We start from the raw sequence: 127,690 nt of genomic DNA on the forward strand, positions 1-127,690 counted from the left end.
TTCTAATCATTCTTTAAATCTCTTTTTAAGTATTATACCTTATTGGAGTTTTTGTTGAAGCTTTTTATTTATTTTTATTTTTTTAATGACAAAAGAAAACCAAGGCACATTCCAAACGCGTATTCCAGAGGTTGCTGAAGTTCTCAATGTCAAACTCAATGTGTCTGCTGCATATATGACTTATTCAAATCATAGCCTCTAAATGACTGGTATCATGTCGCTCATATGGTGTTTTCTCCATTAAATAGTAAAAGGCGACTACACAAATACAGTTTAATGCACATATTGCAAAACGACTAAGCTTTGTCAGATTGTGTCTGACCAGTATTTCTTGTTTAGCATAATGCTAGGTATCCTCACAAGTCACAGGTTCGGTTAAAGAACAACGATTAAAAATGGATTCTCAAGGGAGGATTAAACAGCATTTAACTATTCATATGTAGCTTCATTAAAGGAAATGACGCAGCGCTCACGCATCATTTAGTGGCACTATTTGCAAGTAATATATTGTGAACTGGACTGTCATCTGTCTGTTGTTTACAGTGTGACTGACTCAGTGCGATTTCATGTATCTATAATTTTGAGCATGACAGGGTGTGATGAAGTCCCTGCCATCAATTAATAGTACTTTGTATGTAGATGTATATTAAGATGATAGTCCAAGCAGCTGGGGTTGCATGTCAGGAATGCAAGATGACATTAAGATGAAAATAAAGCTATAAAACTATGTAACTGTCATCGTGAAATAATGTGATTTTTTTTTTTTTACCAGGCCAGGTGTCAACCTGATAAATCCAAGCTACACTGCTTGGATTTTGGATGCAAAAATTAATGCTTGGAAGCAAATGATAAGGTCTACGTTGTGTTTTAAGGTAAATGAGGTTGTAAAGTATAAAAACAGTGCAACTAAAATGTCTTTGCATATTCCCTCAGAGGCTCATCCTCATGCTGGGAGGGGTCAGAGGACATGGTCAGCAGGAGTGATGCCTCAAGAGCAGCCAGAGTTCAGTGCCTTGCTCAAGGTCACTTCAACAAATGAGATCCATCCAAAATGACACTCTGACCACTGGGCTGCCTGCCGCTCACCAATTGGAGCCGATTAACAGCAATAGATTAAATGAAACAACCCCCATATATATATATATATATATGTATTGTGCAAAAATAGATAAATGGAAATGTAAAAATTAAATACAGTTTTAAAAAATAAAAATGAATTAAAAAACATAATTTTAATCAGCATGTATATCTTATTTTATTGTCACTAGACAATTCAGGCGACCCCATTTTATTTCCAGGCGACCCCACATGGGGTCACGACCCCAAGGTTGACAATTTTGCTCTGTATATGTGTAAAAACATAAACTAGGTCCTTTCTTGGTCAGTTTCACTATTGATTCTGATATTATCAAATGTAGAAATATGTGTACCTATAAATAAATAGAAATTAATATTTTTTGAATTATCAAGATCCATGGAAAGGTTCTGTTTTTCTATTCTTTTTGTTGTTGTTGTTGTTGTAATATCTCACTGTTATGCTGAGCTAATTGGTGTAATAACAAGATTAGTTGTGGATTTGGTTTATCTCTCTACACACAGAGGTCTGAATGTCCCCTACAGAGGGATTTTTTTCTTTCCTTTTTAGATATGGCTTCCAAATCGCTTCCTGACAATATTTTTGGATGACCTTAGCTCTTTTATAAAGCTGTAATCAAAACTATCGAAAATATAAAAAGGTGGGCTTATTTCGTGCGCACATTTTTTGCCTTTCAGCGCACAAAACATTTATAGAAATAGCTGTTTACCTGTAATATCTGAATGTTGATAAAAAAATAAAAAAATAAAAAGCTATTTAAGCAATTATAATGGCGTTATTAAGGCGACACCCCTGCGCCGTGACTCCGCTCCATGCGGTCGCTATTGCCGGGGGCAGGTGGTGGATTGAATCCGGTCCGGGTCTTCAAGCTGCCCGGTCCTCTCCACTGAACTCCAACCCCCGCGCTCTCTATCAGCATCTCATTCCTGTCTCAATATGTCTCAAGATGGCGGCCAACGCAGGATCGATGTTCCAATATTGGAAGCGCTTTGACTTACAACAACTACAGGTCAGTACAGCCTCCGTTCCCACCGCCTGGCCCCGCTTTGCCTCGGCCGCCTCGGTGCCGTGGCTCGGCTGTGGTTTGTAGTTTTTTTGCTCGGCCGCCTGCTTGGTGTTTAGGAGGTGAATTCAGGAGCTCTTCCTCACATTGATGAAAGTGGCTCTCTCGCTGATCAGAAATTGATCCTCTTTGTTCAATTCAACATCGATCGGACACTGCAACCGGGCACAGCCGGGGCCGACGTAGCATTGACGGGCTACCTTTTAACACTCAACGGCCGGGGCTTTGGCTTAGAGCCGTCGCTCGGATACCTTTATAACGTCTTCTTCAACTTTTACCGGAGCGAGTAGCCGTAGTTAGCGCGTCGCTTTAGCCGCTGTAAGGTCGGATTATTTGGGGGAAAAAAAATAAGTGCGACTCATTTTACGGTGGCGCTGTGGTGACACCAGCCGTTGAAACGGGCAACACGGACGCTCACCGGGCGCTTTTTAACCTCTTTTTCCACCATTAAGTTTAATTCAAAGAAACATTAGCAGCTCACCGAGCTAACAGTATTTAAATACTTTTTTTCAGAAATCGCATTCATGGCTGTTTTCCACCTTTATTTTTGGTTTCACGACAGGGTTATTACTCACACACACACACACACACACACAGTCAGTCAAGAGTGAGACTTGTTTTAAACACACATTGCCACGTCTGTGGTGGAGTAGACGGGACGCTGTTTGTGTTTGTGAGGGTGTATTAGTAATAAATGTTTTTGTGATGGTTCGTGACCTTGCGATTTGTGGTGAACCCCTGGCTCGTGCACGACACTAATCTTGCGCGTGCATGGGGGCATCGGGGCCTTTTAGTTGGAACCCTCGCGTGAACGTAGCCACCACTGTATGTTGACCCATCATCACAAGACACGCAAGACAATGGCACTGTTGTGTTTACTCCCGTGGCATTTCACATGCATTGCTGAATTTCAAATCACGTTTTTATGAACATTAGCCTGGCGTCTCCATTAACATAAGATTATATTAAGCAGCAGGCATAAGAGCCACTTGTTCCATACATCACCCCCCCCCCCCCCCCCCCCCAGACTACGATTTTGGGATTTAAACTTTTAAGTAGGTCATGATGCCCATATAACTCGGTTAGACAAAAGGAAAAGTGAACAAGTCTTTCCAGTGGGCTTTGTGTTGCACTAATGCCACATCATCAAAGCTTCACTTCTCCTATTTATTTCATCTTGTTTGGTCCTCCTACTCATGCCCCCTTGTTCATGCATTATGTAAAAAAAACAACTGAGACTGTTTTTTCTTGTCTTTCCTCACTATCTATCTCCCACCCCCATCCTGCCTTCCCCCCCTCTCTCCTCCTCCTCCCCCCTTCCCCTGCCTTCCTCCTCATATTTTTCCCCCTCTCTCTCCTCACTGGCCCTTCACCCTGCGTTCACCTATTCTGCCCTTCATGAACTGGTATGTGAGTGTGTGTGTTTGTGTGTGAGAATTTGTCCGAGATCAGTCTTTTTTTTTTTTCAAAGATTTGACTGCCAGCGCTAACCGCGAAGGCACTGCCAGCAGCCAGGACAGGAAAAATGCATCGCATAAGTTTGTGATAAGGCCCTGGGTAATTATGGCAAAGCCCCCTATCACAAGCGATTAGTCAGGACAGTGAATCTGAGCGTGTGCAAAAAGGCTGGCGGTTGGCAGGCCTGTCTGCAGGATAGGAATCAGCCGGAGCTGGTGTGTGTGTGTGTGTGTGTGTGTGTGTGTTCAGGACTGCTCGGAACATTCACTGTCTATTATTGATGACATCTTATTTACTCCCTCCCACTGAGAGGCTCCTGAAGGAGAGCCTTCACAGAGGAACCTTTTCCTCTGATCCACATTTTTGAGGACAACCAGGGTTAACATGATATGATGGTGATAAACACATCGTCCTGTCAGCCAATTGCCTTCTCATTTGCTTCCTTCTTGTGATCGAATGTTGTTTTGTCTGTGTAAGAAGCTCCAGCTGAAGAATAATTTTATTTGTTCATTTCTTTTTCTTTTTTTTTTACCCCTTTTTTGTTTCATTTGATGATGAAAATCCAACCCAACTAAGATGTCAGTAGCTCTAAGCTGTCCCAGTGTCTATTCCTTAGGCTACAACTGCTGATGTTCATTAAAATCCCATTTGATCAATGTGTCCAACTCCTCGTGTAAGAAACTAGCTAGGTGGTTGTTCGAGGACAGAGAGTGCTTTGAAACAGCACAGCGAGATGTTAACTTGTCTCTTCTCTGAATGCTTTTTTTTTCTCTTCCCTCTTCTTCCTTTTTTCCCTCTCTCCCTCTTACCACTACAAACACAAATGGATACAACAGTGATGCTTTTAGCAAGGTCTTGCACACTTGCAAAGTGGATCAGTGATTCAGAGATGATGGCAGGGTGACAGTGAATTACAGATGGAGGAGGTTTTAACGTCTGTAATCCCAGTCTGTCCATTACAGAGTTCAGTTTCTTTAGAGGGATCATCACTTTTTTCCCTCGTTTTTTTTTTCGTTCTTTTTTTGCTGTTTTTCTTTCTTTGTGGTGTTGTTTTTGGACCCAGTCAAGCAGTTTGCTACGACATTGCTTAGTTTTCTGCTTTGGAGCGATGAAAGACTGTGCTTATTTAGGGGTGTCCCGATTTGATATTGATATCGGATATCGAGCCGATAAGGTTAAAATTTACTGTATGTAACCAATTGGTTAATAATAAATGGGTCAGTTTTTCTCATACCTACTGTTGGTGACTATTCTCTGTTTGAGTAACATCACTTGGTCATGCCTTTTCTAACATTCCACACTACAAAATAAGTAATAAAAGTGATTGTTATTGGTATCAGCCAATACGCAAGGCTGCATTATCGGTATCGGGACATCCCCAGCTTATATTAAGGCAAGCCTTAATTAGGTTTTGTCTTAAACTTGCACACAAACTTTTCTAGGATTGCAAAATTAATAACAGTCCGTTCCAGTGCACAATAAGGCACAATTGTGAACACCTCGCACCTCATAACATGTCCTGGAACAATAAACTCATGAATCATTCCGAAAAGTATCTCTCTAAGTTAGGATAAGACCAAACTGTGACCGAGATTAAAGCTGATCGAGACCGCGCTCTTTCTCACCGCCTCCTAATGGCTAAATTCAGGAAAAGGGTTTTGTAAAATGATCCCAGAGCAGCGTTCAGTGGCAACCTGAGTGGTTTAAATCTCTCAGCCACTGGCTAGCTGTTATCTGCAATAGTTTTAGTGTTAATTTATGAGTTGGTTGTCTGAACTCACTGCTAGGATATTTTTACCCCTCTGTTGCTGCACAGGTTGGGGGAGCACAGAGGAAGGGGCATAACGTCATGCTTTTACTGTAGCCAACTACTCCTCTGCCCAGTGACAAAACCTGGCAGTGGGACTGAGGTTTCTCTGTGTGTGTCGGTGGGTGGTGAGCGACTAAACATGAGTCACAGCGAGTGACGAGTGCATGTCAGGTCTTTGGTCTGTCCCCGGGTTAGTCCAGTCGGGGCTTTGTCATCTCACTTTCGAAGAGGTTGTAGAGTAGTGAACAGACGAAGGAGGCAATTCTGTGCAGCTCCACAAAAGCTAAACTTCTTGTATCTCTAAACCGTTAATTCTCAGTGGAGACCCCGAGTCCTCAACTTTAGATATTTGATTTATTGCAAAAAATAAATGCACAGCATTTGTCTGCCATAATCCAAATTACACAAAACTAAAGTTAATGCAAGTACGCTACATTCTGATGTTCTGATGTTTTTTATTTATTTTTTGCAACTTTCTTTTTATTTGTTTTTGAACAATTGTAAAAGCTTTAAGGAAAAACTAAATAAATCAAAAAGAAAAATACAATAAAAACAGAATTACAGGAGAAAAGGTTTTAAAATCACTCAAGGTCACGTGTCTTTTTTGACATGCCTCCTCACAGTTCACATTGTCGCTTCCCTTATTCCTATATAACGTCCATTTCTCCCATTTCTCCTCCGACTGGGTTCTCTGCAGTCTCAACATGAGTCAGACTCTCCATTAAATAAATCTCTTCAATAGTCTGGATTTATTGTTCCTTAGTCTGGGGGTTCAGCTTGGTACCACTTCCTTGTTTTTTATTTTTTTGTAATATATATATATTTCTTTACAGTGTATATATTCAGCTGGACAATTGCACAAATACAGTATAGTAACAATCAACGGTATATTGTATCCCAAATTTCTTCCGATTTTTTCTTTCTATTTGTGATACATTTTTGAACAGCATTTCAAACTTCCCCCAAACACCCAAACCCTAGAGGACAGAAAACAATTTCCACAGGCCTATTTTCAAGCGACTGGCATTATTTACAGACCCTCTTGGTGTCTCACCTACAGCATCATAGAGTTTCACTGTATCTCATGACAGAGGCATTCATTATTGTGCTGCTCTGTATTCTAGTGCAGTGAGAGCCTCTGTGACCGGACACCTCTCTTTAGACTTATGTTTGAATATAGTGGCTGGTTCCACTTGTGGATTTGAGCAGGAGGCCAATTTATTTTACATATCTGGAAGGAAGATGGTAGGATGTTGCCAACTGATTATTTTCCTTGTCGATTTTTCTTAATCAACCAGTCTATTACACAAGTTTTTTTTTTAAATGACAGTTCAATTTAAGCACAAAATAAACTACACGGGAATAAAAATGTCCTTAAAACTAATATGTATGTTTAATAACTAAGTTATTACAGCCTCTGTATTATATATTAGTAGAAATACTACTGAGATGTTGCAGACGGTGAGACAGACCTCCAGAATACTGTTGAACGTCAAAGTATCTCCTCAGTGATGAACAACAAAGATTTGGACAATAAACAGTCCTACCTATCATAATGATATGTTATGATCAATGTAATCAACAACTATGGGAACTATAGAAAAAGAAACAAAATAAACCTTAAAATATCAAATCAGTAATTAAAATTACTTTTCAGTAAGCAACGTATACAATAGTCATTATGAATATCTTACACCCACGCATGCACACCTTGGACCGTCATTATCTTCTCCATTTATAAATCTCCTCTGTTCTGAGATCATTACATTGTTTCCACACAGCGATGACATGCTAACGTTAGTCGGGCCCTATAAAATCCCCTTTAACGGAATCGCAGACTGAATCGACCAATGAAAACGGAATCCACTGTTGAACGCAGAAATGACGGAATCGGCATGAAACGCCGTCACCGTGAGGCAAGGAATGTCTTTTTATGGGGAAATGTTTCCAGGGACCGCTCTTTAGGTGCACCGCCCACCCCCCTTACATCCTGGCTGCATTAAACACCGCCTAAACCACCCCAAACATCATCTAAACTGCCAAAAAACTACACAAATCATCACTGACTCCTAAAATCAGAGTCGAGCAGTGCCCGCTTAACTTTGCTGTGCCTGTGAAACTCGGCTCTTGATGAAAACATGAGTCAGCTTTAATCTGCTTCATCGGCTCAGTGTCTGATAACATCTCCTCAGAGCTACAAAAGATCTGTGAGACTATCGATGCCGGGGATTGTAGCATCTTAAACATTGTAGATTAATGATAACTTCTGATGAAATAACTGATGCATCCTTGTGTCCATTTTTTTTTTTAGTCATTACGGTCTGGAATGATGTCATCAGGATAATTTAAGTTAGGTTAATTTAAATTAAGTTGATCAAAACTTAATCAATAAACCTGATCATATTCAGTAAACCATTGATCCCTGAGGGGAATTTGCAATTGGGTGACATTATTGCTGTTCTCATACATCTTTATATGATATATATAATTAAAAAGGAGCAGTCAGAATAATCCATGTCACTACAACTTATATCTATCTTTTAATTGTATCTTATTTTATTTTTTACATACATTTTTGTTTAATTATGGTTTTTTTTATTTATTAGTATCTATCTAGGGCGACCGTGGCTCAGGTGGTAGAGGGTCGTCTTCTGATCGAGAGGTTGGGGGTTCGATCCCAGTACCTGACTATGTGTCGAAGTGTCCTTGGGCAAGACACTGAACCCTAAGTTGCTCCCAGTGGTTGACTAGTGCCTTGCATGGCAGTCCTGTCCCACTGGTGTGTGAATGTGAGAGTGACTGGGTGAATGAGCTGATATGTAAAGCGCTTTGAGACTGCTTCAGTGTGGGGATAAAGCGCTATATAAAATCAAGTCCATTTACCTTGTTTCCTCACAGGCATTAGAAACCAATATTTTCTGAAAAAATTGATTAATATGTCTAAAAAAGCAGAATTAAAAAAAATGAATGTGGAAAACACGGAATTTGGGAAAAAATTAATGGGAATTTTGAAAAAAATAAAGCGGGTTTTATAGGGCCCTACGCTAGCTTGAGCTGCGCTGCCATTGTGTAACATCAAATGAAGCACACAGGCTGACGTTCAGGTGCTGTTTTTTTCTTCTACCTGGTTGAAATTTTCGCATTGCACAATTTGTATAAATTGTTGGCAATTTAGGTACAATAGTATTTCCAGTAGGGGTAAGTATTGGCAAGGATGTTGCAATACAATATGTATCACGATACTTGGGTCGCGATATCACAATATTCTACCCAGTTAATATCAAAAGTAAACGTAGAGATGAAAAATCAAGTTAGTGTATATGTTCATCAGAAGATATTGATCATTTAGAGGACAAATTGAGTCAAAACTATTTGCTTCAAAACATCCCATTTATTATTAGTGATTTGCACATTTTCACTGAAAAAAAAAGAAAATGCAGCGTTCCACACTGTCATCATAAAATAAAGTGCAACAAGTTTCTTTTCACTGAAACTACTGTGTAGAAGTCTCAAAGTAACCATGACAACATAATGACGGCATTGTAACAACTGTAAGTGAGAACATTAAGGATAAAGCACCCTGAGTTACTGACAATGCACAAAAATAAGAAAAATTAATTGATCCTATTGTGTCAGTTTAAACACTGATCTGAACAGATTATATGAAAATAAAATGCCTGTGCATACGTAAATATTGCAGTCATTACGCAATGCCATCATAAAATCACGTGCATCAAGTAACCATTGCAACACATTGAAAGCATTGTAACCACTACTGAAATATTGTACAAATACACACAAATATTGATAAAATATCAGAAGAAAAAAAATTATTTTCTGCCCTATTTGACATGATTTTCCAAGTGTCTTGTAGGGCTGCATAAAGTTTCAAAGTATTTCTATTTTTTTTCCATCATAGTATTCATGCAAACCATGTCTGATGATGCCCATTATATTTTATTGGAATCTTTGAAATTTGTAAACAGAATTTAATAAAAAAAAAAAAACCAAAAAGATTCTCAACACAATTTCGCAATTCAGTTTACATTTCCGAAAAGGAAATAAAATATAATGCAGTGAGAATCCTTATACGTCATTGCCATTAAACATTGCCAACATCCTTATTATGTTCAATGGTTGATGCTATCTGGTACAGTTGAGCATATCATTTCAGGGGAATAAAAAATCTTCATATCCAAAGAAGGAGCAAAACGACCGGAAAAGTGACAGTGCACTATTCCTGTCGCTTGAAGTGAAGTGCACAGCAGTATTTAGTTTTACAAATAAAGAAAATTGCAGATGCAAATAATAATGTCCTGAGTTTTAGGTTTCCTTGTAGAGCAGAAATAAAAAATGTTCAAATGCAGCAGCTTTGTGGATATTTAAATGTCAAAAAGGATAAAAGCTCCTAAAGTCAAACATTCTACAAAAATAAGAGTGCATCATGTGTAACATTTTCTAAAGTCAAGGTGTAATGACGGAATGAACATGGCACAGGTTAGTTGTTCTCTCACTTATTACAGTCATTTATACATTAGTGTCAGCTTTTTATTCATGTCCAAAGCCATAAACTCCATAATTTTCTTCATATTTGCTTTGCTCTTTTCACTGCTCAGAGCCCACTGGCTCTTTGCTACGCTTTAGTTTTAGCATTAGCTTGATTTCTAGCTTCAAATGCTTCATACTCAGTGGTGTTGTGGTACCTTAAATGGTGAATGAGGTAGTGTATTGTTTGCAGCTCCACCAGGACTTATTTCCGCATTACAGGAATTGCAAATTGCGATTCTTTGCTCTCTCTTTTTTTTTGTGTATTACTGCCAACATGCTAAGCTAACCGTGCCTCTGTGACTGTTGTTATCCTGTGTAGCAGCGGCATGCGCACGCAGGCACATGCACACATGGACTTGGTGGGTGGGCCTGTCAGTCCCCTCACAGCAGAAGAGGACAGTGGCTGACTTTTGCGGAGGTTGAGAAGATCGACGAAAAAGATCGGTTTCATATGCAAGGATCGTCCGATCGCCGATTCCCCAAAATAAGGGAAATCGGCACCGATCGATTGGTGCATTCTTAGGTCCATCTCCTTCGACTGATTGATTGTAGCTGTATTTCCTGTAAATCACTTCATTAATCATTTATCCCTTTCAAAGATAAGTTTTGATTTTCTTACAGGATAGGAGGCTATTTGTGGGATATGGGGCCTTCTTTGACCAGGATATAGATTGCAACTTAGTCTTAAAACAGTAATCCCTCCTGGTTTATACTAGCTGTTGGGGCTAGGTATCGCCAGGTACCTTGCGATACGATAAATCACGACAATATCTTTGCTTGCAAAACGACAATAATCGATATATCACGGGAAAATTAATCCACAATACATTACAGCATCTGTGTCACTGTTGAAATTCAGAATTTATTGACAATACTGAATCCATTTCACAGGAATTACAAAACATTGTCAATCAATTTCACATGAATGACAGCCAAGTAAAACAAAGTGTATCCTGCACAGTGGCTCTTCTTATCACATACTGACCACAACTCGTCACATGTTCTTGTGGTATGTGTAAGTCTTTAAGGAAAGACTGATAGAAAATAATGCTTCACCAAAATATTGTTAATGATGTTTGTGCAAATTAACTTTAAATTATTAAAAACAAAATGAATGCACAAAATAATCGTTTCAGAGTTCGTATTATCAACGTCCCTGTAATCATGGACACATCAGTGCTGCTTTCAGAATTAACTTGTTTGATGAAAACTGGAAAATTTCACTACATACGAAAAATAAACATTTCAGTCAGTGCATTACCCTGGTATCGATGGTCTCGTCCACAACAATACACAACTTTTCACACGGATCTTCTGTAGCTCTGGTGAGATGTTGTTCAAACGCTCTGAGCAGGTGAAGCTGCTCATAGCGCCGCTGCTCTTGACGAGAGACAGACGGTGTTTTACAGGCACAGAAAAGTTAAGCAGGCACTGGTCGGCTCTGTGTTTAGGAGTCGGTGATGATTTGCGTATTTTTTTTGGTTTTCAGATGGGGTTCCAGGTTGTTTAGGCGGTGTTTAATGCAGCCAAGTTGGGTGGGGAGGGCGGTGCACCTAATTAGCGCTCCCCAGAAACATTTCCCCATTAAAAAAATGTTTTCCTTGCCTCACAGTGATGCATTTCATGCCGATTCTGTCCATTTGATTCTGTCTGCGATTTCGTTAAGGTGGATTTTATAGGGCCCTATAGTTAACTTGTGTAATAAGTGGGAAAAAAGGGTAAAAATTAAATGAATAAATAAATATCTATGTTTGGTGCCAAGGAATTGATGACGTACCGCTAGACGAAACCTCACGATATATCATCGTATCGCTATTTTGGCACACCCTTACTAGCTGTACTGTGTTGATCAGATACTAGGTAAAGTTTTTTTGGTGAGTTTTTTTTTAGAGGCTTAGTTTGAAGTTAATGTGATGCAGTTTTCATCCCCAAATGTGTTACTTTGCATAAGCCCTTTAAAATGTGTTGTTGCAGCAAATACTCTGTGTCTAATGATGCAAAACTATTGGTGAACCAATTGGCCCTGGCTAAATTTAGTGTTGTTTATCACACTGTTATCAGGCATTGCACTAAATATGGAGTGAGGAAGTGTTTGAGCAGGCCTTATCCCATGCCAACATATGACTCCAATATCAGTGTCCTGTTAGACCATTGACCAAAGGTATTGAATTCTAATAGGCCTATTGGTTTGTCTTAATGGTCCAAGTATTGAATTATGATATTGGCATGAGCTGATGGGCTCAAGATTGAATTATGATATTGGTGTGCTGCTGGCTAATGGTTCTTGGTATTGAATTATGATATTGATGCACTTTGATGGTGTGGGGGATTAAATTATGATATGGCTTTCTCTGCTAATAGCTCACTCTGTGTAATATTCGATGTCAATCATTGCTTCTTTTTACCATATCCATAGTCAACACCAATACTCAATACATTAGTCACATATTTTCAACTTTTATTCACTTTATGTTTTTTTTTAGCCTTCACTCTTCATACATTTTTATTTTCTGGCAGTGAAAAGCTCAACAAGGCAAAAGAAACACCAGTTTGAGGAAAGCATTTTCAGTACTTGCCCTTTGTTCAGTGGATCAGTCAGTAACTTGGTGTGGATTTGGTTTTTTTTCATCGACAGCCCTCTGTCACAAGGAGCTTAATGTTTAAGTAACAGTGGTGAAATGACAATAAATCTAAGCTAAACCAATTTCTCCGAGTGTCTACACCTTGTGCTGTGTTTATGTTGAGTTCATTCCCATTTTGGTAGTTTTAAGAGCAACCAGAGCACCCGATGGTCCCGCTGCCTGCTCACAGAGTAAATGGACGTCCTGCTTCTGTGTCAGCCCTCTAAAAATAACACAGACTGCTGGCTGGGCTCAGCAGAAAACTACCACCAATTATGATGATTCAACCCCTTCTGTATTCACAGGTGCGTGTGTGTGAGTGTGCACGCACATGTGCTGGATGGGGGATGTGTTTGCTTAACAATTTGTTTTCTCAGTTCGGTTTGGGATTCAGTGGTTTACTTTGTTGTTTTCTGGGTTAGCAAAACTTTTCTGTAGTCATTTGAGCTTTTGTTAAGGAACTCTACGCACAGACGCCTTCATATATTTTCATTGCTTTGGTCCTGAATTGCCCCTTTAACTTGCAGTCATCACTGAGTCAACTACCTTTGGCTGATAAAGCTGGTATTGTCTGCCCAGTATTGACCAGGTGATTGATTTAAATTTTTAGGGCCAGATAAGGCCCATTTTTTACAAACAAATCTTATGTGTATCGCCTGTATCTGCCATTTGATTAAATTGATGGGACACAACGGTGACCTCTTCCTACCCCTCTGACCCAAGCAGCTGTTGGTCTGGAGCCAAGGTTCAGAAGTAGTGTTACCCTGAAGCTCTCAGTCTGACCTGGACTGTCTGACTCGGCTAACCTTTAGCGCTAACAGATGATGACCTTACCATCTGCCCTGTCTTTAACAGGTTTTACCCCCTTGAACTTGAACTTGCTTCTGTGTTAAAAAAAAAAAAGGAAACCGTTTCCTAATTATCCCTATCTTTTCCCCTGAACAGATCTTTGGGTTTCTTTTAAATCTTAATCATCAAATGTAAGATTTAAAAAAAAAACATTAGTCTTTGTTTTCCCCTTTTTTGCACGGTTTATGAACCCACCTCTGCTCAGGTCGGGTGGGTCAGGTGAGCCTCGTGAGCCTTGGTTAAAAAGCGTGAAATTGGCTGTTCTTTGCCAAACCTAGTACTGTGCCGTCTCCATTTTAAAAGTGAGAGTTGTCTTCTGGAGGAAGGGGGGTGGGTGGACTGTGTGTTTAGTAGACACAGGCTCATCCGCTGACTGCTGTCTGACCCTGAGTTCAGCAGTATGGTTATTAATAGGCCCAGAGGCCTTAACGTCCAGGGGGCCCTCTGATCAGCTCCAGATGTGGAATGAGAGAGGACAAATCTGCGTTAGCCTATCCATGTTTCACATGAAGCAGAAAGAGGGGAGATATGCATTTGGTGGGACTGATAAAAAGTGAGGGAGGGAGTATGGGGAGGGATAGGAGACCTTTCCACAGCAGGAGTGTGTTTTGCAAGTCTTTGTTTTCATGTGTGTTTTTTTTCGTTTATTACACTCTCTGCCCTCAGACCAAAAGACCATAAAAACGTATGGCATCACCATGGCGACCATAATAACTAGCTATAAAACAGCGTGTAAACTGTGAAATAAGACAAACAGACCAGAACAGCTCTGGCTGGCTGGCTGACTGAATGGCTGCCTTCCGCCATAAAACTATTTGAGAGCCAGACTGAAGGAATGCCTCGGAGGCTGCTGTGGCTGTCACGACACATGAAAGGATTAGGCTCTGTGTTTTATCTCCTCTTTATCTGATGGTAATGGATAAGCTGAGTGTAGCCTATCATCTGACGCTTGGGCCGGGGGTTTGATGTTTTAGTAGGGTGACGGTTTGTTGAGTTGACCGCTTTGGTCTATTGATTGCTGTTTGATGGTTTTGATATGTAGGCTGTGTGGAACAGGTCAGGTCTTTTATGCAGCGAAGGCTCCAAATAGCTTTTAGCTGTCCTTCACTCCCCCCATTACTCTAGTGGTTCGTTTGATGTTTGGATCAATCAATAGAAAGAGCCTGGGCTCTTACACATGCTTCATCCTACTTCCCACTGAGCTCAATTCCTCTTCCTTCATTGTACAGGCTTTATATCACATTCTTTTAACACACAGAATAAATGATATAATTACAACCCATTACTTAGCCTAACACAAGCTAATTATTCTGTCATTACAGTAAGGATTAGCTATGCTGCTCATTCCTTGCTTCTCACTGTGTTTCTCTACATTTCCTTTTTAAAAGTCGTGCAAGCAGAGCAGAACTCTCTTACTCATAAAGGCTGAGTAAGACTAGGCCCCGGGACATGTTCTGTTGATGATGATCGTATAGACCATGGGTGTCAAACTCAGTCAGAGGCCGGGCCATGCTAGAAAATAGTGACAGCAAGGACTGGGCACAAGAAATTGTCTAGCCATATAGATATGTCTCAACTAATGAGCCATTTTGATTTATGCTTTTAATTTATGTGGAAAAATCAACATGCTGCTTTTATAGGTTGTGGCACAGCTCAAGCTGACGTGTCATCAGGTGTCTAGAAAATTACAACATACAGCAGATAGATGAGGCTAAATTAGATTGTGGAAAAAGGGCATCATGCAGAGCAGGGATTTAATGTACCAGAGGCACATGAGAGTGATGCACACCTTTTTTGACCGTCTTGTAACTGTGCCAACAGAGCAAAGCTGCCGGTCAGCCTTTTCTGGAAGTCAGAGTGAATTACAGAAAATCAAAGGGTGACACATATTAAGAGCAGACAAAATCATAATTAAGTTGCACCTATGAAAAATTTCCAGTCTGGGTCAAAGGTCACACACATAAGAGGCTAAAAGACATGTTTCAGGAGCCGTACAGTGTCGACAATCGATTGCGTGTTTTTGTGTGTGTGTGTGTGTGTGCGTGTACTTGATGTTGCTCAAACTGGTGAGAACAAATGAAAGTTGCATGGAGCTCAAACTTTAGGCCTTGTATGCATACCACAGGCGAGAGATCGAACCTCTTCTACCAGACTTGATAAATCCCTTTTGCCCCTCTCTTAGATCACAGTTTCCATTTTTTTTTTAGTTTGTATCTGTGCACTCATCCCCTCCCCAATCTCCTCTCACTGGCACGGAATGGCTTTCTGGCAGAGGGGAGACATTAATTCAAGGATGAAAGGTGTGATACTTGTTCTGTCTTCTTTCTATGTCCTCCTTTTTCTTTCTCTCTTTCTGATGCTTATTTCTTTCTTTTTCTTGTTCTTCTCACAGTCTTTCTCTTCCTATCGCTGTGCTGTGTTTGTAATGCGTGGCCTTTATCATAGCTGAAACAGCTCACTACCCTCTGATCCTATCTCAGATCTCAATATCCTAGCCGTTCCACCCTTTAAACGCAGGGATGAAAAATCTTGCCCTTTCACCAATGCATTACACCCCAGTATATCGTCATAACCCTCTCCTCCCATTGCATACTCCCCACCACTCACCCTTAGTGACACAGGCCTCCAGCTAAATTCGAACTCTTCAAAATGAGACCATGCAAGCCGAACCTCTCCTACACCACAAACCATCTTAGTCTCATTATATTTGTATTTAGGCTCAGGCCTGGCCTCCAAATCCCCTTGTCAGACAATAGGTCAGGCAAAATAATGACTAGCTCTCAGTAAGCTTCAGTAGAGTTAAGGCTTGGATGTTGGGCAGATAAAACAACAAGCAGTCTCTCAGCAGAGAAACACGGATCAATACAAACGAAGCAGAGGTGTAAAAAGGCTGTTTTTGATCCAGACTTGCGTCAGCAGCACCGAGGTGAGTCTTGACAGCTCTTGAGCTGTTGGTAGATATGGATCTATGTTCAAAAAAGGGAGCAAAATGCTCTGGGACTAAGAATGTCTTAGTTTACTGTGGAGAGCGTAGAGCTGACCCTACCTCCTACTACTCTGTACTCACAAAGTCAAATATATAAAAACTCACATTTGAGCATTATTCTCAGTGCTCAGTTGTCACTGTAAAATGTTCTTTGTTAAATAATAGTGTTCACTCCAACCCAGAGAGAGAGAGAGAGACAGAAGAAAAACACTTTAAATCTTTTTTTGGTTTTTGAAAACATCAATTGGTTAAAAAAAAAAACTTTTCCACCCCGCTTTGTCAAAGGTAGAAAGTCATGCAGGCATCCAGGATTGTCGTTTCTAACCGTGTTTCTTGTTGCGCCGCATTTTGAGGGGGCGTGCCTGTGATCTGTGATCATGTACCGTGTCAACGCAGCAAGCGGGGCTGTCGCTCCTGACGGAGCCTACACCCCACAACTCACCCACTCTCAGTGGGTTTGCTGTACAGAATAGTCAGACGCATAGGATGTGGAATGCAGTGCATGGGGAGATGGAGGGGGAATTTGAAAGGTAGGCCTCGTAGATTTTAGATAAGACATCTTTCCAGACGCCTTTGCTGTTTGCTATCATAACCACATAACAGCCTCAGACATGTCAGAGATAAAAGATTAGTGGCTGCACTGGCACTTCACAAAACGTCATCTGTGTTACTTTGCAAACTACTTGGCTGTTAAAAGGCTCCAGACTTTTTAGTTAACACAAAATAGGGGTTTTTTGGTTATTTTCAAATGATACCTTCATCTGTGTGACTGAAATGGTGTTATTACCGCTAAGAAGAAACTTATTTATTTCTCTGCGACTCTGTCTATGGCTGGCCTAAATTCAGGGTGGTACTCTGTCAGCTTTGTATGTGAAACACTCTCTGATAGGGAGCAGCAGCATGCAGGGTTTTTAGGACTAAAAGAGTGGTAGCAGACTACTTGGCATGTGTGACTAGTAGATTATGTCTAACCACAGTGTTTAGAGCAGTTCCAGTCCAGAGCTTTTTAACTGGAGTGGAAGTCAAAGTAAAATCTTGTATTAGGGCTTCTTCTTTGACGTGCCCCACACGGCAGCTGTAGATTGACTTTTTATTTTACTGTGACAATCACAATAACGTTGTTGTCATTTAACCAGCCTATCTGTCCTGGCATCATCGGAGCATTAGTACATAAGGAATGCGACAACAGTTTTTATATGTGAATTAACGTGTGTCTTTTTGCTGTTATCTCATTTGATCTGTAGTCAATATGATTGTCATAATCTGACACGTCTGATTGCCCCCCCCCATTTAATTAATCAGTCTCACTGTATCATCACCTGTGGCTCATTAGAGTAATTAGAGCCCATTAGTCAGATAGAAGGCCTCTCTCCATCTGCAGACGAGTGGAAGGAATTTCATTAAAAGATGAACAGAACTTATGCACCTTGTGTCCGATGGACATTGGTAATAGGATATGTTTACCTGTGACTGTTATCTGCCTTTAGTAGTATTACCACAGTGTTAAAATGGTTAGATGATCATTTTTGCCAGGGGCCAAATTACGCCTCCCCAACTGTGAACACAACTCGCCATGCCAGCATTCACAGGGCAAACTTATCCATGGATTTTTGGCTTTTGAAACCAAGTTCAAAAGAATGTGGAAAGACTGGGCTCCTCAACTTACTGCAGCGGCCTGTCTGTGCATTCATCTGAGAGCACACGCGTGTGGAGCAGCAAGAGGCTTCTTGGCTAGGTCGGTGTTGAAGTCTCTCTAGGGAGTGTTAGCAATCTGTTCCAATCGTCTTTACAGCTGACCAGATGACCAAATGAACCAGGACAGGGACTGCTGCTGTGGGCCAGTCCAGCCAAGCCAAGCAGGGCTGTTACAGCAATCACACATCCAAATTCAGCTACCACAAATGTAAAAATGGTTCCTGAGATATTAGGAATTGGAGGAAAAAAATGACACAGCAGTAAATTAGCTTGTTTTAGTAACACAAAGTCTGTCTATTGGAGACACAGATCATGGACCAGAGCCAAAGAAGCAGTTCACATAAGGTTTTCAATACACTTTCCTTTGTGCACAAACATTGTTACCTAGCCACCCCACTGTTATCATTGCAAACAATGCAGTTACATACATTGCCTCTGATTTTTTTTGTGAGACCTGTCATCGGCTAATAACACATAATTACGTGTTATGTAGTCTCACATAAAAAAGAAATATTGCCTAATCAATCGTCAGAGTGCGTATCAAACTTTTTGCTATCATCTTAAGTTTGAAAATGTTGTAAAATGTTGATGGCTAATGTCAGCCAATATAGAACAGAAATCCCTGTGGTTGGCCAGATGGTTTGAAGTCCACCTGATCAGCCTTCCTCCTGGCTAGCATGATTCTCCTCCATGGGTTTAAACCTGGTAATCTATTTATGGATTGTAAATTATATGTACAGGTATTTAAGAGGTCTATTTGCATTACCATTACCTCTTGTTTAATCTGATGCGGACACTCCTATTGCTGTTGTCTGATCTGCCGTGACATGTCACCATTCCGGTTATTATAGAAATGAATGGTCCTCAACTACCTGTACATTCAGAGGCATCTATTAATCTACAGTAGCTGTCTGCTTTCTTTAGTCGCATCAGTGATGAAACTGTAAAGTTGGTATTTGCTAGGATTGAATAACTGGACATATTTGAAACAAACAGTCTTGTTATATATTTATTTATATATATATATATATATATATATCAGTTCACAAACACACAGCAGTGCTGCTTCCTTTTAGTGGCTGCCCGTCGGAGGTTCAGTGCAGATATCCATCCGTCCTCTGTTAAACTCCATCAGTTCTGAGTGTTGGAAGCACTGAGAGATGTTTGAGGAAACACTGCATATCTTGCTCTTCTTTAACTAACGCTGCCCTGGTGGAGCAGCTCATGGGGCTGTTTACACAACACTTAAAGGGACAGCGTTCTGAATGTGATTTAGCAACACTACAGAATTTAACCACACATTTCAGCCTCAATGAAGGAAAAAGTCAAAAGTGCCTCAAAATGTTTATATTGAGCTGTTTGTGATCAATGAAAGGGTCTTTGTGGCATTTTTATCCACTGACATTGACCCATTATTGTTTTTCTTGTATGGCTATGTTGAAAAAAATAAAAAAATAAATTGAATTTACATCACCATTTTGAGGAAATTAATTGAAATATGAATATTAGTCTATATCACCCAGGCCTAATTTAACCAAAGCAGTAACCTTTTATTTTGTAAAGTAAATCATTGTCCAAACTATTGGAAATAAGGGGTTCAAAAGACCGCCTAAAGTAGGATTTTATTAACATATTGTTTCCACAAAAACAATTCAAAATCACTAGACTGATATGCTGCCTTCTTATGTAGCAAGTGTTGCTTATGCTACATCACTTTTGTTAACCAAAGTAAAAAGAAATGTGTGTGACTAAAATAACTCTAATTTAAACCAGTTTTAAAAATTGCTTGCATACATTTTTAAAAATGTTTGAATAGTACCCTGACTTAAATTATCTTTTATCCCTTTTTTCCTTTTAGGGCAGTGGTGAATTGGTTTGTTTTATTGGTTAATATCTTTAAAATCGTCTAAATGATCTGAATGAAAAAAATTGGGATAAAATCGTGATTATCATTTTACAAAGAAAAAATTGTGATTTGATTTTTTCCCCCCCATATCGCCCACCCCTAGTAGATGTTTTTATGTATTTGTCAAAAGAAACACCTAATAAACAAAGTTTAATAAAAAAGAAATTCAGTTTGATCTTTCCATTAAAATTAAACCTTAATTGATTGTAAAGCTACATTACAAATGTGTTTTTTTTTTTTTTTGCCATAGTGGAAAGTACACTGACACCATTAATGTCCACTTCTGCCAATATCCCACGCCATAAGTAAACAACTACTGCAGAGAATATGGCTAAACTTACTTGTTCAGTGTTTTACTTTCGGCACCTAAATATATTAGGTCATCATTTTAAATCGCATGTGGCTTGAAATGGGAGTAGTGAAGAGTTATGTGTGTGTTTGTGTTTGAATAACAGCAGGCAGCTGTGCTCATTTGGATGTTACGCTCTATCAGCAAAATGAGTGTAAAGTCTGCCCCTGTCTGCTGATTTGGGCAGAGAGTTTGCCGCATAGTCAAAATCTGACTTCATCTGTGGATTCTTTTTGTGAAAAAATAAAATGATAACTAAGACCATGCCCATAATTATCCCCCTCCCTCTTGGCATCACATCAATCCTCTTTCATGTGTTATGTGCTTATTTAGCTTAGCAGTGAGAATTTTTTGGGATGAGGGATTTGGTAACGCATTGGGACATGTGCAGGGTATTGGAAAGGGATTGGACAGAATAAAGGGCATCTGGGTTTGGCACAGTAACTCTTGTGGAGGGTTATGGTTTAAGTTTACATCACTTTAGCCCTTTCATTGATGAACCAGGATCTGCCTGCTGTGTTTAAGACTTCTTAGTTCAGACTTGGTTTTTGATAGATTGGCAGATCTTAAAGAGTTTAATATGCTGCTGTTTTGTCCAAATGAGTGAGCAGTGTTGTAATGTAAATTTATATTGGTTGTAAAGACTTGCGGTACATGGGAAATGTGGATTTTACACATGATGAAAAAAAAAGTGATATACATTCCTATAGTTTTTGCATAACATAGGTGAATTAGATTTGTTTAAAAAAACAAAAATGTACCCTAACCCTAAAGTAATTATCTATCCAGTTCACGTTGGCCTGAAAAATAAGCCTTAAGGCCAAACATTGTACTGTAATCATATTCTGATTAAAATCTGTCAGTTTGATTCGGAATTTTGGGAACTAACTGGGTCGTGTATTCGTCTTCTTTCTGTAGCTAATCTTCCCCAATATTGTAATTACACCTCTGTTCATAAACTAGAGCATTCAGATTTTTTTTTTGGACAACTAATTTAACATGATTAAAATTTATTAGCTTCTTCCCTTCATCAAGCTTTGCACAAGCTTCTGAGCATGCTCGAATTCACTAACAGACAGTGCAGCTGCTCCATGGCCACGGGCAGACAGCCTGCTACTTCAACTGCTCCATAAGCAGCTTGGGTAGAATGGCATGATGAATATAAGTGAGAAGTTTTATCCCCCTCACAAAAATCCTGTATGGCTGTGTAAAATCCCCCGCTGAGGACAGTCAATCAAGTCTTTTTGTCATATTTATTTATAATGTACAAATAAAACAAAATCATGTGCCATCAGGGATTTAAACTTTACCCTAATGGGGGGAATGTCTCCTAATTAGTAGCTGATCACTATTTTTCTCTTTTCCAAGGGCTGTTTTTTCTTCTCAGTTTTTGGGTTTTGGGGAAGGGAAGGTGAGTGGGGTATGTGTGCTTGAGTGTGTTTTGGGACCTTGTCAGCAAACTGAGCCACAAGGGCCCCCGTGGTAATGTGTGTATTAAATGATTAGTGCGTTAGTTAGCATAACGGCCCTTCAGCAGCGTGTAATCACTCTCAGGGGTGGGCGGCCTCACAGGAGGCTGATGGGAGGTGGGCGAGGGGCGGGGAGTGGAGGAGAGTTGAGTTAAGCAAAAAGAAGATATTTTAACTGAAGAGAAAGAGCTACTGGTTGAACAAGTGACTGGATGATCTGTTGAGAATATGGAAAACTGAAGGCTAAGTTTAATGCAGGGCAAGAATCCTAAAGAAATACTCGTGTACTCAGCAGAGATACAATTTTTACAAGGCCTGAATGCCTTGTTAATGTCAGCACTTGGCCCATCATCTGGAACGAGACCCATAAAAAGCTATTAATAACAATGCAGAGTGGAGGTGCATAAGGGCCAACCTTAGCTCAGCCTTGACAACACTGCTGTTGTTGATAATTGAGCTTTTGTTGTTACACAGAAGAAGGGGAGGGGTCAACTGGTAGCCGAGAAGTGTGGCACACTGCTTGGATGGATATGGATGTGGCTGGCTGGTGTGTTGCTGAGAAGATGTCATGCTAGACGCAGACATGGACAGATAGCCTGAAAAGAAGCTGTTTGCTCTGGAAGCAGATCAGACTAACATGGTTTTCCTTGGCGTGACATGTGCATTGTGGTTCTGTCCTCTGCTTCTCCTCCAGCTACGTAGAGTGTAGCTGAGGCCAGGCGAGTTTTCTGCTTTATGCCAGATGGGCAAAGGAGTCTGCTGTCTCATCTCGAGCAGCTCATGTCTTTTTTTTCTGTACATAAATGATTAAGTTAAGGACAACTGACTTTAGTTATTACATAGCAGATAAATTAATTTAATCATAAACGGCAATACTTCTGCATAGGTCTGGGCAATATATCATGATTCAAGATATACTGTATTAAGTTTTCTATTTTGGTGATATAGAAAATGACAATATCATCTATATTGAGATATATCTGCTGTATTTTCTGGGCTATTGAACTCACCGCTCTTTTGGCAGCATTTCAATAATTTAGCAATTTTCCAAGAACATTTTACAAATTCCGTTTTATTTTTTCCCAAATTCCGTGTTTTCCACTTTAATTTTTTAAATTTTTTTTTAGAAATATTTATCATTTTTTAAAGAAAATATTAGTTTTCAGTTTTTAGTGAGGAAACAAAATAAATACTAATAAATAAAAAAATTCATAATTAAACAAAAATGTATATCAAAAATAAAGTAAGACACAATAAAAGGTAGATATAAGTTGTAGTCACATTAATTATTCTGACTGCTCCTTTTTAATTATTTATGTCATAAAAAAAGATGTATGAGAAGTTGAACAGTATTAATGTCACCCAATTTCCTCTCAGGGATCAATGGTTTACTGAACCTGAGCAGGTTTAATGATTAAGTTTTGATCAACTTAGTTTAAAATAACCTAATTTAAATGATCCCATCTTCTGTAGCTCTAATGAGACGTCGTTAGAATGTAACATTTGAATAACGTTGCTCCATCGGACTTTAAATTTTTAAAACGGAAGTTCCCACTGACACGTTTGTACGTGAGGTAGCTTGCTGACTGTGAATGTGTACCTACGAGGCACGGACAAAAGGCTGGAATAAAAAGAACTAAAGGGCAACACGGACTGAGTCATTCTTAGTTAGCCAGGCACAACAGTTCGAAAACTGAGCAGGTGAAGATGATCACCTTCTCACGGAGTGCCGCTGTGCTACACGAAAAAAACGAACGGAGCTCTACAGCACAGCAAAGTTAAACTGGCACTGGTGGCTCTGTATTTAGGAGTCGGTGATGATTTGTGTTGTTTTTAGACAGTGTTTTGGTGGTCTCGGCAGTTTAATGCAACCAGGACAAGAAGGAAGATGGCGGTTCATCTAATAAGCACTCCCTGGACACATTTCCCTGTTTAGAAAAAAATGTTCCTTGCCCCACTGTGACGGCGTTTCATGTCGATTCTGTCCATTTCTGCGTTTAACCATTTTCTTTGGTCGATTCCGTGATTCCGTCCGCGATTCTCTTAACGTGGATTTTCATAGGGTCCTAGGTGACTGTCAGTAATATTCTGCCTCCCGACACCTGCTTTCACTGGACACATGTGCGACTGACTGAAAAATCCACACAGAGCGTACTGTCACATTGGCCACACCCTCAACTTTAAAGGAAAAAAATAGTCTCCTATACGCCGCAAAATACGTTTTTTTTTTTTGCTTGTTTTGATTTATGCAATCACACAGTACAAATCGCATCATACACAAATTTGATATTATTTATAGCGTACAGTCAAATAGTGCCCATTACAATTTCTCTATATTTCTGAGATTATTATTAAAATACTGGTTTTAGGAGAGTTTTTTCTCTACTTCTGAAAAGCACATTATTGAGTGCATCCTAACCCAGACCCTAAACAAGAGGAGGAAAAGCCAAAAGTGGCACATATTGTGCAACTATTTGCTAATAAATCTCTGTGTGGCATTTTTCATCAACATTTTTAACCTAGAATTGTCATTCTGGTAAGACTTTAAGTTAAAAAATATTGAGATTTAGATTGTGTATTGCCATTTTCAGACATTTTGGTCCTTATCGCCCAGCCCTACTCTGCATGGATTTTACTAGATCGCTTCCATTGTTGAAAATACAAGCTTATGGATTAATTCTATACACTGATGACTTACTAGGTGGTGAGATGTATAGTGTTTCTTCTTTTTGGGTTTTGTGTACTTTTTGAATTTTCACGTTTCCTCGATGATCATTTGATAATATTAAAAAACTCCATGAAGGATAATTGCAAATATGAATCCCCAATTAACTCATTTAATGCCTTGTTTGATCAACTCATCTTTTTTTGCTTGTGCAACTTGTGTCACAGAAACTTTCATGCTAAAGTGAACAATGCAATTATTAGGAACTTGATTTCTGACCTTGTTACAAATCTGTCGTGCACTAAATTCGGGTTGTATGTTTGTGTTGCAGAAAGAGCTCGATGCCACCGCCACACTGCTCGCCAGCAGACAGGATGAGAGCGAGCAGTCCCGCAAGAAACTCATCGACCTGAGCCGGGAGTTTAAGAAGAACACAGCAGAGGTGAGCATATGAGGTTTTTACAGATAGGCGCACACACACACACACACACACACACACACACACACACACACACACACACACACACACACACGTTCTGTGGCAGTGTGAGCGACACTAAGTTTTGCTTCAGCATTTCTGCTCTTCATAGTCGTTGCTGCAATTATTTACTGAGAGCATGGGAGGAGTCAACGGTACAGAGATGTAGCCTTTTCTCCCAAAAATAGTCTCTCCATTAGTTTCCCTGAAATCCTAAAGAGACAAAACAGAAAACCCCTCAGGAGTTTGTATTATCTGACCTAGTTTTTTATGTGAGCAGAAAGTGCGTGCGTGTGCGCGCTCGCATGTTTGCGATAGAGAGAAGACGGAGGGAGAGAGAGAGTGTGTGACAACATTACTAAGTGAGGTCGGAAGGGAATTCTGTGCTGTTCCTGTGTTCCCATCGTTCCTCCTGGGAATATTTGGTTCATCTCCGTTACCAAGGCAACAGTTTTTCACAGTGAAAACAGAGTATTGTTATTATTGGTAATGTCACCATGGTGAATTATTGATGGCATTATGAATTATGTATAATTGATGTAGATAGTGGGTAGAAAATTGTTTACTCTCGGCGGAGTTGACAGCGGACCTATTATAGTTACAACAGGACAACAACTGTAACTGTTGACTTCTCCATGTAGCCCACCTAGCGTTTAACACAGCACGCTAGAGAATACTCCGCCGGCACAAAAAAAGATGCTTATTTTACTTTACCCTAGCAGCTCAATCGTCTCTAATCTCATTTCCAGGTATAACCACTTAAGTAGCAACACTTGGGAGAGAAAATGCACAATGGAGCCATGCACACACAAAGGAAAGGTGCAGAGAAGTAGAGGCACAAACACTGAGGTAGATAGCCTAGATCACAGAACAGGACACACATTCATCAGCATAACAAGGCTGTGATTTAGGAAGGCTCCTCTGGCGTCTGTGTGGCCCCTGGCATCTCCCTGGTATGTGGAGGAGGAATCTGAGCCAGGCCAGACGAACGACAGGATTCATTACCGCGCTGTATTAGGCTCAGGAAGATTCAGCTGGAAAATTCTGAAGCGTTTGGATGTATAGAGGTGTCATGGCTGCCTCACGAAACGCGTGAAGTCTCATGCTTGATTAAAATCTTCATCTTTAATCACGTGTGCGGGTGGGCGCATGCTCAATGCGTGTGTTTGACCCTGCCCCTCGTAGAGCGGGCTGTCATCTCTCTGTGGTCCATACCAGTCAACGGAGATCAGTCACATCAGATCATACTGCATTAGGCTGAGCGGGAGTCCGTCTCTGATACATTATTCAGCAACCAGGAGACTGGCCCACGTTGACTGCGTCTCGTCTGCTGAGCTGTACTCGCAATGAACTACACACACACACACACACACACACACGCTTTTGTAGCATTTTGAAAGTAGTGCAAAGAAATGCAGCGTGAAAACAAAGTCTTCATAATTCATTAGGACTTACACACTGTTGAATTTCTCTTTGAGACGACATCTCACTGTACTTCCTAAGTTTGGCTAAATTATTCATTTGGGTCTTAATTTTCTTTCAGTTTGTCAGAACTCCTCCACTACACTGCAATAAAGGCAAGGGTGGGAATGGTTGTAAAATATCCTAAGGATTGCTGCCCAGAGGCAGTGGTAGTAAAACAACTTTTTTGTGTGTGTGTGTGTGTGTGTGTGTGTGTGTGTGTGTGTGTGTGTGTGTGTGTGTGTGTGTGTGTGTGTGTGTGTGTGTGTGTGTGTGTGTGTGTGTGTGTGTGTGTGTGTGTGTGTGTGTGTGTGTGTGTGTGTGTGTGTGTGTGTGTGTGCGCGCGCGCGCGCGTCAATGTTCGTGTGTGAGTGTGCATGTGAGTGTGTGCGTGTGCACATACGTTTGTGTTTAGCTGCGGGGCAGACAGACAGCGAATGGGAGTTCCACACTCCCTCGAGGATTCCTCGGGCTGGCCTGTCTGCTGTCTGCCGGCAGCTTACACACCAGCCATCCATCTCCTGCCCCCCCCCCCCCATATCCCCCTCACCCTTAACACACACACACACACACACACTCCGAGTGACCATGGTGTCTGTGTGCATTGTTATGTTATATGGTCATAAATCTTAGGAGGTGGAGAGGGCAGGGGGCGGAGCATCTCTTGAAAGTATGCTGTAGGCGTTTAAAAACAGGCCGAACTGTTTGCTTGTGTGTTATTTAGATCTGTGGTTTCCATCCAGAGTTTGTGCTGAGGCTCATCCAGGTATCCAAGCAAATTTCTTTTCATTAAAATTAGAAATGGGCGACATTATCTGTCAATAATAGCCATAAAATGTTATATTGGTCAAGATCGGTATCAGTTTTTCCACAGATATTGATAAAACTGATAGGTGACATAATAAATATAAATTTGGCACTTTTTGCCCGACTAAAGTTGAATAGGTATTCTTGTTTTGCACAGATTATGTTTATTTAGGTAAATACATTCAATGAGGCATCACGTTAAATGTAACCATAACCTGTTATTTCCATGGAGAGCTATATTATAAGACCTAAAATTAAGGTGTGAGGACTGGGGGAGGATATCGGCAAAGAGCTAATATTGAACATCTCCAATTAAAAAAAGTATAAATTATGAAAAAAAAATATGATAGTAGCTTGTAATTCTTTCAATTGTTTCAAAAAATAATGGTCAAATTTGACATCTTTCACAAGCAATTTCTTAATAAATGTGAACAATATTGCATGAATAAACTTTTTAATTGCAGCCTTGACACAGAACTAAATAGAAGTTTCAAAGTGTTCTGTCGATCAGTGTTATATAAATAATATTTTCATGTAAATCTATAAATAATGGGTAGAACTTAGATGTGAAAACACAATCCTTGATTGATATGGAACACTGAAATAATAGAAGCTTGCTCTCTATTCTTGTTTGTGATCATTTTGATATATACTGCCTACCTACTGTATATTTCCTTTAGGCTCCAATGGTATGAGTTCATTCTGATTGAGGTGAGTTCAGGCAGGATGTTTTAGTGCAACAATTTCAATGTTCGGACTGAACATTTCTCTCATCTTTTTTATTCTAAAACTGTGATTTTGTTGCATTATTTACATTCATGAAAGGCTGCACTAATAGCAGAGTGATCACCACAGCTTAAACCCATTCATCTTTTATCCGGATAAATGATTAGAATTAAAACTGAGGCAATGTTAGCTCGCACATTTTATTATTATTTAAAGCAATGGGTATTACATTTATACAGATTAGACAAATAAAATGACAGCAGAGGAGCTTATCTGTTGGTTTTCTGTTGTGTTCTTATGGTCTGTGTGTGAGAAAGGGAGAGACACCGTATTGATGGGGTGCAGGCGGGGTGCAAGTCTTTATCCTCAGCAGCGGAATATTGAATTGGCCTAGACAAACGGCCACAATGACCTCTTGTGAGGTAACAATAAGCAGGGTCACTGAGGTGATGACCTGTCCTCAGCCCCAGACAACCAGTTGTCTGGACTTATTTCAGGAGGACGAGGCCTTTTCCAGACTTTGGTCCTCAGTCTCTCTGGGATGCGAGCATCTGACGGCCTTGGGCTTTTTGACGTTTGTTTTCTAAAGTTTATCTTGAGGACATCTGCTGTTGTCCTACATCTAAGAAAAAAACGAGAAATTAATTTTACGGTACATATTGTCCTATGCTGATTTACATTTTCCCGTACATGCTAGTTCAGGTTTATCAGGATGTGGCACTTTTACCATCACAGCGACTGGCAGCTATCTAATCTCAAACAGCTGACTCATTTGAAAAAAGTCATGCAATGCAATGAGAAGCATTTGTTCTGTACGGAAAACTTGTGATAACCGTGAGCCGATGCCGCAGCTAATTTTCTAGTACGGGTCACGCGCACCAACAGTGCCTCTGGGTGGCCCAGGTGGTAATGCACCTGTTCTTATAAGTAGCGCTGTCTGCTAAAGCACCTCAGGGTACAAACCTGGCCCCCTCCCCATTATCATGTTCATTACTCACGCACCACATTTGCTTCAATAGCATTGGCTGAGTGGTTGCGGTGCACTGTTGGTAAAATTATTAAATATATAGAGCAGGGTTTACAATGAAAGCCATTTTATTCTGTCCCTGTGTGTCACTGTCACCCCTTTAAAGTCAAAAGTTCTGTGTTCCTGTTGCACCAACATCAGAATTAATGAAAAAAGTTATAAATCAAACATTACTAACTATAAAAAAACAAAACTTGCTGGTTTATATGTGGCATAATATAAAAAATATTTATAAATATCTTGTTTTTATTTTTTTCAGGATTTACGGAAACAGGTTGCCCCTCTACTTAAGAGCTTCCAAGGAGAGGTGAGTGTGTTACTGTGTGTTTTTTTTCTCCCTGGTTGATATTCATTGACTGGTCTTGCTTTTACTCTGTAATTTTCCCTTTTTGTTGTTCAACTTTCATCTTTCCCCCAACTTTCATTTCTCACTTCACTCTCTCCTTTCAGCCATCTCCTGTTCTTTCTCCTGCCGCTATCTCACTTCCGCTCTTTCCTCTCTTTCCTCTCGTCTTTGCAATGGTCTGCTCTTGATTTTCTGTCCTATTCATGAAGTCCTGTAGCCTAAGGGTATGTTTAAATTGCACCTAGCTAAAAAAAAAGACACAACAAAACTCCAGCTCTTGCCAGTTCTAGCTACCAATGTTATCTTCTTAGACCTATATAAACAGCTTTTATTTGTTTATTTATTTTGCATTCCACTGCTGAGATCCAAATTTTCTGTACCTTGACCAATAGATTGCAGCCTGTGTGCGCACTATATCAAACTCCCACCGCTCTGCTCTTATCTCCTTCATCACTTTGGCCTATTTCCATCGTGGCTCCTCCTCACTAGCAGCCATGCATTTCCAGTTCACTCCCATATGTGAAAGTCAAAGGGAAGTAGTGGAAGTGGCTGGTGTAGACTGGGGGCGTTATTCAGGGGTAAGAGTGGGTGGGCAATCTGGAGCATCTTTGCACGAGTGTGTGCACACACTGTCACACGCACACAAACAATTATTTGAATAGATAGTGACAAGGACTGCTGTGCTACCAGCCAGAGAATATTGCAGTTGAACACCGGGTTGGTTGGTATCCATATTCCTGTGTTGGAGCGAGAACCACAACCAGTGGTTATGTTAAAAAATACTGTAATTTCTAGCAGTTCCTCCATGTTATGCTGATGATTCTCAGTCTATTTAGAGAATAGAAACGGCGGCGGTGTAATTGGGGCTTTGTCAGCTGTTTCCACCATGCTTATGTTGATACACCTCATCGGCGTGCCCAGCCCAACACGCCAAGACACAAAGTGGGTGGTCGCAGGAACTGAGAAAGACATTATCTTATGATTATTGAGATAATACTGTACACTCCGCGCCAAGCTGAGAACAGCCCATCAATCAGTTGCCTTTTTCTGAACACTTGCATGTTGCAACACGAGTGGCTCTGAGAATGTGTAATTTTAGCCTGGCTTTGTTTGCTTACCCCTCGACGCTTTGATCAAGGACAAGACGGCACCAGTAACCAGAGGGTCCTGTTGATGCCCCGCAGTAACTCATCCTGTAAACAATTTGCCAAAGAAGCTTGATGCTTTACTAATCGACTGTGGAAACCAGACAGAACAATATAAAGTTTCAGCCCGTGAGTGCGGAGGTTCTGAGGCTTTGTTTAATCTTTTGTCATTGAAAAAGTGGGCACCCCCAGGTCAGAATTATTACCAATAACAGTACTGGTAATTTTTCCACAAAGCCTTAGTTTGGTAAACGGGTTACGTACGTGTGTGTGTGCGCGCGTGTGTGCGTGTGTGTGTGTGTGTGTGTGTGTGCGTGCGTGCGGGCTCAGTGTTCCCTGTTGGTCCATCGATCAGATAAGCTTTTCCATTATCCAAGGCTTCAGTCTCTGCTTCCCAAAGCTTCCCCTTATCAGACTCTGCTGGGGCAACACACACATGCATACACACACATACACACACACAGGTCAGCCTTATGCCCTTCACACACCATGGGTAAGATAGGGGAGCGAGGCAGTGCTGAGTGATGGTAGCACAAGGTGCTGACGTATGTGCGTATATGTTTGTGTGAGCGGATGTGTCAGGGGATACCTTTTGCAATTGGAAGCACTTCTCATCGGTAACCCTACTGATACTGGCGACGTATCATTTTTGTGACTTCATTTGTTTTGCTTGATCTGTAAATGTGTGTGTGGGGCAGGGAAGCATGTAATAGCAGATGTCATTTGGATTGGGTAAAAGAGCTGCAGTCTGAAAACAGCAGGCTTGTATTTGCAATTCTTGGGTGGTCTTCTAATGGTTTGGTCCTGCAGTTAACCTGCCTCTAACTGTCGGGTGTGTCCTACTTTAAATGTCTATTTCCTGCCTCCCCATGTTGGTCTATATAAAGCCGCTGTACCACTGACCTTGGCCTAGTCATTGGAAGAGTCACACAGCTGGGTTCCTTCATTGCCATTGGTACAATTATTTAAAAAAAACGAAATTGTTGCCTTATGGATCTGTTTTAGTTGTTTTCTTTTGATCATAAAAGCTACGTTACTCAGAAATTCTGATAACATGACCCAAGCATCCTCATTTAGGCACTACTGATACTGAACAGGTTGTGTGTTGGTGTGTGTGTGAGTGGTATAAGTACTCATCTGTAATCTCCCATTAGCAGCCATGCATTTAAGGATCTTGATAGCTCTGTGTCACACACAGCACATGAAGAGGATGAAATAAATGAGATGGCATGTTGTGAGAAAGGGATGTATATCAGTGGGTTAATATATATGCGTGAGTGTGTGTTACTGCACATGTGAGGCATGAAACAAGCGTGTGACAGGGAAACATGCGAGGAACAGGGATGTTGAAAAACGTGAAGGGAAGCAAACAAATTAGTCAGAACATGGAAGTTACAAGAGGGAACATTTGACAGCAACAGAGGAAGAGAGAGAGATGGGGAGGGGGGAGGGTGGTGGAGAGACAGAGGAATAAAATAAAAGGAAAGAGGGAGGGGTGCTGGCACCAGCCTACTCAGGGCCAGATGTTTTGCGGCTAAAAAACTAGAGATGAATCAAAGCCATGTGAAGAGATTTATTAGGTTCCCATAGGAGGCCAGGCAGTATTACATGTAGGCCGCTCTGTTTACAGTGGCAAGAACCCCTAAACCACCCATCAACTAAACTACTGGCTTGGCTGGGAATGTGAAGACTTTATATTTGGACTTATATAGGCTTTTGTCTTTATTCTTTTTCTCTAGCAAATGTGCTGGAGGAATTGGAAGAGAAACAGCAGGCTGTTTAGTCTAAGTGCGTGAGCCAGAGTAGTCAGCTGTGTCCCTACCTACTACAGTAGCACTATCTGGATGTCTATTATGACATCTGTTTCCCTCCATTTAGATGTAATTTCAGACATTTTTTTACCTCCTCTGTCTGCTTTTCATTTTGAAGTGTTGAAACAGAGCCTGCAGAATAACTTTTTCCCCATGTCTCAGCATTGACAACATTATAAAAGTTCCCATCCCAATATGACTTTAGAACTAATCTATGGATCTATCCTAATGCTGTCCATTTCAATAATATCGGTGATGGAATGCATTCCGTGCCCTCTTGTGTTAATGGCTGCATCAGTAATGGATCCACACTGTATTGCCGCTAAGAGCTGACTGAATAATCTGCCCCTGCTGTGGCTGGAAAGACTGAGCCAGCTGTTTAATGATGTCAACATGCTGGAGGGAAAGAGAACACACACACACACACACACACACCAACATCGATTCACTGATGGACGTGCCCAGTTGAAGACAGACGGACATGCACACGGCAAAAGAAATGCATCCGTCATCGCAGGAACAGCTGAACTGAGGGAGGAAACCCCAATGCAGCCACTGTCAAGACAGCCCTGATCACATGCAACATTCCACTGCATAGTGAGGATAGACAGATATGTAGACCAGTCTCACTGTGAAATTAATGGCTCTGGCTTTACAGTGTAGGAAACATTCGATATTTTTCCTCAAAATGGCGATATATAAGTCTTGATAATTTTAATTCAAATGAAGAAAGACAATTCAGAGTTCACACAGGCACATTTATTAACACACAGTTAATTTGGTTGACCAATTAAGGATGCCTTCATCTGGGACGTCAGGCTTCTATGTTGTAAAATGAAGACATTTTTGATTGTAGATGTTCAATTTTAAATATTCACAGGGGGTGGCCACATTGGATTTTCAAATATGGTGATGCTAGACAAGGTTACTGTCAAATACGCATCATAATTAGAATCCCTGAGGTCCAGAAACTTAGAAATGTGTTTTTGATTTTAATTATGTGACTTTTGTTTGGCTAGTAACAGAAAAACCTGTATTTGGGTGACTGCTATTTTGAGTAGTCCAATTTGGTGACCCCATTGAGAATTGTCTCCCACCAGATTTGAATTCAGCAGGTCTAAAACTGCAAGTATGCCAAATTTCATGCTTGTAGACGAATTTGCACAATTCTACCCCTAACAGACCAGACTACTATAAGGGACAGCACGTGTGAGTGAGTTCTGTAGTGTGGATGTTTGGTGGAATGTCTGGGTTAGGACACAGTCCGTGATCATCTAACTGTGTTTTTGATGCTGTTCTGAGAAGTAATGAAAACAGCGACTCCTAAAATGAATATTTTAATACAAAATAAGCTATTAAAAAAAAATATATATATATATATATATATATCGATATAGGCAATATTTAAATTTTATACATCGCCAAAATAGAAAACTTGATATATCTTGAATCTTGATATATTGCCCAGCCCTAGGTGTAACTTTTTCTTATTGTTACAGATCGATGCCCTGGGTAAGAGAAGTAAAGAAGCTGAGGCCGCCTTCTTGAACGTGTACAAGAAAATAATTGATGTACCAGGTAAGGCTGCTTTTGTTTATGTGTATCTACACTTGTCTAGACACTTTTCAAGACCCCTGGTTACCCACACACAGAGAAGACAGGCCCCTAATGGGAACAGAGGAAAGAAGAGCGTGACACTATCCCTCTGGTGCATCTTCACCGCTCATCCAGGCATGTGCGACACCTTAATATGTCCCCACGAGATCCCATCCCCACTGGTGCAGGCTTCAGAGTCTCTCAACAGAAGGTGCGTCGTGATACGGATGACAAATGCACCCAACGATGGCTGCAGCTAAAGCGCACACATGAGCAGTCACGTTCAGGACAGCGAGGCCGAGTGGGGACGCCGGCACAGAGTGTTACTGAGCGCGATCACAGTGCTGCTGGTTGGAGATTTTCTGCTATATTGCAGCCCTGCAGGGGCCCACTCATGTAGGAACAGAGAGGAGCTGAGTTCATCTATAGCGGAAGGAGGTCATCATATTCCCACATGCATAGACCTACAGTAATATCTTTGGATTGTACTGCTCCCAATAAGTCAGCGCCAGCACTGACGGGGCTATTCTTAACTTGTAGCGAGACAATGATGTAATGCCTGATGCACACATAGACACAGACCAGTCTGACTAATGCAGCAGTCTTGAAAGAGGAAACTGTGTGTTTTGTTCTGTCTTCTATCAGCTGAAGGCCTGGTTAGTCAGTTCAGTGTGCTCTGCTTTAGATTAAAGGTGTCTGCTGAGAGTGTTCAGCACCAGTGGCCTATGAGCCAATCAGCTTTTAATGGGCTGTACAGTTCATTTCCAAGAGGGGGGCAGTGGGGGGGGAACTAAGGTTTGATAAGAGAGAAGGAAAGTTGATTTCCAAGGTTGCAGAGGCAGATACAAGTCCTCATTCAGGGCACGGTGTTGTTGCTTGGTGTTTGTTTGTACTTGTTGTTAGACCTTGCGTGTGCACGGGGCACACGCGCACGTCACCTTGACAGCCAACAATCAGCATGAAATTCCTCAATCGTTCGCTGTAGATCTCTCATTAGCATAGTTAGGGTATCTTACTGCGTCAGATGCACACACGTACACATGCACACGGAGCCCTTACCCCCAGCTGCAAGCTGTCAGTTCATCTTATCAGTAGAACACACACACACACACACGCACATGCACACAAACTGCTCTTTTAGCTGTTATGCTGATGAGCGTCGCCCGCGTCTCTTGGCTGCCTGTCACCAGTCTGCCACCCATGAGCACCAATCAGATGTGATTGGCCTGACTGACAGGGCTCTCTTCATCACACTGACAGTTAACCCTGCTGTGTGTTGACAAAGATGTTGGTAAAAAGCCTCCAGAAAGTTGCCTCTCTCCCTTTCTGTTGTGCTTTTTACTCATCTTTTTGCCTCCGTGTATTTGCTGTGGTTTGAACCGTATGGTTTTTTACAATTTTCTTTTTGTTTATTTCTGGTTCAAGCAGCATTACGGTGAGCAGTGTTGGATGGTCATAGCACAGGGACAACTTGTACTGCTTATTTTTTTAATCCTTAGCAGAACAAATGATATCTATTGGCTTGAGTATGTCCCTGTCAACAATGTTCTGTTTGCTACCAAAGCTGATAGTTTATCACTTTGTGGAATATATGGATAGCATTTGGTGATAGATACATCCTGTGTGTGAAAAGTAACCATGACCTTTCACAACTTTGTATCAAGTCCAATATTTGGGTGCCGTAGAAACACTCTTCGCAATGCAAGGGCTGATGATACTTAAACATCAAGGAGTGTAGTTTACACTCCTTCAAACTATTACATTGATTTTAAGCAGGCTGTGAGCAGAATCCTGTTCTGATACTATTAACAATGCTATACATAAAATAATATAGTATTTTTGTGTAGCGTTAGCTAATAAAGGTTCAGCATTATACAAAACCATAACTCATTTTAATAGTTTTAATTGTAATAATTTTAAAGCCAAATTATTCATTTATTTATTTCTACAGCCCATTGTGTTACTTAATGAAATTAATTAATGCAAGTCATTGACATCTCTATTAAAATGAATCTGCATCTCGAACACTATAATCCATCTTAATTAAAAACACATAAATATTTTGAAAGTGACAGTTTTGTGATTTTTAAACACTGCTCACTGGGACCGCAACAAATTTGAAAGCAACCAATTAAGACGTGTTTTAGGTGCAGGGCTTTTTTCATTCAAGTTAGGTGAACAGTGCAGGATTTGGATTTTGTCCCTAGTGATCCTCTGCCAAGGCTCTGCTACAGCTGTTCGGACTTCTTTAGGCATTTGTCCCTCAGTTTTGTCTCCGGCAAGTGAAATGCATGCTCAGATGGATTAAGGTCAGGTAATTGTCTTGGAACCTTCCACTTGATTGCCTTGAGAAACTCCGCTTTGCGTTCCCAGTGCTCTGCTTTGGGTCATTGTCCATCTGCACTGGAAAGTGCAGTCCAATGAGTCTTAAGCATTCGGCTATTTGTGAGCTATTTTGTTGCTGATTTTCTCAACAGTCACATTATCAATAAACCTTAGTGAAGGCAGTGTGAAAGTGTTGTAGTGTGAACATATATGTCCGCACTACTACACTTCCAACACAGTCATTCACTGATGGCCAATGTGCTTTAAATCTTAGTGTATATTAGGGATGGGAATAGAAAACCAGTTCTTTCTGAGACCCTGTTCCCAGTAATCCAATTTCTAGGAACAGTTTGTTTGCTTGCCTGTCAATTCCGCTTATCGGTTCCTCTTACGTCTCAAATACGGAACTATAAACTCCTCCAGGTCCTGTATATTGTGTTTATGCTCGCATCAAGTGAAGCTCCTTCCACCATATAGTTGTTTGTTTTCCACGGCGGAGAATCCACCTCCTCCACCCGCAGCTGCACTGTCCTCCGTACTGTTTGTAGCATCGCTGTTGCTACGCTACTCACTTTTGGGTTCTATACACTTGCTTCTTGGGCAGACTTTTCTTCCAAAAACAACAAACAAGCAAGCACACATACCTCGTTGCCAGTTTATGTCCTCATGACAAGTAATCGGACACGGGAGACGGACTGGTACTGATCATTGTCTTTAGTTTGCTCCTACACTCGTTCACATGTAACAACCAGGGGACAGTGTCTCTGAAGGTCCATTTATAGAAATGTAAACAAAGGCTAAACTAAAGCTTTATTGTTTAAATACATAACAGGTGCAGCTGTACTTTTGGTTAATATGTTCTTTTTTACAGAATAATTATTTTTGTTTTATGTCTGAATTGGTTTTGGATCAAGTTGTAGAAGTTCAAAAGGAGCACTGTAAATATTCTCAAATGTTTGTAGCCAAAATGTGTCATAATGATTCATCAATTTTATATAGTGCTTTTGTATATATTATTATCCAGTGAAAACAATCTATATCTGGTGGATTAAAAGTGAGCTGCTATTCCTGCAGGAAATTAAAGAGACAAAGATAGTATGATAAAGAGTTAAAGCAAACAAATCCATTTGTGTTATTTAATTCCCTCACCCAATGAGAATCGATAACAGAATCGTTAAGGAATCGAATCGAAAAGCAGTATTGATAATGGAATCGGAATCGCTAAATTCTTATCAATTCCCAATCCCTAGTGTATATACCTTTTTTTTTTTGTGTGTGTGTGTGTGTGTAGTTTTAGTTGAGTGATGATGTCTTGTAGCTGCTAACCTGTACTTCCAACTTCCTGGCATTCTCATTGGACTTTTCCTGACTCTAGATGTAAATGTCGCAGCATATTCCTACATCATTTACCCTGCTTTTAATGGATCACTAAAACCTTTTTAAATTTAGTTGTGCTGTTTACTCGAAATGTTAAACATTCTGTCAATATACAGTTGTTTATGATGTAACTAAGGGTGTAAAAAAAAATTGATTAGGCGATATATCGCAATATTTCACTGCTGGATTATCTTATCGATCCAGAAACATGTCAAAATCGATTATATTAACCATGTTTTTAACAAAAAAGTTTTTAATTGCGCTGAAATTCAGTGAAATATGCATAGCACGTATACGCCTGGTCACTAGGTGTCAGTGAACTACTACCTCACCCCTCAATGCATTTTAGTTTGGAAGTTGATTGCACTTTATTTTCATTATACACACTGGGCACTGTTATAGATGTACCGTATGTGGTTTCTTTAAAGAATTTAAGAACTTAACACAACCAGAATCAAAAGTTAAACCTTTTTTGAAAAATTTGATAAACATACTTGTTTTTGATATTGGTACTTGAATTACAGTTTGTTACCATTTACTTGTTCTCGCAAGTTTAAAAAACATGAAATAAAATGTATTTCATACCATTTCGTACAATTTGTAATTATTGATATTGTCATGATATGTACTGTATTGTATTGTTTAATATCGGGATATATCGTGTCCTGAAATGCAAATCATGAGTCGTATTGTATTGTCACAGTTATGGCAATGCACACCACTAATTCCTACATCATTTATCCTATTTTTAATGGATCGCAAATAGTTTTTTAAATCCAGTTGTTTTTTCCCCTCACAATTTAGTTGTGACGTTTGATCGAAATGCAGAACTGTGAATGTACAATTGTGTATGATGTGATTGTAAAATATATTTTTTAAATTTTATGGGATTTGCTTTCTGACCTGCAAAGCCCGCCCCCAAGTTCAAAGCTCAGGGTCAGGCTAAGAACAGCTGTCTAAGGGATTTATTACCTTAACTAAGGACACTTTACCAGGCGGAAAAGAAAGAAACAGCAACAACCCACACTTGCTCATGCAGGGCTTTGAATGATGTACTCCAAGCTCACTACTACCCCTCACCGCTTGTCTAATCTGCAGTTATTGTGTGTTCACACGATGTGCATTTTTCCCCCTCAGATCCTGTACCTGTGTTGGAGCTGGCTCAGCAGCTGCAGCTGAAGCTCCAGAGGATGCACGACATTGAGACAGAGAACACCAAACTCCGCGAGACACTGGAGGACTACAACAAAGAGTTTGCAGAGGTTAAAAACCAAGGTTAGAGATACACCTTCTGGGATAATTCTGACTTTGTGAGGGACACAGACAGAGGCCGCCTGGTTGAGTGATTATGCATCATAAATTCCTCCCTGCACAATTAATATTTGTCAAATCTAAGAGCTTATGTAGCATTTCAAAGTCAAATTTAACCTTATCACTTCTCATCTTTTTTTAGTAGTTTTAAATTACATTTTAAATACGAGATATACAGTGTGTATATATATTAAAAAAATATTGATTAAACATCTTTTATCAGAGGTCACATCTCTGAATAATGTGAAGTTTATTTCAAAAGCCTGATGTGTGTAATATTAATGATGTTGTGCAACAATAGAAAACAGTGATTATTGCAATGAAATTATTCAAGGTTAATTTGACTTTTTTAAAATTGCTTTGTTGAATAATTCTATTTGTGTGAAAAAGTATAAAAAGTTTCTGCTTTTACTCTCAGAGTTTATGGTTAAGATTGATGTTGAGAAATTTTGAACACTGTGAAACTCATAGTGCATTTACGGGAAGAATTTCTTCAAAATGTATGTGTTGACACAAAAGCCTTTTGAACATTTCTCCTTTTTCAGTGTGTTGCTTTTCATCCAGCGCTTACAACTACTACCACTGCATTTTAATAGGCCGAGAATTTTTTACAAATATATTAAAGCAACATATTGTGAGGCTTTTTCAAGAAGCGAGTCCACATTTGAACATCTTTAATGACTTATGAATGTTTAATAGACACCAAAAAGAACACGGTTTTACATTTTCAAACAGGCTTTGAGGGGAGGAAACATTAGGTACAGTTCCATGAATAAAAAATGACAGGCTACCTCAGGGTGAAGACGGAAGGAAAAAAAGTGACAAGAGGCAAGAAGATGAGTGAGAAGTGGTAATAAAAGTGGAGTAAATCTAGTCGGAAAGCAGGGGTTAGCGAGCGAGCGGGGAATGTTTTGGAATCCCGCTCTCCTCAGTGAGAGTTAATAAGAACAGCTCGATAGCGGCAGGGTTCCATTCTGCTATTGATTTTCTTGTTCCCTCATCCTTTATCCCTCCTTCCCACCTCAATAGATGGGGGCTATTTAAACCCCAAAACACACTAAGGAACTCCCATTCCTGTTACACACACACACAAACACGCACATGTGCACAGACACACACAGTGCAGGGGCCATTGATCCCTGCAACCTAAATGTTTAAAGTTCAGTTAAGCATTTAGGGGTAAGAGGGCTCTGAGGGGACTCTCCTCTATTGATTATGTGTCAGAGCAGTGAGACTGGAGTTTAAATCACACACGCACACAAACACAAATACACACACGCCCGCACACGCCAAGTGCTAAGAGCCTTCAGTCAAAGGCAGAAAGCAGCCGTGCTCTATATAATTGTCTTACTCACTTATATCTTTCTCACACTTACACACACTCGCACACAGAGACCTATTTATTACTCCAGTTATGTGTTAGATTTATTTTAGGCTGCCCCTTTCGGAGTCGATCCGTCAGCAGGTTATGGAGTTTCAGGACAAATGCAGTCTTAAGGAATACAACCCATCTAATGAATGTAGAATATTCTATACCACCCATGGATGTAAATATTAGGAACCATATTAAAAGTTATTTCTTGAGCTAAATATCAAATAACCTATCAGTCACCACTGTCATTTGTCATGATTAGGAAACTATTATAGATGATCTCTGTAGGGTTGTAGCAGATTACTTGATGTAAATCTTTTTAAGTGAAGTAAAGGCACGGAAATCTTTGATGTCTATTTTTTTTCAAGTAAAATTTCAAGTTTTTCTGTGGCAGTCTGTGTCACCTTAGTGTGGCCTAACGCTGGTTTTAATAATCATTACATTCAGAAACTATAACACTAGGAGAGTGCTCACTTTTGCCAAACCCCAAATATTCTCTTTGCCAGATATAGGCAGTTATCTGGATCATGGTACCATGATCGTTCACACTTTTCAGGCTTGGAAGACGTTTCTATCTCCATTAATAATGTTACAGTAGATTAAAATGTATGAGGACCCCAAAAATCATGATTAAATGCACAATCTGGATCAGATCCTGATGAGACTTGGTGGTGTAATTGAGGAACATAAATGAGTCAGATTTCAAAAAGATTAGTCAATTACGAACCGAGATTTGAATTTTGGAAATTTTGCTAATGAGATTTTGAATTTGAATCAATATATTGGTCTGGATTTCCTCTAGATTTAATACAATCCTCCCTTGTGTAAGGTCTATCTTTGGTTAAAAAATTGTCGAAATCCGTTAACTACTTTTAATTTAATTCTGCTAACAGACAAACAAACAAATAAATTATGGTGAGAAATATCACCTCCTTGGTGGAGGTAATGAACTGTTTGAGTGCACTGATATTTATTGTGCTGACCTTTTCATAATCGGCTTTCCCTGCTGTTAATTGCTCTGCTTTCCAGTCGTTCACATTTTCTTTTATTCTATCTTTTTTAGAGGTGACCATCAAGAACTTGAAGGATAAGATCCGAGAGTACGAGCAGTCTTTTAAGAACCAAGCTGAGAATCTGGCCCAGGAGAAGCAGCTACAATTACACAATGACTATGCAGAGAAGGAGAGGTGGAGTACAACTACTTGTGTCTTTTTTGTTGTGCCATGTGTGACATTGTAAATGTCTGCAGTTGGGAGCAATGTATGCTTGGTATAGCCCATGCCTTATTTCATTTTAATTTTTTTGAACCTGTGGGTCATTTGTGACCTCACATCAGACTGCTAATTGTAATCTGTAAATCATATTGAAATATGATCATTTTAGAATGCAATTTGTTAATACCTTAAACTTAATAGCAGTTAAAGGAGGCATTGCTCAATGAAGTTATGCTTACTAGAGTTTAGATCGGGCCCAAAAAATCCAGCCCGACCAGACTTGGGTCCACGGGCATAAAGCCCGACCCCACCCGAGCCTGACTTATTAACTTAAATTGTAGGCCCGAGCCCAAAGCAAACTTGACGTAAATTATTATTTTATTGAATGTATTGCAGCCGGTAGATTATTAGCGCGGTGCCTCGCGCAGAGAGGGGAGAGAGGGGGGGCGTGCACACACTCACCGCAGCCCAAAAGGTATTGTAATGACGTGACTTGAGCCATTATCACAGTTTTACAGGCTTTAATGGAGGTCATAGTAACACAGCAAAAATAAACAAACACACAAGGAACTGTCATACACTCAGTCTTTTCCCCGCTTACGCCTGCCCTTTCCCCAGCCTCCCAGCCAATCAACACTCAGAACGCATGTAAACAAAGACACACATTGGCAGAGAAAGGTGCACGTAACCATGATGCACGTAACCACTGAATACACACATGTGGAACATAACCAGAACATAGAACCCAGTTCGTTACAGCATAGCAGACCAGACCGGGCCCGTACGTGGAGCGCAGACCTGACTGAAGCACGCAATCATATTTGTTCCCTGCGTTCCAGCAGCAAGTGAGGAATGAGCGAAATCAGCAAATAATATTCAGTGAATGTGAGCAGAAATCACTTTAGAAATGATACCACAACAATATAGAAGTGTTTTTGTGTTTATTAAAAAATAATATTAATGCAATTGAGATTTTAAAAAAGAATGAAGTCCGAGCCCGGCCCAACAGCTAGGCGGGAAAATGAGGCCCGAGCCCCCTCAAACTCGAGGCGGGCTAGGACCAAAAATCTAAACTTTAATGTTACTGCCTTATTTTTTCTGTATTTTAATGAATGGTAAGACTAGGGAGATTAAAGACAATGCAAGCATTTTTGTCATGTGGGAGCTTGTCTTTTCTTTGATGGAAATCCACACCTCAGGTCTCTTGTTTTCTGTCAAACCAGATACATTTCAGGTACATACGGTTACTGTCCCAAACAATACAGGAATGCCGACTTTATTTGAAGTAGTGGTTCGCTTTTTCAAGCAGTGTTTAAAGGTACTTGTAAAAATAAGCCTTGAGAAGGAGGTTCTACTGCTTAAAGTTGCAACAAGTTATAGAGTGCGTGATATATTATTGTGTTGCATCCTTGCTTAAAACTTGTTCAAAATGTTGCCATCCTTTTTCAGTCATCAAAACATAGTTATTCGTTAGGCATTGTTAAAATGAATAATTTGTTTCAGCAACTTTGTTTTGCTGCTGCTCATGAAGTCATCATCGTTCATTTGACATCACCCACTAAACTTTGGGACACATTGACCAAATATCTCTTAGATTTTTATGGTACTGTTTTGTGTCAAAATGAGTGAAAGAAAACCATCAGAACTTCTTGCAACCGTGCCATTGTAAATAATTAACCGTTGTGTGGTGAATGGGGCATTTGCTGTTTACACTGTTAGTATTTTTGGAAAAAATATAGTTTAAATATTAAATAGCTAAAACTGAAATTCTGATAGCTTGTAAATCCATTGGATGCTGCGTTGTGTTCCTGGCAATGCTTTGCTGCAGCTGTCTATGGTTGCACCTAGTTTTGGGCTTGGTTTATTTATTTTTCTCTCTTTATTAGGGCTGGGCGATATTAACCAAAACTCATCTCAATGTTCTTCGTGACGATATAGAATATAAATCTTGATAGTTTAGTCTTAACAAAAAGACAATTTTGAGTTAAATTTGCTAATGCAAAATGCTACACAGTCATATTTATTAACAAATAGCTGCACAATATGTGCCACTTTTGGCTTTTCCTTTTTTTAAGGAAAAGCACGTGTGAGTAAGTTCTGTAGTGTGGCTTGTTAACTTTGCGTTTCATGCTCTTCTGAGAAGTAGCAAAAGCAGCAATTCCTAATATGAGTATTTTAATACAAAATAAACTAATCTATTGTTATGGGCGATATTGTAATTTTCTATATTGCCAAATTAGAAAACTCAATATATCTTGAATCTTGATATATTGCCGTTCGTTATTACCGGTAAGTGAAACAGCCAAATGGTTTTAGATCACACATTTTCTTCTATTTGCTGGTTTGCTTCTATTATGTGTCGGTTCATTGTCCATCTGCTCTGTGACTGCTGCTCTTGTTCTGGCGGGTTTGCTTGTATTTTTCCACTGATATTAACATCGATATGATTAGCACAGCAGACCAGCTGCCTATAGTCCAGCGACTTTTGATTCCTTGAAAATTGGACATCCTTTTTTGTGTTTCTGCCAATACCTTCACAGTTGACCTGCTGTAGGTGTAAATGCCTTCCTCTGTGTTAATCAGACTAAAAATTATTTCATCTTGTGCGTTATTATTACAGAGAGGCTTTAGGCTTTTATCTCCAATGACCAGAACCTGGCACATACATCCGTAAAATTATTGATCCTAAGATTTAAGCGTATTAGAATTTTCTACAAATTCTCCATACACACAATGTATATGCTCTGAAAATAAACGTAAATAGACATCTTGCCTTTTATGGCCTTTGGGGCTGAAAAATTCAAGTGTTCCTCCTAATAAGGCTTTCTGCTTTCCTTCATGTGTAGCTATCACCTCTTCCTGTTCCAGACATCTCATTTGATAGATGCCTTCATGTCTCTCTAGTTTAGTTTTACGCTCAACAATTTTTGCTACATCCATTTTTCTTCTTGTCAATATGTGTTTTTGTTGCATAAATAGAAATGTTCCAAAAAAAAGCACAAAACATTCAAATGTCTGGAAAATGTTACGAATGCTTTTTGGCGTTCATTTCATGATTCAGTGATTAAAATAAAGGATTATGAGGAAAATTTGTTGAAGAAACATTCCTATATTTCAGACTAAATTGATTAATTTATAGGGAGTAAAGGGTTAAGTTAGTGCGTCTGGAAAGCAATTAGTAACAGAACTTGGATGAGAAATGATTACTGTGAAAAGTTTAACTGTAAAAGACTATTTCTTTACACTCTGTGATGGGAGCATTTTTGTCTAGAAGTCAAAAAGATTTTTGATGTGTTCACCCTGACAATTCACTAAATTGTTGTGCCAGCGATGTTGTTTGAAGCTTCATTGAGGCAAGTTTTAAACGCCCAGTAGAAGATCAATTGTACAACTGTATTTCCTGTACGTCAGTGTTTTATAGGCCCCTTCCTGTCTGCTGAGAGCTGACTTCCTGTGTCTGAGAGGGGCAGTAAATGGATGGCACCTCAGATGTATTTTATTCAAGGAGGGAGAGAGAGAGGGAGCGAGATGAAAGGATGGAAGAAGGGGCAGAAAATATAGAGATGACAGGAGAGACAGATTGGCGGGGAAGGGGGGCATCAAAGAGTGCCATAAAGACCATCTTTGAGCACGATTATTGATGTTTTTACACGCAGTGGCAATTTCTCAGCAAAGCCCAACTTTTTATATGCTAAGAATGAATCTTTTTTATCCTTGTGGTTTCTGCCACCCTCTTCCTCGCCCTCCCCCCCTCTTTCCCTTGCTCACTCACCCTCAGTCTTCCCCCCCCCCACCCCCCCACCCCCCCGCCGCCGGGTGCTGTGTGCCCCAGTGGCCAGACATTCCTGCCTAATAGGGCTGCTTAATGAGGAGTGGGTTGTGTTGGGAGGTTTTTAGTGAGTGAATGCACTTCAGAAATGGTGGGAAAATGGAGAATAGCAGCAGTTTCCACCAAGTGTGAATCCAAGATTTACTGACTCACTATCTCTTAAGTGTGACTTTCTACGCCCTGCTCTCATGTTGCTGCTCTCTGACTGCCTGTGTTGCAGGAAACTCCAGGAGAGCCAGGACTCCATGTCATCACGGCTGGAGGAGGCGGAACACAAGGCCCAGTCCCTACAGACAGGTACCTGCCTCCTTTAGCTCCACAGGCCTCCTTTGTTCTGCCAACGATTAAAAATCATACATCTGTGAATGAGACAGGGCCACATAATACCCTAGTGAAAAGTCGTAAATGGATACATTTCTCACTGAATGCTCACCTTTTGTATCAGTGTGGAAAAAGCTTTTAGCACCATAGAGATGACGTATTAATTTAGGGCATTATAGACCACAGTGTCTTTTCTTCAAAATGCCACAACAATTTTTTTCCATCTGTATTTTAATGTTTAAAGTAAATAAAACTATTCCAACTAAAAGTTAGAAGACACACACCTGTTCTGTTGAACAAAAAAATACCTGTTTTCAAGGTTTGGAAACCCTAAATATAAAAAACAGTGTGGGTGATAATGTTGCCCACAAACAAGCAAACATTTGTCTGACTTTGTTTGCTCTTTTCATTTGACCATAAAATGGTAGCAACTGATGAATTTAGTAGGTGGAAAAGTCGTAAGAGTGCGACTCAAAATAAGAGGCGGTGTCCACGTTGACCATGATGACATAATGTCCTCGGCAGCCTCTGCAGTTTCATGGCGTCACTTGTTTGCGACTGCTTTCTTTAATAAGACTGTTTTTGTCTGTTTTTTTCCACCACAGACTTTACTTTCAGGCCCTGTTAAAAATATCAACTTTGGTATTAGGACAAGATAACATTAAGTGAATTACTATAATCTGAAGTAAAATTACTTGAGTTTTTCATAAATGATTTCACAGCAAAGAGGAGAGCTTAGTTTATAGCGTCCCTGCTTTTTATCCACTCACTCCTGCTTTGTTTATCATCTTTTGCAGCACTTGAAACAACTCAGGCTGAGCTCTTTGATTTGAAGACAAAGTACGACGAGGAATCTTCAGCAAAGTATGTGTCTGGCTGATGTATGTGTGTGTTTGTGGGTGACTTCTCCCCTCTGGCTCCTCCATGGTCCTGACATAATCATCCTGTTTAGAGAATCTCCCTGTCTGGAAACTCCCCCTTTCCCCCCCCCGACAGCTGGATTGTGTCCCACAACGCACCTCAGCCTCCAAATCCCCAGTTTTACCCACGCACTGTAAATTTTGAGAGATTGTAATATATTCTTTTGACGCAGCAAAGTATCAAAACCAATTTGTTATGTGGTAAACTCTAAAATGCTCACTGAGAAAAAAGCAGTCTCACTTTCAGATTTCAGACTTTTCTAAAAGGCCCCATAAGATATGATGGCTTCAGTTGCTTGAGATGTGTGCATCCATCATTATTGATCTCATAGTCATGGCGAGGATGAAAACAGAAGCTTTTCCATGTCAGCACCTCTCACTGTGAAGTGGCACTTCATGACATTCACACTTGTTGTTCCTTCAGGGTTTGAAATGAGAACCAAAACCTCTTGAATATCCCAAAAAACATTTAAAAAATCCTAGTAAAGTGGTTTTGTTTAAAAAAAAAAATAAAAAATTCCAAACGTCTGATGTGGTAATATGTGTAACACAAGACAGACGATGTAAACTGTCCACCTAAATCTAATGGTGTTTATTAAAACAGTGCTTGGCATGTTGTACACAGGCAAAGTATCAACTTGGCTTTTAAGGTCCCTCGCTCCCTTCCCATTTACCTTGGCCCCAACTCACCGTGTCTCTCCATTACCGGAGTTGTTAGATTGATTGGCTGTTAAAAACAGATCGATCCCTCCTGTCTTCCTCACTTTCTTTTGCCCTCTTTTCAGTCCATCTCACTCTCGCATTTTTTTGTTTTTTATCTCCTGCATTGTGTGTCTGTGTGTGACCGGAAAGGCCACAGTAAGATATTGCATGCCATGTAAAGGCACTAATCAATAGGCTTAATAGTGTATCGCAGAAGCTCGCCTGTTGATTTTCTTTCCTCATCACTTCTTTGGCTCTACTTCACTTACACTTCCTTTTTTCTGTCCTCGTCTCTTTCAGTTCAAACCACATCTTTTAGCGTACACATCTTTTAGCGTACACATCTTTTAGCGTACACATCTTTTAGCGTACTCTTCTTGCTAGGGCTCACAAATGCTCATAGAGGCTAATAAACACATGCCCGCCAACATCCACACATACAAGCACACATACATGCACACGCCCGCTCACTCATGAGCCCGAGGCAGTCAGGGTCCTTGACTGTGTGGCGTGCTGTGATCTGAAATTTTAATGCAACGCTTTAAAGCACACACAAACCCTCTCTAACCCTGCACCCTCCCAGTCCTTGGAGTCCTTCCCCCGTTTACTGCTTGGCTGAGCAAATCGCCAGTGTTTGGCTGAACACAATTTTTAACCCTTTAATCGCATATATTTTGGCAATTCAAATCTCAAATGCCATAAATATAATACATTCTTTTCAGTGCACAGACACACATGGAAACTCACACACACACACACTTTTGCTAAACTTTTTGCTTAGAAGAACATGGCGTGACAAATCCCTTGTCCTTTTGCTGCATTTGGGCAATCTTTTAGAAAACATAACAAGAATATTTGGTGTGTGCGTGTGTGCGTGCGGTGAGATCGTAGACATAGTGTAGACCCCTTTCTGTGTTGGGGCTGTGAGGGTCTTGCAAGCCACTTTTTAGTTCCTGTTAAAGATTAATGATATATTGATCTCACACACTGCTGGTGTGTGTGTGTGTGCGCGTGCACATGCGTGAGTGCAAATTGCCCTGCAAGTTTGTACTGTTTTATCAATGTGCAAAAGGCTTGAAAGTAATTTGTTTGCATTATAGTTGTTTTCATATAATGGTTGATAATTGGGCAACACTCATTTAACTTTCCTCTGTCCATCTGAAGCACAAAATAGAGCACAACGCACACACACAGCTAGCTTCTTTTTAAGCCTCCTTGAAATCCCCACGGTAACACGCTGTGAAAACGCAACGTGGAGAAAGCCATGGAAAGAAAAGGAATGGAGTGATGAAAGCTGGAGGGCAAAAAGCAGACCAGGAGCTGGAGGCTCCTGCTTGGTAGAGCTGATAAGAGTGTGATAGAGGAGGGAAATGAGAATCTAAATCAGGGGAATATCCTGCTGGCACCAAGGACAGAGGGCAAAAGATGAGGTGGAGGGGGTGGAAAAAAAGATGTGATGGGTAAAAGTGGAGGGCAATTGGAAGAGAATGAAGGAGTTGAATGAGAAGCACAAAAAAGGAAGATAAGAGATGAGAAGGTCCATCTGAGACGGAGAAAGGAAAGCAAAGACTTCGAAGCTTGTTTCAGAAGTCATAGTCACAGCTTTTAGTGATGATGGCACACACACATACGCATGCATTTTATGGGGCAAAAGAATGTGTGTGAACTGTGGCTATTGTAATCCAATTGTGACAGCAAAGAAAAACCTCACTGCAGCACTGTGTCCACTCAGTAGCGCCTCCCAGTGGCAGATACACAGAGCAATAAAGCAATGATTTTGATGTCGCAAAATGAGGCGATATAGCTGTGGACAGCCCTGTCTTTACTGGTGGGCGTTAGATAAGGTAATTCCACTGGGAACATCAGGGGCTGTGGGGGCCATTCCTGCCCTGCCCAGCGGCTGACTGACTGTATCAGGATATGCAGAAAATCCCTTCCCTGTGATCTGCTTTGGCCCTCAGCCTCTAGCTTTGCCTTTATAATTCCCAAATACAGCCAAATCCAAAGGTTATTTAAGAAGACTTTGTGCATCTGTACTTTGATTAAATGATCACATTTGGAGCTGGAGCACGGATGTATTTGGCTTGCTTTACTATCCATAAACGCTCTCCATTACAAGCTTTTCGAGCTTTGTTATCTCTCTGACCTCACATTTGTGTGTGCGCGAGAGTGCGACCGAGTGCACACGTGGGTCCAGCGCACTGTAGCTTAAGACAGGATAAAAGCTGTTGAGGTAGTGTACTATTATGTTGCCTAAATACATACTAGATCCTTTTAACTGTTATGAAGAGAATAAAAGCAGAGAGTGAAAAGCTCTCCCACCCACATCTGATTCTTTTTTGCTGCATTGCCCATGGCACAATGTTGACCTATTATCATCTGTGTCTGTTTTGTTAAACACATTCAAATCAGTAGTACTCAAGCCTATGGGATATAACACTGTTTCTCATACGGTGACACACAAATACAAAAAGCTGCGTGGGTCATTGGGTTCACTATCAAAGGATTGCAGCAAAATCAAAAGGTCCTGATAGATGCAGTCGTGCTCATGTGAGCTCGCGTCTTTGCACTCAATGCAGCCACTCGTGTATTCTTATCGGTGAGTAATGTCTTAAATAAATACGCATTTGTTCACGCTGCATCAAGCAACGCTCATGAGAGTTTTTGTGCTTCTGCATCAACTTCTATGTAAATTCAACTTAAACTTTAAACCAATCAGAGGATAGAAAACAATTGTCCAAAGTAGAACTGTGTTCAAACTGAAACTTGATAGTTTTCCCGTGCCATGTCAGTGCGCTAAAAAATGATTGGGTTTTTGTTAAAATTAGTGTTTATAAATAGTTTTTTTTTCCCGCAAAAGTCCGGTAAAGTGATGTTACATGGATGTATACGTGATGTCTGACCTATTGCCAGTGAGAGGTGAACCATGGCCTCCATCCAAACCATTAGTCAGACACAATCGCACAGCTTCATAGCAGATTAGTGTGCTGTATTAGGACTTAAAGCTCTATTAATGTAATCCCTCTGTTTTAGTGTGGCCTGGGTTTAGGGGCTTACATGTCCTCACTCAGACCCAGTTAAATACATGTATGTACCTACACACACACACATACAAGCTGTTTGGGTTATGGGGTTCACGATCAATGGATTAAGGTGAAATTTAGACAGCTTAACAGAGCAGGCACAAACATGCATACATATGGGTCTTCTAAACAATCACTCACATGCAGGATGTGTCCTCAGTATCCTTTCTTCCACCCGAGGATTCCTCCATTCATCTATCATTTCTGCAGATGTTATTTATAAGCTTTATTTGCAGGCAAACATCCACTGTACAATATCGTTACTGTTAAAAACTATAACCATTTTTTCCTGTCTCTCAGAGCCGATGAGATTGAGATGGTGATGACAGATCTGGAACGAGCCAATCAGGTAACCCACTCAGACAATAAATGCAAAAAATATACTTACCGTTGAAACTTTGACCATATCTTCACAAATGTTGTTCTTGGAAATACAATAAAGTATTTTATTTGGTTTATGGATTTGATTGGATTGATCAACTAATGAAATTTGGTCAAATCAAAGCCAATCAATATGAAACTTTGTATTGTTTTCGTTCTTGAATTTATTTTTAAATTTTTTTTTTAGTCCTTGAATTCAAATGAAAAAAACGTATCAATATCAATTAGTTTTCATGATTTTATACCAGCATTGGCCCCCATGATGGGATGTTTCCAGAGCTGTTTAGAAAGAGAGTAGCGACAACAAAAATTCGAAATAGACTCAAATAGTTCCGGAAGTTATTTACGGGCAATTCGAATCCATTGATTCCGAGTGACATAGCTGGGATTTTAGGTAATTTGTCGCCAATAACTGCATTGATTTACAATATTTATACATGCACCGTCATATGCACACAAATATAGTACACCGTGATATGCTACTAATGTATTATTAATTAATTAATAATTAGTTAATAATTCACATGTTATTTAAACATCTTACCATTCAAAAGTGCATCACAAACTGTCCACTCCGCTCTAGCTCCATTGGGCTACAACAGTCAACTGCTCACTTCTGCAACTATTGTGAGGCTCCATGGACCACCATTGCTGTAAAATAGTCTCCGTAGAATTGCAGACACATGATCCGTAGTTCTTTTTGTAAATGAAACCAAAGGAATGACTTACACTTTACTCTGTCATTGTATCCAAACATACTTTTTTAGATTTGTGGTGGTCTTTTCAAATATAAAAAAATATATTTGTAAATATTCATTATTTCTCTTGGATATAAGTTAAATGTGTTTTTTGTCAACATGTGCATTTTCAAATATGGAAAAGTTTAATTTTCTATATTATGCACTATGTGTAACACACCTACAGTTTTAATAGAAGGTTTAAAATACGGTATTGCCAAACATTTTTCCCCAATTTTTGAATTTGTTCATAAAATATTATTTGTTGTCTAACAAAGCTTTTTAAAATATTTTGCTGTGAATCTTTAGTGCTTTTCCATTCAATTATTCTTGTCCTTGATTATGATACGCCATTGAGTTCATCTTATACTTTATTTACGGAATACCAACACTCGACAGGTTAAACACAAAATAATTGACAAATTATCCATCTCTACTTCACTGTACTTGTCTGCATACTGTTCGAACATTGAATTGTCATTGTCCTGGAATGAAAGGAGAATGCGACTGATTATGGTCTGTCACATGAATCGGTGCGTCAGCATTGAGATAATAATCAATGAATTCATCTCAGCTTCACCCATAAAAAAAGATATATTCACCTATTCAGAATGTATGAAGTGTGCTCCACGGTAAAATACTGATGATTTGCTCATCTCTGCAATGGTTTTACATGTTTATTACACACCTACTAAACTCATCCATCCACACACTGCCCACGGCGCCCCCTCTACCCATGTGTTGTAAATATTCCTGTGGTATCTGTTCATGTCATTGTTGTTAACTTTCATTATTAGCCCAGGAGTATGATTTGTGGTTAAAGGGGTAGCACAGCAATGTAATGTTAATATTAGCCTAGAGGTTAACGCTCCAACTATAATGCCACACACAGACACACACACACACACACACACACACACACACACACACACACTCTTCACACTTGTGATTTGAGGTTTACAGCAGATGACAGCATGGCCTCCAGCTCAGTCACAGACCTTTTTTTATATGCTTTTATAAGAAGAAAATGGAAAACAGGATTTAGCTTTTGCAACCAGCAGTCCAACTCCCAGCCAGCCAATAACAACCCTCGATATGGTTGCAATTTAGAGCACAGTGCAATCAGCTCCTTGTAACTCCTAATGATGCCAAGTTGGCCCATGTTTGTGAATGAGTCCCAACCCGAGCAGGGTGGTTTGGCCATAAAGCCACGGCAGCAAAGCAGCAAGGCAGCGGGTGTCTCAACAACTCTCAGTAATATAATAATATTTTTAATTAAGGAAATATCCATCCTCAGCTGTCATGCTGCACTTCATCTCCACCATGGCTACACCATGTATTATTTTGTTTATGCTGCGAGGCCCTTGGCTTCTATCACACACCCTCACACACACTCCCCTCACTGAAACTTTTTCCTCCTGCATTTTGATTGCCATTTGACTGATGCTCATGCAGTTTTTTTTATTTATTTTTTTAAATAAAGCTCCAAATTAAAACATTCGGTCACACTTTATTTGAAGTTTTATACACAAGACTGACATTACGCTGTCATTATCTGTCATTAGCATGAATAAGGTTTCACGAAGGTTGTCATTAAGAGTCGTTGGCTAAATTATGACACCTTTAGAGCTATGTTGGCATTTTTGGGTTAGGTGGAGGGATATAGTGGGGTTAGATAAGGTTAAGGTTAGGGTTGGGGTCAATTATTTATAATACAATTATGATGTAATTATAATTGTAATGAAAAAAAATTATATTGCTGTTGTAATCATAATTGAGTTCAGATAATTTACTTTGTAATTGTAATTGGCATGGAAATTATATAAAACATGTCAATTACAATTACACAAACCTGTGGAACCATGTTGCAGTTTTATGGCTTACACATACATAGTTAACAATCATTGAAATATGTTTCAGATCAACTTTTCTCATCCGTTCTCTTGAGGATCATTTTACCATTTAAGACAAAAACAAAAAAATCTAGGGGTAAAGTGACACAAAAACCAAAATGTAAATGTATTTTACAGCTGATTTGAGACATGGGTCAAAGCGAACCCGTTATCAAAAGACATGCTAACAGAAAGCTTCATAAGGTTATTTCTTAAACGCTCAGTAATTGTGACTAATTTTAATTGAGAACATAATTGTAATTGACTTTCAGGTAGAAAATAATAATTGTTTTTTTAGTTGTAATTGGAAAAAATGCTGGTCATCATAATCGTAATTGAACATGGGTAATTGAAGTTGTAATTGGAATTGAAAAATCTAATTGACCCCAACCCTGGTTAGGGGTTAGGGTACCAAAGGCTTAGGGTTAGGTTAACGAACGACGCTTAATGACAGCCTTCATGACACCTTATTCATGCTAATGACAGGTGTCATGTTATAATAATGACAGCGTAATGTCAGCCTTTATATATAAAACTTCAAGTAAAGTGTTATTCACTACTGCCTGTTCTTTAAAATAATATGTACTTTAGGATCAATACTTTCAAGCACAACATTTTCTTCTTTTTTTTTGCTAGTTGGCCACCTGCTTGTGTTAAAAGGATTTTCAATATTTCTCTGAGTCAGGGGAGAGAACAATTGGGGAGAAGTGAGGCAGTGCATACCGCTCCCCTAACCCGATTTCGGACTGCATTAAACATTAGATGAATGAGGTTTGACAGTTGAAGAGCCTCTGACACAGGCCTCTCCTCTAACTTTGCTTTTTAAAAAAAAAAAAAAAAAAAAAAACTTCTAGAGGGCGGAAACGGCTCAGAGGGAGGCGGAGTCGCTCCGAGAGCAGCTGTCCTTGAGTGCCCAATCCCAGCAGCCCGGCAGTCCAGCCAAGGCCAACTCTGACACGGTAACTTGTTTCACTTAATCACACGAGGGCTGACATAAAGTTATTGATAGGCCAATTATCAGCTGAACTCTGAATGCAAGAAGCAATTGATATACTAAAGATTTATCAATAAGCATTATGGTGATCCTTTGACCCTAAAAAGGTAACAAATTGTTTGCTAATTTGTTTATTGATTAGGCTAAAAGAGAGAATTGGAAGACTAATAAATGCAGTAGGTTTGAGATTGGTCATTAAATTAAAGCGTTAACCTGTTGCCCCCTCAGGAACAACCTGCTGAAGCATCATTACACTCAAGCTTGGAGGCGGAGCTCAGGGCCAAAGAAAGAGAGACCGCCCAGCTGGTGGAAGACGTCCAGAGACTGCAGGCCAGCCTGACCAAACTCAGAGAGACCACCAACTCCCAGATTACACAGCTGGAACAGCAGCTTAGCAGCAAGACTGCAACCCTCAAGGTACACACACAACATGATTACATGGTCTTTTTTTCTGCTTTGTGTGTTCTATAATGAACCTTTTTATTGTCTTTATGATGTCACTAAAATATATTTTTTAACATCAGCCTTTGTGTGTGTGTGTGTCTGTAATCAACAGGAACTGGAGGAGAAACTGGAGAAGCAGGCTGACTATGAGGAGGTGAAAAAGGAGTTGAGGTATGTTACACGCACAGTGATGCAGTATTTTTTAACCTTTGATCATTTGAGATTGTCCTGAAATTTCTAGTAATTGATTAAAAATAGATCTTTTTTTATTATTAAATTCCTAATATTATTATTTTTTTCAAATTAAACAACTGTATTCTATACTTTCACATTCTCAAATCTAAATCTAGTTAAAATAAGATGCAGTATGAAAATATCTCAGATGGCGCAATTTGCACTAATTGTGTAGCAAATGTGATCAAAAACTAATTGGGAACCACTGTAGTAATGTGTTGGCTTCTCTTTTCTTTAGTTATTCCTAAACAAACTAGGGAATGTATATGAAATGTATAAAACATTTAAATTTTGGTTTTACAGATGTTTTCTTTAAACTTTTTCTTTTTTCTTCCTCAGTATTCTCAAAACAATGGAGTTTGGGTCTTCTGACTCTGCACAGGTAATGTTTAATCCCTTGACAGTAGACCGACAACACACACTTATATCAGCAAAAGCCAAATGTACCATCAGGTATTCCAATAACCGACATCATAATATTCTTCTCCAGCAGGACCAGTCCAAATCCCTGGAAATTCTGCTGCTGGAGAGAAACCGCAGTCTTCAATCAGAGAGTGCAGCTCTGCGCATCGCCAACTCTGAGCTGAGCGGTAAGTCTGCACACATGGTGGCTTTTTATAAGGAAACGAGTTTCATTACCGTTGGACAGAACACGGTTATTAAACTTAAGGAAATAAAGGTCCTGAAGTTACGTCCAATGTTTGAAACTGTAGCAGCAGGTAAAGCTGAGAGTAGTTGAGTGGACTGTGTATGCATACATGCATGTATGCATACATGATTTCCCTTTCTCTGAGAATACTTTTGCTATGCATGTGTATATCTTTGATACCTCCTTCTTCTGTGACTAATTAAACAACTGCTTTAGAGAAACTTGAGATTTCACATCTCATGGAGAAGTCGAAAGGGTGTGTTTGCTGTTCTGTAAAAACCTTATCCAGATGTCAACATTCTAAGAAATGAAGAAACTACCCCGCCAAGATCAAAATCAAGACACCATCCAATGCCCCTTGCATGAGGATTCTTGCCTGCCGCAACGGTGTTTAGATTCGAAATGTCATGGCTTTAAGCTTGAATAGTTGAATAGGTTTGAATTGATTAACATTCAGAGTAAGGGAAGCTTGCTGTCTTATTTAATCATCTTAAGTCTCAGTGGTTATGCATTCAAATACATTTCCTTCCATCACTTTACATAAAGATCAGTTATAGTAGTTACAAAATGAGAAAATGTTGTTGACCTCTTTAAATGAGCTGGTGTCTGGCTTTTATCTGTTTTTTTGTGTTTTTTAAGTTAGTTTTGTATTCATTCTTTTGATTTAATGGATCTTGTGGACTAACGACACTGTTACTGCATCCGCACTTGGATAATTCAGTGATAATTCAGAGCACCCTGCAGCTGCATGGAAGAGGATTCGCCTGATGCATTGGCCATCTAAGGACATCATTCTGCTCACTTTGCCTTCGAGAGAGAGAGAGAGACTGTGAGCCCTAGGCCAAACTAAGCTGCCTAAGTGGCACAATGTCAATTGTTTTGTTTGTCCTTTTTCCCTTCCAGGCTGTGGCCTACAAGAAAGGTTGAAATCACAAATGCATGGGCGCTTTGTCTCGGGGGGTTGGCAAAAAAGGAAAACAAAGTTCACTAATTTGGAAAAGACTTAATTAAGATAACTTCAGCATTTGTAATTTTTATTCTTCGTCCTTATTTTGAAACCCCTTTTTTGTTGACTCCCCCCATAACGCATCATGTGTTTGACCTTTCTTGTAGGGTCAGCCGGGCGAAAAGGGACAGAAGAGCCCACAACGAAGGAGGAGACCTTGCCCAGCGACCTTTCTTCTTCTCCTCCTTCTCTTCCCTCTCTCCCTTCCTCTTCTCAGCTTTCCCTCTCTCGCTCTCACACGGACCCCATCAACACACCCACCACCAGCACCAGTGAAACACACCCTTTCACTCCTACGGGCATCGGACAGGACTTCTACTCCCCCATGTTTCCTCTGGTGGGGGGTAAGATGGCTTTAAACTCCCTGATTCAGCGGCAGCTGCTCCAGACCTTTTACTCCAAAGCCTTGCAGGAGTCATCTGGAATACCCAGCGGGGCTCTTCTGTTTACCCCGTTTACGCCGACCCTCAGCTCCATTCCTACGTCCACCCCAGGCTCAGGTTCTGCTGCCATCCCTCTGGCGGCCAGCAGCCCCCAGCCACCTCCAGCTAGCCCGGATATGGCCCCAGTCAACGGGAGCAGCACTGCTGGCAGCGCTCCGTCTCCGTCACCCAGCCACTCCGATGCCACCACAGGCAGTGTTTTGGATGGGGAGGATATGGACACTGCTGAGATTGCCCGGCAGGTGAAAGAGCAGCTGATCAAGCACAACATCGGTCAACGTGTGTTCGGCCACTACGTGCTGGGACTGTCCCAGGGCTCAGTCAGCGAGATCCTCGCCAGACCCAAGCCTTGGAATAAGCTGACCATTCGGGGGAAGGAGCCGTTCCACAAGATGAGGCAGTTCCTGGCCGATGAGCAGAACATCCTGGCACTGCGCAGCATCCAGGGACGACAAAGAGGTACATTTGTGTTTCTTTTAATATCTGTGCGAGAGGGGGAGGGCTGTGTGTGTGTGGGTGTGTCTTGCATGCGTGTGTGTAAAGCCCTGCACATGGTCATTGATTAGCGTGTCAATATGCACTAGCTTTTTATTTTTCTCTCTCTTCCCTAACTCCATTTCTGTGCCACACCTGTGTGTTTTGAATGAGTTCCTCATCATGCACAGTCTCCCAAGAGCCTCTCCCAGCTTTTGTGGTCAATAGTGAAACCTTTCACACATAAATAGTATTGATTGGTGGGAACTGGGAGAAAGCCAAGGCTACTGTTAACTACGGGCAGATTCGATTAGCCTGGACCTTTTTTCTTAACGCATCAGGACATTTTTCTTTGAAGGTGGTCTCAGTGGTACACAAACCAAATTTTACTACAGCAGTAGTCACTACATGTCAGTACATGTTAAAATGATGTGACAGCTGTTACTGTTTAAAACCATCAGTTGAATGAATCTCCCAGTAGTCTCTATAGTGGGATCAATTAGGATTAATCAATGGATTGATTTATGGCGCTTGTACACAATGTGCATTTGATGGAACAGAGACTATTTATGTTTGTTGAGCATTCTAAGGCAGTGGGCAGTGTAGCTGTTAAAAAAAACAACACCGAGTGCTGTAACCTAGTGTGTGGTGTATTGTTTTTAACAGAGGGCTCAGGCCAGCCCCAGCTTAGCCGAATGTTTCAGGATGTTCCGAAGCGGAGAACCCTTTCCGATACAGCTTCACACACAGGTCTGTCCCCTTCACGTACAGAGATCGTAGCACGTTCTGTCTGTGTGGCATGTTTGTGTCAGGGGGAATCTTACTTCATCTATGGTGTGTGTGTCGCTGTTAATTAATCGTAGGACGGCTTTTATACATGATTTTGCCTCTAAGGTAACCACAGAGCTCCAGTGAATTGCGTCAAAAGAAAAAATTTAGCATGTGTATTTAGAGCGTGTATTGGTAGCTGTTATTCTATGGGGAGCGTTTACTGTTTAAATCTTGTAGTACATGTGCATGCGAGCACCCCTGAGGGACCTGGAGAATAAAATGATCCCTCCAGAATAGTTGCATCTTAACGCAGTGGTTGTTCTTTGTGTTGTATTACTTATTGGCCTTGTAGTGCTCCACATTTGGAAATCTCCATTTAATCTAATAGGGTTTTTTTTATTCTTCTCCCCCTCCATGTCCCTTTTCATCTTTTTCTTGTAGGTAATATTACTGCTCGTGTCCGAACCCCAGAGGCAGGTTCAGATGAGGCCATTAAGTCCATTCTGGAGCAGGCCAAAAGAGAGCTGCAGGTGCAGAAAGCTGGTGAGTTGAGATCTTTAGTCCCTATCTCCTTTTAAAGTTCTTACAATTTAGTTTGTGTTGACTTTTCTGACCACTTTGTATCTCCTTCCTCCACAGACCTGTCCCATGTTCAGCCTTTATATTCAGGACTGAAAGGAGGGGGCGGAGGCGGACTTGGGAGTGGTGGGGGCGGTGGTTCGGACGAAGCCATCCGCTCCATCTTAGAACAAGCTCGCAGAGAGATGGAAGCTCAGCAGGCAGCACTGGAGCCCATCCTCAAAGCCTCATCTTCATCCACGTCTTCCTCGGCCTCACTATCTCAAAGAGACCTCCTGAGTTCCTCGCTCACTGCTCCTCTCCCCCCTTACAACCCTCTGGCACTCTCCCTGAAGAAGCCCCCATGCTCACTCCTGTCCTCACCGTCGTCCCCGTCTCCGGTCCTGGATTTTAGCTCCGGCGTGAAGAGAGAGGGTCGGACCTCCTCAGGGATGGACTTGTCTGCAGATGGAGCTCTCAGGCTAGGTAGAGGTTCTGAGGGCCGTTCCGGAAGTGCTGGAGGAGTTGGTTACTGGCGTGAGCAGTGGTGGAGCAATATGCAAACAGACAACCGAAGGTCCCTGTCCGTCCAGACCGGGGACGAGAACCACAACCAGGAGGACTCCAAAGAGGTGAGAAGAGGAGAGCACAAAAAAGCTCTAGAACTTTCATACAAGAATTATTGTCAACACTTGAAGTTTTATACATAAATGCTGGCATTACGCTGCTATTATTATGAATAAGGTGTCATAGAGGCTGTCATTAAGGGTCATTCATTACCCGAGCCCCTAACCCTACTAGATCCCTCCATCTAATCCAAAAATGCCAACATAGCTCCAAAGATGTCATGATTTAGCGAATAACACTTAATTACAGCCTTCATGACACCTTATTTATGCTAATGACAGCGTATTGTCAGGCTAATGTATAAAACTTTAAGTAAAGTGTTTTCATATTATCTTTAAGAAAAGCTTTCATCACCAATTCTTCTGGGTAAACATCAGCTGTTTACTGCAATAACCTAAAAGCCCTTCGGCATCTAATGAGGACGTGCAACGTAGATGTGTTTTCCCAAGAGCTGTAGTGATAGTGCTACAAATTGTAAAGTAAAAATACACTGTGGGTTTTAAAGAAGTTTCAGATAATTGTCACTCTTTGTAACCTAGGCATTGTCCACTGTTTGGTTTGTAGGGAATATTGAGCGACGGTCTCTCTCGACACAAACCGTGGAACAAGTTAAACCAGAGAAGCAGAGAGCAGTACCTTCGCATGCAGCCATGGCTCAATGGGGATCAGGGCCAAAACTCTCACATCCAGCAAGCTCAGAACCAAGGTAACACACACACACACACACACACACACACACACACACACACACACACACACACACACACACACACAATACAAATTCACACTAGCATGGGTCTTTGGCCAAAGTAATACCCCTACAACCTGATTGCAGCTATTGGCTAGCATTAACTGTCAGTCTGCCACTCACCCCACCCCCCTCCTCCTCATCCTCCTGGCTCCCTTGCCACCCACCCACCACCTCATCCCCCCCATTCCCCCTTTCCCTCCCACCATCCCCCCATCCCCAGTGCTGTGGCAGTGTCAGCCAGCAAGCTGCTGGTTTGTCATGTCATAGACAAGTTAGTGTAGCAGCGCCAGATGGCAGCTCTGTGTGTGTGTATGTGTGTGTGTGTGTGTGTGTGTGTGTGTGTGTGTGTGTGTGTGTGTGTGTGTGTGTGTGTGTGTGTGTGTGTGTGTGTGCATGCGCATGTGTCTGTGCAAATGTGTGTCTCTTTTCCTCTCTGGGGGTGTAAACAGCAGCTAATGTACACTGACAGCTCCTCATGACTGCTCTCTTCCTGCCTGGTGAGCTGTACAGCAGTACAACACAGACAGAAGGGGAGATGAAGGAATTGCAGGAAGAAGCCAAAAAATCTTCAAACTGGAAACTTGAACACCTTATTGTTTTGTTTGAACTTTAATTAAATCAGACACTCCTACTAAATGCAGTCAAAGGAGCTGAAACTTAAAGTTCCTGACATTGTAACGCGTCACCTAACGTTGGCCATCCCTCTCTCTTCCTGCCCGTTCTGCAACAGAGGGCACGCCCAAAACATCAGCAAGCTGCAGCCCCGCGCCAGAGTCCCCGCTCAGTTCGGCCGAAGAGTCGGTTAATGGTCTCATCAGTGATGCACTTGCTGTCCAGTCATCTGGTTTCAAAGCCTCCTCTGAGGACACTGCCGGGGCAGAGTCCCAGCCCGGCACGCCACTCCCACTGCCGGGTCACTCGGGTCTCAGTATCCAGGAGATGGTTGCCATGTCTCCGGAGCTTGATACGTATGCCATCACCAAAAAGGTTAAAGAGGTGCTAACCGATAATAACCTTGGTAAGAAAGGAAGAGTCAGGTCTTTTTTTTTTGTTTTTTTTGTTTTACAATTTCTAAATTCTTCTGTTTGGTGTTGATTTACTGACGTGAATCCATCTTACGTTCTTTTCTTTATTGTGACCAGGTCAGCGTCTGTTTGGGGAAACTATCCTGGGTTTGACTCAGGGATCTGTCTCAGACCTGCTGGCCAGGCCCAAACCTTGGCACAAGCTAAGCCTCAAGGGTAGGGAGCCGTTCGTCCGCATGCAGCTTTGGCTCCAGGACCCCCATAGCGTTGAGAAACTCATGGACATGAAACGCCTGGAAAAGAAAGGTGTGCAACAAAAAACGTCAACAAGTCCAACTACACTGCTATTCGACAACGCACAGCAAGCTGTCAGAAACCATAAAGGCCTCCCACGATTGCCTTCATCCTTTTTGCTTTATCATGCATTTTATCTTTAAATATGTTCCCAAAAAAACACACACACAAACAGCAGCGTTGGCATTGCCAATGCACACGTGCACACAATATCTTTTGTGCAGGACAGCAGAGCATGTTGTGCAGATCACAGTCATCTTGGTGTGATGTCAGTACTAATCGGGGCTGCAGACATCAAATACAGCATCCGATGTGACAGCTAGGGGACTGCCGGGGGCCCGCTTACTCACAGTCATCAGCACTCCTCTTCATCATCGTCATCGTAATAATCATCGTTGTCTATAAGCTCGTAGTTTTATTATTTGTAAGTTTGTAGACCCACCACTGTGTCACTCCATCACTTTATGTGACGTTAAACTGCCCACATGGAGCTCCTCCTCCCTTTGGAGATTAGGTTTTAGAACCTGCCAGTGGGCACAACCATTCAGGAACTTTTAACCCTCGCGATTATTGCGATCCGCTCACAAACCGATCTCATGCCCAGCTCTTAAGGCTTCGGAGAGGCAGGGACATTTTTTTGAATTATTGACCAAAAGTAATGCTTTCAGATAGAAACGAGCCATAGTCCTGGCCAGTAGCTGAACCCAGAGGAAAGACACAGACTTAGTGGAGAGTAACCACATTTGACCCCCCGCCCTGCTGGTCTAAGCCTGCAAGGCAGTGCACAACTTTCAGAGTGGTCTAACCTTGCTCTGAGGGCTTTTTCACTGCTGCACTAATATATCTGCCAGCGTGTATTGGGGTTGCGGAAATGTCAACCTCACGCAAAGCTGCTTTGAGCTGTTCATTTTCTGGCTGGTTGTACCCTCAGTGAACCGCTGATGTTTTGTGGTGGTAAAATGGGAGACTCTTTCATTGTTTGAGCTGCAGAAAAAGCCAGGAGCCCCCTCTAGTGGTTACTGACAAGTTTAAAGTACTAAATCAAAACCCCACTTTTAATCATTATTTTGGGAGTGTTTTGCTTTTCCTATAACACTGGAAATCCAGTGTCACAGCAGCTTATGACAGGTACAAGAAGATAAAAATAATATTGGAAAAGACAAAGTAGGTCAATAAAATATTTTTGGGTCATTTCAACAAATTTTCAGGACATCCCACGCACTTCGGTCTCGAAAAAATCGTATAATTAACATTCTTTTCCAACTAATAAACAATAAATGATTATAAGACACAGAGACAAGCTATATTAGCTTCAATTAAAGGATTTTCAATATCGATGAATGATGAAATAACCCAAAGTTGGGGTCCAAAATAAAAGTGAAGAAGTCGCATAAAAGAGTAACCTTTATTCTATAAATTAAAACAGAGATCATATATTTTGTCTTACATTCCCACATGCACTTATGGGACAATGAACATACAAAAAAAGTATTTTTTCAGATTTCAAGAGACTGTCACCAAAGAACCAATGCATATATGTGACTAATCATTAGATGGGAACAATTTATGTGCATAGCTCAAAGCTGATCAAATTACAGGGAGGTGAGGCATTTGCTAAGGCCCAAACATGTTAGAGACCCCAACAAACTTTTTTCCAATTTTGAGGGCTTGGCATGTCCACCAGATAGGTTGTATATCATATATTTTTGTGTATTGTGAGAGATTGGGTGGAGCTGTATTAGTATACTAAATTTCTGTTTCCTATGTGGTGTAGTTCCTGAGATAATGGAAGCTGAAAATGACAGGAAAATAAGGATGAGCCAAAATCGACACATACACACCTCACAAAATTGGCCATGTCTAAAAAAGTATTCATCCAATCAAACTAAATAAGTTTGAAATTTGTGAAATTACATGGAATGACCCATTTATTGTGTCCATACTGATTCTCTGCAAATCTACTTTCACTTCAAGAATTCACATTTTATTTGTCACGCTTAAATGTAAATATTGACTCTCCTCTCCCTCACCCTTCCTTTCTTTTGTTACCTTGCAGCTTACATGAAGAGGCGGCTGAGTTCCTTGAGTGACAGCCACACAGTGGATACAGCCTTTTTGGGTCCAGATTACGTGCAGGGCTCCCTGAGTCCAGGACAGCAGCACCTGAAGAAGCCCAGGGTGGTGCTGGGGCCCGAGGAGAAGGAAGCCCTGAAAAAGGCCTACCAGCAGAAGCCGTACCCTTCCCCAAAAACCATTGAGGAGCTGGCCTCCCAGCTCAACTTAAAGACCAGCACGGTCATCAACTGGTTCCACAATTACAGGTGAGTGTTTAGAGTACATGTGTCAAACTCAAGGCCCGAGGACCAAATATGGCCCTTATGAGCATCAAATTTGGCCTGCAGGATAAAGTAAAATTAACAGAAAACATGAATCATTGTGTAATTCAGTTGAAGATATCTTAGCCCTTCCAAATAAAGAAATACAATGAAGGTCCACAATATTTGCAAGGACGCACAGTTTTCCCACGCTTTTATCACATAATGGCAGTTATCTGTAATTGCAGAGTGTTGAAAAAGAAATCTATATGTTTTCCAAAATCCTGCAATTTTATTTAAATTATTCTGCAAATTTTCCCCAAAATGAATAAGAATTGGTCACAAACTCAAGGAAATTTAAGGATTGGATATTATCTGTAACTTCCATTACTTATAAGGCCATATATTTATAAGGCAGAATTATTGTGATATTGCTCATTTTCCCGCCTAAAGTTTGCGGCCCACTTGAGATCAAACTGGTCCGTATTTGGCCCTTGAACTAAAATATGTTTGCCACCCTTGGTTTAAGATTGGACCTTTACAGGCTGTTATCTATTTAACGTTGAGTATTTCACTTTGTCTGTCAATAAGTGCTGCACTGGCAAAGTGCTTTTAATCAAAGGCACAGTTTTAATTTAGGTTTTATAGGGTTTTGGCTGTTATCTTGTATTCTTGGTATATTGGATGATGCATGATCTTTGTTGATGGACTGTCTTTCTCGCAGGTCACGTATCCGACGGGAGCTCTTTATAGAGGAGATTCAGTCAGCTGGAGGCGTTGGGCCTGGCAGTGAAGGAGGATCTCCTTCTCTGCGTGGATCCAAATCAGGAGAAGGGGACAGCTGTGATGGGACAGAATCAGAGGGTACAGTGGAGGCCCGCCAGGGACTCGGCCTGGGCCTGGAGGATCACAGGGGAGCATGCAAAGACCAGGACATGGAGGCTGAGTCTGAGGCAGGGGGCTCTAATAATTCCCCAGCACAGTTGGACTGCACCACCTCAAGCTTAGCCGGGCCAGGCTCTAGCTGCGGTCAGGGTGGACTGGGGCTCTTCAGCCTCACAGAGGCTTCCTCTAGTAGCTCTGCACCGAGTACTAACATCCCAGCCCCCGGCCCTGCCAGAAACCCCAGGGACAACAATTTGCGCAAGAAGAAAGCAGCCAATCTCAATAACATTATCCACAGGCTGGAGAAGGCTGCCAGCAAAGAGGATCCCTCAGAGTGGGAGTTTTAGCTCTCCCCGAACTTCCCTCATCCCTCTCGTCTCATAACCTCACAACCTCTAACCTTGGACCCCTCCTGCTCAGTTCCAGTTGGAGAGTGGACACAGCCAAAGTCAAGCTCAGCAGCCATTTTTATTACCTAAAAGCTTTCCAAAAAGAGGAAAGAAAGGGTTGGAAGAAACCCTTAAAAAGAAGATTTACTGAATACATAGAAGAACAAACTAAGAGAACCTAAGTGTCTCTCCTGTTATTTTTAACTGAGTTTTGTTTTTGTACTGAGAAAAGCACTTAACCGTCCTGCTGGCCTCTGGCCCTGCTGTATCTCGCCCTCACACCAGCCACTGGTGCACCAGACTGGTTAGTCCTGAGCTGGGGTCTGACTCATAGCTAGGGTTCAAACCTGGACTCAGAAAATGCAGGCAAGGCCTGACACAGCAGCTGTCCCAGTGATAGACACTGATTGACCATAGATTGAGACAGGAACTCTCTTACAAGGACTCAAACTTTCTTAAAGGAGATTTTGTTTCTTTTTCCGCTCTTCTCACCTCCCAAGTGTCCACAAACCTCCCCTCACTCAGTGAGACGCCTCATTTTTCACACTGTAGAGTGACTGTTACAAGCCCTTTGCCTTTTTCACTCACTGCGTGTGTGCATGTTGTCAGTATGTCAGCGGTTGTGTCAGTGTGCATCTCTGCCTGTGTGTGTGTGTGTGTGTGTGTGTGTGACTGTGTGTGTGTGTGACTGTGAACACGCTCAAAATGAGTTGTGTGTGTGTGTGTGCGCCCTCTTCCCAGTGGCAGCATGTTTTCTTATCTATCTCACTCCTACACTTAAGAGGGTCGAGGGAGGCCCTGCCGGCTGAGCTGCCATGGTTACTGATGTAAGAAAGACAAACTTCAACCTGTTGTGTGTCCCATATTATCCTGTCCTGCTGACAGCCATGAGATGGCCAGAAGGATCTGTTGTAATTCTTCACAAACACACGCACTCACCTGAAGAGGAAGAAAGGAAGGAAACCTTTTTTTCTCTTTTTTTGCCTCCTTCGACTTTTCCTCATCAGGATGAAGGATGATCTCTCTTCTTTTTTAAAAAAGAAATATTGCAATTTGGTTGCCAATAAGAGATTGCACAGTCTTTTGACTCTAAAGAGTACAAAATAGGGAATCGTAGGAAAGCATTTTTAAAAATTAGTACGGGAATAAAAGCAGAAAATGAGAGTTACCATTTGAACAAATTTTAGAATGGAACATTTTTATTTTATTTTTTTGCTTTGTTGAAATTCAATACAATGACGGATTCACATAGCACTGTAGCTGTCTGACGTTGTGATACTATGCGTGTCTGTTGTTTTTAGGTTGTGCAGCTGTGACCCATCACTGGACTAAAGCTGCGTGTGCGTTTGTGCGTGTGCGAGTGTGTGATTGCGTGTTTTACGTGTCACTGACAAATATTCTCATTTCACATCGTTTTATAGACCAAAATCAAAGTATGTGTGTGTGAGTGTAAAATCTGCCTGTATATAAATCAGGATTAAGGTCAGTTCACCCAGAATATCAATAGTCGTTGGTCAGTGATCGTCATAGTTTGAGGTGAAAGAGATAAAAAAGCGTAAACTTTTCCTCCCATCAATCCTGTGTCCTGGGATGCAGGGCTTGTGCACGAGTTCTACTGTATACACTACAAATTTTAAGGCATATCACTTTCTCCCTGTCCCACACAAGCCCTCAGTGCCTGTCAACCCACTGCCTCCCCTTTGTGTGTGTGTGTGTGTGTGCGTGTGCGTGGATGAATGCATGTAAACGTGTGTCACTTTCTACATGCGTGTATGCGTGACTGTTTCCAATGAGAGTAGGGTCATATTTCGTATCTACTTGCACACACTACTAGTGCACAACTGACACCCTTCTTTAAGCTGTTTGATGATGCGTTACTGTTACATTAATCCTCTCACAAAAGTAGTGTAATAATAATATGATTTACTGTAGCTTGGTTTTATTGCTATTTTTTGCATTTATAGTTTGGTTTTTATTCTGCTTTTATTTATAGGTGCTGTATTTTTTTCATTTATGGCTTATCATTTTGAGTTGTCTATTTTTTAAGGGATTATACTGTTCACGAGGGCAAGTAACGTTTTTATTAGACAAATAGACTGCCGGCAGTATTGGTTAATATTTACAAAGATGTACTAGTTCTCATTTGTTTGTATATTCATGAATCCTAAAGTTTTAGTGTCATTTCAATAGCTTTTTTTTTTTTTTTTTTTTAAATGTGTTTGCTACAGTTCATGCTCCCATAAGCATAAAAACACATACAACTGATATGCTTTTAAACTGCTAGCTAGCAAATCAAAAGGACATATCGAGACCAGTGAATACACCATGGCATATCTCTTTTTCCTGTTTTTCTACTCGCTGATTATTATTATTTCAAACCCTCAGGCGTTTAAAACCAACACTGACGCTCGGAGGGGGCATGCAACTGTCTTTACATGGCGTTCGCCCATTTGTGTCAATATAATGAAAAGGGTCTAAATTCATCTACATTTGTGTCGAAAAAAAAGGTCAAATGAAATTAAACTTGAGAACACATGCTAACTTGAAGGAGGTCATATCTGCCAAATTGAGATTAGAGACGTGTACCAGCGAACAGGCTCAGCGCTACGGCAGATCAAGCAGAGATAGCCAGCCTACGAATATGCAGACTTTCTATTGCAGTTAGTAACAAAGCACTTATTAGGATCTTTTTAAAGACGTAACCTAGGACAGGGTCTGTAAAAAAAAAAAAAAAACTACAACAGAGTATGATCCCGGGATCTTTGGGACGTGTTTGCCTTTTTAAAAGAAAAAAAAAAGTGGTTGTAAACCAAGCACAGTCTCCGCAACTTAACTCTAAAAAAAAAAAAAGGTGAAATCATAAGACGGCTGTACCCATGTTTTTTATGTGATGAACTATATTCAGACGTGTATTTTAAACACCCAGGACTATGGTCATGTAAGCCTGTAGATATTCATAGTAACCAACAGGAAGCTCCTCAGTCTACGTCGCCGCTGAAAGTGAATTTGCTTATGTGTTGGATAATTGTAAGAAAGTAGTCAGTTTTTATGGAAGCATATTGCATTCACTTGAAAAAGAAAAAAAAAGGTTTTCTAAATCTTTATTTTTTCTTGGTTTTTTGGGCTATTTTTTCTCTTTTTCAAATTAATTTTTCTCCTGTTTTTCAGAGTATTATTTTCCTGTTGTTTTTTTTTCACAGGAATTTGTTCCTGTTTTTTCAGAGTAATTATTTTAATATTTTTCACAGTAATTTTTTCCTGAATTATCGAGATACTTGAAAATCCTGCGACTCTTGCTGTACGCTTCAACTCCATACCTATTTATCGGATCCAGTATTTTCAGCTGTCTGCTGATCGTATCTTGAGCCAGCCTGAATGCATTTCAAATGCATCATTTTATATCCATGTTAAGTTGAGGTTTTGATTATTCAGACAAGGTTTTTCAGGAAAAATATTTATCTCCTGACATGTCGAGTGAAACTTCAAAGGAATCATCAAAGGTGATCAGCAGAACTCCTCTGCTGAAGACTGGCAGTTGACAGTCGAAACATGTCAGGGGATAAAAAAATTTCCTGAAAAGCCTTGTCTGAATAAAAAAATACCTCAACTTAACATACTATTTAAAAGAACTATTTTATATCCTGTCCCAACTGATCCTGGAAAAATGTTGCTCGGTCCCACAGATCTGAATGGGCTTTTCTTCTGAACAACTGCAAAGTCCTCAGGAGTCTGCGTAAAGTCGATAAGACTAATTATGGTACCATCAATATGACTTAAAGATAGAACTATTTCCCTATCTCTTAAACCAAGTTGAAAGTACATTTTTATCAAATTAAACAAGCCGCCCATGTTTGCTCTCAGTAAAGAAATATTCCCTCTAAACTCAGGAAAAATATTATCTTGAAAAATTAGTCCAAAAAATTGCCTGAAAAACAAACCAAAAAATTAATGATTCAGGAAAAAAAAAAAAATTCCAAGTGAATGCAATACACTTCCGTAAGTTATGGTGTTTACCTGTGGTCGACGGCTGTTTTTGCAGCAACACGGAAGGAATCATTGCCTTGTAGTTGGCCTGCTCCGACTGAGTGCAGCGTGTGTCATGGAGACAAAATGACTACTATAAAGTACAAGCACTTAACACATCCGCCATCTTCACCACCTATATCCACCTCAGACCATTTGAGATCATCAGATTTGTGCCTTTTAACTGCCAAGCAGGGCACCAAACCAGTGATGTCATTAGATGTGGATGATTTCACCTGATCACATCGCACCCCTGATCCAAATTGACTCTTGATACGACTGTTGGTACTTTGAAAAGCTATCTGGAGGTTTACGTATTCCTACTAGAGTGCAGCAAAATCGGTATACAAAAATAAAAATAAAGTGTACACTTCATCACTAATCTATGGTCACTACCCCCGCAATGAAATTTCTCAGCTTGTACATAAAGTGACTAGCAGTGAAATGCCAGAGCATTAAATGAAGGAGGCAGCATGCAGGAACAGCATACACTGTAATAACACTGAATTTACTCATAGGGCATTTTGTATTGTTGTCTGCTTGTGTAAGGTTTGCTGTGACATAAATAACGAGCACTACAGGTTTTGATAATGACGCGTGCCAACTCTTCTAAAGCCTATTTGGACAGAGATGTGTAAATAACGGTCTATCAAGTAGCTCTTGACTCACTTTTTTTTTTTTTGTCACAGTGACGCTTTTACTTTGAAGGCAGGAGAGAGAAGGGACGATTCAGGACTTTTTTCCATGATCCACAGATATTTTTCTACAAATTTAAATCAGATGATTCTATACACTGTTGAAATAACATTGTAAAAGGTGTAACAGATGCTGTATATCATGTTTTTTCTGAAGTCGTAAAGCTTTACTGTATGATCTGTTGAAGTAGTGGGTCTTCATTTGACACGTTAGTTGTAATGGAAGCCCGAACAGCAGCACTGGTCATCACATTCAGGAGAGAGAGAGAGAGAGAGAGAGAAAATAAAAACAAAGGAAAAACTTAAAAAAAAAAAAAAAAAAGAAAGAAAAACCTCAGATGTTTTTTGTAATACTTTTAAAATATATCGTATGAAGTGGGATTTTGTAAGAAATCACTTTCTGAGTCTGAGGTGCTGTACGCAGAGCACACTCAGTGATACCTACACATATTACAGCACAAATACACTCATCTTTCCAGTTTTCCCCTTACGTTCCACAACACTCGTGTGCTCCTTTTGTCTTTCCTCTCATACTGACTCCAGCTGATATTAAGTCTTAAACCATTTCCTTGTCGTCTCCTTTGTTTTGTTTTTTTTATCATGGCTAAACGTTAAATTTCACCATCCAGAGTGCAACTCTGGTACAATAAACATTTCAGTCAATACTCACAATACTTAAAAAAAAAAAAAAAAAAAACAAGAAAATAAACAACAACAAAGGAAGCGAAAAGCCAAATAGTGAATAGTTTTTCCACTTCTGTCTGGAGGTTGCTGACAGTTCTTCTTTGTGTGTATTGCTACCTAGTGTCGTCGCTTCAGTTCATCCACAGTGTAGTCTGACAACCAAATGACCTGGGGTGGGGGGGAGATCGTTGTCCCCCCCTCCTCTCCCTTATGGAAAGCTTTAAGACACTTGTTAAGGCTTTAGCAAGTTTCAAAGTGATTTTTAGGTGATATGTTTTTTTTCTTCTCCCACCTGTCATCAACAATGTGGAAGTAATAACTCTCATGACTTCTCCCACTGCTTCTTTGGTGAGCGTGTGCGTATGTGTGTGTGTGTGTTGTAGTGCAAACGGCTGCATGACTGTAAAAGGGATGGTTAGTATGTTGTTTCCCAGCACTTCTGTCACTCCTGAGATGCTTTGTTTTTCCTCTTTCAGGGTCTTTTTTCTCTTTTTGAGTTTTCTCTCATGTATCATCGTTTCTTTTATCTTTCTATTTACTGAGCGTACCATGTTGTTTGTTCTCAGCACTGTAAAACAGTCCCTTCAACATTGAAAAAGCAATATCACTGTATGAAATGTTCACAATGTATTTGTTATGATTGACATTTGATTCATCATCATCATTATTATTCACATGCACCCTAGGTGTGATAATTGAAGTAAATCTCTTTTATACAAATACTAAAAGTGTCCTGTGGGAGTTTTTTCTGTTTCTGTGTTGATGTGAAAAGTATTCTCAGAGAAAGAGATCAGATGAGTTTGTAGATCACAGGCTTATTTAATTCTGCTTTTCTGTAACAACAGGTGAGTTTTTTTTAAAGTCAAATCAAAAAGCTGATAGAATCGCAATCAGTCATTGATTTGTGGCGTTCTGCTCTCTCCTTTTGGGCCAGGACGCTACTCTGAGCTACAGGTGGAGTTCTCAGCTGCAGTGAGAACCAGCGCTGAGCAGAAGGAGCTGATACTGAAGCTTGAACATGACCTGAGCACCATCCAAGCCATGTCCTCCCTGTCCCGCCCCGATGCTGATGGGTCAGAGGTCCTCAACATCCCGGATCCCATCAAAGAGGCTACGGCAATGTTTAGCGGTACGTTTATATAAAAATACAAGAGATTTTCACCGAAATCGAACAATTTTGACATTAGTGCTACTTTGCATTTCCATGCATTAGGGCTGGGTATCGCCAGGTATCTCCCGATATGATGCATCACGATTTTTTTTCTCTTTGGGCCACAATAACTATGTTATCACGATACAGCGATTCTGCGACATAACGATATGTCACTGAACAAATTCAGAATTTATCTACTCCACTGAATCCATTTCACAGGAATTATAAAACATTGTCAATCAATTTCACACGAATGACAGCCAAGTAAAACGAGTGTATATACTACACAATGACTCTTCTTAATGCACACTGACCACAACTAGTCACATGTCCTTGTGTTATGTTTAAGTTTTTAAGGGAAGACGGGTACAAAATTATTGTTAATGACGTTTGTGCAAATTAACTTTAAATCATTAAAAACAAAATGAATGCAGAAAATAATAATTTCAGTACTAGTATCAACTTCTCTGTAAACATGGACACATATCAGTGCTGCTTAACAAGAAGAATTAACTTATTTTATGAAAACTGAAAAATGTCACTGCATATGAAAAATAAACATTTCAGTCGGTGCATTATAATATAACCAACTGGGTGGTCTATGAACACCCGGGCACACATTTGAACTTATACTTACCACCATGTGTAAAGTTTAACTTAAACCTGCACTGCAGACTGCACATACATTTCAGTGCTAATACTAATATCAATTTGTTTTTGTAAACTTGAAAACTTGAGAACATTTAACTTGTGCTTAGTACTTGTGTAAAAAGAAAAAAATGTATATTCGGCGGGAGTGCATCGATACATATTACGAACTATCGCTATATATTGTTGTATTGATATTTTAACACACCGCTACCATGCATAAATGATATAAAAGTATGTAGTACTGTATATATAAGGAACTGAGAAAATCCAAGCAATAGGTGACAGGTAGTGCCTATATGTATGTACTTTAGGGATTTTTTTCTTTCAACAATTTTTTCATCGTTGTATTCAAGCGTGGGAAAACTGTCAACTCTCGCAAATATTGTAGCCTTTCTTTGAATTTGTGAAAAAGTCAATGAAACTCAACATAAAATTGTTGAAATGTTGTGTTTTTTTAAAGTGTATTAATTGGCATGGATGCCAATAGTTATGTTTGGATATGATACAGTGATTTAAAATTACTCCCAATTTCTGCTTAATTTCAATAAATGATTCCCATTAAAAATTTCTATTTTTTTAATATTGCCAAAATTTCTGAGCTTAAGTTCCTGTGGAAATTTGCCAGAAATTTAACGCCCCTTTGCAACCCTACTGAGATATCCACAAATGAATTGCTCGGTCATTTACACTGTTTTCTCAGCCATTTTTACTTTCCCCTGAAGGTCGATTTGGATGTTTTAAAGGGTCGGATTTGGCCCCTGAGCCATTTTCTCTTCAAATTTAGTCAAAAATCTGTACTTTTGATGTAATCCTGCTAACAGACAAACAAAAAATACTGTTAAAAATATGACATCCTTGGCAGAGCTAATAATGTTTGATAAATGTATGAGCAGAAATGAAAATGAAAAGTAAAGAGGTTAAAATCAGGCAGTTTTTTTTTTTTTTGGCTATTCATATTTATAGTGCAACTTTCATCACAAAGAAGCACAAGTGTGCAGTTGTACGAATTAACAGGAAGTAGCATTGGTGCCAGAGAACCACTAACTTGAATAAATCTCCCAGTCTAATATTAATAGTATTGGGCAATAACAGCTCATTACCAATTACATAAATTTTTGATTTCGAAAAATAAATAAGTTTAGTATGAAAATCCAAACATCTAAAAAAGTTAACTTGTTTTATGTATGTAGATGAAAAGAATAAACAGATGTGACCCTAAAATTAAATGCACATGGAAATGTTATGACGATAAAAACGTGATGTTGCGCCTTATATTTCCTCTTGCTGGCTTTTAAACGTCAGTGATGTTTAAACTGGCTGCCTGTTTAAATAAATGAAAATAAAAAAAAGAGACAAAGAACGATGACAGGATTTTGGGAGATTTTGATGTTTTCTTTCGAAGCTGTCGCTGCGTTAAATGAACAAATCTGTCGGCTTTAATGCTCACTCAAAAACGATTGTGTCGTGGAGATTGAAATGGTGGAAATGTTCATTTTTCTCCCACAGATGAAATGATTGTAACGTCTGACCTCGACAGCTCAGTTAAATGAAGTAATGTGTCAGGAACAAACACAGCATGCTGTTAAAGTCTGTTTAGATATTACAGAAAATAGATTGAATGTGTTGACAGTCACATTCTGATGAATAAACGGCACAATGTGAAGTATTTTTACTGATTCAGATACGATATCATTTCTATAAAAAAAAAATACATATGATGCAATACAGATTGTGATACTTTTGACCAGGGTTGGGGTTAATTACATTTTTCCATTACAATTACACCTTCAATTATCCATGTTCAATTACAACTCAGTTATGATTACGGTGACCAACATTTTTTCCAATTACAATTAAAATGACAATTATTATTTTCCCCCTGAAAGTTCTTAATTACTAAATTCCAATTATATATATCATATAACCACAATTACTGTTCCTGAAATAAATAACCCCGAATACTTTAACATTTCTTCTTGTGCTAGTTTTCTGTTAACGAGTCCATTTTGACCCGTGTCTTAAAACAGCTGTAAAATACACTGAAAATATATATTATCTATCATCCAATTTGTTTCTTGTCTCTTGGTTAATTGTTAAACTTACCAATCAATTAAAATATTGGTATTAATATTTTTGGTGTGGCCTTTTTCCTGTCAATAAATTCAGTTTTTAAATGGTAAAATGATCCTCAGGAGAACTGACAGGTAGTTGGGAAAGTCGATATGAAACACCTTTTAATTTTTAACTACAGGTTTGCATTTATTTAGATTGTAATGAACAGTTTTTGTAGAATTTCCATGAAATTTCATAGAAATTAACATAGAATTACAAATAAAAAGTCAATTATCTAAACTCAGTTACATTGAAATTATGATTACAACAGCAATATATCTTTTCAATTATAATTTCAATTTTGTTTACACCATAATTGTATTTAATTATCAATTACACGATGACAGTTATAACTGACCACAACCCTGATTTTAACACATGGAGGGAGTAAACAGGGCATTTGTTTGTTTCCGTTCAGGTGTGGGCCCCCATCCTGAGCTCCCACAGGGACAGATGGACTCTCTGCTCTCCATCATCTCCAGCCAGAGGGAGAGGTTTCGCTCCCGCAACCACGAACTGGAGGCTGTGAGAAACACGCACTCGCACTCGCGCTCCTTCTTTTTTTGTCTTCTGTGAGGTAAAGGTTATTCCCTGGTTTGTTGCTTCTCAGGAGAACCGCTCCATGCAGCAGACCATGCAGGCCCTGCAGGCCGAGCTCGACAGCCTGAGAGCAGACAACATCAAACTCTACGAGAAGATCAAGTTCCTGCAGAGCTACGGCGGAGCAGTGCGACGCTTCATTTAACTTTAACCAAATTAAGCTTACATGTTCAACCAAAGTTTGACTCTCACTCCTATGTGGTGTCTGTGCTGCAGGCTGGGGGAAGTGATGACACAGTGATGAGATACTCGTCCCAGTACGAGGAGAGACTGGATCCATTTGCTTCTTTCAGCAAGAAGGTACGCAGTACATCTTCATATAAAGAACACAGAAATGTCCAGATGTTCCTCAGGACTGCAGTGAGACTTTTTAGGTTTAATTATGCTTGAATCCATCAACATGATTTCATGCTGATTATAAAGCAGGAAATACTGGAGACTTTAGCACAGTGGTTCTTTATTAGACGTTCCCCACTTTGAACAATGGTGAACTTTCAAGCCCCACTTGCGGCCATTGCAAAAATACAGGAAATAAAAAAAGCTTAAGAAAACAAAAAAGGAAATTCATTTTTTAAGTCAGCTATTGAAAGTTAGTCTATTGTTCTGCTCAATGTGAAGTACATGCCGACGAAAACCATTATTTTTACACTTTAGTTCCATGTTACATTTTATTCCTGGTTCATATTTAATGCAGTCTTCTTAAAACAAACTTTTATCAGAGCCGTCCCTGATTTTAAGTAACTTCTAACTTGTTTTTATTTCCTAAACTGTTTCATTTTCTGGCCAAGACTATAGCTGCCTATAGAAAGCACTTTGTAAAAAGTGCCTTATGAATAAAGTTTATTATTATTATAAAAATGTAATGCTCTTTTCATTTCTGCTACATTTTTAGGCTTCTCATTAATGTGTGTGTAGGTGTTTTGTGTTATTGATCTTTAATGTCAACGGAGAAAGGCATTTCTGAAGATTGGCATGAAAATGTCCTCCTGTTTGTCACGCCCCACCTGTTATGTCTTCATTCCCCACCAGGGGGCGCACCACACACTTTGAAAAGCACTGCTTTAGCAACAGATGTGGAGTAGTCATGAGAGGCTAAAGATAACTGGATTGTTTGTGTTTCAGGAGCGTCAGCGGCGATACCTGAGCCTCAGTCCCTGGGACAAAGCCACTCTGAGCCTGGTGAGCCCCCCAACTCTCCCTCCCTTCACCCCCCCCCCCCCCCATTTCCCTCGCTGTGTGTGGTGTAATGTTAGCTCATTGTGTCTCAGGGCCGCATGATTCTCTCCAACAAGACGGCCAGGACTATAGCCTTCTTCTACACCCTGTTCCTGCATTGCTTGGTGTTCTTGGTGGGTTTACTGAAAGCAGCTGTTAAAACCTGGAGAGGAAGTGTTCTCACTGGTTCTCTTTGATTAATCAGGTTCTGTACAAAACCGCCTGGAGTGAGAGCATTGGCAGGGACTGCTCCGCTTTCTGCGCTAAAAAGTAAGTCGGCTTGAATTTACCGTTTTTTTGTTTTTGTTTTCCTTTTGTTTGGATGTTTTCCTGGTATGTCTCACAGACGATTGATTGAATTGAGATCCGAGGAATTTTACGTCATTTCTCCTCGATGATGTGTTAAACACGCGCAATGATGGAACCGAAGGTTTTGAAGTTGAACAGAAGCATATGGGTCATAATAGAGAGAAGCTCTCTGTCATTTACACTTAATATATTTGAAGGGCACTATTCAAACATCTGAAAGTAGGAGTCAATAATTTGATATTATTAAAAAAAAAATCCCTCCTTCACTTATGTTGAAAAAGGTTTGTTAGAACCTGATATGTAACAAGACCCAAATTGTATAAAAATGTTTTTTAAAAACCCAAAAAGTAATAACTGGTCAATAATGTAACAAAAGTGATGAGCCCAAAACGTAAAAAGTATTTTATGTTTGTAAACTTTTACATATGTATAAAAGTAAGAAAACAATAGACAACCAAAAATGTCAAGGTTCTCCAAAAAGCTTTAATATATCTAATAAGGTAAATGGTTTTTATGTTTTGGGCTTAGCATCTTGTTACATTATTGACCAGTTATTACATTTTGGGTCATTATTGCATATCGGGCTTTAACATAGCACTTTTTATGTGTAGTTATAGATTAAATGTAAGTGACTGGTAGTAATTCCTCTCTACATTATCATTTAATAAACATTTTTAGTATTGCCTTTCTGAGTGATTTGGGATTATCTGTGTAAAATAAAAATAAAAACAGTGCAAATCAGAGAAGAACATTTTCCTTGAAGTGGTTCAGGTTTTATTATCAAACGTGTTAACAAGCTCTGGTCTAAAGCAGCAGTCTTTCTTTGTTTAAACATGGACTGTGAATGTGTTGGTTTGTTTTAGATGTAAACAGAAGTCAGCGGCTCATTATTAAACAAGCTGTGATGCACACTGTAGTCTGAGGCCCTTCTAACAGAACTCACATTATGCTGTTGGAGCCACAGAAGCTCGTCTGTTGACTGGAGGCCTTTTGCAGGACGTCACTAGTGCCTTGGCCTCACGTCAACCATTCAACACTTTCCATCCTTAAATCACTCTAAAGCAGAAACATGAGCTACAGCTTTGAGGACGCTCTGAACCAGTGGTCCAGTCATTACTATGTGAACATGTGAAATGCTTGCACTCTACATACTATACATAAAGGTGGATTCCTGATGCTGAAACCTTTGAATCTAACATTTAAATGTCCTTCTGCTGCAGGTACTCCGACCATCTCCACCGTTTCCATGAGAACGACGCAAATCTTTAGACATGAAGCGCCTCCTGCACAACATGAATATCCTGCATGGATCTGGCTGGGCATGCAGTAACTCATGTAACCACCAGGGGGCGATTTATGGCTGCAAATCAAAAATTGTTGACTTATTCCAATTTTTTCCTTTCATCTCTCTATCCTAAATGTATGTTATGATTATAACACTCTAATATTACTATACTAATATTGCCTTTTTGATTTATCTTAGATTAGCAAGTAATGAAGGGGAGTAATATTAAAAAAAGGGGCCACATATACAACCTTAAAGTTTATATAAAGAATGATTATAATAGTGAGTTATGTATCAAACTGGTTGTATGGTAAACAGTAGACACCATTAGGGGTGAAAGGTGATGTTTTCTAACAGTTACTGGTAAAGGGATATTTTGGAAGGGGATAGTGGTGAAAACGATCCTCATCAAAGAATATAAAAGGGTTTGTAATTCCTCTTTTTATTGCCCTAGAAAAAAGATTAGTTTGAAATAATGGTAAGTATACGTTGAATCACATCTTTGTGGTGGAAATCACATTTTCTGGCTGATGAGCAGCCCTGATACAAAAACGGTTACTGAGTCTGGGCAAGTTGTCTATCATTTCTTTGTTGCTTGATCCTTGAAAGTCATTCCCAATAAAGACTATGCAGTCATTTGTTGTGTTTTTATTCAAGTGGTTTTTAAGTGGGACACAGATAGACAGACAGCATAATGCAACATTATAGAAATTAAAACCTTTGATATAATATGAATGTCATTGTGTGTGTTGGACCGCCTTAAACACAATTTCAGCTGTGTTGGGCTGCAGCAGACCCTGAAGAGCAGAACAACAAACAGACAACAAAAATACACAAAATGACTGGAAAAATACACAAAACGAGAACACAAAATGTGAAAAAAATTGACAAAATTACACAGAAATTAAAAAAAACTCATGCAAAAAATGATGAGAAACACCAGAATAGCAAATAATACAGAAAAAAAACAAACCCAAATGACAGGAAATAACTTAACATTAACAAATTGAGACACAAAAACACACAAAATGACCACCAAAACCCTTTGTTTCCCGTGATAATGCACAGATTGGTCAAAAACACAAAACTACTACAATAACACACAAAATGACTTTACAAAAAATAACAGAAAAACATGCTACACAAAAAAATACACAAAATGACTCAAAAAAACACAAAACAAAAAATGCAAAATGTGAGAAAAATCGACAAAATTATACCGAAATTTGAAAAACTACAAAACATGACAAATACACACAAATTAGCAAACAATACAGAGAAAAAAAAAACCAAAATGGAAGGAAGTTACTTAACAAGAACAAAATGACACCAAAAACACACAAAATGACCACCAAAACCTTTGTTTCGTGTATTAATGCACAGATTGGTCAATGTTCTAAATGCTGATATGAATGTTGATCATATGGCCCACAGATCAGACATTCAAATGTATTTGGGCCCTACTGCCATAGCAGATGCCCACCTCTGATATAGAGGATGAATAGATCATTTTGTTTCTGTAGAAATGTCAAAGTCATTAGATTTGTGAGTAAAGCATCATTTAATCGTCTGTTGTGGCTCAAAGCAAAAAGGAACGTTTTATATTTTGTCTGGATGGAGTTCAGGCCTTTATGTCACTTCTGTTCAGGCAGTGATACGGACTCACACCGTGTTGTGTGCGGCGGGTGGTCCTAATGCAGTGTGTGTGTATGTTTTATTCATGAGGCCTCTCTTTGTAGACCAACATGGTGGATGTAGTTCAGACCAGCCCTTTCTTTCTCTGCAGTATTTTCTTTATCAGTCGCTGCACAGACTCTGTAATTACTGCCTAATTCTGCACAGTCACCTTTGACCCTAAAGCAGGCCCCTCCCCCACTGCTCCTGCTCCATATCGCTCCTTCCTTCACTTCTGCTGCACATCATCAGCTCCATAAATATTAACAACCTCCATTTGTAGCCCAACACAGGTCAGTGTTAAGTAAGCCTAATGGTCTGATGCTATTTTTACCGCAGTGGAGTCCTCAACCAAGTTTCTTTAATGAAATCGCACTGATGTGTCAGCATTTTGTTTTTGCAGTCTCATGTTGGTTTTTAAAGACCTTAATATCACTGAGAAAGACTGACCAACGGAAGATAAATTGACTTGTTGACCAAACTAACCAGGCTATTGTGTTAAAAAACACATCTAATGTTTTTATTTTCTAAGAGATTTATTCATCAAACCAGTCAAATGTAACTATAACCTTTAAACCCACTGTTGTCTGATTGCTGTTTGTTTGCATTTAAATCATGACCAACTTAAAATGTTGGAAAACACTGATCTGGCCTTCATCATTTTGTGTGTTTATACATCTTTCTAAAAAAGCCCATTGTGAGGTTCAGTAAATGTTCATAAATGCTCATTGTGTAGAGAATTAATTATAGTGTCATTTAATCAAACCCTCACCATGTATAAAAGTCCTGTTGAAAAGTCACTTTCTGAGCAACTCTACACAAACAGGCTGTTTTGTGGCCTACTTGTGTATATTCATGACTTCCATCTCCCCACACGGTGACGTAGGGCCAGAGGACGGCCCGCCCTCCTCCCACCCTCTCCGTAGCCGAGCTTGTGCTGCTTTATCAACACGAGACAGAGCGTGGGGGCGGGGCGTTCACCGGTACATACATAGACTGTAGAAAATACATACATAGCACTGCACGAAGGACGCTGAAATGCTCACCTTTGTGGGCGTGTCTGTTTATCACGGCATAGAGCTTCCTGGAGGCGTGGCTTCTCCAGCTCAGTGTTGCATCAAATTTGTCATTAAAGTGGGAACGCGTCATCAAATTGGAGGTGTTTGGACTCACCCTGCAGTAAGAAAGGAGCAAATCACCCTCTAACTAACCATTGAGGGAATCACTTTAAAAAACACTTTGGACATGTGTATGAAACCCAAATAGAACTTTATGATGTTTAAAGCACAGAAAAGTTGATGTAGCTTAACATGGGCCCTTTAAGACTGATGAGTAGGGATATTTGATATGAGCTTTTTGCCAATGTGCTGACATTGCCCAACATACATTTTTTCAATATTAACACTTTTATCCAATGCAACGTACAACACGAGCAGTTTGGGGTTAAAGGACTTGGTCAACATCCCACAGTGAGAGGGCCCAGGTTGGATTCCAGTCAGTGACCCTCTGATTACAATCCTGCTTCCTTAACCACCATTCCCTACACTCTATACACACATCTCCTCCCCACCAACTTAATTTTAGGTCACATAATATATCTCCACGGAAATAAAAGGTTCAGGCTACATTTAATATGATGCCTCACAGGATTCCACAAATAAACATCTGTACAAAAAAAGAACATTTATTCAACTTTAGTAATGAAAAAAGTGTCTTATACAACAGTTAGTCAGAGTGCTGATATAGAGCAGCAACAGCAGCGGGACTTCGTACGGGTTCGATCACTTCTACTGTACAACTGATCTAAATACCGTTAATTACTGTTACATCTTGGGCTACACACTGCAGTACACTGTGTGCTCTCCACTTGTGAAACTATTTTTGTTGGTGAAGCTAAATGGTTAAATAAACAAATCATAATCTCTTGTCACCTATTACTGTTAACTAATAAAATGTAGTTTTAGAACAGTTGTATAAAAGCAATATCACACTGGAGGTTGTGCTGTTGAGCTGAAATATCAGCAGTGGTGTGATTATCTATGACCAAATCACACTGGTGCTGATATTTCATCATAACAGCATGACCCCAAGTGTGATGTTGCTTAATTATACGTTTTTAATATGTTGTCTGAAACAACAGCACATATTGGTTTTCTAATATCAATGGAAACAAACTACACTAATTTCTGACTCAGGTTATGAGGTTTATTGGCTAACAATGGTTGGGTTTTCACTGGATTCCTCTGGTCCATACTGGTAAGAAAGTGTTTGTAAGCATAAAGTATTGTTTTTCTTCTTCTTCCCATTCAGACCATCATTTTCATTCATTTCTCAGCAGTGATGAAAATCCCATTCAAAGCTTTCATTCAACAGAAACACCATTGAGGATTTATCTTCTTTGTGTGTGAACAGACAGCTTTAGCCACAAACTGCTGATGACTGTTGCATGGAAACCAAGGCTGTGTAGGAGGCGTGTGGAAGCACTTTGCTGATTGTTTATGTTGGTTTGTTTGGTTGGAAAATAAAACTCATTCAGAAATTTTTTTTTTTTTTTTGAGCTTCTTGTTAATCCATGAAGCCACATTCCCGTCCATCGTTGCCTCGTGCACAAACCTTCCTCTGCATCCCCCCGTCCTTTATACCCCTCCCTGCAGGCTGTTGCTATGGAAACATGTCTCCTCTGTTTGGTGGTTTAACACTTGGGCTCTGCATTTCTCACTGATATGTGGTGACATTGTCTGACTGAATCACGTTGAGCACATGATGATCACCCCCTTGTTCTCACCTCAGTATAGGGGGAAATGTAGAGCGCCCGGTGGTTGAGGGTCACGTAACGATGTTAGTCATTATGAATGAAAGATGATGAATTTATATAAGGAGTAATAATATCCCCACTTAGTTCTAAACCTCAACATTTGTTGGATGTTGGTAATTTATCAGCTCAAACAAATCAACTTAACACTTGAACAACCTGATATAAGCTTTACATACAGGATTATTTAAGCAGTAAAATTTAACAGTTTTTAAACCTTAAATCAGAACCAGAACTGAAATTATATGCAAAGTGTAGGCAAGGCTTTATCCCAAGATCAGTATGGACCAGGTTAACCTTTTGAATATGGGGCACCAATTGAAAAGTTGTGTATGCTAAAATAAAAGCAACTTTTTTTTTTGCAACAAACCACGTTTAAAAAACTAATGTGAATGTTTTAAGAAAGTGTCTATTTGTACGATTGTCGTACGGACAACTCCCGGTGGTATTAGGGTTAGGGTAAGGGTTAAGTTATAACCCAATATTGCAACAATTTTTAGGTTTAGGTTTAGTCACGTGACCTAAACTGGCCAAATTGGGGCGCTGCGTACGGATAGAATGTAGTATATTGATATGGCAACCGTATGGATAGCCACTGCCTATTTTTATGTTACTTTTCCCCAGATTTACAGCAATATTTGTGAAATGTGTCATACCTGCTTTTCTTTAGTAAAAAAAATATATTGCCAATAATAAATCTAAATGTTAAATCGAAACATTAAATGTTCGCGTCGATGACCTTTTATTTTGATACTTCGGGTGAATTTGCAACATTTAACTTTCAGATTTAGATTAACCATTTAGATTTAGATTTAATTCTAACATTTAGATTTAACATTTAGAGTTAACATTTAGATTTAGATTTAACATTGACATTATATTGCTACGAGAATACGAGTAATATAAAAAAAATTCACATGTTTTTTAAACGCGGTTTGTTGGTGAATGTTGCGAAAAGTTGTTGTTTATTTTAGCATGTGCAACATTACAATCGGCGCCCAATATTTACACACTGTTAAAAACATACAGCCACTACGCTGATTTAAAGTATCCTGCCGTAGGCTGACATTGGGTTATTATCAGGTTATTATCTTCCATAATGTTTGACCTTAAAAACACTTAACCTGTTGAAGACAACATTCATTATTTTGCAATTACTACACATGGGTGGAGCTTACACATTTTCAGGATTCAGGACCAATCAAAAACTAAACCACGCAGGATTATTGAAATAAAACCACTTTCCAAGTTTGTGTGTTACCAGGGTTAGGTTGCTGTCATCTCAGATCCAGTTTGAAAACACCATGCTAAGAGTCGAGTGCTGCTAAAATCAGGTCATGACGCAAGGCTTTTGTTGCCATATTTTTGGATTTTCATGACTCAGCTCATTACTCAGTCAGTTGCCCAAGTTTCTTGTAGGTTTGCATCCTCTCCTCTATACCAGGGTGCAGCCATTTTTATTAGAGCTTTCTCTGACACATTGATCCTCGAATGGCCTCTGGAGAATGATCTTCATCTTATCACTTTGAATGCTTTTACAGGAAATCAGCACAAAGCTTTTCTCTCTCTTTATTCCCTTTCGTCTTTCAGTTGCTTCCCACCCACGTTTCTCTCTCCTCAAACATCTAATTATGATTTTTTTTTTTCTTTTGTCCCTGCATTTCAAGTCTCGATCAATGACGGCTGCTGTGGAGGCTGTGTTGATGTTGTCTGTGTGCAATGTCATATTCTGTGTGCCATGAAGGAGGGAGTGGGAAACACCCTAATTGGTGATGGGAAAAAGGGAAATTAGATGAAAACTGGGATGAGGAGTTAACATGGACAGAAAGGCGAGGCTGTGGAAGGGATGGCACTAAAAAGAGGGAAGCAGTGCAGGATGAAGAAGAGGCCACGGCTCCCTGGAGGCTTCCATCCACTTCCGGCAGAAAGTGTTTGAGGATCAATACGAAGCAAAAGTCTCCAGAGGGAGGCCAAACGACAGACTTCAGTCGACACAATCTTACCCCATATTTGAAACTCACAAGCATCAAGACAAATGGAAACAGAAGAGGTCCCATCACTGGTCAATGAACTAAAACATTTTCACCAGCTCAACATTTTTTTAGATCTTCTAAGTCAGAGATGGGCAACTTCAGTCAGAGCAGGGCCACAAAAATGTGATTATCTGATCCGAGGGCCACATTATTAACATTCATGTCAGCATTTAGAATAAAGATCAATCTGAGCATTAACACAGGAGAGAACAAACCGTTTTGACTTTGTAGTCCTTTTGTGTGTGTTTTAAATTCCTTTTGTCCATTTACTATTGCAGTGCTCGTAGGAATTATTATGTCTTGCTATAGAAAAGTGGGAGGTTACATAGCTTTTTCATTGATGGTTTACATGGGAGCTTTAATTCCTCTTTAATTCAGAATAAAAGTTAAATCCACTTTAAACTGACCGTGTAAACACTTAATTCCTAATGGAAATTTAATTCTGAATTACACACACGCACGTACACACACATGCGGCCGCGGCGGCGCCTCCGCCACAGTGGTGATGTCATCAGTTCTAAAATTTCATAAAATTGTCCGTTGCCGGTGGACAATTTTATGAAATAATTTCTTAACGGTGTCATTGTAGTCCAAACAAATCTGACATTGCACGACTTTGAACCAAGCAGCAGCCATGTTGAAAGTCTCAGGTCAATCTGAGCCTGATTCGCAGAGATATTTGAGGACCACACACACACACACACACACACACACACACAAAGACAGACAATGATTCCTTGCTTTATAGATAGATAGATAGATTGTTGTCATTTTGTGCAATTTCATTGGCATTTTGTGTGTATTTGAAGTCCTATTGTGTATATGTAGTTTTTTTGTAATCATTTTGTGTTTAAGTGATTGTTTAATGTTTGTTATTCTTGCGTACTTTTGTTGCCATTTTGTTTGTGTTTCTGGAGTTTTGTGTGTTATGTTGGGCTTCATATAACTTCCAACTTCATGAATTACAATTTTGTTTTTGGGGGCCGCACAAAATGAGACCGAGGGTCGCATTTGGCCCTCTGGCCGCTAGTTGCCTATGTCTGTTCTAAGCTCTTGACAGGGAGTGACTGTTTTTTCTGGGTGCAGGTATAATTATGAGATCAATGATCAATATATATTTACAGATGACATCTAAAACATGCAGGACAGCAGCTTTTCATGTTTTGAGTGTGGATACAGTTCACCCTATAACCCTATTTAGGGCTGAAAACCCCAACAGGCTTGTTGTGATGATCCACACCCTTTAGTTAAGATTTAGCCCCCTGGCCTTAGTTTGTAAATATACTACAAAGATGTGTCACCTTGTGTCATCTTTGTTCCTCGTGCTGGTCTCAGATTCATATAATACCTCTTTTTCATCTGCTTTTTTCTACACATTTCTGCACTCGCAATGGTCTCCGCAGGCCCCTCTGTCTCACTGTGTGTGAGTCAATGCTGTAAAATGTGTATTTGACTTTAAAAATGAATGAACTAGTGGAATATTCACAGATAATAACATCATTGATGGTAACAATAAAAGGGTGTGGCTCCTTTAAGTGAAGTGTTGAATAGATCAGTGACTTATACACACACGGATGTACAAAGACACTAATGACACGACCTGTGGTCAAATCAGCTAAAGACACGCGAAGCTCACAGGAAGTTGCAGTGCCTTCAAAATAAAAGCCTCACTGTGCAGGCAAATTTAACACATTAGATGTTTTTTTTTCTTCTTCTCGAAGGACCTGCAACTTAATGCAATATAAAATATTATTGAAGAATCGTAACATCATGAATGATATATATAAACCTCAAAAGGAAGATGTTTTTTTTTTTAAAGACAGAATATCACGGTGGATTAGTGGTTAGTCCTGGGGTGGACACTTGGGTCCTTTCTGTGTGGAGTTTCCATGTTCTCCCTATTCTAAAAACAAATATCCATTATCTATTTCCTTTCCTATCTATTGGTGACCTTGTTAGGTTTCAAAATCAATAAAAATGTAGGTTTTGATATTTTTGGTGAGGGCATCTGAGCCTTTTTTTGTTTCCGCATACCCCCTGATTTCATTATTATTTTTTTTAATAATAATAAAATGTGGGAAAGCTTGATATGAAACATATTTTGATTTAACATAGAACTTGCGTTAAATTATAATTGACAATTTTTATAGAATGTTCATGGCAATTACAATTACAAAGTCAATTATCTAAATGCAATTACAATTGAACTCCAGCAACAGATTTTTTTTAATTACAATTACAAAAATAAATGCACCATAATTGCAATTAATGATCAATTACGCGATTACAATTATAATCTAACCAAACCCTGATAGTGACACTGATTTTCTCAGCCGCTCCGCGTTTTATTCTGAAATCGGTAAGCGGAAGCAGTAGTGTGTGTGAAAGTGTGAGTGTGTACTGTGTGTGTTTAGAGCGCAGAGCAGCGGCAGAGCTCAGTGCGTCGGTCGGAGATGAAGCATCGCAGTCCGCCTCAGGCTGCGAAGAGTTTACTGGTCACACCTTCCCAGTAGAGCCAGTCCTCCCAGTGACCACAGCGTCATGGTTTCAGCCCTGCACTGAGGTGAGAAAACGGCTTTTATTTCCCGCCCAGCTTTAGACCTGCTGCTGTTTACTGGCTTTATCCAGCATGGCGATGTGCTGCTGCTGATGGTGGTGCTGCTGCTGATGGTGGTGGTGCTGATGCAGAGAGAAGCTGCTGCTGTGTGAGGATGGATGAGGATGGACGATCTCATCCACGGGGGGTGTGTATGTAGGGGCTTTTCCCCCATATCCGTTTGTCAGACTTGAGGGAGTTGACGGTGGTCAAAGTGAGGACCGAGGCCTGCTGGGGGCCACTGTCCACTGTCCGGTCCAGTGATGGATGTGCAGGCCCAGACGCGCTCATTCATCGTCTCCGAGCCGCCATTCAGATTCAGAGAGCTGCTGACTCCCATTCATTCACATTCACATTCACTGCTGCTATAAATGGCCCTGATATCGACTGGTTCTCATGTGTCTCACAGACTCCGCCAGTTACTTAATTGGAGGCAATAAGTCAGATCTCTACAAGATGTGGATCTTCTCATTCAGGGCTGGACACAAGTTTTAAAAGGTATTGAAAAAAAATATATATATAGTTTAAACAAAATATAAAGTGAACAAAAAACAATTGTGGCTCAAAACACCCTAGAATAAGTTGGATTAGATCCAAAAGCCTAATTTATGATCAAATCGAAAATGATGATCAATAGAAGATGAATGGCGGTATAGAAGGATGGATATACTAATCTCTGCATGGCTCTTTAATAGAGCTATAACAGCATGTGTTCAAACCACAGTCTGCTTAAAGCTGCTGTATACAACATTTTTATATCAGATAAAGACAGTTTTGGTCTCTTAAATCAACAATTTTAAGCTTGGAAAGAGGTTTAAATTGCATTGTGGGATTTGGAGAACGAACCGAGAACAAACTGAAATATAAATGTTGGAAAGTGAATTACTGGCCTAATTGTCTGGTGAAGAAACCAGTAAGAATGAAGTTTTTTTGCCTCCGTTTACATGACTCCACATCTCACAATGCGATGTGTGAAAATGTCAACAAAGTGTTTACGATGGCGGTGAAAACATAATTTCAAGTGACAATTTCAATTTTTAACATTTTTTCTTCTTCTTTGATGTATTGATCTATAAGGGTTTTTATAACGTGTTTGTGTGAGACTTTGCTGATGCAGTATAGCTGCCTTGTGTCCTGAATGATGCCGTGACAGGAAGCAGGTCCAGGTTTTTATGTTTTTTTTTTTTTGTTTTTTTTTTATACCTCAACTCCACACTTGATCTTCACAGAAGTTCTTCTGTGTGTGTGTGTGTGTGTGTGTGTGTGTGTGTGTGTGTGTGTGTGTGTGTGTGTGTGTGTGTGTGTGTGTAGTTAGACCTGGTGGTGGGTTAGAGACAGGAAGTGGAAGTCAGTAGTGCAAAGTGCGTTTCCCACACACACTGTCTGTTATTGCCGCCTGACATATGGAACCCAGAGCTTTTCCAGCTCTGATGTCACAGCAAAGTGAAAAGCCATTTTCTCTAAGGACTCACTGTTAGATATCAGCTCTTGGAGCTCCTGCTGATTGTAAATCCCACTCCTCCACTGTTCTGCATCTGCAGTTTGGCTTTTCTGGAATGCCTGTTTTCTGTCTATTCATTATTAGGGGTGTGCTTATCAATGATTATAAATTTCACCTTTACAAGTACAAAATGGTATAAAATACAATCCATTACTTTGTTTTAAAAAAAAAAGTCAATGGTAACTAACTGTAATTCATGTACCAATATATAAAAAAAAAACAAGTGGTATGTTTATCAAACTGTCAAATTGCATTTTGCAAAAAAGTTTAACTTCTGCTTCGACAACAGATTTTGATTCTGTTAAGTTCTTCAAAAAAAAGTAACCATACATTTATAAAAGTGCCCAATTTGTTTTATGAAAATAAAGTGCAATCAACTTTCAACCTAAAATGCATTGAGTAGTAGGGATGTAACGATTAATCGGCAGTTAAAAATTGATTCTTAGGTATCACGGTTCACATCGATATTCTGAAAATTGAATCGCAGTATATTTATCCTTCTCTTGTTTAAAAGTGTCGGTGGCGGGCGGAATCTGCTACCACTTTCTTTCTGGCCGCCTTCTACTCTTAAACATGTTCAGAAATGATTATTTACCCCTTTAGCACCAAAAGAATATCTGTAATATTACGTGAATGTCTGTAAGTCACATTTTTCTATTAGCTCTGTCTGCTAGCGCATAGCATCTCTTCTTCACTGCAAGAATTTCTGCATGCCAACTGACCACTGGGTTACCACCGCCCTCTGCTGGTCCAAACAAATATCTGATGCAATATAAAATACAGTTCAATGACTGTTTTTTTTTTTTAAGTCCAATTGTTAAGGCGCAAAATACATTTTCAGTTGCACTTTTAAAAAGAAAAATAACTATTATGCAGTTTTGCATTGTTTATTATAGAACCAGAATTTAAATTAATAGGCTTCTTCTTCATTTGTATTATTCCTTTATTTATTTCATTCAAGATTTATTTTTAGTTAAATTACATTTTTTTGAATAGTTTATCAAGGGATTCTTTTGACAATGAAAAATAAAAGGAAAATAGTACAGTATTTTCCCCCAAAAAATAAAGGAAAATTTTTCAGTCATTTGTGTACAGTCCCATTTTGTAAAATAAATCGTGAGAGAATCGTATCGTGAACCCAGTATCGTGAATCAAATCGTATCGGGAGTTGAGTGAATCGTTACATCCCCATTGAGTAGTGATGTAGTTTAATAAGGTTTGATGTGCTTCACTGACACCTAGTGACCGGGCATTTACGTGCTATACATACAGTACGTCAGCGCAATGAAATGTTCGTTAAAAACGTGATTTAAAAAATCAATTTAGACATTTTTTGGATTCGACAAGATAATCACTCGGTGAAATATCGCGATGTATTGTGGAATCCATTTTTTCTTACACCCTGATTCATTATATCCGAGCTCCATCTGTCTACCTCTAAACTTGTGTGGCTTTTATTTAGCTTGTTTCTACTGCTCAGGGAAATGTTTCCTAAAATCTTCAGACACATCGGGGCTGCTGAGGTTATCGGGGGGGTGGGGGGGCTGTTAAAGGTCAGTGAGCAGCTGCTGTGAAGTGATCACATCTAAAAGCAGGTGAAGGAATGAGTCCATCACTGCTGACCTTTGCTTCTTCTCTGTCTCTTTCTTTTGTCCATCTCTGACCTGTTCCTCCTGGGACGCTTAATCTTATGTCACCCCTGCATTCCTTCACTTCCATCACTTTTCACGGCATGGTCTGTATAAGATGCTGTTCTTCTTCTGCTCACACATGGACCTCTGCTGCAGGGACGTACGCTGTAGTGCTGTATGTTAACGTCCGCATGTGAGTCACTGTTTATCTCAGTGACTTTCTCCACGTGTCACTGTCTGCAATTCTGTCTGTTCTTCAGCAGAGAGCAACAAAACCAAACACACGTCCTGTGTATCTGGCTTTATCATTTATTTATTTACTCTTTATCACAGATGGCACTTTTAGCAGTTTAGGTATAGTTCTTATAAAGTAACCATGAATTTATAGAGTACAATGGTGTGTTCGCGGAGAAATGTGCATTTGTCGCTGTTTGCTTTGAGCACAGCCGCTGCCATTGCCCGCCAACAACTTCCAGGAACTTTTTGAGTCTACACGGATTTTGCGGGCATGTGTTCGCAGGACAGAGCCAGAGAAGAGCCGGACGCCCCTCCCCCCTCTCATGTCCGGTCTAACCCGCGTTCAAAGCAAAATTAAAATAAACGTTTTGCAACACCAAATAAGTCCAAAATAATGGATGCACACACTTGGCCTACGTGCAAGCTAAAAGATTCAGCTCAATCAGACTCCCCGTCAGGGAGATATGTACGGTGGCTGGGAAGTGTCAGGTGAATACATTTACAGAAAAACACGAATGCAAAAAGGTCACAACACGAATGCAAAATGGCCACAACGGAAGTGTTTCCGCAACGGAAGTGTTTGCGACGGACCGGTATTATGATATGATAGCCTAATATGAAAAATATAAGAGTATCCTAATCAACTTTCACTTACTTTCATACGTGTTTCGATGTCGTCTTCTCTGTTCTGGCGGGTTAAAAACATCCACCAGAAACGTGTCCGTCTGTAATACCGGTCCAGTATTTCAACATTATTGTATCCTAGTTTGCACATCTATGTACACATAAAATACAAAATATGAAACCCGACAATATCCAAGCAATAAGTGACAAATATCAGTTCCATCAGGATCTTCACTTTACATCTCCAAGATTTTATGACCAATTTCTATTTAGTGAAGGAAAATGTTATGTAATAATTTAAGGAAAATTGTAGGATTTTGTAAATATTTTTAGTTTTTTCAACAGTATTACATTAAAAATGACTTCAATCCTGCAACGTAAGCACCACGAGTGTTGAGTTTCATTTACACAATGATTCATGTTTTCTTTCTCCTGCAAATGGGACGCTTCATGGCCCCCGGGCCATGAGTTTGACACATGGTGTAGAACATCAAATTCAAACAACACGGTTTGTTTGAATAAAAAACACTCACACAGACTTACACATGGCTATCTATTAATGTGATAAATATACAGTTCACAGTATTAAACCTGGATTTTTGTACTGGAACATGGACTTAGTAGGGCTGGGCTTTTTGCCTAAAAAAAAATCTCCGATCTTTTAAAGAAAGAAAGAAATTTGAGTTTCGATTTGATTTTCAATTTTTTTTTAATGCACCTAAAAGTGACTGCAGACCTCACATACAGTATATTGTCAAAAGTGCAACTTTATTGCTGTGATTGTCCTCAAGAGCTAAAATGCATAGAACAATCCTAAAATAAACAGTAAATGAGGCTCTGTCATTCAACAATTTCAAGCTTTAGCACAGGTTTAACAGCAACTTCACAGTAGCTTAAATTATCTGATTAAGAAATCAGAACTCTACATATTTTATAACATTACAATTAAAAAAAAATAATAAACTCTTCCCTTAACATCTCAGCATAGTGTGAATAAAAAATGTAACATGCCTGTGGCACACATATAGCCTACTCAAAGGGTAAACATATGTAAACAAAGAGGGGGCTGGCTCACATCGGAAAGCGAAAAAGTCCGAAAAAACTGTGGTGGGAAAAAAAAATAAAAAAAAATAAATAAATTAAATAAATTAAATAATATATATATATATATATATATATATATATATATATATATATATATATATATATATATATATATAATAACAAAATAATAATTAAAAAAAAAATATATATATATATTTTTTAATTTATTTATTTATTTTTTAACCTCAAATTTGCAAAATAAAATTGTTTTTATCTACAAATTTGATTAATTGATCACTGTCATTGTAAATAACAACATAGATCTTTTTTTAGATTCATCACAGATTAATAAAACATACAAACCGACACGGTTGAATAGATGAATGGATGGATACATGGACACATTCTCTGATCTGATTAAAAGTTTAATGGACAGACTTGACTAAAGTTTTCTCTGTGCTCTGGTTGTGCTGCGAGCTGTGCACTGCATGTATGTGGAGATCTGGCTCATCTTAGAAAACACGCTAGGATAAAACTCCCCGGGGTTAGAGCACATCATCATCATCATCATCATCATCATCATCATCACCAGCCCATCACTGTGGGAGTGTTGCATGGAGATGCTTGCAGGATGCAGGAATAAGAAGAAGTGAGTTTACTGCGTGTACAGTGAAGTTAAAGCTAAACACACATGACATGGTAGGAAAAAAATAAATAAAAGAAAAGAATTGTTGCCATGAAATACTAATTCGTGCACACAAAAACTACTTTGTGGCCAAGAAATAGTAATCAAAAATACCTGAAGAATATAAGGTCTTATGTTTGACATAAGACTGTTTTTTTCCCCCTCTCATTAGCGCAGGATCAATACTGAAGCGAGTAAGTGTTTCTTTAAGTGTTAAAGTGTTTTATTGAGTCATATTGTACACGTTGTTTTATTGTTTCATCACATTATACAAGATATAGAAAAGCAACACAGCATTAACAAGGGCAGCTCACCATCTTTGACAACATCTGCTGTTGTTTCAGCAACTAGCCACGCTAACCACCAGGAATAATGTTAAGATTATAAGTGTTTCATGAGCACGTTGGACTTATTTTGTGGGCACTGTTGTAGCAAAAAAAAACTCAAATCAATGTCCACGAGGCACAGAGAAAGCTGACGTTCTCAATGTCCGAGCAACTTTCCGTTTTCTTTGGTTTATTCCTTTACAAATCGCCGACATCTTGGCGTTTCCTCTTTTTATTCGAGGTTCCAGGTAATAAAAAAAAAAACATATACCTTCCCGCTGCTTGCCCCTCCTACATACCTGCCCTGGTAATGAAGGATCAATGTTTAGAATTTACCCAGTGCAAACTGTCAAATAAAGAAATCCCACAAAAAGAAACAGTCTTTAAATAAACTGCAAAGAAAATAGCTCCAACACTCCGGCCCATAATTGTGAAAATTTGAGCACATAAATAAAAGATAAGGCCTCGGAGCTAGGGCTGGGAGATATATCGAGATTCAAGATATATCGAGTTTTCTATTTTCGGAGATATTGAAAGTTACAAAATTGCTTATATTGATATATACATTTTTATATTTTATTTTGTATCACTGCTTTCACTACTTCTCAGGACAGCATGAAAAACACAGTTAGAGGAATTATTGAGTGCATCCTAATCCAGACCTTTCCCTAAACAAGCCACTCTACAGAACTCACTCACACGTGCTGTCCCTTAGAGGAGAAAAAGACTAAACTGGCAGATGTTGTGCAGCTGTTTGTTAATAAGTGTGCCTGTGTGGCATTTTGCAACAGCAAATCTAACCCAGACTTCATTTGAAATAAAATTATCAGGATTTATATCGTATATTTTGAGAAAAAATATCGAGATATGAGTTTTGGTCGATATCGCCCAGCGCTACTCGGAGCTATGCTGTTCTAGCTAAATGTCTTCTGTTTTCACCTGAGAACAGACACAATAACAGGATAGAAAACGAAAAAGAAAGTACAAAGCTTCATGCTGCTTTCTCCAGGACCAGGCCAATCTTTGTGACAGGACTCTCCAGGACACTTGTCTTTGTTTTCAGGTTCACAGAATGTACCAATCCTTTAGGGTCAGACTTGGTACTAAGGATTTATTTTTGTTAACTCATGGCCTCAGTTCTCATTTGTTCCCATGTCATGTCAGGGGCTCCATAGAAAACCAATCTGTAGTGTTTTTGGTTATGATATTGTTTCCACAGCAGGTTTATGTTGCTGCTCAGAACATTCCAGTAGAAACTGGGATGTTGTGTGATTCCTGTTCTGTGACTTTAAAGCAAACCAGTGGTGGACAATGTGTTTTGCAGATGGCAGCTGATCACCTCTCCCTTTGCTGTAATGGCTCTTTCCTCTCCTTCCTGCTCAGTTTACAGTTACAGCCGGACTCCCAACACTCTGACAGAGATATCTGCCCCGTTCCCTCGGGTGTCAAACTAGAATGAGCAGGCGGAGGAGGAAGGGGTGTGCACTATGCTGTCCTGGTGATTTCTATAACAGATAGGAGACCAAATAAATGAAGGAAAGGGCTTCTGATGGCCAAAGGCTAGAAGTGGATATTTTTGCTTCCGGCCCATTGGGGCTGAAAAAATGTGGAGATGTGAGGAGATTTTTTGTTTCTTCTTGTACATAGTGTGTTTTCCTTTCTTTCTGCTCCTCTTGTGTCCTCCACCTCCACATGCTTGGTGATTGTTTTAGCAGCTGGCCCACTGAGCCAAATCATGCCCCAATCCAGTGCTGAAAATACGACCTCGAATTTTTAAACAAACACCAAAATAACTAAGGACGTTAATAGAAACAAGTTCATTGTAGGGAAATCTCTGCGTCTGGAGTAAACAAATGTAGTGACTATCCAAAGGCAAACAGGTCCTCAGACCAGATGTGGGAAACCTGAAGTGCATGAGTAAGTGTTTCTGTGCTGTGTGGATGTTGTGACAACTCACAACTGTTTAGATATCTGCACACGTAAACAACCTATGACACTTTTCTGCTGCTTGTTTACCTTTGGTTTTTAGTTTGGTACATTTCTTTGCAGCGTAATATTTAAATATGTGCAGCTTGCATGAGAACAAACATATCAAGCCTTAGAATAGCTAAGAAACTAACTTAGTGACGACTTAAATTGCTAAATCAACATGAGTTGCACAGCATGGGTACCATCTGTCAGTGATGTTTGATAACTTTTGCCACTCATTCTTCACTCATTCCTTCTCATGATTGAAATACAGAGTTAAATATGCACACAGGAAACATCTGATATGCTGTAATAGTTTATAAGCCAGCTTTAAAACAGCTGAACCAACTGTTCCTGTTAGTGCTTTTGGCTGCATCAGCAACTCTTCCATGATTTTTTTAAATTTTTTATTTAGAGTGCACCACCCTATTTTAAGTAGCCAGCTCCATCAATGCATTAAAAACAGCGCTGGGACACCTGTTGGTTTATTGCACGGTATGTTCCTAATATACAGTATGTATTAATTATCAATGTAAAACGCCAGATTAATTTGGTTTCAATGTAAAATGCTTAAACAATCACACTGACATAACTTTTCTCCACCACATGTAACAAGTGTATATTTCACTTATGCGTTCAACGCAGTGATTTCAGCTTTTGATCCCAGTGTGCCTTTTCATTATGGAGCCGTCTACAGTCTGCTGATACTCAGAAGCCCTAATGCTGAACACTTCCTCCAACTCGTCTCGTGTCTTGAGTTTCATGATGACTCGGTGTGTGTGTGTACGGGTGTGCGTGTCTGCTGAATATGTGGAATGTGGTCTCTGTGCGTTTTAAATAGCTGAATGACTACACACACACACACACACACACACACACGTTATATGGAGAATAATATATTTATTACAGCAGCACTGATTACTAGGGATGTAACGATTAATCGTAAGGCAGTTAAAAATCGATTCATAGGTATAACGATTCACATCGATGCTGTGAAAATTGAATCGCAGTACTTTTTTTTAACCAGCAGAGGGCGCTACCCAGAAGTGTTGGCGGCGAGCGAAATCTGCTAATACTTTCTTTCTGGCCGCCTTCTACTCTTAAACATATTCATAAATGATTCATTACCCCTTTAGCACCGAAAGAATATCTGTAATATTACGTGAATATCTGTAAAAGTCTATTAGCTCTGTCTGCTAGCATAGCATCTCTTCTTCACTGCAAAATTGCATTGTTTTGAATAGTTTATCAAGGGATTCTTTTGACAATGAAAAATAGTATAGTATTTTCCCCCAAAAAATAAAGGAATATTTTTCAGTCATTTATATACAGTCCCATTTTGTAAAATAAATCGCGAGAGAATCGTATCGTGAACCCAGTATCGTGAATCGAATCGTATCGGGAGTTGAGTGAATCGTTACATCCCTACTGATTACAGGTGAATTATAACTCAAAGGTTTGATATGAAATGTGAGAAGAGCAATTATTCATTAATACCTCCACAATGAACAGTCATGATGAGAACTGAAACATTCGCAAATATTTGCATCCATAATTTTACATGTATTTAACGTAATTAAGATTTTAGATGAACGTTTTTTCTAATCCTTCTAGAACAAGGTGAGTCAGTCCTATTTAAATATGTAGATATCTATTTAGAAAACTGCTCTTCTTGCACTTCCTTAAAAGCTTTTGCAGGAAGCAGAGATTTGTTTGAAATATTGATAAGTACTTACTGAAGGTTAATAAAAAATAAATTATTCCACCCATCCATCCATCTTCTCCCGCTTAGCCGTTTCCGGGTCGCGGGGGCAGCATCCTCAGTAGGGAGGGCCAGACTTCCCTCTCCCCGGCCACTTCCTCCACCTCTTCCGGGGGGACCCCGAGACGTTCCCAGGCCAGCCGAGAGACATAGTCTCTCCAGCGTGTCCTGGGTCTTCCCCGGGGCCTCCTTCCGGAGGGACGTGCCCTGAACGCCTCACTAGGGAGGCGTTCAGGCATGAACATGGTGTTTGTAAATTATTCCAGTTCTTATTTAATTGATTTTGGAGCTGATTTCTTTCGCTGGTTTTGCCTCAAAGGACCAACGTCTTTCTTACGTTTAGTTGTCTTTGTGCAAAATTACTTATATAATGTAATGTGTACTGTTTTGGGAGGAGAAATGCAGGGAACACAAATTAGTTCAGAGTCACAATATAACCCGGTCAACAGGTGGGCAGTGTTTTAATGACACCGCACAAGGTAGCACAAGCTGGTGAACCCAAAGAAACACATGTGGGAGCTGGGATAGACACGTTGAAATCTCCATAATCCTTTACAACAGACATGGCCAACTGGCGGCCCGGGGCCACATGCACAAAATACACAGAACCAATGCAAGAATACTTTAAAAAAAAATACTCAAATTGACTCAAAAAATTACAGAAAGTGACAACAAAGTACACAAAACAGACAAGAAAAACACAAAGAATGATTCCGCAAACTAAGAAACAAGCAAAACGACAACAGAAATACACAAAAATTACTTCAAAAAATGTAAAAATGACAACACAAACACACAATATGACTCCAAAAACCGTACATTTTACAGGAAAAATTCACAAAAGGACAACAGAAATACACAAAATGCCTCATAGCCAAGCAATACAACAACAAACATACACAGAATGACAGAAAAACAAGCTAAATTACTATAAAAACTCCATTGTTTCTTTAATGCTCAGATTGGTCATTATTCTAAATGCTGACATGAATGTTGATAATGGGGCCTTTTGATCAAACAAACCCATTTTTTGTGATAGAAGTTTGCAGCATAAAGCCAGAGTAGAAAATGACAGAATGAGTGATGGATCCTTGATGGATGCAGAATATCAGACTTCATTTACAAGTCAGTCTTGGGAGATTGAAGTTGCTGTTGGACTGCTAATGTCCCTGGGCACTAGCATGATGTTGAAAATGAAATTTAGCTGTTCATCAGATGAGTGAAACTAAGAGAAATAAACCCTGTTCTTCCATCATTGATTACTTCATTCATTTTGCCGATGAAGTAATGAAACTAACACGTGGCTAATAGTTGTGACCTTCTCCCTGAAGCTTTTGTCATCACGAATGTGCAGAAGCAAAGAGAGAAAAAGAAAGATGGAAATGCAAACTGTCAGCGGATGAAGCAGCTGACACAGTTTTATCACATCTCTAAGGAGTTGTAGTGATGTGGTTTGACACAGCAGGGTTAGAGATAGAGACGACCAAATGTCTATTTAAAGCTGCTGGAGACCATCATTTTTTTATCAGATGAATCCATACTGTAGGCCTTATAAATCAATAAATCAAAGATCGTTTTGCTCAGAAAAACAAGATTGTAAAAGGTTAAAAATTGCTGCTCAAAAGTTGTTTTGATCTCCACTGTTGACATTTTGGAAAAGTTTCGCACATTGCATTGTGGGTAATGGAGTCCCATTGAGGATGTGTAGAAGCGCTTTACTTTATTCTTCCGCTATTTTATATTTTTTGCCCTTTATGGCAAAAACAATGGTGGATGTTTATTTTGGGGTTTACATGGAAAGATTCCAATCCATCTGAAATGAAAAGTCTTGCAGAGTGAGGTGACATCACGGGGAACATCAGGAACAAACTAGAACAAGAATGGTGTCAAGCCCATGACTGTCCTCCTTGTTTGGTGAAGAAACGAAACACAAGAAATCACTGTAAGTAAAAAACGCTTCAATGCATCCGGACTCCACATCCCACAATGCAATGCGTTGAAAGCTTTTGAAAATTTCAATAAGAGTGTTTACAGTGGGGATGAAAACAAACTTTCAATTTGAAGTGTCAATTTCAAACTTTTACATATTTTTTTTTTCATTTATTGATCGATGAGGTCTACAGTACACTATGTCTTTATCTAATTAAATATTTCAGCTCCAGCAGCTTTAAACTCCATCTGCTTCATGCGATGTGAAAAATGTTGTAACAAGCAGCTGGTTTTTAACGTAAATATTGTAATGACACAACCTTGTGAGCGGTCGCCAACATTCACACATTTTTTCATTGTTCAACCCACACATGCAGACTGATAAACAACTGTTATATGTGTTCAATCTTGTTGTGGTCACATGCACACTGATACTCTGTTTCTCTTTGCCCCCAGCCTCTCCTTGGTGGGTTAAAATGGCCCAGTGATGAACGGAGCGACGTTGCCCGGTAGCCCGGAGCTTTCCTCTTCATGCCCGCTGCCCGACTGGCGAGAGTTCTGTGAGCTCCACGCTCGAGCCTCTGCTGCAGATTTTGCTGATAAGTTCCAACGTTTTGTGTCGGAGAACCCTTGCTACGACTCTCCTGGCGCTGATTCCAGCTTCTCACAGCACTTCGCCCACCACTTCCTAGAGTGCTTTTCCTCAGCAGTGACCCAAGCCAGGGAGAACAGGCATCTTCACCGGGTGACGACGGCTTCCAGACAGCCCCAAAATACAGCATAGTTCCTTTCCTTGGAATCCAGGGCTGCCCGTTATCTTACGGTCACGACCTTTACCAGAGACGTAAGGACGCCGGGGCTTCCAGTGAATCTCTGGACAGTATGGACAGCGGAGGAGGAGGTCTAAATGGGGGGGTCAGTGGCACTAGTGCCGCTCGTGGCCCTCAAACAACCCACAAAGTGCCCGCCCTGGGACAGTCTCGCAGCTCAGAGGACGTGTCGGTCAGTCATCCAAAAGCTCGCTTCAAGAAGGGCTTCTCCCTGAGGAACATGAGCCTATGTGTAGTGGACGGGGTTAAGGAGATGTGGCACAGAAGAGCCTCACCTGAACCAGACACTCACCCAGGGGCCAGGAGGGCTAACGGAGCAGCAGGGGGTGGAGGGGAGGCTGCAGGGGCGGAGAAATGGTCCCAAAAACTGCGGCTGCATCGAGGCGTTCAAGGCCACAAAGCTGAGATGCTGGAGATCCAGAGGGAGGGTGTGCTAAGGTACATGGTGGCTGACGACACAAACTGTATGGGTGCGGTTCAGTGGCAGAAGTGTCGCCTGCTGCTAAGGAAGACGAAAAGGGATGAAGAAGCGGAGAAATTCCTGTTGGAGTTCTACGTACCACCTAAGGTACGTAAACATACACTAGCACATGGTGATCCATGAGCCAGAAACACATCTTTTATTACCACTAACGGCACCATGCAATGTTGCCAGATTGTATGGTACTGTCATTTTTGAAGGCATAACCCAAAGTGGGCAAATAGCCATTAAATTTGTGTTATAAGCCATTATAACCGATTTTTTAACCAATGGTTAATTCTGAGCTGTATCAATCTGTGTTTTATTTGTTTTACTCAATTGTAAGTGTAACAACAGTAACCACTAGACTTAAAACTCATCATAACGTAGGTAGGTGTGTTTCATCATGAGTGAATCACTTTTAGGGCCTTTAACCAAATAAATGCTGACTCTGCTCTGTTTTTCTCACTCTGCTCCACAACTTCTCTGCCCCTCCTCCTCACTCAAGTTATTTTGGAAAAGAAACATTAGTCCTATGTGCAACCAGGACCAGTGGTATTTGTTTAGTGTGATCCTTCCTAGAGAAAGGTGACCTTCCAAAGTTAATAAGCTCTTTCTGCCCAGTTTTTCCTTCTCAAAAATTGGATTTCCTATCAGTGCTTTGGGCCATGAAAGTCCTCTGCACTCGTCTCTTTTGTTGATCCACTGGCAAACAAACCTTGGCACACAGAAGTACACAGGGCCCCGCTGTTACTGCACATTTGCATCACGCACACACTGTGGTGGAATTGACATGAATAGAAAACTTTTTCTTGCTGCCTTACATGCCATGAGACATAAAGATTAGTGAGTAAGTGAGAAATTGGTTTCATATACACAGGGGATGGTAGTAAAAATGTGGATAATCAGGGTTTTAAAGTTTGCCCTGACGACTTGTCATCAGGGGAAAATAATGTCAAGGTCAGAAATCGAGCATCACAGCATGATAACCTGGGCTTGATCACAGGTGCAGGGCCTTTGTAGGTTGTGCGAATATATTCAGGCTGAGTTAAGGCGGGGAAAGGGGAAAAGAAATAGTGTTGGGTGTAGATCAGGACAAACCAGAACACATTGGGGATTCAAGACCGTGTGGTTTGCTCCAAAACCCCTTGGGTACAATGCTGATTAAAAAGGTAATCCCTGTAGAAATTACCTTCTTTGTGTATTTTGTCTAAATATAATAATAATTTAAAATCATGCACTTGCAGAGCACTTTCTTAACATCCAGATTGAAATGTAGCTCTGCTGACACGTCCCACCCTGTCCATGCACTTTTTACATTTGACTGTATGGGATTTCCAGATCATTGCCCTGAACCATAAGTGGGCCGTGAGGCTGTGCAGCTGAGTGTGTGTGAATCAGCCACTGTCCTTTGATCCCGGCTGGTGGGAATGTGTGGGAGAAGAAGGCCACAGAGGTGGACGGAGAGCCGTGAGGACAGGTGGTTGACGGGGGTGACGAGGGGGAGAAAACGACGTGAGAAAGCCACAGAGAGGAAGCGTGTCATTGATTTCCACAAGGCGAGGGGATTACACAGTTTCCCTTTAGTGTGCAAAAATATATTGATTTGCTTTCTTGCTTTTTGGCAAACTGGCTTTGGTTGACAAACTGAAAATAGCTTTTTGTGAGTCACTTGAACTTTGCTCACAAAAAAGAACAAACAATAGAGACTCTGTGAACCAGAGGAGCTCATCTGTTTTATCCTATGAACGTCCACACAGAAGGTCATAATTACTCTCAGCCATTAGTGACAGGATTGACTCAATAACTCAACAATCAAATGCACTTGTCTCAACATGCCTCTGCTGGAGTTCTGTTTAGTCACCTTCAAGTCTTTTAAATCCTCCGACTCATACGAGTGGAGTCATGTGTCTTCAGCAAATGACAACGATAATGTTCCTTATGAAATTTCCTGACTGCTTCCTGTTTGCTGGACTCTATCACTGACAGGCGCATCGATCTGCAGCTGCTCTGTGTGGCACAGCGTTTCACACTGCAGCGTTATGAACACAGCAAAACAGCCCCATGTGACCCTCCTTATGATGCTCCATGTAGACCATTCTCACTGGAGCATTTCATCTTTGTTTCTTAAAGTTGTGGATTTGCTTTTTAGTAAACTAATGTTTTATTTATAGCTTAGAACAATAGTGGGGTTTTAGAGCCTTTGTTTTTTTTATGACATCATCGTCTCTAATCTCACTTGTTTTTCATATGCTTATGTTAGGCAATATGTGTTATATTAATCCTAATTATTAGAACTGAAGCTACAATAAAATAGATTTGCTCTGGCAACTGTATGAGCTTCAAACCTATAATTTAATGTGATCCTTCACATCAAGGGCTGATTGTATCTTATTGTACGTTTAGTCATTTTAACCATTTATCTTAGGTTACCTCTTGTTTTTTTATATATATATATACAGTATATATATATATATATTTCTTTTCTTTAGTTCTGTTGTTTTGTCTGTTCTATACTGATTACTCATTAGGTAAAGGCTTAAAATAAGCTCTTCCAACCCGCTGCCTTTTCTTGCACTATTTATCAATTTCTTATGTGATAATATGTATTATTCTGTAATTGTGCAAAAAGAATAAATAAAATGGAATAAAAGGGCTACACTTATAAGTCAGTACTTTCTTCCCAAAAGGCATCTTGCATTAAATCTTGAATATATAAACAAACGATTTGTGGAATCAACAACGCCATTTAACACAATGTTTTCTTTTTCTTTTCTTTCTTTTTCATTTTATTCTAAGGACAAGTTTGCATTTTCTCATGCATCAGTGGCTTTACAGTCCTCATGTTGACAGTCTTACTGATTAAAGTAATTTTTTTTAATTTAGTAACTTTGCTTCTTTGTCTTGAATAATATTTTCAGTATTATACAAATTGTTGTTCATGGCCAGTATACAGTATATCCTGCGTATAGCAATGTTCTTATTGCATATATTAGCCAATATATTGGCTATCGACTGATGTAGCTGCTGCCGCTGAGGTTGGGTCCAAAATGTCAGACAGTGCAGAGGTGGATGGAAGACTTGCATGTTTTATTCAGAGAGAGGAATTGTGGGCGTGGCCAGCAGCCAGCAGCATGGGCGGATCAAGATGAGAGCTGTGTTACTCTAGACAGATCAGCTGATAATCTTCTGCCAGACTATCAGTGAACACACACACACATACACACACACACACACAGGTATGTACGCAAGCACGTATTTGGATTCAGATTTGTTGAGATTAGCATCTGCATCCTTCACTCTGTAGGAGGCAAAAAACCAAGGCCAGCTCTGGGTTTTTTTTCAGTTCATGGTCTTGTAAACTCTTCCTGTTTACTGTCTATCAGTCAGTGTGCTGGAATAATCACTCTGATACAGTGTGGAATAAGAGGAAGAGTACAAACACAGCAGTGGGTTCATGTGGTCAGATATTGTATAGTCTCTTTTAACTTCTCTAACTCTTGTAAACACTGGCTTGCTTATTTTAGGTGAGCTATTTAATCAGGGGTTTTAGTGAATCCACTGGCTCTACCACATACTAACTGCACGTTGCCCCTAATTACCACATATGAAGGAGAATTTTGTGTGCTCGAAAAAAACTGTGTGCATTTAAGGTTAAAAGTGGATATAAAAGTGGTACAACTTAAAACTTTACCACTAATTAATAGCTCCTGGTTGGTTTTTTTAGCTAAAAAACATAGACTTTCAGCTTGTAACTGGGTAGCACTTTTCCTCCCACAGGATGTGAAACTGGGTGTATTCTAACTCTGGACCAGTTGTAATTGCATTGGAGGCTTTCTGTTGGGTAAAATACTACCTCCACACACAGGATGATGAAGCATTTATTTTCCAGGGAGGAATCATTACAATAAATATTGCAAAGCTCTTTTACTCTATACTGTAAGTATCTTTTTCTGAATGAGCTTGTAGATATTCTGTTGGAATGAAGTCTTTCTCTGAGCCATTGTACTGCAGGAGTGAATGTTTGTGTGTGGCTGTAATTCTTTATGTCCAAACATAAACATGGGGACACATACCGGACTCTAAAGGCAGGAAATGGGTTTGAACAGTTGATTTAGTCCAACGTCAGTACACAAAGACGTCAGCGAAGATAGGAATAGGAAAAAGAAAAGGGCTAATTGGAGCCAGAGTGGAACTGGGAGCAGGAAATGACAGTTTGCCTCTTCAAGTGCCGTATTTCCTCTTAGTCCATGTCACTACCTAATCTTTTCACGGATTTCAACGCATGCGCGTATACTACGTCACTTCCGTAACTCGCAATCCTTACGACAGAGCTGCTGGGACGTGATATTTGAATGTAAACCGACCATACGACGTTTACTGAAATATTTTAATAGTACACGTTAAAATATGTGAATGTTTTGTGGTGTTTTTAATTGTTTATTTAAAAAATAGAAAATGGATAAAAACATAATACACAACATTGACAATTAGAAACCAAATAAAAACCAAAATAAATCAGAATTCATTCAAAACATAAATTTCTAATTCTTTTTGAATAGCAGGGTTTCAACCTTTTAAATAGTACACGAAAAATAGGCCGAACGGATGGAGACGCGTTTCGCGCATGGGTTGGAAGTCTCCAAGTTTATCCACCTGCAGGCCAACGTGAAGGAAGTTGAAGGAAATGGCGACAACGGAAATGAAGTGTTTGCAGCGTAACACGCCCACTTTGAGAGACAATAGCCTAAGTAAGTAAATCAGAAATAAATTAAAAAAAATGTTGCTGAAAATAACTCTTTTAGGGTTAAGGTCTCATTACATCGTTAAACCACGAATAAAGGTCGTTCATCGTTTCTCTTTATTCAGACGTTGAAAAATATGCTAATTTTACCCTCACGCTGCTATATTGCTGGGTTATGTTTTGTACGCTGCAAACGCTTCATTTTCGTTGTCGCCGCCACAATGGCCGTGGTTTGGATGGGTGTTGTTTGGAAGGCCTGCTGGTCTGCAGCTGGATCCGAAACAATCAAGCCCGGGTGAAAGGATTCGGTAGTGACAGTCCACAAAACTATTTTAATACTCTCTAGTAGCATGATTTCACTGCTCAATATTTCTCTTAAGAACTTTTTGCACAGATTTGGTTTGCTGTAAAAACATCAAAATAAAAGGAATTAAAGTTTTAGTATTTATATAAATATGAAAGGACGACTACCAGTGTTTAAAAATAAATGACTGAATTGTTGTAATGAAGCGTTACATTAATTAATCATTTATAGAAACACTACAGTGTGATGGCCTGTAAAAAAATAATGGGTTTAACCAGTGGTTCTCAAACTTTTTTTTGTTGCACCTCACTATAAAGCATGAAACATTTTTTATGATTCATAATTTTATTTTATTTTCAAATAAACACCATAAAAACACTTAAACTTAACACGAAAGCAGGGTCATGTGCACGTGTCATTATGAGGTTCTCAATACATTCCATTAACAAGACAAGGTAAAGAAAAATAAAGGAAAAATTTAAAATTTGAAAATAAAATAAAATTTAAAAATGAAAAAAGAAATCAAAATTTAAAAAGAAATAAATAAAAATAAAATAACCATAATAATATTAATCATAATAGCTTTGAGATGCCTTATATATTAATAAATTGCACAGCATAAATCCAACAATACAAATCAATTCAGACTCATAAGAGATTTGCTTGAGCTGGAAAATTAATTCATTGCAGGTATAATAAATAGGGTGACCATTTACTATTGTAACGATTAAACATTTTAATGGAAAATAGTTGAAAATCTATTTAACAATGGTAAAAAAATAAAAATAAATAAATGTTTATATTCTTCTTCAAAACTCATTAAAAAATTAAATGTGCAATAACATATTTTAAAATAATAATAATAAAAAGGCAAAGTCATTCTGGTACCCCACATCATGACATTTGGTGCCCCACAGTTTAAGAACCACTGGGTTAAACTTTAATTTAAAAAACATATTTTTGTTTTCTTTCAAGTTTATTGGTTTTGGTGCATTGTTGTTAATGTTTTTGTATTTGTGTAAATTCTAGTGTTCAAAACCCAAAGTGAGCATCCCTCTGACTGCCATCGTGGAGGTGAGGACCACCATGCCCCTGGAGATGCCCGACAAAGACAACACATTTGTTCTTAAGGTCAGAAAAACAACATTTTCTGTGAAAAAGCACTTTTCAAAGTAAAAATACTCAGTGTTTTGCTTCAGTTTTAGCCAGGATGGTCTCTGCCTTTCTTAGAATAGTTTCCTTGTTCTTTCTCAGCATTAACTGGTTCTGTAAAGCAGGCTGTCTGTCAGACATCCCCAGCTATAGCTATAGAGGTAGCTTTCCTCCTTTATTATGACGCTATTGTGAATGCTATCATAATAAAAAGTATTTGTTTCAGTCTAACAAAATCTTCAAACATAAATCACAATAAAAAAATATCACAAAACTGAAACAGGCAAAAGCAAAAAGGCTTATATGCCCAACATAAATTGTTACATTTAAGTTACACTTCTCAAATAATACACACATAAGAAATGCAAGTACATTTGAGTTGCCCCTTTCAAAAAATAAAATACACACACATATATATACATATATATATTTTTTTTTCTTAAACAACATTTAACAAAGAACACTTTATACTCTTACAAACATATTTTTACTGCTTTAAATAACTTTTTAAAAGTATATTGTGACCTTGTCTTTTTGAAAAATGTCTTTATCAACATTATTCAACAATTGAAAGCCTAGAAAAGACAGACTTATTTGTTTTAGTTCCAATTTTGCCTTTGGTACAATAAATATAAATTCCAAGCCATAACAATGATTATTAATATTGAGAAAATTAATACATTAAAAAGAAGAAAATAAATCACACAAAATTGTGCATAAAAACAGGTTTTAGTTAGAAATCACATTATTTCTCTGGCTTATCTGAGGTCCTTTGAGCAGTGCGCAGTGTGTGATTCCAGTGTGTGTTTGCTGTTGAACTACTTCCACAGGTGGAAAACGGTGGGGAATACATTCTGGAAACCATCGACTCCCTGCAGAAGAACTCGTGGGTCGCTGACATTCAGGACTGCATAGATCCGGGGTAAAACCACTGCATAAATATTTGCTGTTTACTGAAGACGTAGACCAGAGAGGGAGTGGGGGCTGAAGATAGGGACGGACGGGAAACACACACAGTAATTAATCATCCAATTGGTGGTGGTGTTGACAGGTTGAGACCACCAGTGTTTTTGGATCTGTGAGCGTTTAGTCATAAACAGAGCATATTTGTGTCCCTGCACGCAGGATGTGTGCACTGTTGTGTATTTGGACTCACAATGTTTGTTTACACATGTGTATACGTTCTTGCGGTCACCCTCGCTGTCCTTCATGTGTGCAGGGACAGCGGCGATGACATTGAACTAGCGTCATGTCCCCACGGTCAGGCCTCCAAAGACTGCTCCATGGTGGCCTCCTGCAGCTGTGAGCTTCTTTCTGATGGTGAGCAAATACATTTCTCAACTCTCTCTGGTTTCATGTGTGTTCTCTGACCAACATGTTGACTTCTATATCGTGCTTAGGAGTGTATCGAGCTTCAGAGAGGACGTGTGTCTTCAGCATCAGAGCATTACAGCGCCCCCTCAGTGCGATGCAGGGAACTTCCTTTCACTCAGCATCCATCACACCTGCCTTTAGAGCGTTTCCTTCAGTCTTCAGAAGCTCAGAGCTCAAACTCCTTATTAGGTACTCACCTGAATTAAAACAAGTTGGTAATAGGGATGCACATTTAAAAAAAAAAAAAAAAATGAATCTGGACCCCAAGACTCTAGAATGATGCCTGAGGAGATCAGGTCTTCTGACTCTGTGACAATATTTAAATCATACTTTTTTGTTAAAACATACTTTTATTGCAGAGCTTGCCCTGGTTTAAAGTAACTTCTAACTCGTTTTAATGTTTCTGTTTTTTAAACTATTTTAATCTCTGACGTAGACTCGGTATCTTTTTTTTCTAATGTTTAGCTGCCTTTGGAAAGCCCTTTGTAACATATAAGTGCTATATGAATAAAGTTGATTTTTTTTTTTTTTAAATAAACGATAACTGATGCTCATTAACCTATTAATAGTGCCTCAGATTTTCTGTTTAAAAAATTCCTCCATTTTGTTTCATTTTATACCTATTTCTTCCCTTTTTTTTCCATCTTTCCTTACTGTTATGACTTCAATGGCTTCTAAACTTCCCAAAATCGTTCCAAACTATATTTATATTTGTATTCCACAGCTATATAGTGTTAATTGATAATTGTTAATTTTATGATTTATCTGCTTCAGATGACACTACGGATGCTGGGAATAACAATCGAAGTCACAGCTCTGATGTAGACTTGAGTGCGATCACACAGTCTGTTGTTTTTACAGAAAATAAATCATGGAAATGATTGTGAAACCGTTAACTACCACAAAATCACCCTTAGGTTTTGCACAAAAATCCGTGTGACTATAGCGATGGATTCTGACCAGATTATGAGTGAGATTTGACTTATTTGGTACATTTACTAAACATTCAGTCACTTGTTTTAAGGGGAAAATAGTGAGTAAACGCATGTTATTGTGCCAAAACATGCATGTGAGGTATTTCCGTGTCATATTGGGGCCTGGTTTAAAAAAATTAGCACACTGACATAAGTAGCTAATTTTAAATCTTTAAAAAAAAAATTGAATCAACCATTACAGTATTAATCGATCAAAGTTCTTATCATCGGTTAATGATTACACAGTTAACCATGAGCATCCCTAGTTGGTAACCACAAAATATTACAGCAGTGTTGTTGGGATGGAGAAACATTTCTGCATCTTTTTGCTGCACTTCTCAGGTGGAGATGAAGGAGCCAAAGACTCAGAAGGAGACCCGAGCTTGGTGGGTTACCCATGGTTCCACGGGACTCTGTCTCGGGTGCGAGCGGCTCAGCTGGTGCTGGCGGGCGGGGCTAGGAGCCACGGGCTGTTTGTGATTCGTCAGAGCGAGACGAGGCCGGGCGAGTACGTCCTGACGTTTAACTTCCAGGGCAAAGCCAAGGTGAGCGTCAGCTAGTGACTAAGGGGTTTGCTATTTAACATCTTTATTTACACACTGTATACAAACAGGTAAAATCTTAATTATTTTTTAATAGTTTTTTTTAGTTTAAGTGCCTCTAATGATGCAGAAGTCTTGTCCTGAAGGGCTACGTCCCGTATGAAAAAAAAACACTCATTTGATATTTGTTTCCAAAACCAAAATGAAAAAATGGAAAACGCCTTGTTTTTCAAATTCAAGCACTTTCGCTTCGGTACAGAAAACAAAAAATGGAAAACGAAAACTTTTATTCGTTTTCTCCATTACCGATTGGCCAAAGTATGTGACCCGGAACTGTACCATCATCTGACGCTAACGGCTATGCTAACAGCAGTTCGGCATGACAAGATCACTGCTTCCAACTGTGCATCCGAAACGTGTCCTTTTCTCTTTAGCTGGTGTTGGGCACAGAACCTCCTCACGGACATTTCGGAGGATTTAGTGTTGGCAGAGCTAAAGATATCTTGGAATGTGTAACGCTTTCACTTTCGGTAACGCACGCTCATAAATCCACGTCATAATTTTGAAAGAAGTTATTTAGTGATGCTTTAAAACACTCAACACAGATCTACAAAGGAAAAAGGAGTCAAAAAGACTTGGTTATACTTTTTTTTTTTCTAAATACCGCTTTAATACGGTATTTTGAAAGAAAATGAAACAGAATATCATGGTAAATGTTTAAATAGGATTTTAAATTGATACAAATGGTGATAGAATCATTGTCTTGTTACGTGTTTAATGTGTGTAATCCAAACGCTCAGTGCCATTGACGAGATAACTTGTCATTTGCGTTTTTTCACGGGGATTAAACACCCTGGCGGAGGTCACTCATCAATATCTAAGCTGTGGGGTGTTGTAGTGACCAACTGTGCTCTGAAGATGGCAGCAGTGCACCTTTAGATGGGAGTTTAGCTACTGATGCTACCCAGCAAAGGAGGAAGAAGCTGAAACGAGTGAGATTATTGCGCTACAGAGTGATATTGTGATGTATCCAGCAGCTCACAGTTCCACATACTAACACAGAACATGTGTGGACATGAGTACATTATTTATAATGTTGAGATGGTGAGATAAAATCATCAACTAACCGGGCCAAACGGGTCATCTCTGCGTGTCGGGATGAAAGGGGGGGGGGTTACAAAATACCCCCAGCCTGTGAGCCAGATAGCAAAATAATAGGTGACATGTAGGAGGTAGCAGCGCACCTTTGGATGAGAGATCATCCATGCTCAGCAGAGCTCAGAGGGAGAGAGGAATGGCGTTTGTGAGATAGAAAATGGCGCTACGTACGAGAGTTGACGTTCCCAGCAGCGCACACTCCGACCAGAGCATGTGTGGAACTCATGGATAGTGTGGCGAAGGTGAGATAAAACAATAAAAAAAACGGGGAACGCAGTGACTCTCTGTATGTCCGGGTGGAAGATGAAGTTGCGTGTGTGCAGACTGACGGGAGAGAAACTTGGAGGAGCGCCAAAATACAGTTTGTTTTGTTTTATATGAAAAAAACAATGTTCAGATGTTAGAGTTGTCACTAAAGCAAAAATAGCTTTAAAGTCGCTGACAGAGTTTTTTTTTAGAAAAAGGCTGTTTTCTCAGCTTTTTGCTCTGAAACTGAAGATTTGTGTAAAACTTGCTCTATTCAATGGCTGATTACAAAAGAACGAAACGAGCCAGAAACAAATAATTTTTTTTGGATAAAAGTAGAGGCTTCAATCTTTCAGAATCTGGTGTCAGATTTCAGAAAGTCATAGTGGAAAATATTCTGTGGGTCTTTAAAATCAGTCAAAATGCTCAAAAACGACTGGCACTGAGGGGGGTAGAAAATGAACGCACTGAATGAGTTAATAACGACACAGTTGGTCCAAATGTATGAGCACCCCCTTTTTTTCCGACAAATCACGATGAAATGTGCAATCTGGAACCAACCCGACATAACTCAGTCAACTTTCATAAAGATTGATCATCAATAACGATGCAAAATGTGAATTTTTGAGAGTTTGCCAATAATAAGAAATTGAGATTTTTCAAACCAATCCAGAATCAGTATGTTGATCCGGATCCCCTTCAAAATGTAATGGAGTCTTTCATGGCTTTATGTCTATCTTATGTTAAAATGTTGTCAAAATGTGTAGTTTTGATCATAATCACAGACGAATACACCAACATCACCTCCTTGGCATACAGTACGTAATAATAGACACTCACTCGCTGATGATTTGGTTTCAGTTCCACCAAACTAACTGTCAGTTAAATGAGAAAGGAATATATTTGTTGTAGAGAGAGTTGCTGAAACCTGGAAATGTTGCAGTACTGTCAGATATTTTGTCCTCTTTTGTAATCTGATCCCTGCACATCACATCCTGTCAGTCGCTGAGGAAGTGTCAGCTACCTCCTTCTCCTCCAGTGTCATTCTGCCCCCACAGCACGGCTCTCGGATCGTGTCCTGTTTGCTCCAAACGTCCAACATCTATAATCGTCATTCATTCTTCATCTCTATGATTTACACTCCTTTCTCCATGATGTCAACTTTATCTCTTTCCTTCCCTTTACAGCATTTGCGCTTGTCAGTGAATGACAACGGGCAGTGCCACGTGCACCACTTGTGGTTCCACACCGTGTCCGACATGTTGAGGCACTTCCACGCCCACCCCATCCCCCTGGAGTCTGGAGGCTCTGCTGACATCACCTTACATTCCTACGTACAAGTGCAGCGACGCTCCGCTGCAGGTAAATCACTGGAAACAAGTCATTTGTAGCCTGGATAGACCAGACCCTCATTTATATTCATCTGCTCTGCGGATGCTCATCACGTGCTTCCATCCTGTTTTACGAAAGGCTGAAGTTACTACCTTAAAGTCAAAGCAGTCTTACAATTCTTACAGAAATGAGGATATAAAAAGTACAAACTGTGGATGAAATGGTAAAAAAAAAAAGAAATGCAAATTAGCGAACCCAAAGGTGAAGAACCCTGTTGTTAAGATACTTGTTTAATGTCATTGTACATGAACTTTTCAGTGGGTGCAGAAGAGGCAGATTGTTCTTTGTTCACTATGAAGTAGCTCTTCATCGCATCACTTCGCCATTCGTGACACACTCAGGTTAGTTTTAACCGCTCAGTTCTGCTTTTTGGACACTGACAAAATACATTCCTAACAACTTTGTTTAATAGTTAACAGTTTGAATGACCTTTATTTTTGGTGATAATGTTGGATTTTTTTTTTTTATTCTAATATCAATTTTAACCATGAATATAAATCAATCCATCTCCTCTACCCTGTTATCCGGTACAGGCCCTGAGACATTCACTGCTATAATTAATAAAAAAAAAAACTTTAGCTAGCAGTAGGAGGAAACCTATGGAGGACCAAAACTGCCAAAAAACGTGAACAATAACAAAAATGAAAATTGAAAATTAAAAAACTATAAGTGGGAAAAAAAAAGTTTAAAAATGCAAAAAATAAATACATTTACACTTAGGAAAACCCCCAAATTCACATGTATGTTTTGTAGCTACTCAAACCTGCCAACAATCTAAATAAATGAATAAAAGAATAAAATCAAAAATATTTTTATATGTGTAAAGAAAATAAAAATTAATTACATTTGTATTTATTTATTTATTTTCACTTTTATCTATCAATCTATATTTAATTTTTGGACAAGATTTATTTATTTTGCATTTTTTTTTGCAATCATTTATTTAATGATGTCTTTATATTTGTATTTATGTTCCTTTTTATTGTTCACGTTTATTTATTTTGGCAGGTTTGGTTCTCCATAGAAACCAGAGTCTCAAACATACTGGCATGTGTTGGTCTCAAGAGACGATATTGCACTAGGGTGTTTGTCTGCCTTACAGTAGACCGAGATTAGCAAAGTTTAGCATGTTTTGTGAGTGCAACAGATAATTGTTCAGGATTAAACAGTGGTGGATCCCTACTGGCCTTTTCTCAAATCTTTACTGTCTACTTATTCAGGATCTCATTTGGCTTTAAAATAAAGGACGATCTATGCCCCCAACTGGTTAAACATCACAAAAAACAACACCTTGAGTTAAATGTGTTAGTGCTGGTTGAAGTGAAGTTCCTAGCCCTCCCTGATCCTGCTGGCAGAGGAATAAATGCCCTCCTGTGCAGCAGAGTGAGGGGGCGATTATACCGCAGGGCTTTGCATGCAGGCCAGAGCGTCCAGCTTTAACTCACTGAGGCCCTCACAAAGAGCCTCTGTGTTCCTCTGCTAGGCTCAGGGACCTGCACACACTCAGCCACTCATTCACTGGGACATAAAGTGAAGGGTTGATGCAGAGTGTAAAGGCTTTATTGATACTCTCCTCAGGCACGTCTTTGGCTGCTGTTTTGTTGGTGTTTTTTTGGCCACCGAGTGAAAGGATAATAAAACCCTGCCTTGTGTTTACACGCAGTTCTGTGAAGGAACCTTTTGACTAAAAGCTCTCCAGAGGAAACTAACAAACGACCCTCAGTAGTAGTTGTATCTCATATTACTGGGCCTTTTGTTCAAAAATGATCTTTGTCTTTGTTATTTCTCCAAGCTGCAGCAGCAGATGTGGCTGCACCTCCGGTCCTCACTCCACCCAGGGACGGGGGCTGCCGCGCAGACGCAGCTCAGCCGGTTCTTCCTCCTCCAGGAATCCCAGCACCTGCTGCTGGGCCTCCTTCTGATGGTCCAACTTCTTCTAGTGCCTCTTCCTCCCCCACCGCTGGCCCCACCCACTCCCGCAGTGACCCAGGTACCGGAGGAGGAGCAGGGCTGCAGAGTCGCAGCAACAGCTCCGAACGCCTGTTGGAGGCCTCCAGTGGAACATCTGAGGACTATCATGACGCTGATGGGACTCGCAGGGCCCGAGCTGTGGAGAACCAGTACTCTTTCTACTAAAACCCACCAAGGCCAGAAAGAAAACAGTCCACATTACTGGATGAAATTTAGTTTTATTTGTTTTTGGTTTTTAGGTATTTTGTGTGTGTTTTTCTGTCTCCATCGGGCAGAGAACAGTTATTAGTAAAGAACACATGGTTAGAGTTAGAGTAAAACAGTCAACATGTTTGATTCACCTCCTGTGGCCGCTTCCTGATCACCTTCCTTTAAAGCAGGGGTTCTCAACCTTGGAGTAAGGACCCCATTTTGGGCCGCGAGACACTGGGAGGGGGTCGCCAGATGCCTTCAAAAACTAAGAATATTTTCTGAACAATTTTTGCCCATTTTTGCTTATTTTTACCCTTTTTCTGCAACTCTACCAAACTTGCCATGTATTAACCTGTTTTCATCACTTTTTCTTGCCATTATTTTGCCTCCTTTTAATGCGTTTTTTTGCTACATTACTCAGATTTCTAAAACCTTGCCATCAAATTCTAATGTCTTTTCTGCACATTTTTCCACTGTCAAGACATTGTCAGCACTTATAAACCCTTTCCACTATTTTTCCCACCTATGTTGACCCGTCATTGCCACTTTTCACCATATTTCATGCTTATTTTTGCTACTTTAACCACAGTCACAATTTGCATTGCCCATTATTTGCCAGTTTAAACTAATTGTTCCAATATTGACATTTTGAACCCTTTTTTTTTTTTTTTTACCACTTTTTCTATCCGTTTGCAACTTTTATCCAATTTTTTTGTCAATTTTAAAATCCCATTTCACAACCTTTTCCAGCATTTTTGTCACTTTGATTAAATCAAGGATTTACATCTTTTGGATGACTATATACAATGACATAAATAGTAATAAACCTCCTGAATAACAGTGGAGATTATTCAGATAAATCAATAAATGTGGTTATCACAGATTCATAGAACAATGGACCATCATTTTGCTGACTTTATAATAGGCTCCAAAAAGCTCCCACTTTATTCCCTCTTATAGATGGTCCTGTCTCCACATGACTGTTCTTCATTGTTCATGTCTGTGTTCAACCACCCTCAGGTACAGTGGGGGTCCCCGGTCTCTGGACCCTTTATTTTGGGGGTCATGGGATGAAAAGGTTGAGAACCACTGATTTACAGGCCTGTGGCAGCAAAGTAAATGTCATCACCCTGCTGATGGATTCAGAGTTTGAAACGACCTCCACATGTAGATAGAGCTGATTCAAGATCATCACGGATATTCTCATTTGTCCTCCACAAAGTTCTGCTCTGGGTCCTTCTCCTCTTCACTCAATGACTGCAGCATTTAGTGTTGATGGAAGCTGAGGTTGTTGTTTTTCTTTTTTTGGCCTCATACAGCCTAAAAGGTCTGAGTGCCTGATGGTTATCGTCAATGGGACAGTTTAAGTCTGGAGTCAGGATCATCATCATCATCACATCACATCAGGCCAAAAAAGTGAAAGCAGGTGATTTGTGATGCGCTTTCTGTAGGTTTGCACACACACAGGTACACGTAGTGACAGGTCAGAGGCTAAACAGGGCGACTCCTGCCTTATGTCCCACAGGGTTGTTTCTATGAGTGTGTGATAGTCCAATAGTCTAACTATTTTTCAATGATCGGTGTGTGCTACAGTAGTGTTTCTGAAACGTGATATTCCAGGCCCTCCTTTTTGTGGGAGCTCTGTATCTCTATATAGATTAGCTGTAGATAAAGATAGGGTGTTATTATAGGTCACTCTGAGGTGACGCCGTGAGATATCATCAAACCAAAACACGTGTTTTTTGGAAAGGAAATGGCATTTTCAGTGGTTGTTTTGCCCGCAGGTGAACTTGTGGTTGCAAACCTAAACGGTACAGTGTGTAAAACACAGAGTGGGGGGATGTTCATGCAAAGATGCTGCTTCAGTTGTTCCACATTGTTAAAAGTGATTTGTCTAACCTCTCCTAAAATATTAGGTTACGGTCCATATTTATTTATATGTCTGTATTTCTTGGTAACTTCACCTTTCAAAGCAGGGGTGTCAAACTCATTTTAGTTCAGGGGCCAAATACGGACCAGTTTGATCTCAAGTGGACTGCAGATTATAGGTGGAGGATAACAATTTTAACATTATTGTGCCTGAGTTTTCAATATCAGTTCAATTCACTTCAAAACATTTTGATATTGTTACTATTTTTTTGTAATTTAGAGGGATTGTGTGGAATTGTTTGTGAGAAACTGCAAGATTTGTGTAAAAATGGAGAGTTCCTACCACAATTTGCAATTACAAATGACTGAATTCATGTGATATTAACAAAGGAAAAATGCAAGCTTCTAAAAATATTATGGAGTTTCATTAAATTGGCGAATTAGAGAAATCTACAACTGGGTTATTTGGTAATTTTCACAATAATACATTTTTTCTCTGTCCTTTTTACTTTCTCATGCGGGCCAAATTGGATGCTCTCATGGGCCGGATTTGGCCCCCGGGCCTTGAGTTTGTCATATGTGTTTTAGAGGAACAATGCACTTTTCTACAAAGCAGAGCAAAAAAGGTTCCAGGAGGGTTTGATGATCACAACAACCATAATTAACTTCCAATTTTCCCCCACTTGAAGGTTTTAAAGGATTTGGTGCTGACACTCTAGATCCAGATACTACAGCACACCTTCAGAGGTGGTGGATCTTCACAGAAACTTATCTGTGGTCAGGAATCTTGAAAGAATGATTATATTTTGCATACATTCTGGAACCCCATATTTATGTTTTTTTTAAAAGCACTTTTAATGACAAGTTGTACAAAAATGTTGGTAAAAATATCCAATACTATAGTATTATATATAGTGTTTAATTGATAACACCTACTTAATGCTTTCTGCAGGTGTGTCTAACAGCAGCTACCCAACATATGCAATGTTTTTATTACATTACATAAAACATATCGATAGTCACCATCTGTGTTTTTTTTCCACGCGGAGCCACATACTTTTACAGGTGGATGGAGTCGAGGAGCAGATGAAGCAGCTCATGTGCCAATTGGAATCCTATTTTTGAGACGTTTATTTCTCAGCCTGTAATGAAAAGTTTTCCTATTGAGTCTTATTTATGTAGAGGTGAGCGATATTTCTCTATCAGACATCCCACATTAGAAATTATTATTCATTATTTACACGACAGATAGTTTATGTTTCATTTCTTACCGCTCTTAAGAAGCTGAACTTTCTGTTTTCCGGCTGAGTTTTTTGAAGAGTCTGTGCAATTTTGTACAAAGTGACGTTCTTGACAACACTACTTTATATTTCTGTGAATAAAATGTTTAAAAACAATCATCCTGTTTGCCAGATTTTGAATACCAAGAAGGCCACAATGAATATCACAACAACACAAGTAGGTAGAAAGTATTCTCTTTTGTTCTCAATCAGTGAAATTAGTAAAAAATCTGCATTATAGGAATATGACATATAGTATAGGCTGAAATCAGGGTTGGGCTCGATTATAATTGTACTTGTGTAATTGATAACTAATTACAATTATGACATTATTGTAATTGTATTGAAAAATCTGTTACTGTTGCAATCATAACTGAGTTCAGATGATTGACTTTGTAATTGCAACTGTCATGGAAATTCTACAAAAACTGTCAGTGCCAAGGCATAAAAAAGGAAACAATTTAGTTGGGTTTATATCTGAAATAAAGCTATCACGAGACACTAAAAATGAGTTTAAAAATGATGTGCATAATTAAACTGGGGTTAAATGCATTAAGGCATGAAAAATTACAAAAATGAGAAAAAACTGACAAACGACAAAAATCAGAGGTAAGGCTATAGTAAGGCATAAAAAATTGAAAAGTCACAGATTTTTTTTATTTATTTATTTTTCAATAAAGCTATCACAAGACCCTAAAAACTAGTGCAAATATGTTGCGCATAATTAAACTGGGGTTAAAATGCAGTAAGGCATGAAAACTTACAAAAATGAGAAAAAAGTGACGAACACCCAAAATAAGGCATAAAAAAATGAAAAGCTCCGTTTTTTTTTTTTTTGTTTTTTTTTTTGATAAGGCTATCAAAAGACCCTACAACTAGTGCAGATATGATGTGCATACTTAAACTGGGGTTAAAATGCAGTAAGGCATGAAAAATTCCAAAAATGAGAAAAAAGTGTCAAACACCAAAAATTAGAGGTAAGGCTATAGTAAGGTATGAAAATTGAAAAGCTATGGATTTTTTTTTTTTTTTTAATAAAGCTATCATAAGACCCTAAAAACTAGTGCAAATATGATGTGCATACTTAAACTGGGGTTAAATGCAGTAAGGCATGAAAAATTACAAAAATGAGAAAAAACTGACAAACAACAAAAATCAGAGGTAAGGCTATAGTAAGGCATAAAAAAATGAAAAGTTACGGATTTTTTTTTTTAGATAAGGCTATCAAAAGACCCTAAAAACTAGTGCAAATATGTTGTGCATACTTAAACTGGGGTGAAAATGCAGTAAGGCATGAAAAATTAAAAAAATGAGAAAAAAGTGACAACCACCAAAAATCAGAGGTAAGGCTATATATAGTAAGGCATAAAAATTGAAAAGTTATGAATTTAATTATTTTTAGATAAGGCTATCACAAGACCCTAAAAACTAGTGTAAATATGATGTGCATACTTAAACTGGGGTTAAAATGCAGTAAGGCATGGAAACTTACAAAAATGAGAAAAAAGTGACAAACACCAAAAATTAGAGGTAAGGCTATAGTAAGGTATGAAAATTGAAAAGTTATGGATTTTTTTTTTTTTTTTTTTTTAATAAAGCTATCATAAGATCCTAAAAACTAGTGCAAATATGTTGTGCATAATTAAACTGGGGTGAAAATGCAGCAAGGTATGAAAAATTTGAAAAAAATGACAAACACCCAAAATCAGAGGTATGAAAATTGAAAAGTTATGGATTTTTTTTTTTTTTTTAGATAAGGCTATCACAATACCCTAACACTAGTGCAAATATAATGTGCATAAATAAACTGGGGTTAAATGCAGTAAGGCATGAAAAATTACAAAAATGAGAAAAAACTGACAAACAACAAAAATCAGAGGTAAGGCTATAGTAAGGCATAAAAAAATGAAAAGTTACGGATTTTTTTTTTTTAGATAAGGCTATCAAAAGACCCTAAAAACTAGTGCAAATATGTTGTGCATACTTAAACTGGGGTGAAAATGCAGTAAGGCATGAAAAATTAAAAAAATGAGAAAAAAGTGACAACCACCAAAAATCAGAGGTAAGGCTATAGTAAGGCATAAAAATTGAAAAGTTATGAATTTAATTATTTTTAGATAAGGCTATCACAAGACCCTAAAAACTAGTGCAAATATGATGTGCATACTTAAACTGGGGTTAAAATGCAGTAAGGCATGGAAACTTACAAAAATGAGAAAAAAGTGACAAACACCAAAAATTAGAGGTAAGGCTATAGTAAGGTATGAAAATTGAAAAGTTATGGATTTTTTTTTTTTTTTTTTTTAATAAAGCTATCATAAGATCCTAAAAACTAGTGCAAATATGTTGTGCATAATTAAACTGGGGTGAAAATGCAGCAAGGTATGAAAAATTTGAAAAAAGTGACAAACACCCAAAATCAGAGGTATGAAATTGAAAAGTTATGGATTTTTTTTTTTTTTTTTAGATAAGGCTATCACAATACCCTAACACTAGTGCAAATATAATGTGCATAAATAAACTGGGGTTAAATGCAGTAAGGCATGAAAACTTGCAAAAATAAGAAAAAAGTGACAAACACAAAAAATCAGAGGGAAGGCTATAGTAAGGCATTAAAATTGAAAAGTTATGATTTTTTTTTTTTTTTTTTTTTAGATAAAGCTATCAAAAGACCTTAAAAACTAGTGCAAAGATGATGTGCATAATTAAACTGGGGTTAAAATGCAGTAAGGCATGAAAAAGTACAAAAATGAAAAAAAAGTGACAAACACCCAAAATAAGAGGTAAGGCTATAGTAAGGCTTAAAATTGGAAAGTTATGAATTTTTTTTTTTTTTTTTTTTTTGGATAAGGCTATCACAATACCCTAAAACTAGTGCAAATATGTTGTACATAATCAAACAGGGGTGAAAATGCAGCAAGGTATGAACATTTTGAAAAAAAGTGAAAAATTAGAAAAAAGTGACAAACACCCAAAATCAGAGGTAAGGCTAACGTAAGGCTTAAAATTGAAAAGTTATGAATTATTATTATTTTTTTTTTAGATAAGGCTATCACAATACCCTAAAACTAGTGCAAATATGATGTGCATAATTAAACTGGGGTTAAAATGCAGAAAGGCATGAAAAATTACAAAAATGAGAAAAAACTGACAAACAACAAAAATCAGAAGTAAGGCTATAGTAAGGCATAAAAAATCGAAAAGTCACAGATTTTTTTTTTTTTTTTTTTTTTCAATAAAGCTATCACAAGACCCTAAAAACTAGTGCAAATATGTTGTGCATAATTAAACTGGGGTTAAAATACAGTAAGGCATGGAAACTTAAAAAAATGAGAAAAAAGTGACAAACACCAAAAATCAGAGGTAAGGCTTAAAATTGGAAAGTAATGAAATTTTTTTTTTTTTTTTTTTTTTTTTTTTAGATAAGGCTATCACAATACCCTACAACTAGTGCAAATATGATGTGCATACTTAAACTGGGGTTAAAATGCAGTAAGGGATGAAAAATTACAAAAATGAAAAAAAAACTGACAAACGACAAAAATCAGAAGTAAGGCATAAAAAATTGAAAAGTTATGAATTTATTTTTTTATTTATTTTTAGACAAGGCTATCACAAGACCCTAAAAACTACTGCAAATATGTTGTGCATACTTAAACTGGGGTTAAAATGCAGTAAGGCATAAAAAATTTGAAAACAGTGAAAAATTAAAGAAAAGTGACAAACACCCAAATCAGAAGGAAGGCTATAGTAAGGCATAAAAATTGAAAAGCTATGAATATTTTTTTTTTTTTTTTTTAGATAAGGCTATCAAAATACCCTAACACTAGTGCAAATATGATGTGCATACTTAAACTGGGGTTAAAATGCAGAAAGGCATGAAAATTACAAAAATGAGAAAAAACTGACAAACGACAAAAATCAGAAGTAAGGCTATAGTAAGGCATAAAAAATCGAAAAGTCACAGATTTTTTTTTTTTTTTTTCAATAAAGCTATCACAAGACCCTAAAAACTAGGGCAAATATGTTGTGCATAACTAAACTAGGGGTTAAAATGCAGTAAGGCATGAAAAATTTGAAAACAATAAAAAATTAAAGAAAAGTGACAAACACCCAAAATCAGAAGGAAGGCTATAGTAAGGCATAAAAATTGAAAAGTTATGATTTTTTTTTTTTTTTTTTAATAAAGCTATCATAAGACCGAAAAAACTAGTGCAAATATATTGTGCATAATTAAACTGGGGTTAAAATACAGTAAGGCATGGAAACTTACAAAAATGAGAAAAAAGTGACAACCACCAAAAATCAGAGGTAAGGCTATAGTAAGGCATAAAAATTGAAAAGTTACAGATTTTTTTTTTTTTTTCAATAAGCTATCATAAGACCGAAAAAACTAGTGCAAATATGTTGTGCATAATTAAACTGGGGTTAAAATCAGGAAGGCATGAAAAATTACAAAAATGAGAAAAAAAGTGACAATCACCAAAGGTAAGACATACAACTTAAAATCCTTGGAGATTTTTTTATTTTAGAGATCTGGGGATTGAACTCCAAACCTCAAGTATGCATGGCATACACCCCACCACTGAACTGCATTGCACCTTGGAGAAGCTTGAAAACAGGGAAAAAGTTACAAGCTATAGTATATCTTTCTTTTTTATATATATAAATAAGGCTATCACAAGACCCTAAAACTAGTGCAAATATGATGTGCATACTTAAACTGGGGTTAAAATGCAGTAAGGTATGAAAAATTTGAAAACAGTGAAAAATTAGAAAAAAGTGACAAACACCCAAAATCAGAGGTAAGGCATAAAATTGAAAAGTAATGAAATTTTTTTTTTTTTTTTTTTTTTCAATAAAGCAATCACAAGACCCTAAAGACTAGTTTAAATATGTTGTGCATACTTAAACTGGGGTTAAATGCAGTAAGGCATGAAAAATTACAAAAATGAGAAAAAACTGACAAACGACAAAAATCAGAAGTAAGGCTATAAAGGCATAAAAATTGAAAAACACGGATTTTTTTTTTTTTTTTTTTTTTCAATAAAGCTATCACAAGACCCTAAAAACTAGTGCAAATATGTTGTGCATAACTAAACTAGGGGTTAAAATGCAGTAAGACATGAAAAATTTGAAAACAGTGAAAAATTAAAGAAAAGTGACAAACACCCAAAATCAGAAGGAAGGCTATAGTAAGGCATAAAAATTGAAAAGTTATGAATTTTTTTATTTATTTATTTTTAGATAAGGCTATCACAAGACCCTAAAACTAGTGCAAATATGTTGTGCATACTTAAACTGGGGTTAAATTACAGTAAGGCATGGAAACTTACAAAAATGAGAAAAAAGTGACAAACACCAAAAATCAGAGGTAAGGCTATAGTAAGGCATAAAAATTGAAAAGTTACAGATTTTTTTTTTTTTTTCAATAAAGCTATCATAAGACCGAAAAAACTAGTGCAAATATGTTGTGCATAATTAAACTGGGGTTAAAATCAGGAAGGCATGAAAAATTACAAAAATGAGAAAAAAAGTGACAAACACCAAAGGTAAGACATACAACTTAAAATCCTTGGAGATTTTTTTATTTTAGAGATCTGGGGATTGAACTCCAAACCTCAAGTATGCATGGCATACACCCCACCACTGAACTGCATTGCACCTTGGAGAAGCTTGAAAACAGGGAAAAAGTTACAAGCTATAGTATATCTTTCTTTTTTATATATATAAATAAGGCTATCACAAGACCCTAAAACTAGTGCAAATATGATGTGCATACTTAAACTGGGGTTAAAATGCAGTAAGGCATGAAAAAGTACAAAAATGAAAAAAAAGTGACAAACACCCAAAATAAGAGGTAAGGCTATAGTAAGGCTTAAAATTGGAAAGTTATGAATTTTTTTTTTTTTTTTTTTTTGGATAAGGCTATCACAATACCCTAAAACTAGTGCAAATATGTTGTACATAATCAAACAGGGGTGAAAATGCAGCAAGGTATGAAAATTTTGAAAAAAAGTGAAAAATTAGAAAAAAGTGACAAACACCCAAAATCAGAGGTAAGGCTAACGTAAGGCTTAAAATTGAAAAGTTATGAATTATTATTATTTTTTTTTTAGATAAGGCTATCACAATACCCTAAAACTAGTGCAAATATGATGTGCATACTTAAACTGGGGTTAAAATGCAGAAAGGCATGAAAAATTACAAAAATGAGAAAAAACTGACAAACAACAAAAATCAGAAGTAAGGCTATAGTAAGGCATAAAAAATCGAAAAGTCACAGATTTTTTTTTTTTTTTTTTTTTTTCAATAAAGCTATCACAAGACCCTAAAAACTAGTGCAAATATGTTGTGCATAATTAAACTGGGGTTAAAATACAGTAAGGCATGGAAACTTAAAAAAATGAGAAAAAAGTGACAAACACCAAAAATCAGAGGTAAGGCTTAAAATTGGAAAGTAATGAAATTTTTTTTTTTTTTTTTTTTTTTTAGATAAGGCTATCACAATACCCTACAACTAGTGCAAATATGATGTGCATACTTAAACTGGGGTTAAAATGCAGTAAGGGATGAAAAATTACAAAAATGAAAAAAAAACTGACAAACGACAAAAATCAGAAGTAAGGCATAAAAAATTGAAAAGTTATGAATTTATTTTTTTATTTATTTTTAGACAAGGCTATCACAAGACCCTAAAAACTACTGCAAATATGTTGTGCATACTTAAACTGGGGTTAAAATGCAGTAAGGCATAAAAAATTTGAAAACAGTGAAAAATTAAAGAAAAATGACAAACACCCAAAATCAGAAGGAAGGCTATAGTAAGGCATAAAAATTGAAAAGCTATGAATATTTTTTTTTTTTTTTTTTAGATAAGGCTATCAAAATACCCTAACACTAGTGCAAATATGATGTGCATACTTAAACTGGGGTTAAAATGCAGAAAGGCATGAAAATTACAAAAATGAGAAAAAACTGACAAACGACAAAAATCAGAAGTAAGGCTATAGTAAGGCATAAAAAATCGAAAAGTCACAGATTTTTTTTTTTTTTTTTTCAATAAAGCTATCACAAGACCCTAAAAACTAGGGCAAATATGTTGTGCATAACTAAACTAGGGGTTAAAATGCAGTAAGGCATGAAAAATTTGAAAACAATAAAAAATTAAAGAAAAGTGACAAACACCCAAAATCAGAAGGAAGGCTATAGTAAGGCATAAAAATTGAAAAGTTATGATTTTTTTTTTTTTTTTTTAATAAAGCTATCATAAGACCGAAAAAACTAGTGCAAATATATTGTGCATAATTAAACTGGGGTTAAAATACAGTAAGGCATGGAAACTTACAAAAATGAGAAAAAAGTGACAACCACCAAAAATCAGAGGTAAGGCTATAGTAAGGCATAAAAATTGAAAAGTTACAGATTTTTTTTTTTTTTTCAATAAAGCTATCATAAGACCGAAAAAACTAGTGCAAATATGTTGTGCATAATTAAACTGGGGTTAAAATCAGGAAGGCATGAAAAATTACAAAAATGAGAAAAAAAGTGACAATCACCAAAGGTAAGACATACAACTTAAAATCCTTGGAGATTTTTTTATTTTAGAGATCTGGGGATTGAACTCCAAACCTCAAGTATGCATGGCATACACCCCACCACTGAGCTGCATTGCACCTTGGAGAAGCTTGAAAACAGGGAAAAAGTTACAAGCTATAGTATATCTTTCTTTTTTATATATATAAATAAGGCTATCACAAGACCCTAAAACTAGTGCAAATATGATGTGCATACTTAAACTGGGGTTAAAATGCAGTAAGGTATGAAAAATTTGAAAACAGTGAAAAATTAGAAAAAAGTGACAAACACCCAAAATCAGAGGTAAGGCATAAAAATTGAAAAGTTATGGAATTTTTTTTTTTTTTTTTTTTTTTTCAATAAAGCAATCACAAGACCCTAAAGACTAGTTTAAATATGTTGTGCATACTTAAACTGGGGTTAAATGCAGTAAGGCATGAAAAATTACAAAAATGAGAAAAAACTGACAAACGACAAAAATCAGAAGTAAGGCTATAAAGGCATAAAAATTGAAAAAAACACGGATTTTTTTTTTTTTTTTTTTTTTCAATAAAGCTATCACAAGACCCTAAAAACTAGTGCAAATATGTTGTGCATAACTAAACTAGGGGTTAAAATGCAGTAAGACATGAAAAATTTGAAAACAGTGAAAAATTAAAGAAAAGTGACAAACACCCAAAATCAGAAGGAAGGCTATAGTAAGGCATAAAAATTGAAAAGTTATGAATTTTTTTATTTATTTATTTTTAGATAAGGCTATCACAAGACCCTAAAACTAGTGCAAATATGTTGTGCATACTTAAACTGGGGTTAAATTACAGTAAGGCATGGAAACTTACAAAAATGAGAAAAAAGTGACAAACACCAAAAATCAGAGGTAAGGCTATAGTAAGGCATAAAAATTGAAAAGTTACAGATTTTTTTTTTTTTTTCAATAAAGCTATCATAAGACCGAAAAAACTAGTGCAAATATGTTGTGCATAATTAAACTGGGGTTAAAATCAGGAAGGCATGAAAAATTACAAAAATGAGAAAAAAAGTGACAAACACCAAAGGTAAGACATACAACTTAAAATCCTTGGAGATTTTTTTATTTTAGAGATCTGGGGATTGAACTCCAAACCTCAAGTATGCATGGCATACACCCCACCACTGAACTGCATTGCACCTTGGAGAAGCTTGAAAACAGGGAAAAAGTTACAAGCTATAGTATATCTTTCTTTTTTATATATATAAATAAGGCTATCACAAGACCCTAAAACTAGTGCAAATATGATGTGCATACTTAAACTGGGGTTAAAATGCAGTAAGGCATGAAAAATTTGAAAACAGTGAAAAATTAGAAAAAAGTGACAAACACCCAATATCAGAAAGAAGGCTATAGTAAGGCATAAAAATTAAAAAGTTTTGAATTTTTTTTTTTTTTTTTTTTAGATAAGGCTATCAAAAGACCTTAAAAACTAGTGCAAAGATGATGTGCATAATTAAACTGGGGTTAAAACGTAGTAAGGCATGAAAAAGTACAAAAATGAAAAAAAAGTGACAAACACCCAAAATCAGAGGTAAGGCTATCGTAAGGTATAAAAAAATGAAAAGTAATGGATTTTTTTTTTTTCTTCTTTTTTTTTTTTTTTTAATAAAGCTATAACAAGACTATAAAAACTAGTGCAAATATGTTGTGCATAATTAAACTGGGGTTAAAATGCAGTAAGGCATAAAAACTTACAAAAATGAGAAAAAAGTGACAAACACCAAAAATAAGAGGTAAGGCTATAGTAAGGCTTAAAATTGAAAAGTTATGAATTTTTTTTTTTTTTTTTAGATAAGGCTATCAAAAGACCCTAAAAACTAGTGCAAAGATGATGTGCATAACTAAACTGGGGTTAAAATGCAGTAAGGCATGAAAAAGTACAAAAATGAAAAAAAAGTGACACACACCCAAAATCAGAAGTGAGGCTATCGTTAGGTATAAAAAAATGAAAAGTTATGGAATTTTTTATTTTTTTTTTTTCAATATAGCTATCATAAGACCCTAAAAACTAGTGCAAATATGTTGTGCTCAATTAAACTGGGGTGAAAATGCAGTAAGGTATGAAAAATTTGAAAAAAGTAGAAAAAAGTGATAAACACTCAAAATCAGAGGTAAGGCTATAGTAAGGCATAAAAATTGAAAGAGGATTTTTTTTTTTTTCAATAAGGCTATCACAAGACCCTAAAAACTAGTGCAAATATGTTGTGCATACTTAAACTGAGGTGAAAATGCAGTGAGGCATGAAAAATTAGGAAAAAAGTGACTACACTCAAAATCAGAAGTAAGGCTTAAAAATTGAAAAATTTCCGATGATTCTTTTTTCTGAGATAAGGCTATCACAAGAATCTAAAAACTAATGATAAAATGACGTGCACACTTAAACTACGGTGAAAATACAGTAACGCATGGGGAAAAAATGACAAACCCCCTAAATCAGAAGTCAGGCACACAAATTTAAATAATGTAAATATATTGTCTCTTGGAGAAGCCTGGGATTGAACCAAGAGAATCAAAAAAATTGACATTTAGAAATAAATTGAGGTAAGGCTATAAGGCATAAAAATAGCAAAATTCAGAGGTAAGGCTAAAGTTCCACTGTGGCACCTGTATTTATCAGTGGTTTCCCATCCAAGTACTAACCAGGACCAGCCCCAGATTCAGAGATCTGGTGAGATCAGCCAATGACAGGCAGGTAGACGCATAAAGTGTTACTTCTGGAATTTGCGTGCTTTTCCACCTTTTCATACCTTAATGCATTTTCACCTCAGTTTAAGTGTATTAATCATATTTGGACTATAGTTTTAGGGTC

At 38.9% G+C, this 127,690-nt stretch overlaps 2 protein-coding genes across 8 annotated transcripts; both read left to right on the forward strand.

Moving 5' to 3' along the window:
- Window positions 1-1,921: 1,921 nt before the first annotated feature.
- cux1b (cut-like homeobox 1b) lies at window positions 1,922-78,598 on the forward strand. Of its 7 annotated transcripts, none has more exons than XM_028465709.1 (23): window positions 1,922-2,105; window positions 24,847-24,957; window positions 29,274-29,321; window positions 33,816-33,894; window positions 38,752-38,889; window positions 41,361-41,484; window positions 45,561-45,637; window positions 46,459-46,525; window positions 50,667-50,715; window positions 54,231-54,335; window positions 54,599-54,787; window positions 54,927-54,985; window positions 55,388-55,430; window positions 55,542-55,638; window positions 56,811-57,605; window positions 58,287-58,370; window positions 58,833-58,934; window positions 59,031-59,581; window positions 60,141-60,282; window positions 61,058-61,345; window positions 61,470-61,658; window positions 63,703-63,967; window positions 64,686-70,376. In XM_028465709.1, exons 1-23 carry the CDS (start codon window positions 2,043-2,045, stop codon window positions 65,191-65,193), a joined length of 4,173 nt encoding a protein of 1,390 aa, XP_028321510.1. In that variant the 5' UTR covers window positions 1,922-2,042; the 3' UTR covers window positions 65,194-70,376. The 7 variants fall into 7 exon arrangements, with proteins under 7 accessions (XP_028321510.1, XP_028321506.1, XP_028321507.1 ...); XM_028465705.1 differs by having other exon boundaries at window positions 1,924-2,105; window positions 55,539-55,638; XM_028465706.1 differs by lacking the exon at window positions 58,287-58,370 and having other exon boundaries at window positions 1,924-2,105; window positions 55,539-55,638.
- Window positions 78,599-86,901: 8,303 nt separating this feature from the next.
- Window positions 86,902-114,767, forward strand: sh2b2 (SH2B adaptor protein 2). Its single transcript, XM_028464678.1, is given in 11 exon segments — window positions 86,902-87,044; window positions 99,241-99,512; window positions 99,515-100,182; window positions 106,152-106,253; window positions 107,105-107,196; window positions 107,494-107,594; window positions 107,675-107,703; window positions 107,705-107,837; window positions 108,965-109,167; window positions 111,756-111,930; window positions 113,753-114,767. Coding segments are annotated over 10 exon segments (2,088 nt in total). The 5' UTR covers window positions 86,902-87,044; window positions 99,241-99,271; the 3' UTR covers window positions 114,097-114,767.
- The last annotated feature ends 12,923 nt before the right edge of the window (window positions 114,768-127,690 follow it).

The sequence above is a fragment of the Gouania willdenowi genome, chromosome 13 (genome assembly GCF_900634775.1).
Source record: "Gouania willdenowi chromosome 13, fGouWil2.1, whole genome shotgun sequence".
NCBI lineage: Eukaryota > Metazoa > Chordata > Actinopteri > Blenniiformes > Gobiesocidae > Gouania > Gouania willdenowi.

Excerpts from the sequence above, each read along its gene's own strand:
- cux1b (XM_028465705.1), top strand. The coding sequence starts at position 2,043 with ATGGCGGCCAACGCAGGATCGATGTTCCAATATTGGAAGCGCTTTGAC. Across the intron at positions 33,895-38,751 it reads GAAAATAATTGATGTACCAG|ATCCTGTACCTGTGTTGGAG; the intron begins GTAAGGCTGCTT and ends TTTCCCCCTCAG. Across the intron at positions 50,716-54,230 it reads ATCTGGAACGAGCCAATCAG|AGGGCGGAAACGGCTCAGAG; the intron begins GTAACCCACTCA and ends AAAAACTTCTAG.